This window comes from Bombyx mandarina, chromosome 08 (genome assembly GCF_030267445.1).
Source record: "Bombyx mandarina strain Sakado chromosome 08, ASM3026744v2".
NCBI classification, from domain to species: domain Eukaryota; kingdom Metazoa; phylum Arthropoda; class Insecta; order Lepidoptera; family Bombycidae; genus Bombyx; species Bombyx mandarina.
The window spans coordinates 10757926-10902104 of NC_143215.1; the positions used below are offsets into that span (position 1 = coordinate 10757926).

General features: G+C 35.3%; 8 protein-coding genes and 4 long non-coding RNA genes across 26 annotated transcripts in view; 6 read left to right on the forward strand and 6 right to left on the reverse strand.

Annotated features, from left to right (window-relative positions):
* Nucleotides 1–3679: 3679 nt before the first annotated feature.
* Slmap (Sarcolemma associated protein) lies at nt 3680–37583 on the reverse strand. Its single transcript, XM_028185474.2, has 13 exons — nt 36920–37583; nt 31197–31313; nt 27781–27912; nt 25789–25923; nt 22414–22632; nt 21736–21885; nt 14579–14680; nt 13977–14129; nt 12897–12990; nt 12290–12400; nt 10769–10872; nt 7700–7918; nt 3680–5031 (listed from the first exon to the last, which is right to left on the reverse strand). Exons 1-13 carry the CDS (start codon nt 37109–37111, stop codon nt 4366–4368), a joined length of 2394 nt encoding a protein of 797 aa, XP_028041275.2. The 5' UTR covers nt 37112–37583; the 3' UTR covers nt 3680–4365.
* A 1754-nt stretch (nt 37584–39337) lies between these two features.
* LOC114251264 (lissencephaly-1 homolog) lies at nt 39338–74248 on the forward strand. Of its 2 annotated transcripts, none has more exons than XM_028185473.2 (10): nt 39338–39629; nt 41099–41240; nt 55870–56023; nt 56643–56789; nt 58930–59086; nt 60282–60459; nt 61087–61222; nt 69573–69728; nt 70525–70720; nt 72011–74248. In XM_028185473.2, the coding sequence occupies exons 2-10, from the start codon at nt 41203–41205 to the stop codon at nt 72082–72084; spliced, it is 1236 nt and encodes a 411-aa protein (XP_028041274.1). In that variant the 5' UTR covers nt 39338–39629; nt 41099–41202; the 3' UTR covers nt 72085–74248. The 2 variants fall into 2 exon arrangements, with proteins under 2 accessions (XP_028041274.1, XP_089585644.1); XM_089729518.1 differs by lacking the exon at nt 39338–39629 and adding an exon at nt 39811–40110.
* LOC149502554 (uncharacterized) lies at nt 63525–65770 on the reverse strand. Its single transcript, XR_016323483.1, has 2 exons — nt 65123–65770; nt 63525–65031 (listed from the first exon to the last, which is right to left on the reverse strand). It is a non-coding gene; the product is annotated as an uncharacterized LOC149502554 (long non-coding RNA).
* Nucleotides 74249–77008: 2760 nt separating the features above from the next.
* LOC114251266 (transmembrane protein 120 homolog) lies at nt 77009–91621 on the forward strand. 3 transcript variants are annotated; one of them, XM_028185475.2, is made up of 9 exons: nt 77014–77329; nt 78424–78542; nt 82067–82240; nt 83226–83318; nt 83788–84005; nt 84681–84904; nt 86097–86186; nt 88759–88911; nt 91405–91621. In XM_028185475.2, exons 1-9 carry the CDS (start codon nt 77267–77269, stop codon nt 91447–91449), a joined length of 1179 nt encoding a protein of 392 aa, XP_028041276.1. In that variant the 5' UTR covers nt 77014–77266; the 3' UTR covers nt 91450–91621. The 3 variants fall into 3 exon arrangements, with proteins under 3 accessions (XP_028041277.1, XP_028041276.1, XP_028041278.1); XM_028185476.2 differs by lacking the exon at nt 86097–86186 and having other exon boundaries at nt 77009–77329; XM_028185477.2 differs by lacking the exon at nt 88759–88911.
* Nucleotides 91622–93878: 2257 nt separating this feature from the next.
* Nucleotides 93879–101321, reverse strand: LOC114251273 (uncharacterized). Its single transcript, XM_028185485.2, has 7 exons — nt 100981–101321; nt 100672–100900; nt 99967–100161; nt 99301–99366; nt 98628–98782; nt 98084–98195; nt 93879–97877 (listed from the first exon to the last, which is right to left on the reverse strand). The coding sequence occupies exons 1-7, from the start codon at nt 101058–101060 to the stop codon at nt 94227–94229; spliced, it is 4488 nt and encodes a 1495-aa protein (XP_028041286.2). The 5' UTR covers nt 101061–101321; the 3' UTR covers nt 93879–94226.
* On the forward strand, nt 100621–113952 carry LOC114251279 (prostaglandin reductase 1). 2 transcript variants are annotated; one of them, XM_089729519.1, is made up of 9 exons: nt 100691–100743; nt 101029–101112; nt 101983–102161; nt 103199–103301; nt 103378–103566; nt 105352–105470; nt 106408–106562; nt 107151–107256; nt 113673–113952. In XM_089729519.1, the coding sequence occupies exons 3-9, from the start codon at nt 102002–102004 to the stop codon at nt 113903–113905; spliced, it is 1065 nt and encodes a 354-aa protein (XP_089585645.1). In that variant the 5' UTR covers nt 100691–100743; nt 101029–101112; nt 101983–102001; the 3' UTR covers nt 113906–113952. The 2 variants fall into 2 exon arrangements, with proteins under 2 accessions (XP_089585646.1, XP_089585645.1); XM_089729520.1 differs by lacking the exon at nt 101029–101112 and having other exon boundaries at nt 100621–100743.
* Nucleotides 113953–115879: 1927 nt separating this feature from the next.
* On the reverse strand, nt 115880–118387 carry LOC149502555 (uncharacterized). Its single transcript, XR_016323481.1, has 4 exons — nt 118303–118387; nt 118055–118126; nt 117478–117598; nt 115880–117386 (listed from the first exon to the last, which is right to left on the reverse strand). It is a non-coding gene; the product is annotated as an uncharacterized LOC149502555 (long non-coding RNA).
* Nucleotides 118388–124861: 6474 nt separating this feature from the next.
* On the forward strand, nt 124862–127991 carry LOC149502556 (uncharacterized). 2 transcript variants are annotated; one of them, XR_016323485.1, is made up of 3 exons: nt 124862–125093; nt 125234–125521; nt 126008–127991. It is a non-coding gene; the product is annotated as an uncharacterized LOC149502556 (long non-coding RNA). The 2 variants fall into 2 exon arrangements; XR_016323484.1 differs by having other exon boundaries at nt 124886–125093; nt 125275–125521.
* A 340-nt stretch (nt 127992–128331) lies between these two features.
* LOC149502557 (uncharacterized) lies at nt 128332–129488 on the reverse strand. Of its 5 annotated transcripts, none has more exons than XR_016323489.1 (3): nt 129259–129488; nt 128831–129118; nt 128332–128691 (listed from the first exon to the last, which is right to left on the reverse strand). It is a non-coding gene; the product is annotated as an uncharacterized LOC149502557 (long non-coding RNA). The 5 variants fall into 5 exon arrangements; XR_016323488.1 differs by having other exon boundaries at nt 129206–129488; XR_016323487.1 differs by having other exon boundaries at nt 128831–129077; nt 129206–129482.
* Nucleotides 129489–129833: 345 nt separating this feature from the next.
* LOC114251275 (prostaglandin reductase 1) lies at nt 129834–134228 on the forward strand. The gene is made up of 7 exons (XM_028185487.2): nt 129834–129936; nt 129972–130181; nt 130439–130538; nt 130766–130954; nt 132550–132668; nt 133607–133873; nt 133949–134228. The coding sequence occupies exons 2-7, from the start codon at nt 130076–130078 to the stop codon at nt 134179–134181; spliced, it is 1014 nt and encodes a 337-aa protein (XP_028041288.1). The 5' UTR covers nt 129834–129936; nt 129972–130075; the 3' UTR covers nt 134182–134228.
* On the reverse strand, nt 134182–140223 carry LOC114251274 (uncharacterized). 3 transcript variants are annotated; one of them, XM_089729522.1, is made up of 4 exons: nt 139403–140223; nt 138784–138935; nt 138352–138577; nt 134182–136314 (listed from the first exon to the last, which is right to left on the reverse strand). In XM_089729522.1, exons 3-4 carry the CDS (start codon nt 138562–138564, stop codon nt 134284–134286), a joined length of 2244 nt encoding a protein of 747 aa, XP_089585648.1. In that variant the 5' UTR covers nt 138565–138577; nt 138784–138935; nt 139403–140223; the 3' UTR covers nt 134182–134283. The 3 variants fall into 3 exon arrangements, with proteins under 3 accessions (XP_089585648.1, XP_089585649.1, XP_028041287.2); XM_089729523.1 differs by lacking the exon at nt 138784–138935 and having other exon boundaries at nt 138352–138564; XM_028185486.2 differs by lacking the exon at nt 138784–138935.
* A 2217-nt stretch (nt 140224–142440) lies between these two features.
* Nucleotides 142441–144179, forward strand: part of LOC114251268 (uncharacterized) — an 8495-nt gene continuing 6756 nt past the window's right edge. For 2 of the 4 annotated variants that reach the window (XM_089729218.1, XM_028185479.2), the window contains exon 1: nt 143573–144179. This exon is cut by the window's right edge and continues 255 nt beyond it. In XM_089729218.1, coding sequence (XP_089585344.1) covers nt 143592–144179 — 588 coding nt within the window. In that variant the 5' untranslated portion in view covers nt 143573–143591. Of the gene's footprint in view, nt 143250–143571 lie in introns of those variants that run through there. The other 2 variants (XM_089729220.1, XM_089729219.1) reach the window with 2 other exon arrangements.

The following is a 144179-nucleotide window of genomic DNA, read 5'->3' on the forward strand; positions in this document are numbered from 1 at the left end:
TTAAACAACAAAGGAGACATTTGAGTTTCATCGCCACGTTTTAGTAAAGTTACTTCCCCCCAAAATAGTTCTACATCATTAGGAAATGTTTTGATTTGTTCACAATTTCTTAAAATGCGCAACTCTATATCAATTTCCTGGAAATCATTGCTCTGAACAATATTGGGAAAGAGCCTACTCTTAAGAAGTATCGAAGTGGTTTTGCCAATTTTAACATTTTGGATCAATAATGTCTAAAAGTTTCAAATCGGTAGAAAAATCGGGAGAATTTCCATGCATATACTCTGAAATCGTAGAAAAATCGTTATATTTCGGTAGAACAGAGCCCATATCGGTAGAAATACCGAAAAATCGGTAGGTTCGAGACCACTGCCGGGGACCAATAAGTAGTTTTCGTAAATGCTTACGCGATTAATATGTTTAGTATATTAAGGACTCGGTAGAAGCCTTAAGTAGTATTGATGATACAAAGGCCGTAAACACATAAGTATACCTAATTAAATAAAATAGCTATATGTAGCTCTGCAACATAGCGTACAGCATAACATACAATACAGCTATTAGAATTTTTACAAATTATCTAACGATCGCTTTGTGGTAGCAGCGTCTTGGTTCTGCCCCTGCCACTACTGACGTCCCCGAGCGACAGTAACCACTCAACATCAGATGGGCCGTATGTATAAAAGGGCAATAAAAAAGAGCTGGCTGGGTTCGCTAGGCCAACTACTGTGAATGCGGAAAGATCATTACGTAGGCAAATCTTGAAGTTTGGAGGTCAACGAACTGTCGAACGTTCTAGATACCGCTGAGTTTATGCCTTGGAGGTGATAGGTTTGGCAGTTCTAGCTCCTATTATATAGGATATTTTTTTATAAAATTACCGCTAATAGAATTGGAACGTACGATGTTGCAGTAAATGTTTTCTATAACCTACATAACGTACCTAATACATTTTTTCATTATTCTGTACCATTAAAAACTTTAACAACCGATAAACATAATATAAGCTAATGTGTTATATTTATCCCCAACACAACGTGTTCTTTTATTTGTATATTTATATTTCTTCTTTTAGCACGGTTTCAAAAAATCTACTGAAAATACATACTACAGTACTGTACAGAGATAATACAAATAAATTAGCTACAGTCGGCGCGATCATAGTATGCACTACTTGTAATAAAATATGAAGTGTATGTACTTTAAGAAACGAGAGATCATTGAAATCGTTCATCGAGACGTTAACTTTTGGTCCCGTGATAAGTTCGTATAGAACTTGTGTTACAGGTACCAGATAACGGAAATAAATGTAAGATTTTTTATTATACACATACATATATTTAATATACATCCATAGCCCCGGAAAAGACATTTATATTTACCATACAAATATCTTCCCTTGGCGGGATTCGAACCCGCGATCCCCTTGTGTAGTGACCATGTCACTTACCACTACACCAGACGGCCGTATAAATGTAAAAACTGTATACTTCGATAAAACTGTAAAATTAGTGTTAGGTATATTTACAATGTTAATAGATGCATTATATTCACGAATGCCTTCTATGCTGTATAAAATGACAATGACGCACGTGGATTTTAATAATAGGTACTAAAACAATAGTTTAATCTTAGTTTCGAAATAAAATGTTCTAGTATACTTTTCTCAATGTGATAGGTAGTGAAAATCGCATTATAACGTCTACAGGTGCGCAGCCCCAACTAATGCATTCCGTTTTGAGTGGTTCGACGCTCATTATACAATGAAATTGAAATTTTGACTTCTAATGATGGATGGTGTCATTCAGATTGTCATATCAACGGACTTTGGAGTTAATGACTTTTCATTTTTTATTGTTTAGATGGGTGGTCGAGCTCACGGCCCACCTGATATTATGTGGTTACCGGAGCCCATAGAGAACTACAATGTAAAGGTCGCCACCCACCTTGAGCTAAATATCTGAGGTGTCAGTTTTTACAGTACAACGGCTGCCCTACACTTCGAACCGAAACGCATAACTGCTTCACGGCAGAAATAGGCAGGGCGGTGGTACCTACCCGTGCAGACTCACAAAACGTCCTACCACCGGTATTCCGTCAAATATTCGATTAAAGCATTTAAAGGTCTTCTTATTCTTTTTTGCCTTGGGGCCCTGAAGCAAAGATTTTTTTATCAGAAATCTCCAAACGCTTGAAGGTGGCTACACGTGATGCTAAGGCTGGCTGGTACTTTGCACAGAGAGTGAGTCTGGCTGTCCAACGAGGTAACGTAGCCAGTATCTTGAGAACTGTGCCTCCCTCAAGCGTATTGGAAGATTTGTTCTACTGAGTGAGTTGATTTTTGTTAAATTATTTTGATTTGTTATTTGTAATTTGCGTACATACTACGTGATGAGAAGCTTTAACAAATATAATATTTTTTTCATTGATTTACCGATTCTCAGAGCGGCGCGTACCCGATATTAGACTCAATGTTTCAAATACACATTCTATTAGGAGCATAGATGTGGGAGGGTCCGTATATAACTCTATCAGTTTGCACTCAAACAGAGCAACGTGTCGCATTTACTGAATTACGTATCTCGACACTCGTTAGTCAGACTATTATTTCGCGGCTGCGTCATACTCTCTGTACACGTCATTCCACTTTTTTCATTAACCATTTACTAGCTGTTGCAGCTATTTTGGTACGATCTGACGTGGCTTGTGGGCGTTCTAAAAAACACATTTTTTTTTTTACAAAATATTTCATATCTCCCTATTTATTAGCATAGCGATTTCGAAAATTAAAACAACATTAATTTTTTTTTTAAACAAATCAATATGTATTATTTCCAATAAATTTTATCAGTTACACATCCACATTGAATGCATATTAATTACTTCATAAAATACAACATAGTCTTCGACGGAAATTTAACTAAATTAAAAAAACGAATACTAGTTAAATATTTACAGTTAGGTAAGGTATTCCATAAAACACAAAATAAAACATGGAACATAACAAAAATCAGTGCAACAATATAAAATAATAAATATTTATAGACAGTGAACTCCGACGTGGTTGTTATATAAATTCTATGAGTATAATAAAACTTTAGTTAGACAAGTTCGTTACGATAATATCTATTGGCCTTCACATCACAGAGCTAAGCTATATCGAGGATCGAACGGCACATCAGCTAGCCGAGAGTCACCATAACATTTGTACATAGTAAACTTGTGCCTTCCACTATACAACTAAAAATATATCTTCATAAAAACGAAACAAACTATACCATACGACCGTGAACAGCAAGTGGCACAATAACACCTAAACCCCATGCACAAAACATCTCTAAACTAAAATATTGTGAATTATTGAAACTAAAACATTACTACGCATAAATAATAGAAAGACTATCATAGTGAGAGATGCATTTAAATGCTTCTTCGAATGACAATTCATTAGAATATTCGATTTGAAAACTGGCTCTAAAAATTGCATAACCAAAATGCAGTTAGTCCCGCAACCTACCGAGGCTACATATACAGTTTTAAAGACTAGAAAAATGCAAACGATTCGAAGATAAAGTCCCGATTGGATCGTGAGCCAATGGATAGGTCTGACCGCGGAGTTATAACAATGATATGTTCGGGTCCGTCGTCACCCCCTCGATGCAAATTAAACAAATACAAGTTACTATGAATACATTGTTCTATTTATAAACCGTCAAAAATTTACAACAATAATAATAATAATAACCTGATCGATTTCGTCACCAGTCAAAATCGCTCAGACGACTAATTAAATTGTACAAGATTCACAACAATATTATAAAACGAGCGCAGTCGTTGTTAGGCCTTAGAATTTGTTTTTTTTTTTTATAATTTACAATTTATTTATTTATTATGGCAGATTTCAACATTCAATTTCATTAATCTTTATCAACGCGAGATATCAATTTTCAGAGACACCACACGAAACGCACAGTCGGGCGACGAAGCAAAGCGACCGCTGCTGGTGGTCGCTGCGTCACGCGACATCATGGCACTTCTGATTCCGATCACACCACGAAGCCGGGATTCCCTTTGGCGTTCAAATAATTGCCACACACACACACACAGACGACCCGACAAAAACCGTCCCACACAAGTAACATTCTCAATCGACAAAATATCGGAGCTCTCCACGACGCAACGCTAATGAGTCACGTTTACACGTCACGCGGACACTCGAGTAGAAGGGCGGGGAGAGGTGCAAGTGTCGACACGACAGATACAGTCGAAACGGGCACAAAGAGAATGAGCAAAGATTCGGAGGGGGGGACGGGTAGAGGTGGCGCGGGGCTAGGCGAACCCGGGCGGGTCCCACGTGGCCGTCCATCAGGAGATGTAGGGCAGCAGCAGCCAGTACAGTGCGGCGGCCAGCAGCGGGGCGACCAGCGCCAGCACGGGCGTCTGCAGCGGAGACTTGGAGCGCAGCGCCGCCAGCTGCGCCGCCAGCCGGGCGCGCTCGCAGCTCTCCTCGGCCCAGCGCTCCTTGGCGCGCACCAGCTCCTCCTCGAGCGCGTGCAGGCTCCCGTTCTGCAGCGTCACCTGCAGCCGCTGCTCGTCCGACAGCCGCGTGCGCTCCCCGACCTCCTCCCGGTTCGTCTCGACGGTGGCGACCGAGTCGGTTTCGTCATCTTCGTCGTCATCAAAGTCGAGCCGGAACATCTCGTCGATTTCGGCGGATATCTTCCCGGCGTCGACGCTTCGGTCAGCGCAGTCGTCGTCGATCCCGCCGAGGTCCTCGAGGGATCGTGTTGTCTCGACGGCCTTGTCCGCGGCGGCTCGGTCCCGGTCGGCGCCCGCCAGGAGCCGCTCGATTTGTTGATCCTTGACCATGAGGTCGGCGCGTAGCTTTTCAATAACGGAGGTCAAGTCATCGACGTCGGAACGCGTCGGCCGGAAGGCTAGCTCGGCTTGCATCTCGGCCGCGTTCGACGCCAAACGTTGAATTTCGGCAAGGTTCGCTTCTTCGGCTACCGTCGAACGAGTGAGTTGAGCCTGAAACCAGATTACAATATTTAAATATTTTCGAATAACCAATATCTGATGGGGAGTAGAGCGTACCAAAAAATTGCTTAAGATTGATTATGTTGTCATCTCCGTACCATACCAGTCTAAATCTATATCAACTGGAACTCATCATCATTCTCCTGCCCTTCTCCCAATCAATCACCTGGGGTAACATGTTCCATAACCCTCTATCTATAATATACCATTTCATCGCTCACTCCCCTCTTACTTACTCTTATCAACTAGAACTATTGTCATTTAAATTGCGTTTTCACAAATCTTTTTTAAAGTTGACTCTATCTAGCATAGAGCAGTATAGCTATGATAGGATTAGTAGCGACATCCACTGGCGTTCAGATAGGCTGTAGCCACTGCAACAACATTGAGTAAGAGTTTTGTGGACGATGTGCGTTTAAAGTGTGTTTAGTTAGTTTAGTTATGCTGGGTGTTAGGAGACCGCTTCCGAAAACGAAAATGTTGTGCCTACAAAGTTGTGAATTTTGGGGAGCGCGGTATCTTAAAAGAAACGCCGCGCCCATGCGTTCGTTGAACCCAGCATTAGCTGTTTTTGATTTTGTCTTTCATTGCTGGTTTTTTTTTAATAATGTATTTTTTATGAAACTATCGTTTCATTTAGCTAACTTGATGGAGCGTAAATAATGCTTATAAAACGTTTTAAAAAATATGTTTTTTTTAATACGATTTTACTAGCTTCAGACGTATGTATGTTAGTATGTTAGCATGAAGAAAAAATTATTTTATTGTAAAAAAAGCGTGGGGTGCATGGTATCAATAGTTATACATATTTTATGAACAGATATGAGTAGAAGGGTTATTTTGATAATATCCTGAAAAGCATCCCACGCTTTTTTTTACAATAAACTCATTTTTTCTTACACTATTTTTAATTCATATTTATTAAAATTTATTTTCTATTTTTTAGTGTGATTTTCAATAAAAGCGTTTTTGTTTTTTAAACTATAGTTTATTTAAATCAAGATCGATATTTTTTGTCCGTCCCATCATCAAAGGTCTCAGTCATTAGTACTATCGTCTGTCTGTCTTCGTTTTCGGAAGCAGTCTCTTAACACCCAGTATATATCGCTCATTTGGAACGACAGTGACATAATTGTTAAAAAAAAAATCCACATAGATATTGTTTGATTAATTAAAAAAAAAAAATGGTGCGTGTACTTATGTACGCGCGTAAGAAGTTATACTTTATTTTTATGATTTTTTTTTTTTTTTTTATTTAAATTTTAATAAATTTGAAAAAAAATCGATTAAACAACATCCTCAAACACGCCTATTGGACATCCCTTTTCTTGACATCGTATAAATTCGGTAATTCTCGGTACGGTTCGAAAAGTTCACCTGCGGCTATATTCAGACTCGCCAAGTTACGTCGGTCGTATTGTACTTAATGAGCGATTTAGTGGGCAACTTCATTCTGTTAATTTTGTGTCACGGTGCGCGCACATCGTAAAATCTCACTCTCATAAATTTTTCATAACGCGCCTAAAGAAGTATAACTTCAAAAATAGTCTCCTTTCAAGCCCAGACTTCAAACTACAAAAGTATAATAATAGAGAGAATCATTACCTGTCAGAAATATTTAGAATCTTCATTAGTATTACGAAAAAAATCTTAAAACTGGCGTAGTGTAAAATTTCCAAATTAACAGTTGTCACAGTCGCTCCAAATGAGCGATATATGAGTCGTCTATTATCAAAGGCGGCAATCTGTACATTTGGACAAAAAAAATTTATTGATATGTCAATACAGATTTATTTGAATATAATCGTCTCCTTCAAAGAATACGGTTCAAAACCTGCATTAAATAAAGGTTAATAGTTAACCTGTTATTTATCTAAGATGTCGTTCCGAAGAGTTTTGTGACTGCCAAAGGAATACAAAGTCAATAATTCGCTTTTCTGATTTACCAATCATTGTCCAAAAGTCAGATTGCCGCCTTTGATAATAGTCGACTCATATATACTAATATTATAAAGAGGAAAGATTTGTTTGTTTGTTTGTATTGAATAGGCTCCGAAACTACCGAACCGGTTTGAAAAATTCTTTCACTGTTTGGAAGCTACACTATTCCCGAGTGACATAGGCTATAATATTTTTTGAAAAAAAATTAGGGATCCTTACTAAATCTGCAATAATGTAACCCAAGGTGAAAAATAATTACCTAAAATATTCTCTACATCGCGTGCCCTGCGAAAACTATTGATGATAGAATAAAATAATGTACTACGACCTTGTAGAACACATCATTATTTACAAAAAGTGTCCTGACAGCATAATAATATGTCAAACTATTAAAGTTATGCCGCAATAAGTGTTCTTTTATTTAAAAAAATAAAACCACGTCGTTGAAATTTTTGTTAAAGACCCGAGCGGATCCGGCTAAGAATAGTTCCGCCCCCTTATCTTCCCAGGGGTGTCGTAAAAGGCGACAGGGGGATTTTAAGCGCAAACATCCAGCGACTTACCCGATTGGTAGCGGGAAATCTACCAACAAAAGCATTCCCAAGGAGGGTTGACGTCAGGCAGGCGGCCGGTCGTAAAACTTTGCCAAAACCTTCACAGCTATGAATACCCGAGCGGAGCGGGCCGCTAGTATTATAAATAAGTGCGGTGGTCTTGCCTGCAGGTCGGCCACGCGCGCGCGGTACTGCGCCGCGTCGTCGCCGTCGGCGGGCGGGTCGGCGCGCTCCGGCTGCGCGGCGAGCAACTCGTCCCGAATCGCGAGCAGCTGATCGTTCTCCGCGTTCGCGGCGCTCAAACGCTCGCGCAACGTCCGAATCTCCCCGTTGAGGCCGGCCATCACGCGGAGACAGTTCGCATACTCAGCTTCGGCCTTACTCTGCAGTGCATACATCTGTATATTAGTACGTGAAGCAAAAATTTTGTACCCCTTTTTACGAAAATTGCGCGGACGGAGGAGTATGAAGTTTCTCACACTTATAGCGAATATAGAGGAGTGCACAATGCAATTTTTTTTTTTATAATGCATATAAGGTACTTTAATTCATTAAAGAAAACATTACACACACTACCATGTACTTGACAAAACACATACATAAAAATATACTCTTTGTTTACTGTCAATTGGGAAACTTTTGTTATTGTTTAAAGTCTGTGGTCGAATTGAAAATAGATTAATATTGTTTGTCTTTAATATTACAAAACAAGTTACCAAAAAAAGTGGAGCACCAATAAAGAATGTTTCAAAATAGGGGTTTAAATAGCTCCTTAGCATTCTATAATTCAAAAATATTCACTTTCTACGTAAAAGAAGTGAGGGGTAAAATTAGCGTTATGCCAAAGTAACTATTCCACGAGGACGGAGTCGCGGGCAAAAGCTTTTCTTTTTTCTTTATTGCTTAGATGGGTGGACGAGCTCACAGCCCACCTGGTGTTAAGTGGTTACTGGAGCCCATAGACATCTACCACGTAAATGCCGCCACCCACCTTGAGAGTTCTAAAGTCTCAAGTATAGTTACAACGGCTGCCTCATCCTTCAATCCGAAACGCATTACTGCTTCACGGCAGAAATAGGCAGGGTGGTGGTACCTACCCGTGCGGACTCACAAGAAGTGCTACCATTACTCCTATTATCCTATTTACTGAGACTTTTCCAGTGGACTTTTTGGAGGATCCCGAGGGTTACGTCCAGCGAATTAATTATAATCGAATTTCGACTACTGCGGGACCACTTGTAATGTTAATTTTAAATGCCCAGTGAAGCGGGCGACGTAATATATAAACATACTGAACGTAGCATTTATATGTCTCACCTATCAGTTACATACATACATATACATATTTACATGACTAATATTTTAATAATCGCATAAAAAAACCTTGTGTTCTGAACGCGCCGGGGGCGTTAACATCTCCTCGCCCTCGGCACCGCCCAGTGACTCAATGAACGACACAAAAACAATAACTAGACCCGTCGGACCGTGAAATTATACATTTACATACCTAATAACACGTTACCGGGCCTCGTAACTAACTACCCTGTAATATAATCTTATGAAATATCGTATCATTTTATTTTCTGTTTTATTCGTTTTATGGACCGGGTGCATGCCTCAAGCCACCTTGAGACATGAGGTCAGTCAGTCTTTTTTTATTGCTTAGTTGGGTGCTCCCAGTCCACCTGGTGTTAAGTGGTTACTACAGCCCATAAGACATCTACAACGTACATGCGCCACCCACCTTGAGATATAAGTTCTAAGATCTCAGTATAGTTACAACGGCTACCACAGTCTCAAATGTGTTAAACTCTGTAGTATTGGCTCGCTGGTTTTTAATTAAGTAGCTTTATATATTCTGACATAATTATTAAGTTTTACTAACTAACATGTATAAGTACTGGCGAATAAATGAAATGTATTTATATATTATTTTTTATTTATCCTACTGTTATTTCGGCCAAATAAGTAGATGTGAGATCGATGGTACGGGTCTGAGTCAAGTGATTATCGATAGGAAGGTGTACTTGGTATTTGATGAGTAAAATACGTTCGAGAGCTTGTCTTCTATACGTATTTAAATAGAAAAAAATTGTATCTGCCGACGGGATTCGAACATCAACACAATCGGATCGCTCGATACGAGTATACCGGGTGGTGCCTTATCCTTTAGGCCACGGTTTTCTGAATAAAAATGGAATTTTAGAGATTAAGGCTGGCTAGCACATTGCTGCTTTTAAAACTCTATCATTTAATAACTAAGTAATTTACTAATTATATAGCACTTAATAACTAATTGAGATGCATCATCTGTCATCTAGTATCTAATGGTATTAAAATAATAGATTTCTTAAAACTAGAAACGTGTTGATAATATGGTAATGATAATCGTCCATTCACCTATGCTATGCTATGACCAAAGCCTTCCCTGAAGTGCCACTGTACCAAGTTCCATGAAGATCGTTTGAATGGTTTAGTTATTTATAGATAAACGTATAGATAATATATAATAATATGGGAAAGGTAAACAATATTTATTAGAATTCGTTGAATTTAAGTTGCATTTTAATTTTAAGGTTCAACATTACTATTATGTTGGGAAATTAATGAGTTATAAGATTACATAGGTTAGCGTCGAACCATTATATTGTTGACTTTTCGCATCGTATCTGCGAAAATGTATGCTTTATCTATATATAGCATTATAAAAGTGATATTACTGATAACATATTCAGCAGCTGACGGGCGGGGTCAATAATCTTGGGTGACGTCACTTAGCCACTTCGCTTTACAATGCGGGTAATTAAATACGAACTTTTAAAACGGTAGGTATTTTGCTCAGCTTTTCAAATAAACATTGCATTTTTTACGTAGTGTATGTTTTATGTAGCGTCAGGTATAATAAATCCTAAAAATTACTGAATCGCGCTAACAAAATTTTCCCTATAACCTTGCATGAATATAAAATCTACGATTTTTGGTTACCCTGTAATGTAGTAATGTATTTTTTTTTTATAACTTTTTCACAACCATATTTTTAATCTACCAAAAAAAGCTATAATTATCAAACTAAAGAATATTTTGTTATTAATTGGATTAAAAAATATTATTACTTGGAGAAGCATTGCTGACGTCCATATAGGCAACGGTAACTACTCACCATTGGGTGAGTGCTGATCTGCCTACAAGGGCAATTAAAAAAAAACTAGCAAATATTCAATGAAGTTACTCACGGGCGAATCCTCTCGGTTACTAGTTTCAGTGTATGTGGAATTAGCGTTGTTGTCTGGGCACAGCTCACCGTCCAGCGGACTAGACCTCTCCTCGTGTCCGGGTTCTGAAAGAAAAAAAAACTACATTTATAACTATACATATACATGTTTATATCACGTGATGGACAACTTTGGGCTATTGAAAACAACGTTAGCTCTTAAAAAATAAACGATTACTAATAAATTTAAAACGAATCTCTGCTGCCAGGAAACAATTGGGAATTTTAGTGAGTAACATCATGATATACATGACAACACAATTTGTATAGGTTTGGTTTTATATTTGATTCGTTGAGTGTTTATACGAACTATATTGAAAAATAATAATAATCATATATGTATAAAGATGTCTTGTTTTTTATTTTTCCTAAAGATCGTTAGGTACTCAACCAGAAACAATTGAATGTTGAAAAAGGTACTTATGAATTCACTATTCATAATTAGTGTTTATGATTATTTTAACTTGTTTACTTGTTTAAGAGTCAAACAGCTGACGGCTCACCCGGTGGTAAGCGGATCCCAGAGGCCATGGACATCAGGGAATGTCGTTTGCCTTAAAACGTGAGGCCGAAAACTTTTTTTACATGCCGTGTGAGTTTATAACACATCCTTCCAGTGAATGTCGGTCGGCGATCCTGTTAAGTTAGTATATACTAAGGGAACGCTGCTATCCATTCTCCCGGAAATAGCTTAATCGCCTTTACTGACACCCCGAGAAGAGATGAGATGATGCTATGATAGACGACCGCACAGCCAATCTATACTAATATTATAAAGAGGAAAGATTTGTTTGTTTGTTTGTTTCGAATAGGCTCCGAAACTACTGGACCGATTTGAAAAATTATTTTTCCATTAGAAGCCGACATTGTCCCTGATGAACATAGGCTATTTTTTTTTCTTTTTTTTTATTTTTTTTTTTGGTTTCATGTGTGTTTTAATGTTTCCGAAGCGAAGCGAGGGCGGGTCGCTAGTATATTATATAACTAGTGGTCCACCAGTAGTCTAAATCGCACTATATTTAATTGTAATTATAAGTTTGAACATTATTATGGAATTAAAGACTATTTTATTATCTTACTTCCTTATTATCACAGATTTCGCCAAGACTACAGTATAGACAGATAATATTAAAGACAAACAATATTAATCTATGGTCAATTTGACCACAGACTAAACAATAACAAAAGTTTGACAATAAACGAAGAGTATATGAAATATGCGTGTGTCTGGGTGTGTTAATACATGGTAGTGTGAATCATGTTTCTTTTATTGATTTAATGTCTTTTTAGGCATAATTAAAAAATATTAGCATTCTGCACTCTCTCTCTATATTCTCTATAAGTGTGGAAAATTACATACTTCTCCATCAAATATAAATCATACAAAGTTTTTGCTTCACGTATTATTGTATAGATAGACGGAAATAACTGAATTAGTTTTTTTTTCTCCAACATTTGAATTTAGAATTGAAACAAATCTCACCGTGATTCAATCGGGATTGTTTCTCGTCGTCAGTACAGGAGTCGGGCTCGTTGGATTTCTCTTCGCAGCTACCACCGACGCCGTCCTCTTCGGCTTCTAGTTTTTCTGTATCTACAAACATGCTTATTTGATTTGTAAATCCCAGAGTCGAGCGATTTTATATAAACATCAGTTTTATTATTACACAATATATCGTCTTTTCGCATTAAAAGTTAATTCGCATTAATTGAGTTAAAATGCGGAATCATTTGGTATCACCAGTATTTTTCTCATAAATACTGTCAAAAGAGCGTAGTTTAGTTTTTTTTTTAGTTTACCTATATTTTGACTACTATTAACAAAATGAATACATAATTTTATCTTACTTTAAAAGACAAATAATGTAACTGGTAAAAAATAAAAAATAAATGTTGCAAAGATGATTAGTATTAAAAATATCACATTTTAGACCTTTAAAACACTCTCCTGTAAAATTAGTAAGTTATGAGATTATACAGTTTTAATGCGAGAAGACGATATAGCATATACAATTCTCTCGTGACTGAAAATGATGACAGAATACAATAAATCAAATATTTATTAATATAAATTACAGTGATCTGCTTACCTTTATTTTCAGAGTTATAGGCATTGTTCTTCTTGAGTATCAATTCGAATTCTTTAGCGGACTTGCCGTCGGCCGAGACTATTTTTATACCGACCTGTAATCACAGAGGTTTTTATTATTTTTATTGCTTAAATGTGTACGGTCGAGCGTACGGTCTATCTGGTGTTAAGTGGTTACCGGAGCCAGTAGACATCTACAACTTAAATGCCGCCACCCACCTTGAGATATAAGTTCTGAGGTCTCAGTATAGTTACAACAGCTGCCCCACCCTTCAAACCGAAACGCTTACTGCTTCACGGCAGAAATAGGCGGGGTTATGGTACCAACCCGTGCGGACTCACAAGAGGTCCTACCACCAGTAAGAAGTTTGTTAAGTTGTTAGATTTAGCTTTGTTGAACTGAAAACGTCTTTTATTTAGTGTTTAAGAATATTAAATACTTTACCTTTGTTATCAAAGTTTTGTAACTCATTAAACATATTTAAAAGTTAATTACCTAAAGATAGGCACCTACCTAACAACTAAATAGTGCCAACCCTATAGAAAAACTCTATTGTCCCCATACATAACCTGATTCACCCCAAAGCCAAGGTGAATCGGGTCAAGCTAATTTTTTCAGTTTTTGTGTATATTTTGTAATGAACTATGTATAATAACGCATCGTATATAAAAACTTTGAGCCTCCGGAACCATTTTAATCTCAATTTTGTTGTTTTTTTTTATTGCTTAGATGGCTGACGAGCTTCACAGTCCACCTGGTGTTCAGTGGTTACTGGAGCCCATAGACATCTACAACGTAAATGCGCCACCTACCTTGAGACATAAGTTCTAAGGTCTCAGGTATAGTTACAACGGCTATCCCACCCTTCAAACCGAAACGCATTACTGCTTCACGGCAGAAATAAGCAGGGTGGTGGTACCTACCCGTGCGGACTCACAAATGGTCCTACCACCACTAAAATTTATACCCTAAGAAAAATCATTGAAAATTTGTGTTGGATTTGGAAAGCATCCCGATTCCCCCTAATCTACGGTACCCCGCAACAGAACAGTGTAATAAGGCCACTATGAGCCAGTATACCTTATTCAGTAGTTGTTGCGGCAGCAGCATCTTGACGTAATCAGGAAGGGCCCGGACGGCTTCCTCGAGGGTGGCGCTGCGTTTCGGCTCCTGTAGCTTGTTGCTGTCCGTACTCAGCACCAACATCTTCGTCTCGCCGTTTTGTACTGAATACTAGTGGAAATATATTTTAAGGGATAAAACAATACGTCATCATCATCATTCTCCTGCCCTTCTACCTGTCACCTGGGGTCGGCGCAACATGTTTTCTCCTTTCATACTTCTCTATCTTATCGTCGTTGTCAAATCAAAATCTGCTATGTGTACTTTTTGAGATTTTTACTTTTTGACCTTTTCGTATAGTTCATAGCCCTATCTACCGTATAAAAAAGAGCTTTAATATTCATCTATAGCTTTCATTTGATATAGTTCTTAAAAGTTCACTTTCATATATAAAATTTTATACGAAAATGTTTTTTACTTGTTGTGTGTGTTGTGAGTGAGTGTTGAGATGACGGCTGATAGAAGAGAATGCAAGAGAAAAAATCGCTGTGCCGACCCCACTTAATGGGATAAGGTGGAGAAAAAGAAGAAGAGTTTATGGATAAGTTTAATGTACTCACAGCGAGAGGCAGTTGGCTCCTCACGGCCTTCTCTCTTTCTTCGGCGGCCGTGATGGCGAGCCGCGCCGCGCACATCTTACGCTCGCATCTCGCTGCCAGCTTCTGTAACCACACACCAGATTTAATAGCAGTGCATTTCTTTCTATATTTAGCAGTTTTTTGTTTTTGTTTTCAAACACTACATAAAATGAAATCGCGACAGATTTCAATGATAGGTTTGGTTGATGTCAATCCAGTGTTTCCCGGCCTTTTTTGTGCCATGCCCAATGTAACATTTCTAAAATTTTTATGCCCCCAATACATAACAACCGAATATTAAAAAATTGACTTGTTCACTTAAGAAACATAAATGATAGGGTTTAGGAAAAAATCACTATGAAATTGTTATAAGAACACAGTAACTAATACAGTCAAAACCGCTTACTGCGACATCGTTTAGAACAACATGCCGGTTATAATAACCTAGAACAAAGGTCCCGGCTGAATGCCATATGACCGCCTTATTAAAAATATTGCTTTCTACGACATTGGTAATAACGACATACCTCATAAAACGACCACATTTAATTAATATTTCGGAGAATTAGATCTGTTAGAGCGACCGGCTAAGCTGTATTGTAAACAATTTGAATAGGTATCCACATTTGTATTCAATGGCTTTTAAAATCAAGAAAGAAAACAATAGGATTTAGTTTAGTGTAGGTTCTTTTCTAATTCTTAGAAACAAAACACGTGCATGCGGTAGTCAAAGCCCGCTTCTTCATATCTCTTCAGTTAGTTTGTTACTTATCTATACACAAGACGCACCAAAACTTTGTGGAGTTATTCGTGAAACTTTCAAAATGTCGCAAAGAAAAATAAAACAAATTAATATTGAAGAAAAATCGCGTATCATGTAAATATATTTTTCCAATAATTCCCTATCGATTTGTTTATACTTGCACGATACACATTAAGCATCACCGGTTGTTACGACTATCGGTTTTTACGACTGAATATGAGCCGTCCCTTCGATGTCGTTATAACAGATTTTGACTGTATTTCAAAACATATAATAAAAAACTGAAATTCAAATTCAAAATAATTTTAATACAGATTTTTTATATTAATTGAGTGCGATTATCCCCCTTTATTATCAAATTGTCACCTTAGGGGGCCTGGGCCCCAAGTTGGGAAACACTGTTGTAGACGCGAGATAATCAAACTATGAAAATATTTAAAATTTGGTCGTTGCAAATGAAGGACACAGACTGCGGGAAGAAACGATAAGAAGCGGCAGTTCTGCGTTAAAGGAAGGATGCACAATACCTTTATGTAGTCCTTACTGCAGACTCGTACCACTTCGCGATGAGAAACACCAACGATTTCACTTATTTACGTATTTAACATAACAAAGACACGAAGCGCGCGCGCGGTTGTTCAGCCATATTTTTTCGTCTCGATGTCACCACACGATCTCGCTCGCACGCGTCCGTAGGTAAAGTGCCGGAGTGGGATGGGACAGGATTTGCAAAACCAAATTAAAATGTTGCTATTTTTCGAAACCTAAAACTAACTAAGTTTTAAACCAGCGCAACCATTCCCCCGGGCTTGAAGGGACGCCTTCAAAGTATTATCTAACTAAAACGTGTATTATCTAACTAAAAAACTAAAAAGTGTATTATCTAACAAAGAATAACAATAAATCCAAATAAGTACGTTACGTTTATCTACTATTACGCTATGTTCCTACAAGAATTAAAAATCTATACTATATCTATATACAACTAACCTAAATAATATGAAAAATCTAAATGAGCTACTGATTGGGTAGTGGGCAGAGTCGCACCACGGGACGCAAATACGATCCGATCGCTGTCTTAACCCGTGCAATGCGTGTAACTCCCGTAGAGTCCGGAAACACTTCTTCCACGACACCCAAAGGCCAGTGTAGAGGAGGCGAATTATCGTTAATCAGAATCACCACCGAGCCGACGACGACTGGATCGACCGGCGTGTTCCATTTGCGGCGTGATTGCAACGTATGAAGGTATTCCCGTCTCCAGCGCTTCCAAAACGATTGAACTAATTTGTCTAGCAAATCGTGTCTAGCAAGAGTAGTTAAATTTTCATCGATTTCTTCCGCAGGCAAGCATTTCAAAGGCGTGAGATTCAAAAAATGCGCAGGAGTTAAGGCAAGCGGTTCTGAAGGATCACTAGAGAGTGTTCTACATAAAGGTCGTGTATTCATTACCGATTCGATCTGAGTGAGAACAGTACATAGCTCTTCAAATGAAAGAATTGTATCACCTAGAACGCGATATAGATGAGACTTTAAGCTTTTGATATTAGCCTCCCAATTTCCGCCAAAATGGCTAGCTGTCGGTACATTTAGGGACCAATCAATGCGATTTTCAGCTAAGACGTGACCAAACTCTGTATTATGATACTTTGAACAAAGAAATTCATGAAGTTCTGAAAGCTTGCGTTTAGCACCTATATAATTCGTTCCATTGTCCGAATAAATTCTACCCACCGGGCCTCGTCTAGATAGGAACCGCTTGAAGGCTCCCATGAAACTAGCTGTGCTTAAATCACCAGCCAGTTCTATATGTACTGCGCGCGTAGTCATGCAAACAAATAAACAGACGTAAGCTTTGGTAGAACGAATACCTCGCCCACGTGTTATGGTAACCTTGAAAGGGCCAGCATAATCTGTACCCGTGTGAATGAAGGGTTTAGCGGATTGAACGACACGACAAGAACGATGATCCGCCATTTCAGGGAATGTTGGCTTAGGACGAAGTCGAAAGCAAGGCATGCATTTGTGTATCCTATTCCTAATTAAATTACGAGCAGAAAGTATCCAATATCTCTGACGTAAGAGCGCCATCAGCAGGTCAGGACCGGCGTGACAATTTAATTTATGATGATATTCGACAAGTAAATTCAAGATCGGATCTTTTGTCGGAAGCAAAATGGGATATTTCTCGTCGTAGCTCAAGTCAGAGTTTCTTAAACGTCCCCCTACTCTAATTACTCCATCTTTAAGAAATGGTTTTAAGTGTCGAAATGCAGGGCTACAAACTTGACCTTCCTCGAGCTTCGCGATCTCAGCGCGAAAATAAAACCGTTGAAGTTCACGAAGAATTAATAACTCAGCGAACTCATAATCCGATGCTGACATGCGATATCTGTGAGGTAACAATTTTACAAATCGACAAACGAAAACTACACTGCGCAATAGTTTAGACCAAGATGAGATACGATCTCCTAGTGATAATATAGGAGATTTTTCATTTAAAGTAGCGGCGAGAAAAGTCTGTTTCTTTTCTTCCGGCGCCTCAGGCTCTACGGAAGGATTAAAAGGAACAGCAGGCCACTGCGCGACATCCAATTGTGCCCAAGGGGGGCCACTACAAACTTGTAATTGTTGTTGAAGAGAAAAACGATATAGAATGCGTTGAAAACGCCTGTCAGATTCTCTGACTCCAATACTCCGAAACATCTGACGAATGTCAGCGGAAAGGGCAACCGGAAACAAACGAAAATTAATAATAATATTAAATAAATTTCCTTGGAAATTTTGTCCACGATATAACAGATCATTGAGCGAAACATTAGTAGTAGTCTTACAACTACCATCGAGTACGACTCTTAATTTGGTTGTGACCTTATCTTGTCTGATTACACCATGATGCGGAATAAAATAAGAAATATCTGAACTGTCACAATCTACAGCTGAGAGATAGTTCTTCTCTAAATATTCGAGAATGATGTTGTCGTACGCTAATTTTAGTTGCGGAGAAGCTTGCATCTTTCTTTCTAAGCAGTAAAATCGATTTTCACTCGCTTGACGCGAATTACCGAGAGTGTTAACATCACCTTTAAAGGGCAAAGCCACCACGTATCGTCCGTCACTATCTCGTGTGGTAGTACTGGTATAAAACTCCTCAGACATTTTGTCCTCGGGGCTGAGTACAGACGGCACGTCTACCTCCTCTAATTCCCAAAACTTCCGAATTGTGGAGTCTAACGGGTCTCGGGTACAGCAATATGAAACGCTCTCGTTGCTAGCTACACGAACGGGAGCGTCACCAACAATAACATAACCGAGGATAGTCTCTAACGCGATCGGCGAAGCATGCGAAGGCCGTCCTTGAACCTTGTTCGATAAGAGCAGATGCGGGAAAATCGAAGCTCCAATCAACAGTTGGATCGGGCCTGGGTTAAAGTAAGTATCGTCTGCCAATGCTATGTCTTCGAAATTCGATAAAAGAGAGGCATCAACTGTGGTAGTCGGTAAACGTTCAGTAATTTTATCTACTACTAACGACTCCATAGTATAATTTACGTTACGATCGAAACGAGAATAAAATTTTATTTCTACAGAACCTTGAATTGTTTTGCTAGAACCTCCTATTCCCTTTACTACGGAACAAGCAGGTCTATTATTTATGTTCAAACCCAATCGTCGACAACAATCACGAGTGACAAAATTGCTTTGAGACGCGCCATCCAACAACGCGCGTACATAATGCTCCCTACCACGTGAATCAATAATAACTACACGTGCGGTCGCAATTAGTACCGTAGTAGGACTGCGTAAGATGCGGTTATAACCTTTCGATAAAGTGCACAGCGTTACGTCATCCGTGCTGACGCGAGCTGGAGCAATGCCCATATCATTTAAGCCTACCGAAGAAGGCATGGAGGGCCGTGCGACAGACGATGCTCGTGTACCTGGTGACTGCGTGCGTCTAGCATTCGAATGCGCTTTACTCGCGACGGGTTCATTTCCGAAACATAATAAAGTGTGATGCTTAGAATTACATTTTTTACATAAAGAGGACGACCTACACGCGGAAACACGATGACCGCTACTTAAACAATTTATACATAAATTGTTCGATTTGACGAATTGAAACCGCGCATTCGGTTTATAACTATTAAAAACCCTACATTTATAAATGTGATCATGTTTGTCACGACACAGACTACATACCGTTGACTCAGAACTAGATGTATAAGCCTGTGTAGATGATAACTTAGAGTCAAACTGCCTTTTGTTGGCAGCCTTGGGAACCGATGACGTGCGCTCTAATACTTTTATGTGATCACGAACAAAAGACACTAGATCTACAAATAATGGTATTTCGCATCCCCTTTTATTTAGGCGCTGATAGGATTCAAACGCACGGGCAGTGTCTGTGTCTAATTTTTTAAGCGCAACATGCAAAAATGTAAAATCCGATAGGTCATTGACCTTCAAGGTTTTTAAAGCGGCTACCGACGATGCGAACTTGTCCAAAAATAATTCTAAATTACTAGGCTTTGCAGAAGAGATAGGTTTGAATTCAAATAATTGATCTAAATACGCAGTAGCAGATAGACGTTTATCTTCGTATTTGCTATTTAATAAATCAAAAATTAACGAATAGTTTTCGGCGCTTGGAGTAATTCCCGCGCATATGGAACGAGCCCTGCCGGTTAATTTGCCTATCAAATAATAAAGTTTCTCAGAGTCCGTTAACGATGTATTATTATGTACGACATTCCGAAAGCTAGAGATAAACAAAGGCCAGTTTTTTATATCGCCATTGAATTCGGGAATTTCTATTGGGGGTAGTTTTGGAATCCTATGTTGACCAGCCAGCGTAACGTGATCCCCCGTTTGCGATTGTAACCTTTTGGCAGCTCGTTTCACGCAGCCTAAGAGATCTTCAAACGCCGTAAGAGGTTGATAATTAACTAAATAATCGGGATTAGCCTTTAACTCCAACAAGATTATTTTATCGAGCACACCTTCAAAATCTTCACGCAATGAATCTACTGTTTCAAAGTCGCACAAAAAAGCGTCAGCGTTGAATGACTTTGAATCCATATCTCTAACTTGGCTAGAAATGCTTTGCATGCGGGAGAATATCCTATCTCTTTTGGCATATAACATCTTTAAATTAGTATCTGAAGGTGCCATTTTAAGATAAACGTAAAATAAATATTTCAAGTAAACAAACTAACGATATTCGAAGCGGCGGGAAAGGTAAACACCTACCTACGAGTACAAATTTATGCGAATAGTACAAATGTTAATTTGTAAATAAGTGAATTGTAAGAAATAATGTGAACGAAAACGATATTTAAGACGAAAGCAGGAAAAGCAGAAAAAGATATTTTTTCGAAGTACCTACTTGGTACGCGGTTCTAATTATATTAGGAAAATTAGGTAAACCTAGGCAATGGTTGGCACTGTTTTAATACGAATCCGGCTCGTTTGGACCAAAAAATGTAGACGCGAGATAATCAAACTATGAAAATATTTAAAATTTGGTCGTTGCAAATGAAGGACACAGACTGCGGGAAGAAACGATAAGAAGCGGCAGTTCTGCGTTAAAGGAAGGATGCACAATACCTTTATGTAGTCCTTACTGCAGACTCGTACCACTTCGCGATGAGAAACACCAACGATTTCACTTATTTACGTATTTAACATAACAAAGACACGAAGCGCGCGCGCGGTTGTTCAGCCATATTTTTTCGTCTCGATGTCACCACACGATCTCGCTCGCACGCGTCCGTAGGTAAAGTGCCGGAGTGGGATGGGACAGGATTTGCAAAACCAAATTAAAATGTTGCTATTTTTCGAAACCTAAAACTAACTAAGTTTTAAACCAGCGCAACCAACTGTGTTAAGCACTGGCAGGTACGAGTACTCTGTCTATATCTACCGCAAAATGGTCTCACGTTTTGAAGAGCGAGACAGTCGTCATATAGTACAGCTGAGACTTTTGCCTCACATGATATGGGTGGCGGTTGTCTGCGGTGGTGCACCGATAAACAAGCAGTGATCTGATAGGAGAGTGTTCTTAGAAACTGTTTGAGATGATTCCATCATCTCGTTTCAACCATCGCACCGCCCGCCCCGGAGTAGAATTCATCCATATTACCTGGAGCCACTGCGTTCATCCACAGTGAGTTTCCAGAGATCTTTTTTGCCACGTACCATTCACGGTGTTTCCCGAGCGCTGTGACATGTCCTTCTTCAAACGAGGCTTGTGGAGAGTACTTAACGATAGGGAGCGGCTTGGCTCTGGCATTACTGAAGTCCATGGGCGACGGTAACCACTCACCATCAGGTGGTGCTCGTCTGCCTACAACGGCAATAAATAAATAGTGACCTGCAGCTCGGCGAGCGCGTTGTTGGCGGCAAGTCGCAGCGAACAGTTGTGGTGGTGCAGGGCGGCCGCCTCCCGACTGCGTCGCTCCAGCGACTCCTCCAGCGCGAGCCGCTGCTCGTGCGCCGCTCGAAGACTTTCCTGCGCCACTTTCTGTAACACGAAACAATATTTCTCGAGCTTAAGGCGTAACGTCTGATAACAGGAAGGTGGCTAGTCACACAATGCCATATAACCTAGAACTAGTATTCCCTGAATATGGCAACCAAAAACAACAAAGTGAAAATCGTTGACTGATTCGGTGGTGCAGTAACTAACACCCCTGGCTGCTGGGCCGAGGGTGGTGGGTTCGATTGCCGCATCGGGAAAACGTTTTTGGCATTAACAGCATTCTTTGTCCCGAGTCTAATTAATATCCGTTTTTTTTTTTTTTTTATTGCTAGATGGGTGGACGAGCTCACAGCCCACTTGGTGTCATGTAATTACCGGGGCCCATACACATCTACAATGTAAATGCGCCACCCACCTTGAGACATGAGTTCTAAGGTCTCAGTATAGTTACAACGGCTGCCCCGACCTTCAAACCGAAACGCATTACTGCTTCACGGCAGAAACAGGCAGGGTGGTGGTACCTACCCGTGCGGACTCACAAGAGGTCCTATTATTGATAGTTGTTGATACCTGATAGTTCCTCTTGTCGTTGAGTAGCTGCGTGAGATGTTGCTCGTCCGGTTGCTTCCCGACAGACAGCATGGACTCGAGAGTGTGCACCCGCATTAGAAGTCGTTGTTCGCCCACAAACAACTCCCACGAGGCCTGCGCTTCTGCTCTCGTGCGCTCCACACACTCGCGTAACGTGCGCAAACGATTCTCCAGGGACGCCTCGCGTTGTATCGCCTCCTGGAAGCAGTACAGGCAAATGTTTATGTTAGCAACTATAAATCGTATTTTACATACACACACATGCACACACATATACGGCGTATATTATAGTATAAGTAAAATTACATTGACACATATACTGGAATATCTATCTAGGAATATAATATTGTTTTTCTCCTACCTACGCCGAAAGTTCTGTTTTCCTCCCGCTGTACAGGGAAGAAAGTCTAACTTTTCCTCCTGCTGTACAGGGAAGAAACTGTAACTTTTCCTCCCTGGGTACTGACAAGTGCGCATGCGCGTTAGTGTCTACGTCTGCTCTCACGCACCTAAAGTTCTCCGCCATTGCTGTGCTCGGGTAATTTGCAATATTGTGTTTAGTGTAAAAGTGAAATAAACAAAAGGCAATAAAATGTAATAGTGAAGTATTAATTCATTTTACACGCGGGAGGAAATGTCCTATTTTTCTCCATTGGTGCACAATGTACTATTCTAGCTTCTAGATTGAATTGCATGTCACAAATATTATACACCTATGCATCTAGATTCGTGGACCACTGAGTTATCGCATAGTTAATAAGTATTTTTTAGAAATAGGGTATACTTATTCTAATTTTAGTAAAAATCGGGATCGGATCACCTAATCTCACCTCAGGTTGTCTACAGAAGAGTGTACTACTTCATTTAAGATAACTATCAAGTTCAAACTATTAAGACAAATATCAAGATAACGGATGCTTTGCGTTACGTAAATAAATAATCAATTTAAATACCTTAATTTTTCATATTATTTATTCGTTTCCAATGTTTATCACAAGTATTTATGTGTTAAAACAATGTTTTGATTGTAACAGAGCATCGTACTTTCGAATTATAATAGGTAGAACACATTTAAGTTCAATGACTCGGAAACATTTGTTCCTTCGAACATTACGATATTGTTTATTCGTCATATATCTCGCATTATTTTGATAATATGAACAATGCACAAGTAAACAAACGTGACTTCAAACTACTATCTTCAACTGCAGTAAATGTCACTGATGCTTGTTTATATCATTGATATTTTTAGTTTTGTAAGTCAAGCTTACTATCTACCTAGCGAATAGAACGAAACTTATCACAGGATACATAGAAATATCCAAATATTAACTTGGTTACCATTCATTATCGGATGAAAGGAATCTTCGAGTTATGTATAGAGTTTTCAGTGTATCGTGTGCCTATTGCAAGTTTATCAACTTCTCGACGCGTAAAAGTTAACTCGTAACGTTTACGCGATCGAAAAGTAAAAAAACTCGCACTAATCACACTGAACATACTGTCCAATTGGCGAGACATCGAATTCGAGTGCACTAAAAGGCGGAATAGATAAGCCTAAGATATTCGTTTGCTCCAAATACATTAGCCAATGGTCTACACGTGACCATGGCGCTTCCGCCGCAATGAAAACAGCACTTATGATAACTCAAGATATGTCTATTATAAATATAACGGGGCAGTGATGAACAGTGACGATAGGTAGAAATATTACCCTAACATCCTCCAATAACCTCTTTGTTTAGGTAGTACTTACTATCCACATATCTTTTATTTATCTATATTTCTGGCATAGATTATATAGGATATTTAAATCGAACTACAGTTTTAGTACGAACGAATATTTTGCGGCTTTTTTTTTGTTTATTAACGAAGATGGAGAAAAGAGATAAGAGAGAAGCCGAGGATCGTGCTCAGTAGCGAGCAATTGGAGAAGCCTATGTCCAGCAGTGGACTGTTATAGGCTGATGATGATGATGATGATGAAGGAAGATATTAAACAGAACATGAGTCTTTATTTTCGACTTCTTTAAAGAATGTGATTGACGAATATTATCTCAGCGACCGCCTAAAGAAAGAGTGTCATCACGGGATCACACAGCCAAGTCGGATTGTATGTTTATTAAGGCATGATTATTGTATGGTACAACTCTCCATGTTAGGTATCGCAACAGGAAGTCCGGATTCAGCTCAGCGATGCCGTCAGATCAACCCAAATACGGATCACTATTCACAATCCACTTAAAAGGGATTCCTTGAAATCTTATCCGTGGAGAGCAAAAGTAAGAGGTTATGTGATTATACCTTATATTCTCGTAAAAATATTACAATCCACAATTTATTTATTATCATAATCATAATCGGTTGCTCTTGGCAGAGCAGTCGTGGTCATGTGGAATTCTTGCTTGACAGATGTTTTCCATAATTTGCGAACTGAAGTCTGGCGCACACACTCGTTAAGTGGGGTTTCAGTAAGTTCTTTCACCTAATCAGTCCAGCGCATGGGGATTCGTCCACGAGATCTCTTACCATTGACCCTACCCTGAACAACAAGTTTCTCGATAGACCCTGCTGGCCGTCGTGATACGTGTCCACATTTATTATAATAATGTTAATTTAAATTCTAAATTTAACGAAAAGGATATTGAAGTTTTTTCGGTTTTCGCGAATCGAAGACATAATTAAGACTAGTTTTAAAGTTTAATCACGCGTTGTGTTTTACAATGTCATTATATCGAAGGATGAATGGCTATCTGGTTTAAGCGTCTTTGTAATTAAAGGTCCATTTTATCTGGTATTATCATCACCAGTTCAATGTTATTAATTGAATTTCAATTTAGTCAATTCCATTCAAATAGCTGAAGAAGTTTTTTTGTTATGACATTTGAAACTCTGATATTTTTTCCAAATTTTACACTTTAAATGGCTCTCCTATAACGCAAAGATGTCGCTTAACCCAAACAGCCCTTCGATATTATTTTCGATGTTAGGAATACTGCTCGATTTCCGTGGTGGTCGTCTGTGATCATCAAACCATAAAAGTGGTTGTAATTTTTTTTATTGCTTAGAAGTGTGGAAGAGCTCACAGCCCACCTGGTGTTAAGTGGTTACTGGAGCCCATAGACATCCACAACGTAAATGCGCCACCCATCTTGAGATATAAGTTCTAAGGTCTCAGCATAGTCACAACGGCTGCCCCGCCCTTCAAACCGAAACGCATTACGGCTTCACGGCAGAAATAGGCAGGGTGGTGGTACCTACCCGTGCGGACTCACAAGAGGTCCTACCACCAGAATACGCAGACTTTTAAACAGTCAAGTTTCAACATTATAATATGTAAAACACAAAACGAACCTGCACGAAATTGTTAAGTTGGTACAACTCCTTGAGGTGCAGCGGCGTGATCATGGTGGGATTGTACGAAAGCTTCGCCTCCTCGTCGTCCGGATGAAAAAGCTTTAGATGAGCGATGACCGGTGGAAACGTATTCTGCAAACGAATGGCAAATAAAACATTAAATCTTATCATAGCTGATAGGTTTTCGATTTTCTCCTCGGTCTGGAAACTTCCGTAACGTCCGATAGCTTCATGGTACTTCATTTGTCTAAAAATAGTCATCTGTAAGTTATGGATCCGCTCAAACACGTTTCGTCTGCAACGACCGTCTGTTTTAATTGATTTCTCTCGGACTCAATATGAAATAACAAAATGAAGCTTCTTATGGTATGGTGGGCGACGTCTTGGCTGTGCTCCTGGTATTGCTGACGTCTGCTCACCACTAGGTGGGCCGAATGCTGAAAGCCTATAAGGCTAATAAAAAAAAGGAATGCCGATATTAAACATTGTGAAATTAACGGTTTATTACGATTTTTTGTTTTAACTGCAAGTGCATGATTAGCGATAATTACATTTAAATACCTATAGTAATCAAGTTCGAAAGTCAGGTTTTTTATTTATTTATTGCTTAGATGGCTGAATGAACTCACAGCTGGTGTTAAGTGGTTACTGGAACCCATAGACATCTACAACGTAAATGCGCGATCCACCTTGAGATCTAAGTTTTAAGGTCTCAGTATAGTTACAACGGCAGCCCCACCCTTCAAACCGAAAGGCATTACTGCTTCACGGCAGAAATAGACAGGGCGGTGGTATCTACCCGTGCGGACTCAAGAGGTTCTACCACCAGTATAACCACCAGTAAACTCCAGGATAACGCGTCTGGTCTGCTTATATCGAGCGATGTGACTACACTGGTATACGAAACCGGCAGGCAAGTACCAATTGTTCCAATGAAATACGTACTTAAGCCATGTTCATAAATGACTATCAACACGAAAGAACAGTACCAACAGTCGCAACAAATTAGTTTGCATAATTACTTACAGACATTGAAAAGTCTCATTCACGTTTTGTTTTCTATGGGCCTAACCTAACTACTTAGCACAAGGTGGGCCGTGAGCTAGCTCACCCGTCCAACTAATAATAATAATAATATTAAAATACACAAAACTCTTATTCTATTATTAAGATGTCAAAAAATAAAAGTCCTATAACAACTCTTATGTAATCTTATTCACTCTATTTTAATTAATGAGCAGAATTTTAATAAAAAGTGTGTTCGTTGCCTTTAAAAGCCACATGAGGTGTTGAAATCAATATTAATACCAACCTTATATTTAATACCTATATTAATTTTATACTATCAATATCAATACCTCATTAAGAAATATTATCTTAACATCATCTGCTAGTGTTTTTCTGTAAATAAATTAGATATGACCTAATCTAGTATATACGCTCAGCTATATAACAATATATGTACTAAAAAGTTTTATAATTGAGAGTTACAAAGAGGAAAAAAAATACTTTAGGCACCAAGATAGATACACTTGTGCTTGCGTTAAATAAAAAACATGTTTTTAAATAATTCGTATAAAGTGTGCGTCTTCAACTATGATAATATAATACATGTACTCATATTCTCATATTTCTTCACTGCAAATTCGCTTAAAAAGGGTTATTAAATTTGGATGTAAACATCACATCGATGCGTCCAATGAACACTACTCTAAGTCAAAATTTTGAAATTTTCGTTTTTCACGCAAATCGCTTCACTATTTTAAAAGTATTACAAATCATTATTGATGGGTTTCGAAGCAAGAGTAAATCAGCTAGTTACACAAGAAAAAACCATAAATATATCTGGAATAATAAATACCAACTTTTTTTCGTTTAAACGCTCCTCCTGTAAACCTACGAATTTGGAGTTAGCGTAGTGTTCATTGGAGGCATCGGTCATATATTTTTTTTTTCTATGTAGTGGTTAAATCGAAAAAATTTAATTACCTTTTCAGAGTTGCTAATGTTCTCGACGACCGGTATTCCGAACTGGACGACGTCACCGGAGAACACCTCGTTCGGTTCGTGTTCGTTGCAGCGGTTGTTATTGATGAAAGTGCCATTACTGCTCTTGTTGTCCTAAAAACAGACGCGCGGATGTCGGAGCGATGCGAACCAATGTTTTTGTTTTTTTTTTTATTATGGCAACATTTCATTTCAACGTGACTTGTTTTTATAAATACAATAAAAAAAAAAATTAAAAAAAAAAGTGCCCTTGTAGGTAGTCGAGCATACGGCCCACCTGATGATCAGTGGTGACCGTCGCCCGTGGACTTCAGCAATGCCAGGGGCAGAGCCAAGCTTCTGCCTCCCGCCTATGCCTATAAATATGCCTATACCTATAAATAATGTCATATTGAATTTTAAAGTGCATCGATTTAATCATTTACATTTAATTAAATGAATAGATATCCTTGGAAATTTCGAGTTTTATTCTTGGATGAGCTTTTAATGCGATTTTTGACAAAGAGATATGATTTTTTTTAAGGCTTCGCCGATTGAATACCTGAGACCATAGACATCAGCAACGTAAATACTGTCATTCACCTTGAGACCTAAGTTATAAATCTCGGTTCTATAGCACAACAGTTGCCTTATCCTTCAAATCGGAACGCATTACTCCTTCGCGGCAGAAAGAGGTAGAGTAGTGCGGTCTCAGAAGACGCCCTTCCACGAATAAAAATATATTAGAATTGACTTATATCTGACTTCGAACTCATGTCTCCTTTTTTTTTTATTGCCTTTGTAGGCAGACGAGCGTACGGCCCACCTGATGGTAAGTGGTTACCGTCGCCCATGGACTTCAGCAATGCCAGGAGCAGAGCCAAGCCGCTGCCTACTGCTTAATACTCTCCACAAGCCTCGTTTGAAGAAGGACATGTCATAGCGCTCGGGAAACACCGTGGAGGGGAGCTCATTCCATAGCCGGATGGTACGTGGCAAAAAAGACCTCTGGAAACGCACTGTGGATGACCGCAGTGGCTCCAGGTAGTATGGATGAACTCTGCTCCGATGGCGGGCGATGCTCTCCTTTCACGTTATGGAATCTCTGAATTTCCTTAAACGCCTAACTACCGTGTGGACTCGCGGCCGTGAACTCGCTTGAACATTTACAAATCAACGTTCATAAAATGTGCTAATGTTTTATATATAGACGTATTTTCATTATACACTGCGCTAAATACAAGTCGCAAATGTGTTTTATAATAATAATGTTTAAAACCAATTAATTCATTTTGTAATACGAATTGTCGGACCTGTTGTATATTATCACTATTATACGCTCACGAAAAACTAAGCAACGAGTATTTTATCACATAATATATATAATTATATTTTTGTAGACAGACTGAAAGAAGTCTGAAAGAAGACTGAAAGAAGTTAGAAGTCGTCGTGGCCTAAGAGATAAGACGTCCGGTGCATTCGTGTTGAGCGATGCACCTGTGTTCGAATCCCAGGCGGGTATCAATTTTTCTAATGAATTACGTACTCAACAAATGTTAACGATTGACTTCCACGGTGAAGGAATAACATCGTGTAATAAAAGTGAAACCCGCAAAATTATAATTTGCGTAAGCACTGGTGGTAGGACTTCTTGTGAGTTCGTACGGACAGGTACCACCGCCCTGCCTATTTCTGCCGTGAAGCAGTAATGCGTTTCGATTTGAAGAGTGGGGTAGCCGTTGTAACTATACTGAGATCTTAGAACTTATATCTCAAAGTGGGTGGCGCATTTACGTTGTAGATGTCTATGGGCTCCAGTAACCACTTAACATCAGGTGGGCTGTGAGCTCGTCCACCCATCCAAGCAATAAAAAAAAAGACTGAAAAAATCCCATCTGATCGTGAGTGATCACTGTCTGATCATGGACATCAGCAATGCCGAGCCGCTGCCTAAATTTGATATTTGATTATTTCAATATTGTAATATAATTCGCATTCAAAATTTTTTCATCGAATATTAAGGTCAATTTTACGAATTTGCTTGACCATGTCTTGTACAAAACTTCGACCGGTTGTGCAAATAATGCATATAAATTAGAATTTTATTCACAATCAAATCTTAAGAAAATGTCTTGTTTTTTTTTTTTTGCATATCATAATTAATTTTGTAACATTGAACAAGCGAATTGACTAAGCTTACACTGTATTCGATTTCTAAATTATATTTTAATCTCAAAAAGTCAAACATCGTTTTAGATCATAATATGTATTAACACGTTCAAAAATTGACCTTTCGAAAATTGAGGTAATCATCACTTAAAGCCAGGAAGCATTTTATACATATCATCTCCTTTTGTAACTGTTAGCCTTCCGCTAGAATCATGCTAATTATATGCATGTTACTATAACTTTACGAAATAAAAGGCCTCTTAGCGTACCGTGAATAATTCAACAATTAGACAATTTTATCGCACAACCAACCGGTCTTGCCATAATATTTTAAACGTCATAATTGACACATTTTACCAACAAAGGCAATGACATAGCAGACACCAGATGGTCAGTGCTGGCCATCGGTTAAAGCGGCAGTTGTATACCTATATCGTATTTTGAAACATAATACGTAACTAAAGTTTTCTTGACTTCCCCACAAACAAAACTTGATACAAGGCACAGTACAAAGACAAAGTAAATATATGTCTATGATTATGTAAGCAACTGCTTGCTTAGATTAAGATAAGGGTTTCTAAAAGCAAATTCCAAAAGGTAATAACTATGATGAAATATAAACCTTACGATCCCACAATTGAGTGAGGTTTAACGTTTTAAAGACAATAAAATAAGGAATTAATGAAAACATCAACTAACCATACATTATTGAAATGACATGATTAGAATAATTATTGGCCGTGGGCGGAATCAGTGAGAGTAGTCCGTTACAGAACTATAGCACGTATAAGTGGTACAAGGCCCACTCATAATTTCAAATGTAGAATGAATTGATGACTTCAATGTCGTAACGTGCATAACTTTTATGCTATCATAACTGTAACAGTTTTCACAACGTTCGCACAGTCGTGATGTCAAAAGCGAAAATCCTATTGAATTTTTATTGAACTAAACGCGTGATTGAGCTGACGGATAGGAATTATAGCATGATTCTGGCCCTGGATTCTGTCCTTTAAGCCGTGCAAACAGAGAACAGTACCAATATTTAAAAAAAAAACAATTGGTACACATTGCACTACTAAGTTAAAGATGTTGTTTACATTCTTACCATATTCCGTATGTATAATAAAAATAAACAATTAAAGAACAACATGTCCAACACTTCTAGAGAATTTAATGTCAAATATGAAATTGTAGTTCGTTTTTTTAGGCTTCATTATGTTATGTTATTATCACGATCATCAACTTACCACAAGGTAAAAGTGTCCCTTTTCGTAGTACAGTGTGGCATGCTGCCTCGACAGAACCCGACATTCGAATATGGCGTTAGTAGGACTCGCCGCTGCACGGTAGACATTACGTCCAATCTGCAGAATATTCATAAAACAATTAATATAAATAAAATAATTATAAGACAGATTTGTACAATACAAACAGTCGAAACTCTAATTTCCATAGATAATACACATAAACTAAGTTATAGATAAGCAAATCAAGCACTCGACAAAAATGTTTACGGGTGTCGGCCTCTAGATGGCCGATTAGTTTCTCATTGCTTCTATAGATGGCAGTAACATATTACCTATCCTATACTTTATTCATAATGAAGGATTATGTAAATTTTCAGAAACCACTAATTGATAAAATTTAATCAGCTTTATAACAAATAATGACTTGCATGATGTATTTTTTTTCTGTGTTTAGTTTACACAATAATTAAATGTCTTAACTTTAACAATATTTATAAGTTTAGGGGCATCCGCTAAAAGATGTCGATAGTTTCCATACAAAAAAACTATTTGTCTTAAAGTATCGCAGTTTCCGTCTAATCAAACAAATTTATTATCATAGTGATAATTCCTTTAGAGGCCCGAATCTCAGAAACATTACTATTATACTATAGTATGTATATATTTACTATTAAACTAGTAAACGTTATGTAACTAATTAGATGAGTGGCGTCTGGTTTATAGTTATAAATTAGCTTCGTAATCAATTCATATTTGCGTTCATGACTCAGATATTAAAACTATTTACTTTAGCGATGCATGTGATGTTATTACACGTTATTATCATACGAGCACATTAAATTATAACGCTGTGGAACAATGAAGTTTAAATATTTTGTACAATTATAACTTCAAATCAGAAATAGATTCGAAAGAACACTAAATCAGTTGAAAAAGAAAAAAAAACAATTGAATACATTTATGGTACTTATGTTCATAGCTTTCCATTTGTACAATCATTTGAATGTTATAGCACCTTCCTGTATGAGATAAGGAGATACAACAACTTCCTTACTGACGCTGTTGGTTGTACAGATGCGATGTCAGAAATAGTATAATTTGATTTAATTGCCACTGCGCAATTGCCATCTCAAGCACCCGGGGTCACGATGACTCAAGATTCAACGAGTAATTCATATCTTCTTTATAAATACGATCAGATACAACAAAGAAAACTGCAGAAGGTCTTTGATAGTTTATAAGACATTTGAAAGAACTTACATGAATCGAATGCAATGCAATAATGCCAATTAAAAATGGTTCAGTATAATTTTTGTATTCTCAATATCTTTAGTGACAAACGATGCCAAATGACTACTACATTTACACTTCGATCTATGTATATGACATTGTGTCGAAAAGGAATCCAAGTTTATACGACATAAGCAAAACAAACAATCCGTGACATCAACCAGGTGAGATAAGGAACTCGTCACAAAGACTATTATTCCTTTACGTCAATTATAATGATCACAAACTATTATGACCTATTATGTGCACAGTTGATAAGTAGACAAATAAACATTATACAAAAATATTCTAATGAAGCATAGAAGAATACGCTCATATGTTTTATTAGAATTTGAGGCATCTGAACAAGTTGGATTTTACGTCAACAGTAGCAGGCAGACAGAACGTCGAGTAGCATACAAAGTAAATTATGGATAAATGCAATGGACGCGACGACAATGGAAATACTAAACAGTTTTTATTCAACGATACCTTTTGAAATTTACTCAAGAGCGTTGTCGCATTCTTAGGATCGTTTTAAAAAAGATCGGGACTGATTACAATGGTATGCGCGTTTGTTAAAGAAGAATAGGAAACAATGCGGACGTTTCGAATTTACCAAACACTTGTTCAATGATCTTTTTTTTTCTATAAATAACAATGTATTAAAACTTTTAATTTAAAAGATAGTAGGATCTACACTAATGTCGAAATTCATCACTTAACATGTAATTTAATTATATCTTTTAACGTACGTAGAATGAAGACTTGGTTGACTTGTTTTTTTTTTCAACTGCCCATAGCCGCTCACTGCGGCATTTACGTCCCCTTCGAGTTTCGCCACAATTACCGTTCTAGCCCAACCTGCATCCAGCGGATTCCCGCGACCTTTAGCAGGTCGTCCGTCCACCTCGTAAGAGCCCCACTGTCTACCCTTTTTTTCTTCATCTTATCCCACTAGGTAAGGTCGGCACAGCAAATTTTTCTCTTCCATTCCCTGCTATCAGCCGTCAGCTCAACACTCACTCCTCTCGCTCTCATATCGTCATTCACACACTCCAGCGATGTCTTCTTTTTTATTTCTTAGATAGGTGAACGAGCTCACAGCCCACCTGGTGTTAAGTGGTTACTGGAGCCCATAGACATCTACGACGTAAATGTGCCACCCACCTTGAGATGTAAGTTCTAAGGTCTCAAGTATAATTACAACGGCTGCCTCACCCTTCAAACCGAAACGCAATACTGCTTCACTGCAGAAATAGGCAGGGTGGTGGTACCTAAACGCGCGGACTCACAAGAGGTCTTACCACCAGTAATCTTCTTCGGTCGACTTCTTCCCCCTCTACTATTTACTTGTTTACTACTATTATAGTACTATTCGTAAAATATTTGCAAATCATCAGATCATCTATGGATAGCGCAACCGCAAGGTCGAATCCGTGTTACTTTGTAAATTTATACAAGGTGTAAGATATCCGTTCTCGACAAGGAAATTATGAAGAATAATAAATACAGAGTTGGATCCGCCCCCTGACCTCCCTCTCGAAGTTGGACTTAACTAACCGGACTGTTTGTCCCAGGTATATATATATTTTCGTCTTCAACAGCAAAAGCAGAGTTACCAACAGTTAGTGAGTTTAACACGGTCATTGAACATGATTGTCGCACATTTTTACGTCGTCGTAGCCTAAAGGATAGTCCGGTGCGTTCGTGTTGAAAGATGCACCGGTGTTCGAATCCCAGGCTGGTACCAATTTTTCTAATGAAATACGTACTCAACAAATGTTCACAATTGACTTCCACCATGAAGGAATAACATCGTGTAATAAAAATCAAACGCGGAAAATTATAATTTGCGTAATTACTGGTGGTAGGACCTCTTGTGAGTCCGCCCGGGTAGGTACCACCACTCCGCCTATTTCTGCCGTGAAGCAGTAATGGGTTTCAGTTTGAAGGGTGGGGCAGCCGTTGTAACTATACTTGAGACCTTAGAACTTATATCTCAAGGTGGGTCGCGCATTTACGTTGTAGATGTCTATGGGCTCCAATAACCACTTAACACCAGGTGGGCTATGAGCTCATCCACCCATTTAAGCAATAAAAAAAACCCACAGCCACTGGTTAATATTTCATGAACCCACACAATCTAAAGCACAAACAGCTGACAAACTGCCCCATGTGACAGGAAATCGTGAACCCTTCATGGCAATTGTTATTAATTACACTACATTGCATGCAGTGCATTAAATATTGATGAAACCCTAAATTCCTTTTATACCAATCACACTGTTTTTAGTACTTTACAACCTGTTGCAACACCATTATTTTGTTTGCTCTTCTGAATTAAAATTGATTTAGACTCATAATTACATAATTTCAAAGTTAAATATTATTAAAATAATTGGGTGGTTTTATAATTAGCTATTCATAGTCTGAACTACCATGTAGTATCTGTCTCAAGAGGCTTAGAATATTGACCGCAGCCAGATAATGCAAAAATGTATTGAGCAATTTGTTCATGACTTTTTATGTCTCTTCAAAAACTACATCATACACATTTATTCCTATTGTTATATACTATTTCAAATGCAGTGTTACATACACTTTGAGAGTACAGAAACAGTAACAGGAATAGTTATGTTATAATATCAGATAATGATATACTACTGTGTGAGTAAAGTAGCTGAGCATTTACAGTGTCAATCTTAGTGATTTTGACTCAAGGCTATCAATGGAAACATTTAAGATTTCAGTTTTTATTCTCCTATACTCTTCAAATGATTAAAAATGCACCAACAATTCAGTTAATTCAAATATAATCTGAATAATTGTTTCAATCTGGCAACCAATCATTGAATGATTTAATGATGAAGCATGATATATTAATATCCTAAAAAATTACCTCATTTAGATACATTTTTCAGAGAGATCCCTACTTTACTTTGATTGATGTTCTCCTTAATAATTTAAAAATTAGATCTACACATAATTAAGTATTGTTATTTTCATATTTAGTGAAACTGAAACTGATTGATTATATGAACTGAAATTATCCATATTTTGACTGTCAATTTGAAATCAAACATTAAACTACCCTATTTAGATGTTGTCAATAACTTTTAATACTTGCAATATTTGTAAGGTTTTTTTTAATGGGTTTACTATACTATAATTTGATTTTATTTAACATCACATTTGTTTATTTTGTCATTAATTATATACAACAAAATTCTAAATCCAATCTATTCTATCTCTTAGGTTTATGGCGTTTCCTTTTAGATTTCGCCAATGTCAAGTGTATATAATACTCTGCTTTCTATAGCGGGCTTCGTGAACGAGCAAGGTCACAGATATTCACTAAGAATTAAGTGAGTAGCTAAGAATGTTTGATGACAGGATCTCTGTTGATTTCTAAATCCAAAATGATAAAAGCCAAAAGTATTTAATCTTAACCATCAGAAAAATAATGTAACTAACATGTTTTATGCCAATCTCATATAGAATACCTACCTTAGACTCTTCTGTTTATCTGATAAAAGATCTTGAATCCATGATAACAGTTATGATCTCAATAACTAAGGAATTGTTTTTTAAGACATACAAATCTGTACTTTGAACTTTTATACTCAAGACCTCTTTTATGTTAAGTGGTTACCAGAACGACTTTGGGATATAAAGTCGATATCTCAATTGAATAATTGTATTGATGGGTTATATGTAGTCCTTACATAAATATATTACACTAGCGACCCGCCCTCGCTTCGCTTCGGAAACATTAAAACACAAATGAAACCAAAAAAAAAAAAAAAAAAAAAAAAATTAAAAAAAGTAGCCTATGTTCATCAGGAACAATGTCGGCTTCTAATGGAAAAAGAATTTTTCAAATCGGTCCAGTAGTTTCGGAGCCTATTCGAAACAAACAAACAAACAAATCTTTCCTCTTTATAATATTAGTATAGATATAGATTATTACAGGCTTACAATACAATCATAATTATGCCATTTAATGACAATTATGCAATCATAATTATGCCATTTAATTAAGATATTGTGAAAATTATTCTTGAACTTACTTAATAAAAAGTACTTAGAAAAAATAGATCAAAAGATAGAACCCCAGCTTAGTCACATTAACCGATAGAAGCACACCTACACCTATGCATCTTCCACATTAGCCCATAGCTGCTTCTTTAGTGAAATCATACGTAAATATAAGAGAAAAATCTACCTTAGCAACACTCAGAGCAGGAACATGAAAATCAATCGTTTCTATTAAATATTACATTGAAACCTTAGATTTTTTTTAAATAGAAAATATAAATCAAACCTGAATTAGTTAAGATTTATTAATGGACTTAATGAATGCATTTAGCCATTCGAATATTTTACACGTAAGTTGTAACAAGTAAATCAATAATCCTGTCAAGAATGAATGTAGATAAACTCATACTTACTCTGACTGTTTCATCCACTGTCACATGTCGTTCTTCAAAGGGTAAAGAATTCGCATGAGGCGTTAGGATTGCCCTTGGAACTCCAGCATCTTGCTTTTTCGACTGTTCAGGCACATTTGTCCAGTTGTAATCCATATTCTTTTTAATTGTGTACATTTGTGGTTTCACTTTTTTACTCTTTGCTATCACCATGGCACATTAAGGTCTTCAAAGCCAGCATTCGTGCTTCGTTGAGGCAGATTTACCACAGTAAGTAAACGGCTGATTCCAAGTAATAATCACTTGTTATTAGGTGAAAGGTGACAACATTTAAACACTGCCATTTTGGTGGATATGTTTAAAGCAATCTCTAAAAGCAATACTTCTTGAAGTTGTAAATACCATAGCAATTATGCAAACATCTTTATTTATGAAACTTGATTCCTTTCCTTTTCGTTTCGACCACACGACAGCACTTCAACATTCCAATTAAATTTGTTACACAAAATACAGCACTCGATATAAACGCGAATAAATAAAACAGACTGGGTATTGATGTCCGATTTAATACAATTACTAAAAATTATCCTCTCCTTTAAGCAAGGCGTTTTTCTAAATTATGGTTTGAATGAGGAACTTACGAAATGGGCGAATAAATCGGTCATTTGTTTTGTTGAACTAGGAAGACCGAATTAATTTAATCGATTCTACGCTTTTCAAAGAGACTGATGATCATAAAAATCATTCGCTACAGCCTAGTCGATGTCGTAGGGGTTTAAAATACTAAATATCACCTGATATTATTTTTCACTATGATCATTATTAACAATTCCGCAATATGTGGGTGTGAACTTTAAATCATTTTCGGTCTATTCGATGATTAGCAAGCGAAGTAAATTGTCCCTTCGTAATAAAGTGACACTCTACAAATTCAAAACCTGCATACGCCCGGTCACGACCTATGCAAGTGTGGGGTTCGCTCACGCGGCCCGCATCAATTTGAAACCCTTTCAAGTTATTCAATCCCGTTTTTGCAGGATAGCCGTTAGGTTGGAGTACCGTGGTTCATGAGGAACGTGGATTTCCATGATGACCTGGAGCTTGACTCCATCAGTAAGTCGGCATTGGTGCGCCATTTTAAGAAGGCGGCACGACACGAAAACCCTCTTGTCGTGGCCGCCGGAAATTACATATACGATGCTGCGGATCAAATGGTAAGCAGTCGACGTCGCTCTAAACACGTCATTTTGGATCCTCCCGATCCACTAACGGTGCTTTTAAGTACTTCAAACACCGGTCGCCGTTCTAGTCGAATCCGTCGGTTCCGACGAAGGGTTCGGCGAGTAAACTGTCCCATAGACACAGCTAACTAAGTTTCTCTCAGTGGGTCGCATTTCCGATCCGGTGGTAGATTCTGCGAAGCCCTGCTCTTGCTAGAGCCAGTGCTAGACACGCCTCCTAGTTTGAGCCCCGAGAGCTCACCCACACATTCGGGTTACGCTGACCTAGCCTCTCAAGGCTATCAGCTTAATTAAGAATAAATAAATCATTTTCGGTTTAACTTTTTAAGTTATTGAATCTTTCACTAAATTATTTTAAAATACGTTTCCTTGGGTAATACCAAGTATGTTTAATGTGTAATATATTTATGTAGTTAGATTATGATAAACCATCATCATGTATTTAAAAAAAACAAAGTAGTTACCTCTACTATTTTATCTGCATAGATTAAAGGATAGATAGTAAGATTTTAAAATTTGCTATTATTTTTTGAAGTAAATATCACAGAGTATAAATATTTCGTCAAGTATATTGTTTATATGGTTGTTCCGCCTTTCAAGCTACAATTCATGACTGATTCATACGGTCGTCTGATAGCAATACTAACGCAGATAAACACGTTACAGGTTTGATTTCATACTGAGATGTTGGGCATGGACATAATCGCAACATTAAACGATTACACTGAGCACCTGTTCATTTTGCCTAGTATGCCTAATTTACATAATTTTATCTATTAAATGAACAGTTTTCGAAAATTCGATATTTGACAGAGCATTTATTAATTTCTACTACAATAACATAATCAAAACGATGAAAACAGCACATAAAGCAACTAAATTATAAATGAGCTGAAGTATGGGCTCAATTTTGCTCAAGGTTCAAGTGACATGTGGGATCATTCATCAATTATGTTCGCTTTTCGATTTCGGAATATTTACGTGTATGTGAAACATATTCAGAAAGTTAAACTACTAGATTTACTAATGCATTTAAATTAATTACTATGTTTGGAAAATGTGTTGAGTTTTTGTGTGTATTGTGTTATCATATAATCACTGTAATATATATAATACAACAACTTAGGTTAAAATAAAACTTTAGAAATGGGTCATTCAATTTTTCTGACTAATTTTTTTATAGCAACATTACTTCAAATTGTCAAAAATGACGTTACACAAGATGGCGGGTTGCTAGTTTCGATTTTGTCTTTAAGGTGCAAATAAAATTACTTTGCCAGCTTACAAAATACAAAAATCGAAACTGATGTTAAATTAGTTCATTCAGTTCATTCAGTCACAGAGTTGGTAGGATTTTGACGAAAACCATTGCATTTGCGTGCAACGAAAACGGTTTTCTGCCTCGAGTCTTGTGTGAAGTGCGTTTACTGTGTGTGTTAAATCAAATAAAATTAAACTGTAGTGTAAAAGCAAGTGATTTTTTGTGTTCTGTAAGTATTAATATTTACCACTAACGATTTCTAATTAGAACAGTTGTGTTTCATTATAGAGTGGAAATCCTGTACCACGACAGACGTTCAATATGGCCGTTCTTATGATTATTTTGCGACTATTTAGCAATGTCTTGAAGCAATGAATACTTTGTAAATGGCCATTCATATAAATACATATGCGTAGTTTATTCAGATATTACGTTCGACAAAGCGTAGTTGATGTGGCAATTGACAGCAATCCGCTGGTTTTGACATTTGATTTCTGACTCATTTTGCAGTTCATCCCTGTGTAATTTCAAATGCAGAATTTGTTTTGCGCATTTAAAAGCTAAATCATTACGAAACTGACTAGGAAAATAAAATACATTACAGTGTTATACCAACTTTAGCTTTTATTCTTGTACTCTTTAAATTTATTTAAATACAGGATTAGGATTACAATTTTAAAGTCTGAACATATCCAATAAACAGAGTTGAGGTAATGCCAGGGTTATGCTCATTTCAATATTATATACAGTGACTTAAAAATGTTTGCGATGACATGAAATTTTGTTTATCGGTAAAATATTAAAATAAATAATACCTCTTGACAAACTAGAGAGTGTTAAATTGATTGTTTTAAAGTTTAAACTATAAATGAAAGAATACAAGAATACAATTGTTACGAAACAATAATTTACATATAGGTATTAAAAAACACTTGGGTTTTATGTTTTTATTGCAAATTAAGGTGTTTATGGAATACCAAATACACATCATTATTTATAATATCTGTAAATCTACAATGTTAACCAAGTCATACAAAACAAACATTTTTAATAAACCATCTTTTCATTCTCTGGTTAAAGTAATAAAAAGGTTGTACTGTGAATGATCCTTGATGAATGCTTTTTTTAAATTGAAATATAATATTAAAAATGTTTCACAAAATCTTAAATTGAATATAATTTCTTTGGTGAAAAATATGTCAAATTATTCTATTATAATTTATAATGTATAAAGATTAAAGATGTAGGTCAATTGTACAAAACCATTTTAGAAAAGCAAATTCAATCAAAAGTTTCAGTACAACAATCTTAGAAACTTTTACAAAAAAATAGCTAGCATTGTCCTGTGTTAAAAATAACAGTAATACATTTAGTATGGGAGAAGTAAAGAGTGCCTATTCCCTGTGATGTCAATAAAGAATTGTAATGCATAGAGAGATGTAAAGAGCAAAATAAGCATAGTAATTATAATTTGACATTGTGATTGACCTTAGGGAGAGGAATATAAAAACATGACCAAGGCGAGAAGACCTAGTTTTAGCCTAATCTATCCACCCACTTTAAAACAATAGTTCTAAGCTCTCAGTTTTAACAGTACAGCGACTGCCCCACTCTTCAATCTGAAACACATTGCTGCTTTATGGCAGAAATAGGCATTGCAGTGGTATCTAAAATCTTATTCATTATGTTTGGCTACAGGTGTGATAATGGCAACGGAATTTCCGCCGTCGCCTGCGTGAACAAGTAAGACTTTAGAGCAGTGAACCTCACGTGCGAGCCGCCTCAAGCATCAACCGACCACAATGAAAATGGTGTTGTCTCAACGGCAACGAGAGGAGCTGTGAGTATATAGCAAATTTGTCACAAAATATAGGCTTGTACTTGCGATCCTGTCTTCGAAGCCAAAGAATAATAATACTATTCTTAACAGCAACAATCGAATAAGGTGTTTTCATAGATTTTCTCGAATTGTACCTCCGATCCTGCGGACTGAATGGAAAGCAGTCAACGTCCCCCATAACACATCATTTCCGATCCTTCCGATCCACTAATGGTGCTTTTAGGTACCCCGAGCACCGGTCATCGTTCTCGTCGAACCAGTCGCTTGCGATGCAGGGCTCGGCGAGTAAATTAACCCACAGACACAACCCACTGAGTTTTTCGCCGGATCTTCTCAGTGAGTAGTGTTTCCGATCTGGTGGTAGATTCTGTGAAGCACGGCTCTTGCTAGGGTTCGTATTAGCAACGTCGTTAGGTTTGAGCCCGTGAGCTCACCTGCTAATTCGGCGAATCTAGAATAACCCCTCGAGGTTACTAGATATGGCAGAAAAAAAATTATCGGATTGTGCTCTAAATTAAAACTACCTATCTTTATCTTATTAAACTTAGATGATGAAAGAATATTTTCGAATGATAGAAGCCTTTTCTACTGAAAGACCTCAAAACAAACTGAAAAAATGATGGCTCTAAATAACCTAAAAAAAACTTTTTTCAATTTCAACAAAAAAAGTCGTAATCAAAACTACATTTACAGTTTAATCTTTTGTCCGTGGTCACGAAAATTGTAAAGTATTCGTATAATCGGAAATAATTAATTGAAAATGACAATCGCAACATTAATCCGTAAAAGTAGTTATAACCAATCTTAAATTATATCTCTTAAAGAATCTTAGATCTCAAATTATAACTTAAAACTAAAACTGAATGCGTGACTGCCAAAGTGTTCTCCTTAAAGATTCACATGACTTAATAAATTTATAAATTAATTCGGGTAATTAACGTCAATTTACTTTAAGCTCCGTGTAACCGGAAATACTACAAGTTTCAAGTTTCAAAATTAAATGCTACTTGCAATTAAATGTAACGTAGAGTGAATAGGTATTAAAAATATATATTTCTGAACAATTTAAACAGCGTGAAATAATAATTTGCTTATCAATGAAAGTCATATCAACTGAATACGTCAAATGCAAAATGAAAATTTCCAGCTAAAATACAGAAAACAGAAAAAAAAACAGATTTGTTGTAAACTTTTTGCTAAATGAGGGTGAAAGAAAAATTAACAACGTAACCCGGCGGTAGGTTTTAAAAACATAATTTTACAAAAAATAAAAATAAAATAATTGACACGGTTACTGTTATTTTCGCATAAGATGGTGATACTTTCACAAAAAGATGCGGATATAGAGTATAAAATTATTTGCGGTAAACGTCCTTGTACCGTACTGATTCACTAAGAAAATAATGCACAGGTTTTTTTTTTGTTTGTCCGACTTCTCCCAAACAGACGTTACTAGACTTTCGAAATCACTTCATAGTAATCATATCAGCAAATAAAAACAATCCTTACCTACTAAGAATATGGCAATTTTTTTAATAAATGACTGGCTCTTTCTTCAAATTAATAGCTCACTTGCATATTAATATACTTTCTTTATGCGTGTTTCATTAAAATATCATGTTAGTTGTTGTAGTTAATTGGAAAAGAAATCGTTATAGGAAGGGTGAACAGGTAAACGCCCGAAGCTATGGTGCTTTAGAAGCCATGTTGTGTACCTGCCGACCTTTTGAAAGTGACAGTTGGTCTCGAACCGAGGTGTCGTTGACCTCGCAGAGCCACCGGCGCCTGCCGTTGATAACAATTGTAATCCTTGCTTTTAGCGTTAGCTACCTAGATACCCAAAAAGCAATATGTTTCACACAATATAACTAACACAATAACCACGACTTCTCATGATACCGATTGATTTCTTTATTTTAATATATAGAAACCGATAGGGCTATCGGTCTATCTAGATTAAAATAAAGATATTAAAAGTGTAATGATTACTGTCGGAACTCATAAAATGGATAAATAAAGCACTAATTTTAAACTCGAGTCTACTAACGGTTTTTATTATGACTACGACTTTTGCAAGACCACTTGTACTACAATTAGCTTTATTAAAACAGTAAGTCACGAATCTATTATAACTGTATTCGGGTTCTTTGATGCTTCAAAATAAATATTTTTATAACAATTCTGATTGTATTGTACCGACCGTGAACTCATGACCTAAAATTCCCTAATGCTCCTTTACCCTTTGAATTCACCTCGCCTGAAGTGAAAGGAAATGTCCATTTCGCAGGTACCTCCATTCAGAGCGTGGTCACGTTTTTCACACGCTATTGTTATACAAGTGCAAACAGATGATTGTAAATGTCTACATGATTATGTAACAACACTATAAAAATCGTTAAACAAACGAGATTATCATAGTTTAATTATAACTTCTAAATTTGGGTTTGCTCATTGTCATTTGGCTTTCATAGCATTATTTATTAGTGGGTCGATGGATGGGCTCACCACGCCACTGTTTTTTGGTCAACGAAAAGGACTATAATTAAAAAAAAAAAAAAACAATGAAAATTTATAATTACATATAACAAAGTCAAATGTTTCGCTGAGTCTGAGTGGATGAACTCTAAAGCTCTTAACGTAAAAGATTGCGTTAATCGCATAAAATATTCGTGTCGATAGCTGACCATTCTGAATCCAGGTGACTGATAGCTAGTAAAAATTATTATAATAAACTAGTACTAGTACTACTGGTAGACTAGTACAGTCTCATAACAGAAACATGCATTACTTTTATGCATACGGCACCATTGAAAAAAAACAAGCACCAGTTTTGCAATCATTATCCTCTGTTGTCTATGTATGAATGATAAAATACGTCAACACCAATTGCAAAAAAAAAACGAAATGGCCAGTGCATAATAACGATAAGAATCTTTTAAACAACACTAACTTCACGAGACCCCCCATTGGCTTTGTAAGAACGAGGTCGTGTCGAGAGTTGCTCCAGCATTTGAATGGGCATCAGAAACAGCCAAAGCTGATTACGTCACGACACCCGGTTTGTTAACTGTAATCGATCAAGATCATAATCTTGTTATGAAACATAAACGTGAGAAAGTGCTCTTTAATTTGTCTAGTTCGGCTAGTATTAAAATTTCTTTTGACTTGCCTGTAACCTTAATTTAACTCGTCAGTTCACGATGCTCCGAGATAAATTTACGGACCGTTTTAAAAATAAACTGCGTGTCTCAGTTTAGTTGAGCAGGTTCTAGTTGACCTTGAGTCTTTCGGCTTATGGCAATTCCTAGAAGATATTGTACGATTTTCGGCACTACTAACAAGCAAATACGAGATTCGTGAATCATCGTGCTATCACTGTCGTCAAAATTCATACTAATACCAGATTACCATCGCGTTACACATATGAGGTAATATTCAAACAAATTACCATATTAACAATTTATTTATTGTCGTGAGCGCATCTTTAGGCTTTTAAAATTGTATAAACAATTTTCCGCATGAAGTAAGTACCATTGCTCTGTATTGCAATCTCGTAAGCGCTTGTAAGGTTCAAGACCCGTTGCCCATCCGCTAAACGACTTGTAGCTTGGAACGTCAGGAATGCCGTCCATTCCAAGCCGATGTTAATCATCCAGCCGCATTCACTTTATTTCCTGTTTTATTGCTCTTAGTTTTCTTCTGATAATTTGTTAAACTCGCCAATAATTTTCACTTAATTCATATGTACGTCTGTAGATCACTAACTTTGTTTAGTTTATAATTCACGTATGAATTCAATCACTAATTCAATATAAATTGTAAGGCGATGTCAAGTGTTCATGTCGCAGAAAGCACTTTTTAATTCTAATTCAAAGCTCATCTTCATAAAAATACTTCAGCGTCTACTACAAATTGGATTTTAAGGTCATTTTATTATGTATGCGAAAACATACTTAACTTAATTAAACTATTTGTAAGTATATTGACTTGGCTTGAACATTATTGTAGGAGACTACAGTTTAATTGAAATGTCCCCGTTCACTTTAGTGGTCTATAAAAAGACTGTTGACTTTATCGATCCAATTTCCCTTCTTTGATGAACAGCAAACGGGTTCACCGTATTGCAGCTGGTCTGTTTTTCTCGTTTATAATTTTGGTCATTCATGTGAATTTTAACAAAATCTCGCACCTGGTCAGGTCAAACCAGAGAATACCAAATGATAACAGCCGGCGGGCTCTTAATCACGACATAATAGCGTGCGAACATAGCTTCCTTGAAGTGCCCCAGTCCCAATTATTTTAGTATCCACAAAGATTAAAACGTTAAAAATATTATTAAATGAGTAGTAAATGGTTCATACATGTTTACACCTATTATTACAAGAAAACGCGACTAAAAATTCTAAATGAATTAAAATTATAATAGAAGAGAAATAACTTACAAAATAAAGAAAACAAGAACCTAATCTTTCTTGCTTCAAAATTAACGACATTCCATATCAATTCAGTACACTATTTTAAAAATTCAACTTATTCTACAAACTTCTTAAGATTCGTGTCAATTTATGTTTTGAAACATTTTTCACAAAAAAAAATACAAATGCTGAGTCACTTCGTAACAGCTAACACCCTACCAAACTCACTGAAGCCGCATAATGCCCATGTCATTATTATCCTACTGACTAATTAAGAAGCCTCTGTGGAGCTTTGAGCACAAACTCGGTCATTTTGCTTATTCGTATGTTGGTTGGTCAACCGTGTGTATTTCTTTTTCGACAGTTGATATTACATTATTCCTACTAAATCCTACTAAAACTAATACCAAACGGATCGAATAATATATCTACTGTACCTCCTATAATACATGCTTACGTTTGTTTGTAATTTAGTAGTATATAATTCAGTTAGCTTTATAATCCAACTCCATTTTTAAATCATAACGATTTTGATAATAGATTTGTAAGTCACACAAACATGAAACAAAAAAGTAACGGAGAAAAAAGTAAAAATTCAAATTTGAATGACAGGTTTTTTTTGTCCGTGTAGGCAGACGAGCATAAATTAAAAAATAATGATGTTGTTTTTTATTGTAACCATAGTTATTTTCGGACTGTACTGATATGACTGTATTATTTATATTTAATACTTTATCAACTTGGTTAACTTCCCCGACACTTCTTGTCTCGTAAATAAGGCGTTCTTGTTATCGCTGCGGTTCTTTCTGCTAAAAGACAGTTTGGGAAAATCTTATCCAATCCAATAACACTTCGACTGAATATCTCAAAGAAACAGCGCCATTTTCGTGTTGGTTTCTATGAGCTGCCGTTGCCATTTACCAGTTCAGGTGAGCCATGAGCTGGTCTATCCATATTTTTTTGTCATAATATTGTTTTAAGTGGTTTAATTGGATTGAAACTTTATGCAGTAATCGTTGGTATTGAGAAGTTTTTGTTATAGCACTATCGACATACCTACGTACGAATCGTTGCTACAAATGGGTATTTTTCAAACATAAAAATAATAGTCACAACGCTGTAAAGCGTGGCAGAGATTGACTAGTACCTTATAAATTGATATTCATAACGTATTTTTAGACTTCCAACAAATCAATAATAAGAAAATTATCAGTTAAGAAATGACCAGTACGTCTCTTATAGGCTACAAGTCCTAAGTCATCTTTTAAAATACGCGACATGGTTCTAGGTGCTATCTTCATCTCCCGAGATAAAATCTTTTGTTCGGACAGGATTTCTTCGAATTCTTTCCCTTACTGCTTTGACCACCTTTTTCGTACGAACACTACGTGGACGGCCAGATCTTTTTCTGTCACAAACAGAGGAGGTCTCAATGCACCTATTAATAGCCCGGTACACAAACATTTTACTAATACCAAGCATATGGAGAGTTTTAAAAATTGTATTTGGCTCCATACCTACTTTGTGTAATGCAATCACAGCGATTCGGTTCTCTTTATCACCCCACTCCATTTTAATATCGCAAAATATTGTACAATGTATTGGCGCCAAAATGAGAAAACACAATGAGCAATCATATAAAAATGACAGATTCCAAATTCAAATGTAATATTATGTTTATTTTTAATTGTAACAGTATTTATGGCCAGACTAAGTATATACAATAATCAACTAGAACTGTTTCATTCTCTGCTTAAAGCCTATAATTGAAATATAAAGAAAATGTTATTGACCATCATGTGTTTAATTTGTGCATTCTTGCAAAGCAGAAAAGGCCTAACATACCAATAGAAAATAAATTGGTATGACGCAGTAAGCTCTGACGTAGCTCCCCAGTCGGCGCCTAGCGAGGGCGATCAATACATGCCTCGTAGGCGGCATCATCCCCTCTAGATTCTTGGCCCTATATAATCGACCTTAAACCTTTGACTAAAGACATAATATCGCTTAATAATTCCACCCCCTTCAGAATAAGGCCCCTTGTTCACTAACTCAAGGTTTTCTTAAAATATTTTAGCAATTTTTGTCGTATGATAAATACATGATTATTTATATACATTTATTGGATCGCCATGTAGGGTCTAGTTATTACGATATCACATTCACGGGCTCCAGATTTACGGTATGATTTGTGTGAAAGACATTTGATTTGGTATTCGAAGATTGCTTGTTTTGTTCTTCTGTTTGAAATTCTTTTATAATAGATGCTTTTATATTAAAGACATAATTTATTAATACTCCGACGATCATAATAATATTGTGGGTTTGGTTCGCTAAAAACATTAAGTTTCTTTGTTTCGTTCTTAACAACGCGGAATATATGTATTGTGTAATACGGTAGCTAACAGTAGATTCATCGTTCATAATTCTCGTCACGTTTGCGCATGTAAATGATACGTTGTTACGTGTTATCCGTGTAGACGCAAAAGAACACTGGTTTCTTGTAACCGTTGTAATATTGGACAACTGGTATCATGTTATTGTAAAGGTTTTTTTTGTTGTTTTTGAAATAACGGAATTATTTTTCAAAACGTATTTCCAAATTCTGTTTCTGCGTAAAATCTACGTGTATTTGTGATCTTGCTCACTATCATACTAAGCTTGAACTAGCAAGAACTATGCTGGAATATACCAATTATACCAGTAAGTAGAGATTGTTTAAAATTCATTGATTTTCAAGTTCAGTACCTACTTTTTTCTTTGAATTATTCATATTTACTAAGAAACTACCTGAAAATATCATGATCTTAATTTGATCCTAAGACACCTTTCAAGAAACAAATTTTGATGCTTGCATATTCTTACAACACATTTATAGACTTACACAGAATTCGTCTTTTTCTGTATCGTTCTCTAATTACTGAGGATCGCGACCACGCGTATGTAAGTCTTTCCATGAAAATCGGTCCGCTACTAGGTGGACCGAATGTTTATACTAGGATCCACTGCTGAATTAGTAGCAATTTTGTCTAAATATATACTGGTGGTAGGACCTCTTGTGAGTCCGCATGGGTAGGTACCACCGCCCTGCCTATTTCTGCCGTGAAGCAGTAATACGTTTCGGTTTGAAGGGTGGGGCAGCCGTTGTAACTATACTGAGATCTTAGAACTTATATCTCAAGGTGGGTGGCGCATTTACGTTGTAGATGTCCATGGGCTCCATTAACCACTTAACACCAGGTGGGCTGTGAGCACGTCCATCCACCTAAGCAATAAATAAAAAAAACTGCGATCGTTAACCGCCATTTACTAGTGGTAGAACGTATTGTGAGCCGGTGTATTTTACGGTAGGCAGCGGCTTGGCTCTGCCCCTGGAATTGCTGACGCCCATGGGCGAGAGTAACCACTCACCATCAGGTGGGCCGTATGCTCGTTTACCTATAAGTGCAATAGCAAAAAAATTTAGCACGAATCTTTATTGCCATCCTGCTATGCTATTTGTGCCGCAAGGCTTTGAAGGGTGAAACGGCGATATGCAAAAAACAAGGAAATGGATATTTCGATATCATTGAAGATGATGATAATTCGAAATTCTAATAGGCATTGTTTTTGCAGTCGTATATTTCAATTACAATAGAATATGAGAAATTCGGTTTCAACATTGTTACCTTCCACTATTAAATCTTCCAAGTGGAAAGTACTTGAAAAAGTCCTATAGAACTTAAAATGATGTTTCAATAAAAACTAGCTTAGACATTATCAAATTGATTAAGCAGTAACGTACATACTAAGTAATAAAAAAAAAAAACGTTGACTTTATACACAGTATGTTTAATTTGATTAAAAAATTGGCTACGTTTAATTTTGACTTTGAAACAATATCATCAAAGATTTAACCCGATAGCCCAACCCTTCACTTAAAGACTCAATGATAAAATCAAAGATATTTAGAAGAGAAGATTGCTTAGTTACCGATACAATAATACGTATATATCGGTTTTTAGCATCCAAATGGGTTTTCGAATACCGATTATACTAGTCTATTTTAGCTCTCGACGAAAGAAGTCCAACGCACTCTTTTTATTAGCAGAATCATTATCGTACCTCATTAAATCATTATTGTCGGTCGATATCGGTTCAAATGACGTGCTTGTTTCCGTTCGTGTGTTACGATTCAATTCAATAAATACCATTCGTTATGTTTTTGCATCGGTTATGATTTCATTTCGCACACAATGGCTTAATGTATTTGTGAATTCTTTAATGTTTATTCGTTAAAACGTCTGGGAAATATTAATATAATGTGATATTTATAATTTTACTGGTGGTAGGACCACTTGTGAGTCCGCGCGGATTGGTACCACCGCCCTGCCTATTTCTGCCGTGAAGCAGTAATGCGTTTCGGTTTGAAGGGTGGGGCAGCCGTTGTAACTATATTGAGACTAGAAATTGTATCTCAAGGTGGGTGGCGCGTCTACGTTGTAGATGTCTATGGGCGCCAGTAACCACTTAACACCAGGTGGGCTGTGAGCTCGTCCACCCATCTAAGCAATAAATAAAAAATTGAATAATAAATTTCACTTTGACACGATTATCTATTGACATTCATGGCCCGAAGTCTGTCTGAACGCACGTTTTAATGATGATAGAATACTCTTAGGTTAGATAAATAAAAAATGCAGTATAAATAAAGAACGCTCTTGATCGAACTAAATCAAATTTCTTATCAGTACCTAACAAAACGTAAAGAAAAAAAATACGGCATTTCATTTATTCTAAGGAAACTAGCTACATCTTATCAGTTAAGATAATAATCATTTCAATTACAGTCACTAAGGAGTTCCGTACAAGGTTAGGTTTGTCTTCCGTTAGCTTCTGTTCTTCCAACTTCAAGGTTATCTTATTTTAGAGGCTCACAAACTTAAAAAAGCCATGTTAGCCTAAATTCCAACTATTGGTAAGTAACAGCCGACGCTCACAAAGTTTGGTAATGCTAGGGTTAGTCAAAGTGCGTAACGCGTGCATGCTTTAATATAAGAGATAATAGTGTAAAATTTTCGAAGAATTACATTATCATAGTGATTTTATTTATCTTAACTAAGTTACAACTATTGGAATTTCGAATCGTCGAAGTGAGGTCACTACTACTATTTCGGGTTCTTATCATTAAACAAAATGACAAGAAAACATGAGCAATTTATTATTATAAAAAGCAGTGGAATTTCCATAATTAAGAAACGGGTGAATTCAATCGTACAATTTATACCATAATTATAGATCAAAAATGAATGTGAACTTAAAATTGATATAGTGTAAAAATGCTTGTAATTGAATCCGACGTCGCTTGAATACAGATTCATCACAAAATTATCCAGTTCGTATGCATGATGATACTTCAGTCATCATTCCCGATCCTGCGGAAAGAATGGAAAGCAGTCGACGTCGCCCAAAACACGTCATCTCGGATCCTCCCGATCCACAACGGTGCTTTTAGGTACTTCAAGCACAGGTCACCGTTCTCTTCGAACCCGTCGCTTGCGACGAAGGGCTCGACGAGTAAATTAACCCTCAGACACAGCCCACTGAGTTTCTCGCCGGATCTTCTCAGTGGGTCGGGTTTCCGATCTGGTGGTAGATTCTGCGAAGCACGGCTCTTGCTGGGGTTCGTGTTAACAACGTCGTCAGGTTTGAGGCCCGTGAGCTCACCTACTAGTTAAGGTTACGCTGGAATAGCCTCTCAAGGCTACCAGCTTAGGTAGGAAAAAAAATCTTCAGAGTCATAAAGTTGAGGTTCACGCTTTAATTGCGTTTCACATGGCCAGCCCCCATTGCAATATGTTTAATTGAATGTTATTTTTGGTTTTCATGCGGAGAGAAACATTCTATTTTATATTGTCAATACCGTGAGCGTTGGATCATCCCCCCTCCGCAGCATAGTGTTTGTCTTACAACAACAACTCGGGCTCAACAAAAGTCGACAGCCCTAGTACAATAACTGGACTGTTAACGTAGGAAATGTACCGTGAAAGTTATTTTCTCAGGCGGTCCCAGATCAGCCCGCGCCACTATGCGAACGCACGAAACCACTTTCGCTCTATCCCAATAACGCGACGGATATTTTAGTATCAATATTTTCGTAATTATAAGTTTTAGTTGAACAGATAATTTTCACATAGAATATTATATTGATTAAAACCATTTGTTTGTCTTTGCCACGCACTATTCAATGTTTTTTTTTTTCTACCTATGCTGATAGCCTTGAGAGGCTATTTCAGCTTCACCCTAACGTTTGTAGGTGAGCTCGCGGGGCTCAACTGGAGAGTTGCTGACACTGACCCTAGCAAGAGCAGTGCTTCGCAGAATCTACCACCGGATCGGAAACGCGACCCACTGAGAAGATCCGACGAGAAGCTCAGTGGGCTGTGTCTATGGGTTAGTTCGCTCGTCGAGTCCTTCGTCGCAAGCGACGGGTTCGACGAGGACGGTGACCGGATTAAATGATGATGAACAAAATAATTCTGTTAATTTCTAAACTGCTATATGTGAAAACACGTAGTACGATACTAGACACGTAGAAGTCGTCGTGGCCTAACGGATAAGACGTCCGGTGCATTCGTGTTGAGCGATACACCGGTGTTCGAATCTCAGGCGGGTACCAATTTTTCTAATGAAATACGTACTCAACAAATGTTCACGATTGACTTCCACGGTGAAGGAATAACATCGTGTAATAAAAATGAAACCCGTAAAAATTATAATTTGCGTAAGCACTGGTGGTAGGACTTCTTGTGAGTTCGTACGGACAGGTACCACCGCCCCGCCTATTTCTGCCGTTGTAACTAACTATACTTGAGACCTTAGAACTTATATCTCAAGGTGGGTGGCGCATTTACGTTGTGGATGTCTATGGGCTTCAGTAACCACTTAACACCAGGTGGGCTGTGAGCTCGGCCACCCATCTAAGCAATAAAAAAAAACACATATAATAACATTAATTGATTGGAACTTGCTTGTGGGAGTATACGACAAAGAGAAGATCTTCCACCAAGCTGGTGATATTTTTCGGTAGACCGACGGTCCAATATTTTTGTTCGGAACTTGTATACGAGTATAATGTGGAAATTTTCTCGTGAAAATGTTGTAAGCGAGATTCAGGTATCTGTCAAATATCTTGTGTTGTATGATATTATAGCTACCGCCACTTTGCTTAAGAATGAAACAACTAAATATTACTTCGATACCAATTTTACGAAGAGATCATCGTTACAACAAGAAAATTTAAAAAAACGTAATCACACTATATTAAGTCCAATATTTCTTAAGAAATTATTACTAAACGATGTTTTTAATGACAACCTCTTATGTATTTATTTCATTTCAGACTATTTCAAAGCGCAAATATTATGCAAGTCTCCTTTTATTTCATTATTGACTATATACAATTATGTATCGGCAGAATGCAATGACGTAATCTCGGCCCCCACGTAAATGTAGCGGCTGGTTTCTAAAATAAACATGTTTGTCCACTGTGTCGATGTCCTTCCTTGGTCGACAAACAAAAGCTTTGGAAACATGTCACAAAAAATAATTAAAAATGATCTAATACAATATCGGACAAATACGTCCTTGGAAGATATAATAATAGACATAAAGATAGATTAAATCTATAGTTCGTATGTAGCCAAGTCTTCCTCTTCTCCCTCTTCTTTTCTGGAGGCGCCGGAGTCCGACATAATCCGGTCTGTAACCCCCTTCGACCGGGTATGCGTAAACATATGCCCCAGCGTTAAAAAAAAGTTTGTATGTAGTAACTAAACACTATGTAAATTTCTTCTTAATCCCATAGTGTAGCATGAAAATGTCAATTTAGATAAATTATTTTATTACAATTTAATCTAGCATTTATTCATAATTTAAAACAATATCTTTTTTGTGGAGTTTGTTACATTTTATTCGTCTGGTAGGCAACCTTGCTTTTATTTTGACGAAACTAAACAAGTTGTTCATAATATTTGCATTACGTTGTCCTTTATATCACAGGTGATGATCTCATCTATATGTCAATAAAGAATTAGGTAGTTAAAAATGTTAACTCATCGTAACAAGTATTTACATTCGTTTTATAAAACAAATTTATAATTATTGACTAACTTTTGAAATTGTGAAAATGCCGGGGAAAAAATTTACGGCGATAAAAGTTAACCTTAACCTATAGTGTAACTATACTGAGACCTTAGAACTAACTAGTCAGGTCATAAGTATTGTCACACAGTAAAAACTTTTCTTTTAGAATGCTGGCCACAAAAAAGTTTATTGAATTCGAATTTCGAATTGTTCATGAAAATAAAAATGTATACTTTTAGAATTTTACTCATTTTTAAATATGGAGTGGACGCTTAAAGAAGACCGTGTTGCAGTTATTGCGTTGCATTGTTGCGGTTATGCGCCAATTCAAATTTTTAACATACTGAAAAATTTGAATATAACCAAAAGATTCGTTTATCGTACCATCAAACGATACAATGAAGACTCTAGTGTAGATGACAGGTCAAGAAGTGGTAGCCCTCGGTCTGTTAGGACTCCAGCAGTGATAAAAGCTGTGAAGGCGCGAATTCAAAGAAATCCCAAATGTAAGCAGAAACTGTTGGCCCTTCAGATGGGGTTAAGCAGAACCACGGTGAAAAGGGTGTTAAATGAAGACTTAGGGCTTCGGGCATATCGAAGAAAAACAGGACATCGTTTGAATGCTCGTCTAATGGACCTGAGACTGAAGAGATGCCGCGCTTTGTTGAAGCAGTACGCGGGAAAAAAATATCGGGAAATTCTTTTTTCGGATGAAAAATTTTTTACCGTAGAAGAGAGCTACAACAAACAAAATAAGGTGTACGCACACAGTAGTGAAGTAGCGAGCAACCGTATTCCGCGTGTCCAACGAGGTCATTTTCCATCCTCGCTCATGGTATGGTTGGGAGTTTCTTCAATAATGGGCTTAACAGTGGTATATTTTTGTGAGAAAGGTGTAAAAACGAATGCAGTTGTGTATCAAAATACAGTCCTGACGAACCTTGTGGAACCTGTTTCTCATACCATGTTCAATAACAGGCACTGGGTATTCCAACAAGATTCGGCGCCAGCTCATAGAGCGAAGAGCACACAAGACTGGCTGGCGGCGCGTGAAATCGACTTTATCCGGCACGAAGACTGGCCCCCCTCCAGTCCAGATTTGAATCCGTTAGATTACAAGATATGGCAACACTTGGAGGAAAAGGCGTGCTCAAAGCCTCATCCCAATTTGGAGTCACTCAAGACGTCCTTGATTAAGGCAGCCGCCGATATTGACATGGACCTCGTTCGTGCTGCGATAGACGACTGGCCGCGCAGATTATTCAAAATCAGGGAGGTCATTTTGAATAAACTTTAGTGTCATAAGAATCTATGTTTTGTTAAGTTCATTTTGGTATATGAATAAACTTGTTTCAATTATTTTACATTAAACATGTGACAGAATTTATGACCTGACTAGGTATATCTCAAGGTGGGTGGCGCATTTACGTTGTAGATGTCTATGGGCTCCAGTAACCACTTAACACCAGGTGGGCTGTGAGCTCGTCCACCCATCTAAGCAATAAACCTTTTATATTATAGTTTACAAATGTGCGTGCAGGATTCGTCGTAAAATTTTAATTATTGACGATTTGTTTAGGTCTAGTGCGTAGCGTCTGAAACTCGGATCCGGGTTAGTGTAATGAATGCCGCGATTAAGAATTAATAGCTCGGTTTATTAAATGCTCTAATTAATGTGTCTCTTAATAAAATTGCACTACCAAATTATCTTAGTTAAAAAAACACGCAAATAAGTACCTACTCAAAAATATTGTGCTCTTAGGAATACTGACATATTCAGAAACATATTCTAGGTCGGGTGATTTTTAGTTTTTATGTTTTTTTTGTTACTACCTATATAAGTCAAGTTATATTGATTAATGTAACGCAAAATAAGTCAATATTAATAAATATTTACTGTCGGTTTTATGGCAAAGACTTTTTTGCATTCATTATTTTGTGTTGACGTCATACAAATGTTTTTTATTCTAAACATCCGTTTTATACGTTGTGTTTATGGATCATGAACAAGTTATTGTTGCTTAATGTAAACGTACCAAATAATTCCTTAATTGAGTAGTTTAAAAAAATAATCGATTATTTTCTTACAGGAACAAAGCGATTGCCGATTATCTAGGCAGTAACGGTTACAATGACGCGCTGGAAGCGTTCAAGAAAGAAGCCGACATGACCGGCGAGATGGATCGCAAGTTCGGTGGCCTCTTGGAGAAGAAATGGACCTCCGTCATCAGACTTCAGAAAAAGGTTTTTCTTTATAGTATATGTCGTAAACAAAAAAGTTTATATGATCATAATTTATTTGATAGTACATTTAATATTCGGATATCTCTGCTTCAATTTGAATATAAAATGGTTCCTAGTACATGGAAGTGATCTGTAAAATTCTCAGTAGGTAGTATCTAGGTCGTGACGTTTTCTAGGGCGGACGGTCGATGCCAGAGTTCGACTATTCCTCTCGATGAATTGCTTATTAGTCTGACACGACTTACCGATCGACTATCACTATACGAATAGTAATTCGAACGCATTTCAAGGCGATAGAAGACTTATTAATAATTGGTTGCATTCTCATGAGAATTTTCAAATGATTTCAATGTAAATTCACCGTGTATCCTTGTAATTACGTACAGGTTTCTTTTTGATCCAAAACTTGAGACATCACCCTTTGTCGGGTCATGTTCAACATCTATAAAATTATTCGAGTTAAAGCAGATGTTCCAATACAGCTGCAGTCTGTATTTCTAAGTAATTAAGGACTATACAAACTCAGTGCGGTTCGTAGCTTTGAAGAGTATGTAGGTTTTTTTTTTTAATCATGAACGAGCACACGCAATATGTAACATTATTGTAATGTTTGTATAAGGTTATGGAACTGGAATCTAAATTGTCGGAGGCTCAGAAGGAATTCATCGAGGGTGCTCCGACACGAGCTAAGCGCACTCCAACAGAATGGATTCCGCGTCCACCCGAGAAGTTTTGTCTCACTGGACACAGGGCCACTATTACTAAGGTAATAAATACATTACACACAAACATAAACTACACTAACAATCTATATATTAATACGTGAAGCAAAAACTTTGTATCCCTTTTTACGAAAATTGCGCGGACCGAGGAGTATGAAATTTTCCACACTTATAGAGAATATAGAGAAGAAGTGCACAAAGCTATTTTTTTTTTTTTAATTAGTGCCTATAAGATACATTAAATCAATAAAGAAAACATTACACATACTACATAATATGTATTTGACGCACACACGCATGCATACTATTTATTGTCAAACTTTTGTTCTTGACGTCTGTTGTCAAATTGAGAATAAATTAAATATTGTTTGTCTTTGTTAATATTGTTATAGTGTAGTTTTGGCGAAATTTGTGATTATCGAAGTATAAAATACACACATAATAGTGTACAAACTTACAATCCCAATTAATTATAGTCGAATTTCGACTACTGCGGGACCTCTAGTGAAATTAAATTTGCAAACAACACAAGCACGTCCGTTCTAAATTCACGTAAAACGAACAACAAGAAACTGGAAAGTTGTGTCTTGGTAATTATTATTGGTTTGGTTACCTATGAACTTTTACTTCAAACCATTGTGGTCGCATCTGCAAAAACCAACCAATACGTAATTTAATGAAGATAAAATAGTCATACGTCAACGCAGAAATATTTTTAATGAAAGAGGAAATGAAGTACCTTTGTGTGTTCATGTTTAAAAAACCTCTTTTTTGAGGCTCTCTTTGGCCGTAGATTGTCATAAGAGCTCAGTAAACTTATCTGGCCTTAAGTAGTAAACAAAGACCGTCGAATATAAAATCGAATTCTCGATTATATTTTAATAATACAAATTGACCATTGTGTACAAACTCAACACATTTGTTTTGCTTAGACGTGCGCACATGGCTTATGTTGCAAGCCAGTTTTTTTTACTTGTTGTTATTTTTTGTGTATCCTTTTAGCTTGTAATAATGTGTATTGTATGCTTAAAAAATAATTTTATAAAAAAAAAATATTGTCCGTTAAATTTTCATATTGGATCACACAAGACTACTTACCATGCGCCCTAGTCAATGGTTATTATGCAAATATCTTAGATTTGATTTGATGGTATTCCTTCGCTGTGGAAGTGATCCGTGAAAACATATTCTGGTACTAGGGCGCCGTGTGAATCCGAATGGGTAGGTAGGTACCTCCACTCGCCTATTCCTGCCGCGAAGCAGTATTGCTTTCCACCCTACAGGGTGGGGCAACAGTGGTACTACAGGATTGGGTCTTTGAACTCATGCCCGAAAATGGGAGGCGGCATTTAAGATGTTGATGTCTGTTAAGCATTCAACACCAAGTATGTTATGAGCTCGTTCAGTCGTGTAACTATAAAGACATATTTATGAACAAAACTATTAATGTATTTACGGTACAGACAGTAAGTACCGTACTAAAGAATTTGATCTATGCCATAGTAGTTTCGTTTGGCACGGGATTGTTGTTAAACATTAAAAAAGAAAACATTTAAAATATCGCGATATTAAACTTTAAAAATTATCTCACACTATAATTTAGTTTCATAAAAATATCATGAAATTAATGGACTAGACAAATTTGTAACTTTCTAGTGCAATGAAAGTTTTGAGCACGAGTCTTGTACGAGTTTTGCTGTAGGGACTAGATGTTATTGTTTAGCTTTTTGCTGTCAGTTTCCGATGTCGTTTCCAGACAATCGTATCTAGTACGCTTTCTATGATGTATACGAATGATGAAACCGTTGAGTGCATGTTTGATTATTGCACGCACGCGTTTTTAATGTAAATTTGCAATTTTTAATTAGATTTTTAGACTGGTGGTAGGACCTCTTGTGAGTCCGCGCGGTTAGGTACCGCCACCCTACCTATTTTTTGCCGTGAAGCAGTAATGAGTTTCGGTTTGAAGGGTGGGGCAGCCGTTGTAACTATACTGAGATCTTAGAACTTATATCTCAAGTGGGTGGCTCATTTACGTTGCAGATGTCTATGGGATCCAGTAACCACTTAACACACCAGATGGGCTGTGAGCTCGTCCACCCATCTAAGCAATAAAAAAAATGTTTTTTTTAAAAAAACTACGTACGTGATTGTTATAATAGTGTGAACAAAACAAAATTGCAGGTAATATTTCACCCCGTGTTCAGCTTGATGGTGTCCTCGAGCGAGGACGCAACTATAAAAGTTTGGGACTTTGAGAGCGGCGAGTACGAACGAACATTGAAGGGTCACACCGACTCCGTACAGGACATTGCATTCGACCACCATGGAAAATTACTTGGTATGTATAATAATTACATTCTCATTAGTTTCATCATCATCAGCCTATAGCCTACAGCCCATATCCACTGCTGGACATAGGACTCTCCAATTGCTCACCACTGAGCACGATCCTCAGCATCTCTCATCCAGCTGCTACCAGCCACCCTGCACAGATCATCACTCCACCGAGCCTGAAGGCGTCCTGCACTGCGTTTGCCAATTCGCGGTCTCCACTCATTAGTTTATCTTTAACCAAACCACAAAAAGCAGAAGCAATGCGCTTAGAGTCGAACATCTGTCTCATCTCTCTGCCTAATAACTGCTGGTCCCGTTAATTAGGCACTAAAAAGATTGGTACGAATCTATTTAAACTAAATAATGCAGTAGCATAGTGAACCATCAGATGCACAGAGTAAAGACGTATTCTTTACATCTTCTAAAACTATATTTGATTATAAGGCTTTTGCATAATCAAGTCACACGACGAGACGGTCCTACCACGATCAATATATCAGTTTCCGTTCTTTCTTTCGTTGTGACATGTTACTGGTAACCTATAAAGTACGTACCGGTTCGAGTTACTCAGGACACTGAACAGTGTCAAAGAGAAACAGGAGTACCGCGTTAAAACGCTAACGCCCCCAATATCTTATTATTTGTATCTTACTATTGTGTTAGATGTTTCGCTGAATTGCATTAGTTTTATGTGTAACATAGGGGACATATACCCCACTTTTAAGATAAATAAAAATCGAGGTTAACTTTTAACCGGAATGAAATTGAGGGACTTTTTGGCGGGAAAGCGAAGAGTGAAGTTGTGTGATTTGTTTTATTAATGTTTCTTCAGGTTTAAATTAAGTTAAATTACAACGGTGGCTTATTAACTGTTCAGTATCTGTGAAAGTGCACAAATATGGGAAAATAAAACAAAGCTGCTGGACATAACTTCTCGGGATCCTCCAAAAAGTTCACTAAAAAGGTCTCAGTAAATCACCACCATTTGAATTAAATTATATTTCATCCCACATCATCTTATTTAATTTAATTTAATTTCATGCCATGTTTTATATTAATCAATTCATTTGACTTCATATTAAGTTTTTATATAGTGCAGTTTTCATTAAAATTACAATAAGGTTTGACCCAAAGGTCTTAGTTACCAGGTCATAAAATCCCAGAAAAGAAAGAAATTGATGAGACGTTTTCCGTTTCAGTGTCTTGCAGCGCCGACATGTCGATCAAGCTGTGGGATTTCAATCAGACGTTCGAGTGCATCAAGACTATGCACGGACACGACCACAACGTCTCCTCGGTGGCTTTCTCTCCTAGCGGCGACATCGTGTACTCCGCCAGTCGGGATAAAACTATCAAGGCCTGGGAGGTCGCCACTGGGTAAGGAATCTACACGAACAGAACTCAAGGGAATTGATTATTTTTGGTCCAATAGCCATGTAATATCATTGAAAGCGTGCGATCCACGGTCTCTTGGGAATCGCGGGTCTGTAATATAGCCGTACATTGCGACCAAATTCTTCACGGTGGAGTGAGTGAATGAACGAATGATATAACAAAAACAATTTGGGATGTTTAAAATGAAATGTTGACATCAGACCCTTATTTTCGGTCAGGGGACCGAACCTCTTACGAGGTGTCCGCACCTAGGGGGCACGCGGTGTGTGTGGGACTTGCCGGTCCGCTGATGTCGGGAACAGACCGCGGGTCCAAGGATATTTTTAGGATCCTACCCATCAAACGACTCCCCTTGCACTCTCTCTCACCCGGCGTCCGATCTTCGAGAATCATCCAAGAATTTATCTAGTTTTCGTAACTATAATAATTATGTCATTAAAAGTAGATAACGCACACTAATAATATTCACAATTTAACATAAGTAAGTTTTTCTTTTTTTTTTATATAAAGACTTAAGTTGGAAAACTCTCAATGTGACAACGTACATTCAGATTTATAAAATTTAAAGTGAGGTCACTTAAATATGTATGTACCTTATATTTTGAACAGGTACTGCATCAAGACATACAAAGGTCACCGCGAGTGGGTGCGTATGGTGCGCGTGTCGCCGGACGGGACCCTGCTCGCTTCCTGCTCAAACGATCAGACCGTGCGCATATGGAACGCGGACACTAATGAATGCAAGGTACGTACCTTACCTACCTATTTAACATTTTGATCGTGAGCTGCTAATACCTACCTCCCAACTCACATTTTTACTGAAACTAGTGGTCCCCCGGTAGGCGAAATTAGACTATAATTAATTGAAATTATAAGCTTGTACACTGTTATGATTCTATTGTCAAAGTCTATTATAATTCTATGTGGATGGATTGTGTGAATGACGATATGAGAGATAGAGGAGTGAGTGTTGAGATGACGGCTGATAGAAGAGAATGGAAGAGAAAAATAAGCTGTGCCGACCCCACCTAGTGGGGATAAGGTGGAGAAAAAGAAGAGAATCACAGACTTCGCCAAAGCTACACTATAGACAAATATTAATAAAGACAAACGATATTTAATCTATTCTCAATTTGACCACAGAAAAGTTTGACAATAAACAAATGGCATGCATGCGTGTGTGTGTCAAATATATGGTAGTATGTGTAATGTTTTTTTTTATTGGTTTAATGTATTTTTATGCATAATTTAAAAAATATTAACATTCTGCACTCCTGTATATTCTCTATAAGTATGGGAAATTTCATACTCCTCCGTCCGCGCAATTTACGTAAAAAGGGTATAAAGTTTTTGCTTCACGTATTAATAATATAGTATTTAAAAAACGTAATTTGTTTTCTTTTTAAGAACTTACACCAAGAAAAAATAACATCTACTTAACTGACTTTTATGCTAATCATTTTTTATGGTTTTTTTTTATTGCTTAGATGGATGGACGAGCTCACAGCCCACCTGATGTTAAGTGGTTACTGGAGCCCATAAACATCTACAACGTAAACGCGCCACCCACCTTGAGATATAAGTTCTGAGGTCTCAGTATAGTTACAACGGCTACCCCACCCTTCGAACCGAAACGCATTACTGCTTCACGGCGGAAATAGGCGGAGTGGTGGTACCTACCCGCGCGGACTCCCAAGAGGTCCTACCACCAGTGATTACGCAAATTATAAATTTGCGGGTTTGATTTTTATTACACGAGGTTATTCCTTCACCGTGGAAGTCAAGCGTGAACATTTGTAGAGTACGTATCTCATTAGAAAAATTTGTACCCGCCTGCGGGATTTGAACACCGTTGTATCGCTACATACGAATGCACCGGACGTTTTATCCTTTAGGCCATGACGACTATAATATATAAATATCTTCAAAATTACAGCCCTAAAGGAATGTAATTTGAATATTTTCTTCTTAGCAATATAAAACTAATGTAAAAATAATAAACTTTGATTTGGGGCTCATAAATACCATCCGTATTTTGTTAACATTTTAGTTTTTATGGTTTCCGGTAAACTTGCCATCAAAGCACATAGCAGGTATTGGTAGCGTCGATCGATTTGATATTACTTGAAGTACGACTATCTTAATCACCGGTGACCGCCCTCGTCGAACCCGTCGCTTGCGACGAAAGGCTCGACGAGCGAATTAACCCATAGACACAGCCCACTGAGTTTCTCGCCGGATGTTCTCAGTGGGTAGCGTTTCCGATGATTCTGCGAAGCATTGCTCTTGCTAGGGTCAGTGTTAGCAACACTCCGGTTTGAGCCCCGTGAGCTCACCTGCACACGTTAGGGCGAAGCTGAAATAGCCTCTCAAGGCTAGGAATAGGTGGGAAACATTTTTATCTTAATCAATATATTTGTGCGTATTTCGAGATTGCGAAATTGATTTATTATTTAATTTATTTTATTTATTATTATAAATTTAGATCGAGTTAGTGCGTTGCGAACAATGCGTTAGTGAAATTGTGACATTAATAGATACCACATATCAGGTATGGTGCTCCAAACTACTAAATAGTAGTTTAAAGCACAGAACTTCGTATTTTCATGTTTCTACACGTCATGCTTCGATCAATAATACTACTAGATTCGCGATTAGCGCTTCAAAAGCGGCCCGAAAAATAAGACCACAAATAAATTTGTGGTCTTATTTCAAATTAGTATGGTCCAATCATAGATTATACACTTAATATATTTGAGATAGATGCGCAACTCTCATTTTTATTTTTGCTTTAGTTAGAGCCCGGGACAGCAGGCGTCGCTGCTGTCGATTATTAGTCTCCCTACCCCCCACCAGGTGGCTTTTTTAGTAATTTTAATATTTTTTATAATTAACTCTCTTTATGAAAAAATCTTATCGTTTAGAATCGCTGAAATTCCCGGTAGTACTTATGAAATATTAAAGAACGTTTGATTGTGTTCAGCATTCTAATCGATAAGACCTTTTCATACAGAGAGAAAACAGTTTTTTTAAATAAAAAGCTGTAATTCTCTGTAAGCTATTTAATTTCCCTATATTACAAACAATTTACTGTTAAAAGATAGTATGAACGTACAATTGTATAAAATTTCGAATAACAATAACTCCTCTAGATTAATCCTACTAGAGTACTTAATAACATTAAATCGAAAGTTATCTAAAAGTTAATTAAGTCTAGATAATCAAATCATTCAATGTCACTTAAGTCATTTGTGCGAAATATAAACATGTCAGCTTTCCATTACAAACATAGTAGACAATTTGAATTAAATTTAATAAATTTGTTTCTTAACTATAGCAGTTCTTGCTTAAAGTTGATCGTGACAGATCATGACCTTGTATGAAAATATTACATCTATAAACACTACCTATGCTTCGTCATACAATAATTGTCATTTATACTAGCATTGTAGAGATAATACACACACTAAAGTGAATACTAAATTATTCTTAGCATTCTTATAAACATTTAGAAATTTAAGAAACGATTAACCCACAATCATGTTCATAACATGTGACATTTTGTTCTGCACAAACGTTTTATTACATGATTTGAAAAACAAAAAATGTTTAAAAAATGTAATGATGATTTAAAGTACTCTTAAATATTGATAGTTTGTACTTAATGACGCTTATAGTAATCTTAGACATGATTACATTAGTTATACTTTTATTCCCTATCTAAATTATTTCTATTCTGACGTTTCTGATGCTTTAGCTTTGGTAATACTAGATGAAACAAACAGCAGATTGAAAGAAAATCATCTTAAAGTTAATTACATTCATTACAAACCATTAGTTTACATTTTGTTACAAAAGAAACTGGTGTTCGTTACATGCAAATGAATTATAAACATACACATGCAAACATAAAATGTAAATTTATCTTTTAATCCAAATTAAATGTACACTAATATTACATCTAAATAATAGAAAGGGTTTCGAAAATTTTTATTGCACTCAACAGCAGACGAGCACGCAACCCGGCCCATGATAAGTGGTCACCAGTGCTTATAAACTTCAGCAGTGCCATAGGGGTTGCTGTCTATCACTTAAGTTTTAATAAATTATTAATATACTCAGTCACAAGCATATTGATTTCACATAATGAAAATGTAAGAAACATAATCATGTTTGGGCATTTTCATTTATATCTGCTCATACAGAAAACACAACTTAGCAAATATATTCCACAGTTAATCTAAATAATTGCAAATAATGCTTTTAAAGACCGTTGACTTTTGATCATTAATTAAAATCATCTTCTCGTAGAATTTACAAAAGGTTATTTACAAAAATTTATATCAGTATTTTCATATATTACTAACTTACTAATTACAACTATTCAAACGTAATACTATAACTATAAGAACTAAACAACCTATTTTAAAACAAAATTGGCATCAATTTAGTTCTTATGAACTATTTCAATTATTCATTTATCAATTATAAACATATTTAAAAAAAATTAAGATCCCTTGAGAGTTCACGTTCCTTGCTGAATCAGTTTCTCTTCTGAAACGGAGAAACAAAGTATCTTAAGTATGTAACAAATATTGAAAAAATACGACCATGAAAAATTTAGTGTTAATGTAATCTTACTTACAAATTAATATATTACATAACACGTTCTGGTTCAAATATGGTGCATCAATCTTTTCATGTTTCAGACATTTTAGTGCTCCTTATAATTTTTCCATAAAATTTTGTCATTATCAAACCTTTGTCTACAAAAATAAAAACATTATTTTATATTGGGTAGAAGGATGAACGTGGTCACAGGCCACTTGGTGTAACTTAGTTATCAAACACCAGGAAACAAAACGTGAATGCCATCATCTAACTTTGGATGTGAGATCAATTGTGCTGTATTTTATTTAAACAGGAAAGCATGACTGATTGATCATTCCAAAAAACTAGTTCGGGCCCACTTGACAATAAGCATATAATACGCTGAGTTGCAAAACATAAATACTTCCACCCACTCGAGACAATTTTATTATCTGAGGTGTGTGTGTGATAGTACGAGACTTAATACCGACTGTTTTGATCAAAACTTAACATATATGATAGCTAGGCAGCAGAAATAGGAAGGACCATTAGTTGGTGCTAATTCATTTAATTATATTATGAATAATAATTCTGTTAGCAAATAATATACCGGGAAAATAGTGTAAACTCACCGTTATCAAGGCATCCGAAATACATTTCATTTTCGATCTTCGAGGCATGCTGATTTTTAATAATAAACATTCTGTAAGAAATGAAAATAGTTACACAGGCTTACGAAACGCTAACGAAGAAAAAAGTATTGGAGCCAAGTTATGTCTAAAGAGAATTCAAAACAGAGTTTCTCAATGTCTAATCGTCTAATATTCTCATAAAGCTAAAAGTTGCTCTAAATTAATACTACAACGTAAAATAACTCACACCAAGACCAAAAAAAAAACGATTTAAAAAATTAAATCGTTACGACATTTTGAAAACTTTTTTTTTTTTTTGAGATTGTTTTACGGCCCTGGAATTTTGAAAACTTCAAAGCAGTGTTTCCACTTACGTTTTTTTTAACACATTTTACCCTAGTTTCTTTTGAATTTACCCTAAAATTTCCTAGACAACTTTCATAAATCCTTTATATAGAAAGCGTAAATAAAATACAGAAAATAAACCACAGCATATTATTTAATGTAGGTATATATAATATAAACGCCCCCAGAAGATCATAGATCTATAGAATTAGAATTTTCAAGGAAGTCGACGCATTGCTTTTATATTCTTTTGCTGCACAACCTAACACTGTTCGGTTCTAAAATTGAGCAATTGTTTGCTGGCAAAGTTGGGAACTTTCTATGAAGCAAGCCGTTCAGGGTTTCATTAGAAAGCCTGTTTCTTTTGTCAGTTTTTAAATTTGAGAACACTGAATAATCTTTCCACCTCAGTCTTTGAAGAAGGAACTGCTAGCAAAAGTGAAATGACAATTACAAGGTTTTCGTAAATGAAATTACCATGATAATCTTTCATGGTACATGAAGTACCTGTATATTACAATACAAGTAAGTTCTGGTGACATCAACGAAAATAGGTAAATAAAAATTTGGCGGATTATACTTATTGGGATTCTGGGGAATCCCTAAGAAAAAGCAGTGGCTTAATCTATGATTTACTTTACTAGAGGGTTACTGTTGAATCAAACCTTTATAGTTTTTATACACAACTCTGTTTTATTCTTTTACTTGTCAACTCGACTTAATGTCATTCTCTCTCCATAAAATAAAATGTTCATTGTTTTACTTTAATTATCGTTTATTTTAAAATTCACAACAGTTACTAGTATAGGCTTTGCTTTTTACCCCGAAATATCCTAAATCCTGGTATTTTTTAAATTGTCTTTATCATCCAAAATATCAGCTATTTTTCCCTAAAAAAGGGAGAATTCCCTAAAAGTGGAAGCACTGCTTCAAAGTACGCTACATTTTTTATTGAGTCAGAACTCATATCTGCCATCTAGTGAGTTTATTAGATCATTAATGCCTAAAAGTTACAAAAATGACGTCGCCACAGGAGTAAGATGACGCTAGTTGTATGTTATTTTCCTTTGTATGGGAGTTGCACCCCCCTGGGTCCAATCATAGCCAACGCTAAGACGTCAAAACGCTGCAATGCGCGTTCAAAAACTGAGTAAAAAACCACCGTAACACCAAGGTTTTGGAAGGAATATCTTTTTTTGGTAAATTTATATTATTAAGTGTTTTTCATAAAATAAGAAACACAATTATATTGTAAATAAAACACAATTTACGAATATTGTAATTGTTTGGCCAATGTTTGCAACAAGGCACCAACTATTGTAACAAACATCACCTATTCTTGGACAGGGAATGCATAGAGTAGTTTTGTTATTTTATAATGTTATTTTTGTTTGTAGATTTCCTAGTAGCCCCTTGTCGCTGTGCACAATGGATATATATTGTCGCGAAAGAAAGAGAAGAAATATAGAACCCTTATAAAAATTCTAGAATTGTTCAATGGTAGTGGCAAATCAATGCAAAAAAGTATTAAAAAATTTTTATATGTATGTGTAAATATTTTAAGCGTATATGCTGAAAAGGATTTGTTTTCTGGGGGAAACGAACACAGCCATAAAATAAGCCTAAATTAAACTGATTATAGAAAAATTCATTGATATAAGATTACATTATATTTGTAAAAAAGAAACCGCTCATATAAAAATGACTTCTAAAAGACAGCTTTATAACAAACTGAATCTGTTTAAAGGTAATTGAACCTACATTATTGTTTTAATTACTTCTGTATAAAGAATACGTGGAAAACATGTTTCGTGTTTCCTTTCATATTTTTTTTACTTTATTCAATTTTATTTTTTATCACCTATTTGTTGTAATAGCGGCAATGTAAAATATTATCTACTACTTTTTTCAATCGGTCAAAAATAGTTGCGACCATACAAAACAAACCTAAAACAAATATGTATATTCTGCAACTCTATGTCTTTCAATACTTACTGTGTTCTGAGCATTGAAATGTAATACCAAGAACTACATCTAGTTCCACAATACAATAAGCACGAAATTTTAAACAAATATTTTTAACCTTATACTTAGGCTTTAAGTATCATTTTAGAATAAATATTTTTGTACTGATGACTTTTTATGTTCAAGTGACATTTTAAATTTATTCCATAATATTCTTTTTCTGACGAAAGGACCTAAATACATATATTTTGCAATGGTAATTAAACTTTATGTTTAAGTATTAAGGTTTATAATAAACTGAAGTCGTTAACATTATTAAACTTTTTTCTAAGAAATGAAGATGTTTTCGTGTCGGCAAACGTGGCCACTGGAGCGTCTTATTTTTGTTCCTGATCCTTAATCTAGTACTATTATTGATCGAAGACGTCATGTGTTTGCTTGACAAGTCCACCGTCAGGTCAATGACCGCGCGGTCAATTTTAAGTAAACGGATACATTGCGATATTGCCAGTCCGACTGTCTAGTTCTTATTACATGCGTACTAGAAACTAAACAATATTCTCAAGGATTTATTCAGCAAGAGGAGAAAAGTACTAGGTACTACAAGGGTACAACTTATTATGATCGCGTGTCATTTATTTTGTTTGCTTGTTTATAATATCCTTAGTGACGGCAATTATGTGAAATTGCCGTTAAATTCCAGTCAATGACAACGCTAGAGGTAATATAGGGTGTTGTTTTTAGGTTTATAAAAAAAAATGTTTGAACATTGCAGTCACTAGTAGAACTAATTTTTAAGTTTAACGAACACACCCTGCGGTTATGATTTTTAACGCAAATATGAGAAATACGAGAATAGTAAAGAAGAAGCAATCATGTGCCGGTTTGAGGGCTAGGATAGCCACTATACCGTCCGCCGTCATGTCGTGCGGTTTGCTCGTTCTTGTCACAGTTTGACACCAGGTAGACTGAGAAAATATTTGCGTATGAGAACTTGGAATGTGAGAGTACGAATACCGTGGACTGCCATGAGAACTAACGTCCATTCTAAGGGAGCTAAACATCCGAAAAAGGTTCTCTGCCATCTGCCGGGAACGTGCTATGAGCTTCTTCGGACACATCTTGCGTTCTCCCAGACGAATTAGAGAAGCTCATAATTTTAAGCGCATCGTGGACAGAACACTAGCCAGATGGTCAGATCTGGTAAAAGAAGCGGTTGGTGGTAGTGTATACCATGTGGGTCTATGCAACCCCTAATCGAACACTGTGGAGGAACGTCACATGTGGTCGCGATACTTAGCAGTGAGGGAACGATGAAGAAGAGACTGAGCTACTTGGTGCAATTTTTTTTCTTTTTATTGCTTAGATGCGTGGACGAGCTCACAGCCCACCTGGTGTTAAGTGGTTACTGGAGCCCATAGACATCTACCACGTAAATGCCGCCACCCACCTTGAGTTATAAGTTCTAAGGTCTCAGTATAGTGCATTATAGATTATTGAATAAATCAGTTTAGCTTTTGTACTTACGTATATTAAATGGTGTCTATGTATTGTGATTGTCAGATGGAGCTTCGCGAACATGAGCACGTGGTGGAGTGCGTGTCGTGGGCCCCCGAGGCTGCCGCCGCCGCCATCAACGAGGCCGCCGGAGGAGACAACCGCCGCGCCAACCACACCGGACCCTTCCTCGCCAGCGGCTCGAGGGACAAGTCCGTTAAGGTACTATACATATACACTACACATACGTACATTATTTAAACTAGAACATGGGTCTGTAAACTTTGGCCGCGCTTCAAACTCAACCAAAGTATAAGAATTAAAGAGACGTTTCGGGTTAGGGATATTTTCGAATTTGGATTTTGGGTTTCGAATTATAAACCTTGTGATGACAATTTTTTATTTTTTTTTATTTATGTTTTATTTATGTTTTATTTAGGTACACAATGCACATCACAAGCCACAAAGATACACAAAAAATAACAACAATTAAAAAAAAACATAATCTGGCTTGCAACATAAGCCATGGGCGCACGACTAAGCAAGACAAATGTGTTGAATTTTTACACAGTGGTCCTTACAACTATATAACAAACAAAAAAACGATAACAATCTAACTTATAATGTAAGGAATTTTACTCACATTATCCATTAAACAATTACACTACTTGACCTACCCACTATTAACATGGTTTGTCTTCTAATCATAAGTTGCCAACCCCCGTGTTAAAATATATAGTTTATTGAAATTCAATGTGTTTCTTAAGTTAATAATTATTTGTAAATTACCTAAAATTTTATGAAATCTAAAATAGAATAATAGTATTCATAAAAATCGGGCTTGATATTCAAGTTAAATTATTTAAACACTAGTTATTAGTAAAAAAAAAATTGAATCTATTTTTTGGCGCCATTAAACTACTCGTATATTCAATTGAGGCGAGATCATTGGATGCGGCTTGTAGCTTAAAAAAATCTCCAACGAGTTATTGAATATTGAGAATGACCGGTTCACCAGATCTGGGAGGTGAGCACGGGCCAGTGCCTGGCGACGCTGGTGGGGCACGACAACTGGGTGCGCGGCGCGGCGTGGCACCCTGGCGGCCGCTACCTGCTCACCGCCTCCGACGACAAGACCCTGCGCGTCTGGGACGTCGCGCACACGCGCTGCCTCAAGACCCTCTATGCGCATCACCACTTCGCCACCAGCCTCGGTATCCTATACTTCATTATCCTTTCCTACTTTACTTTGCTTGCGTCGTATTCCTCACTGCTGAGGGTCTTTTTTTTCTACCTAAGCTGATGGTCTTGAGTAACCATATCAGCGTCACCGGGCGAGTAGGTGAGCTCACGGGGCTCAAACCTGACGTTGTTGCTAACACGAACCCTAGCTAGAGCAGTGCTTCGCAGAATCTACCACCGGATCGAAAACGCGACCCACTGAGAAGATCCGGCGAGAAACTCAGTGGGCTGTGTCTATGGGTTAATTTACTCGCTGAGCCCTTCGTCCCAAGCGACGGGTTCGACGAGAACCGTTAGTGAATCGGGAGGAGGATTGTAAATATGTTTGTGAAATAAAAATATTTGAAACATATATTTGAGCAAATACCAAGAACAGCTGACCTGCAACTATATCTAATTTTTAAGGACATTCGCAATTTCAAAGCAATGCTGTCTTTGACGTCAAATGATTCCAGTGTACCAAGCAACATTTGTTTTTAACCGATTTCCAATAACGACTTGCACTCAATTAACTTTGATCTCATCTACCCTACATCTAAATAAGGATCATCATCAAGTGTTTATGATAATATTTTATCTAATTCTGAATTAGATATTACAAGTGTGTAAAGCCATCTCAAGCTACTGACATCACTGCCCGCTTGACTTCTTAATTCTTTACACCCAACATTTTATCTTGAGTACTGGTAGGGGATGGGGATATTGCAGTTTCACACTGGTGCCATCATCCTGACATTCCCATTCCCAATGACAGTTCCATTGTAATTGATTTTTTTAAGGGATTTTATGACCTGGAACCTAGGACCTTTAGGTCAAATCTAATTTTAGTTTTAACGAAAACTTTTATATGAAAATTGCTAGTATGAAATGAAATGAAATGAAGTTGATTAATATGAAAATGACATGAAATGAGATGAGATGAAATGGGATGAAATATAATCTCAGTAAACTGGTGGTCATTTACTGAGACTTTTTCAGTGGACTTTTTGAAGGATCCCGAGAAGCTATGTTCAGTGACTTTGTTTCATTTTACCACATTTGTACACTTTCACATATACTAAACAGTTAATAAACCACCGTTATTACACATTTAAACCTGAAGAAACACTAAAAAGACAAAAGAAAACGAATCACACAAATTCACGCCTCGCGTTCTGGACAAAAAGTCCCACTGTAATTGAGACTTAAAATTTAAACATCTGTGTCATTATGAAGTAATGTCTTCTATCCTTTTCTAATAGAATCGTTTTTTTTATTTTCAGATTTCCACAGAAGCTTGCCATACGTGATATCGGGCAGCGTAGATCAGACCGTCAAAGTTTGGGAGTGTCGCTAGAAGCATTGCCATTTTAGTAACTTAAACTCACCGATGATATCTTTATCATTATATTTTCACGTTCGATAGCTACAATGAGGGCAAATCAATTACGCGGGGTCGTTCAGTTCGCATCCAACAATATTGATTTTGCTTTCATTCATCATTGTGGTTTATTTCGTACAGTTGACGATGCTATGTCTGTACACGCACTTTCATGATCTAGATCTATCCGGCTCAAATTGAATTTGTAATCTGTTTATATTTTTGGCATAGATTCGCACATTCCATTAAAATACGATCCTAGATAGTATCAGCTTGTTCTTGCTTCCGAGACGTGTACAATGTCAGTTCTCTATAACCAATGACGTAGCATTCGTCCTATAACGTTCACCCGATCGAAACGTTGGAGTGGGGAGTAAAAGCTGTGTTATAATTTAACATTTCAATAATCTGTTTTATTTTATAGTTATTGTTTATTCGTAAGAATGTGTTAGTTAATAAATTTTATTTCGTACGAATAGTTAAATGATTTCTACAATGTCAGCTCTAGAAGAACTTGTACCTTGATTTGTTTATTTTTAATTTAGCTATGTTAAATTTTATATTGATGATTATTCATGACAGTCATCTACAAAATAGTCATACTGATCAGCACATGTCATTAGAGCACCAGAATGCCTGTTCATCCTCCCATCTGCAATGTACATAGACTGTAGATGTTCGTCTCAACTCGATATGATGTTCATTATGTTTGTTGGCTGGCAACGCTAACAGCATTAATGAATGTCTATGGAGACCGCAACTCTATGTGCATACATTTACAAATCGTTTTTAAACGAAACTGCAATTTAGTCAACGCGCTTTTACAATATCAGTTTCATATGGACTTATTTTAAGTTTTGGCAATTCAAAACTTTAACTATAAGTTAGTGCGTTATATTTTGATGTTTTTTTTTTATTATTATTAATAATTATTTATTTATAGTGAGGTTTTTTTTAACTTTAACGTCTCAAACGAAAATTGCTGTTTTAGGTGCATTGAATTGCTATTTGTGTGTTTTTCAAGTTTGTCTTTACATTTTACGTCATTATCAATTTATCATACAGTAAATTAATTTAAATTAAAATGTGTGATTATACGATTAATATTTTTACTTTCAACTTCATATTCGCGGTAGCTAGATTCATATAAACGAATGCCTATTGAGTTCAATATATAAGTTATTTATTGAATTATTTGTGTTGCCTGGTAAAATAATCGATTACGTAGTTCTAATAAAGTATGTATGGTGTAATTTTATATTCTGCTTTGCCGTTACGGCTAGTGCATGAGTAAAATATGAATGCCCTGTGTATTAACTCTTGAGAGCTAGCCAGCATTATCGCTAATATTGTATTAGACGTAGGCCTTGCTGCTTTCCCGCAGTATATATAGATTTATCTTAAAATATGCTTACGTTACGGCAATGATGTTAGCTATAAAATATGTAATAGATTGTTTCTTAATGAACATTAGATTTGCTTAATATCATATAAATCCATATGCCGTGTTCAAAGAGATTATAAAACTAATTCGAAATAGCTATTATATCTAACATGCTCTTATCTTAAGATTATCACAATCACAATTCACCGAACTACTAAAATAATACAACAGTATCAAAATTCTTGTATTGTGATAAATATTTGTAGATAATATTACAACTTGGGGTTTTAAAAATAATAATAATAACAATGATAATTCCGAATATTCGTCTAGTTTCAAATTTGTATCAATATCAGAATAAGAAGTTAAAGAAATATTATTAGTTTACGCATTTAGATGAAATGCTTGTACAACCATAATAGTATGATCTCTTTGAAAAATGGTAGTTTGCAAAGTAGAATGTGTATGATGCATAATTTTAAGATGTTTGTAATACAATTTATTGAATAAAGTAGGTATTTGCACTCACCAGTTTATGCTTAAATATATTAGAAATAAAAGCTAAAAATGTTTGCATAACGTGTGAAGAAATATCTTGTTTCCTTCTAGTACTAAATACAAATAGCGTGGCAGTCTTGTATTTAAACAACATTTACGATTTGCCTGTATTCATGGAAAATTACCAAAACTAAATGTACATTTGGTTTAATGTTTTCTGTAAATAAATAAACAATTAAATACCTAATTTATTCCAAAGGGTTTTTTTTATTATTTCGTATTCGAATTATAATAAAATTGGAACAACCATATATGTATCGAATCTTTTTCAAACAGTTATATAATTTTTAACAATAGTAGATTCCGCCACTGGAGCAGTACATCCCTACTACCTACCTGGAAGTGTTGTTTAATTTTTCGTTATGCTATTCCTCGCGTACTTCACGGTATTCCCAAAGCGTAACGAGATCTTCAAACGAGATTACCTTAAGCACCGGTCACCGTCTTCGCCGAACCCGTTGCTTGCGACGAAGGGGTCGACGAGTAAATTAACCCATAGACACAGCCCACTGAGTTTCTCGTCAGATCTCAGTGAATTGCGTTTCCGATCCGGTGATAGATTCTGCGAAGCACTGTCCTTTTATTTATTAAAACTTGTGTCTGAAGTGGAGAACTCTTTGGGGCGGGTCTCCAAATGGGGTGAACTGAATTCAGTTCAGTTCAACCCATTGAAGACAGGTTTGCGCGTTCACTGCGAAGAAGGACCCTTTTGTCATGGCGCCGGAATTTCAAGGAGTATCCCTGCAGCTTTCCGCGAGTATCGGGATTCTGGGGGTCGATATTTCGAGCGATGTCCAGTTTCGGAGTCATTTGGAAGGTAAAGCCAAATTGGCCTCTAAAATGTTGGGAATTCTCAACAGAGCGAAGCGGTATTTCACGCCTGGACAGAGACTTGCGCTTTATAAAGCGCAGGTCCGACCTCGCGTGGAGTACTGCTCTCACCTCTGGGCCGGGGCTCCCAAATACCAGCTACTTCCATTTGACTCCATACAGAAACGGGCTGTTCGGATGGTCGATAGTCCTGCTCTCGCGGATCGCTTGGAACCTCTGGGTCTACGGAGGGACTTCGGTTCTCTCTGTGTTTTATACCGCATGGTCCATGGGGAATGCTCTGAGGAATTGTTCGAGATCATTCCCTCATCTCCTTTTTATCATCGCACCTCCCGCCATCGCAGCAGAGTTCATCCATATTATCTGGAACCGCTGCGTTCATCGACAGTGCGTTTCCAAAGATCTTTTTTGCCACGTACCATCCGGCTTTGGAATGAACTCCCCTCCACGGTGTTTTCCGAGCGCTATGACATGTCCTTCTTCAAACGAGGCTTGCGGAGAGTTCTTTATGGTAGGCAGCGGCTTGGCTCTGCCCCTGGCATTGCTGACGTCCATGAGCGACGGTGACCACTTACCATCAGGTGGGCCGTATGCTCGTCTGCCTACAAAGGCAATAAAAAAAAATAAAAAATTGAGCCCCGTGAACTCACCTACACGTCAAGGAGAAGTTGAAATAGCTTCTCAAGGCTATCAGCATAGGTAGGAAAAAAAACGAGGTTCGAAGATAGTACCCACAGGTATGCAAACTCCCATGCCATTGCTTTGAAAGGACTCGTGGCTATCGTTAGATAATATCCACAAGTGACGGTGATAACACTTGTTGACTTGTTTGCCTGCGAAAACACTAAAATAAAGTAATTTAAAGAAAACGTAAAAAGTAAAATTACTGGTGGTAGGACACCTTATGAGTCCGCACGGGTAGGTACCACCACCCTGCCTATTTCTGCCGTGAAGCAGTAATGCGTTTCGGTTTAAAGGGTGGGGCAGCCGTTGTAACTATACTGAGACCTTAGAACTTATATCTCAAGGTGGGTGGCGGGTTTACGTTGTGGATGTCTATGGGCTCCAGTAACCACTGAACACCAGGTGGGCTGTGAGCTCGTCCACCCATCTAAGCTATAAAAAAAACCTTATAATAAAGAGTAGATTATTAAAAAAAAACTGTAACATCGAATTGATTATGTACCCGATCGTCGACTGAGAGGATATAAAATAATACATAATCTACGAATGAATAATAAGTCTATTTATTCGTAGTACATAATAAAATATAATAACATTTGTTCAGAGTGGGGGTACCCACCTGATTAATTCATGGAATAACGGACACATTTAATCTCTTAACCCAGATAAAAATATCAGCCCCTAAGTACTTACTAAGAACGAAGAAATATAAACCGCTTATAAGAAAGCCCGCTCGTTCGAATTAAGGTGCTTACTCTCCCTTAAACAGAATCGTTTGGGACTACAATAATGTGCACGGTAGCGCGGTCTCCGTTAATGTTCATTCGGAGTTGTCCGATTGCGTTGAACTAACTTTAAGTGATGAATAAAAGTTTTTTTTTAATTATCTCACAACTTCAGGAAAAATCTCGCGGATAATTTCCCAAGTAAATATTAATTAATCTTAAGTAATTAAATGTAATCAAGTTTTAGTTATATATTTTTATATTTGTTGTCAATGCACTGTCGATTGCACCTATCATTCATGCCGTCTGCCATGTACTTTTGTCATTTGTCAGTTTTTCAATGTTTTTTATTGATGATCACTTTGTTGGTGCAACTAAATAAATTAATTAATTAAAACCAAGCAGTGCCAGCCCTAGCAAATTTCTCTATTAACACTTATTTCGTCCCCAATAATCACAATTTCTGGGTAAATAGGGATAGCACCTATTTTTGCTTTTTTTGCTTAAACTGGAATGCTAATTGCCTAACTTTAAATTGGATAACAAAGATAGCACCAAGACTCAATCATTTTGATCTTGATATAGCATTTTAAACCAACAACTACCTTAAAATTGTTCATCAAGTTGGAATTTGTCCCGAATCACCCCATTTTACCGGTACCTAGTGCGACGAAATCGATAAATCGAATGACAAGTGACATTTCTTGACAGACGTTAAGTTGCACATTTGACAATTGACACCAACCTGAACGGATATCGAATAGAAATTTACATCATTACAGTCATAGATTATACACTTAAGATTACAGTAAATTCTCTGAAATTGCCTCAAATCACGCCGCAAGTGGCATACCAAGAGCACGGACTTTCAGATAACAATAATAATATGTAAAATGGAGTTGATAATCTGATCATTGACCGGATTACTTAATAAATATTGAAGAAACTGCTGTGAAAACACTTGAACCACCCAAAGATGGAAGTTGAAGAATGTGTGAAGGAATGGGAGGATTTAGTAGCAGATTACAAGCGCTTAGAGGTACTGATATTGATATTTTAAGCTATTCATTTGTTTATTTAAACTCCTCAGTATAAGTCATTTGAATATGATTGTGACTAATCATCCCAAGATGTGTAATTTTAATTAGAGAGGGCATAGTACTTTTCTAACCTAATGAAACAATATACATTAAATATAATTTCAAATATATACCTACAATTTCAAGTTACAGAGATATATTGTAAAAATTTAAAGCTAATTTTACCTGACCATAAAGTTTGTTTTAAAAATGACCCATAAAAATATTGTATTCAGAATTTTAATATAATATTGTTTATTGGAAGGCGCTGTTCCTATTGTTCGAAATACATTTAATGGAAAAGCTGCTTTTACTATGCTAAAATTAAGTTAATATATTAATTGTAATTTCAGTGCTCTAAAACATATAAGATTTTATTGTGTTTACAAAAATATTAAATTCATAAAGCTTTGCGGTTCTCATTTAGAAGCCGAATATTATTGTCTACAAAAATTTTTAACATAGCAATATAATAATTATTTAATGCTTAAACTGACTGGTGATTCTGTTTTGCGATTTTGAACTTAAAAACGTAGTCTCAATTGACTTTACGATTAAGCGGTAGTTGTCAATATACATTTATGAAGGAAAGACGTGTTTCTCCAACTGATACGCTGGCACAAGCCAAACAGAACCTTACGACCTCACCACTGACAAAAATGAATAGAAATAGAATGATTAGAAATTACATAAACTCTACATGACTGGATCAATCTTGCTAAGTTTGACTATTATATTGTAAATTATTAAAATTAGCTTAAATATTTTCAAATTTTCTATTTTTTATATGCCTATCTTTTTAACAGATTATGCCAGTTAGATACCTATATTAAACTCGTATTTTATATTATGATTTATATGGTTATGTTATTATAGTTCAAAGTACAGGGTTAATATATGTATTGATAAACAAATATAATATTCTAAGTGGGTTACAATTCTGATCTGATGTTAGATTCTGCGAAGCACTGCTCTTTCTAGGGCTGGTATTAGCAGCTACTAGTGAATAAATAGAAAAAAGAGAATATAATAAAATTAATAACTTTTTTTCTAGACTATCAATAAAGAGTACACAACAAAATTAGAAGAAGTTGGTGAACTGCAAGCAGCATGTTTGAAGGAACTGGAACACCAGAAGTATCGCATGTCAATTATTAATGCTGCATTGAAAAGGTAAATAAACTTGAAGCTACACAGAAGTACACTAATAAAAACTAGTCATAGGACTGTGCAATAGGTTAAAACAATTACTTTGATCAAGATCCAGGGGACCTCCCCTGGAATATTTATATAAAAATCAATGTGGGTTTATATGTTCCCTAAAGACTCCAAAACGGCTGGAGCAATTTTGATGAATTTCGAGAAAATCTTCAGATTAGTGTGTCATACTTTGAAGCTTAGTAGCTATTAAGATCAATGTCAAACCAAAGAGTGGCCAGTAAAGCAGGCTGGGTTTGACAACCGTTGGGTGAACCTTATTACATTAATTTTCTGATCCACACACTCCAGTGGCCTCTCTATCAACTATTCATCAAATGTAATAAAAAATGTTTTTTTAAGACAAGACTAAATCATTTTATTATAATTTGCAAATACATATTTCTGTAAACTAAATGACAAGGTTAAGGTCAGAATAATCACAACATACACACATGATTGAGTCTAATGTCGTTTGATAACAGATTTCCTTGTTGACAATAGATAGCTGCAAATATGTTTGCTATTTACAAAGTGCAAAGTGCAAAGGGTTTACATTTCCAATGAATAACAAACAAAAAAAGTATGAATTCAAATTTAAAAAATCAAAAGAATGTTATTTATAATTTAGAGTTTATGAGATAGACAGATTAGTGAGCCCAACCATATTTTTTTGTTGAATTTCAATTGTAGGCAATTTTAATTTTTGCTGTCTTTAAAAGAACGTCATGTAACTTGGGAAATAATTCAATTACAATGAAATACTAACTTATAGAAGTATGTACATATAAGTAAGTCGTCGTGGCCTAAAGGATAAGTCGTCCGGTGCATTCGTATGTAGCGATGCACCGGTGTTCGAATCCCGCAGGCGGGTACCAATTTTTCTGATGAAATACGTACTCAACAAATGTTCACGATTGACTTCCACGGTGAAGGAATAACATCGTGTAATAAAAATCAAACCCGCAAATTTATAATTTGCGTAATCACTGGTGGTAGGACCTCTTGTGAGTCCGCACGGGTGGGTACCACCACCCCGCCTATTTCTACCGTGAAGCAGTAATGCGTTTCGGTTTGAAGGGCAAGGTAGCCGTTGTAACTATACTGATCCCTTAGAACTTATATCTCAAGGTGGGTGGCGCATTTACATTGTAGATGTCTATAGGGTTCAGGAACCACTTAACACCAGGTGGGCTGTGAGCTCGTCCACCCATCTAAGCAATAAAAAAAAAACCATAAAATTTTCATCAATTGGCACCTGCTGTCGCACATTATGATTAGTTTAAAAAAGTTATAATGTTATTATCAGTAATGACTCTATCCTTTAAAAATTTAATCTGTTGTCTGGATTACAAAGCAAATACCCGTTTCGAATACAATTTGTCAAAATAAAAAAGTTAAATTTTTCATAGGAATCAAATAATACACAAAATACGGAAAAAGATTATGTATTCCTATAAATATATATGTATATAAAATAATACATAGTTTTAATAAAATCGGAATGTTGAAAATTACGCATGACAAAAACAGTTTGAATTCTATTTATATATATATTTTTTTACTGAATGTCGTATCTTTAATAATCTTAATCAGTTATTATAGTTTGACAATAGCCACTTAATGTTAAAGATGTTCCGTGAAAAAGTTGTCTTTTGTTCATAATTAAAACATAAACACCGAACCATTGCAAAATAGTGACAACATTATCAAGAAGATTAGTATTTTATTTAAATTTAATCACTTCGATGATAAGACGTAATACTGTGTTTTCCATTGCCGCAACCGCGTTAGGGTGAAGTTCGATAGATTATCTATAATAAAAGATATTATTATGAAACTCGTTAATGATAATGATGTTGAGAAGGTAATTTAAGGGTATTCTAGAAAATTCTGATTTTATGTAGAGCTACAAAAGTTAAAAGTTTACCAGAGACCGTACAACTTGAATTCTGTCATCAATATTGGAATATGTCTAAGTCATTTACCTCGGCCTTTAGACAATTCCTCAAGTTGTCCATAGATCCGCTTTTAACTAATTCTAACCCATGCGCCATCATCGCGCACTTTTTCCCACCTAAGCTGATGGTCTAGACTCTTGAGAGGCCATATCAGCGTCATCGGGCTAGTAGGTGAGCTCACGGGGCTCAAACCTGACGTTGTTGTTAACACGAACCCTAGCTAGAGCCGTGCTTCGCAGAATCTACCACCGGATCGGAAACGCGACCCACTGAGAATATCCGGCGAGAAACTCAGTGGGCTGTGTCTGTGGGTTGTTTTACTCGCTGAGCCCTTCGTCACAAGCGACGAGTTCGACGAGAACGATGACCGGTGCTTGGGGTACCTAAAAGCACCGTTAGAGGATCCGAGATGACGTGTTTTGGGCGACGTCGACTATTTACCATTCGGTTCGCAGGCAATGTAGTTACCGACGGCCACGATGAGAGCCTGAGTCTGTCTGGCACTCCCATATTATACAGTTTGTATATCAAACCGTTGTGCCAGACTCTGTTGAACGCCTTCGCTTTAGCGAAGAAGAGGGTTTGTTTGTCCTTCTTTCATGTCGAAACGAAACAACAGGTTGTCTTGATTTTTTTAAAATGATAGTTTTAGGTAATTTTAGTGGCATAGACTACCTTTTATCACGAAAGAAATTCCAATATTCCAACGGGAAATTACACTCGCACTTTTCCTTGATTACTCAGGTGAATCTGCCCTATAATAGGGATGTCCAACTTTTCGAAGAGTTCAATGTGAAACCTAGCCCATGGCATCAGCCCGTTGAGTTTGTCGTTTGAATTTTCTCAACGGGTCGTGATTCCGAGGCGATAGTAGATGCAGCTGCCCTTGACGGTCAGGTCTCCTTGGGAGACGTACGGGCTGCTGTTACCAAATCCCACTCCTAGCTTAGCCCGTGCTGGCCTGCCCGTCCTGTTGAAGCTGGAAAGGCCTCTGGACCTTCCAGACCTCTGGAACTGAAATCATATCTTAATACGGGACGTAGACCGCATAAATAAACAAATCGTGCGTCAGTTTTCGTTTGACTGTCAACACCCCAATCCGATTTGAATTATTCTAACTTAGTAATATCTGATAGCGATAAAAAAAATCAAGCAATAAACAACATACAATAATTTACAATTAGAAAAAAAATTGCTGTAAATAAGTTTTTCATACAGCAGGAGCCGTAAAAACGTAATCAGGTTTCTTCGTAATTACGACTTGACTTCTTAATTAAAATATTTTAAACTAATAACGTTCTTTTGAATATTCGATCTAAACAATACAGTCGAGACTCAGAAAAAGAAAAGAAAAAAAACACAAATCCGTAGTATCGGTTTTAATGTTTCAAAGATTTGCGTTCGAACTACACAATAAAACATTCTGATTGTTTAAAAAAGTCTTAAACGTGACTCATGGATGAAAAATGCATTATCTGCTGCATTATGCTGATAAAAAAAAAAAAAAACAATTTTAATCTCCTCTAATGCATGCGACAGGTTGGAAAAGAAAGGCGGTGTGAAAGATGAACGCGTCACAAACCTCGAGAAGGAGATAATGAAGAGGAAAGCGATGCTTCACGAGATAAAAGCCACGCTCCCCAAACAGAACAGCTTATATCTGCGCATCATATTAGGAAACGTTAATGTATCTATATTAAACAAGAATGACAAGTGAGTCTATATTCCACGAGAATATTTTTTTGTTAAATGACCTTACTTTTGTTATTAGAAACATATTTAAAGGTCTCCTACTTTGAAGAGCGGAACCGCGGACTTTGACTTCATGTGTCAAGGTTACTTGAGCTTTGGATGACAAATACTCTGAGGAATTGTTCGAGATGATACCGGCTCGTTTTTACCATCGCATCGCCCGCCACCAGAGTACAGTTCATCCATACTACCTGGAGCCACTGCGGTCATCCACAGTGCGTTTCCAGAGGTATTTTTTGCCACGTACCATCCGGCTATGGAATGAGCTCCCCTCCACGGTGTTTCCCGAGCGCTATGACATGTCCTTCTTCAAACGAGGCTTGTGGAGAGTATTCAACGGTAGGCAGCGGCCAGGGGCGCTAATTACTGTGTGTGTTAAAAAAATAATGAACACAATGCTATTATGTGATATTATTTTATTACCATGTGATCAATGGAAATAAGAAAAATGTTAAAAAGAAAGTTTCAAAAATAATCGATTTTGTACTTTATCTGTATTTACAATAGTATCATACGTAGTATTAAACGGTAGGCAGCGGCTTGGCTCTGCCCCTGGAATTGCTGAAGTCCATGGGCGACGGTAACCACTCACCAACAGGTGAGCCGTATGCTAGTCTGCCTACAAGGGCAATAAAAAAAAATCTGGGTATATGCTGGTTTTACTATAAAACTGAGACTTAGAATTTATGTCTCAAAGTGAGTGGCCGCATTTACGTTGTTGATGTCTATGGGCTCCGGTAGCCACTTGACACCAGGCGGGCCGCGAGCTCGTTCACTTGAATATGAAAAAAAGTCTATATAGAATTACAAACAAAATTTAACCTATTGCTGTTCTTAATCAACTATTATCGCAAAGTTGGTTATTTAGCAAATCAGTTTTAAAACAACATTCATTAATCATTCGCAATATTTTGCATGTGCAATTGTAAGCTGTTTATGTTTTCAGATTTAAATACAAAGACGAGTATGAAAAATTCAAATTGATCCTCAGTGCGATCGCATTTATTTTAGCTGTAGGAAATCTGTATATTGACTTCAGGTAAGTGATCCTAACTTAATAATAATCTAACCCGTTCTAACCGATAGTGCTGTTACGTAAAATTAAAACGAATACATATAATTTTCAACAAAAAAAAAAGCGTAAATAACAGCTAAATTAAAATAATATTGTTATTATTTAGCCTGGTTACCTTAATTAAAATATTAATAAAATTATTGCATAGTCATCGGGCCTTGATTCATGTGCAAGCTTTTAAAAAGAATCAAACGAATCATGTCTGAAAACGTGAACGTTGAAGGGCGGGGCAGCCATTGTAACTATACTGAGACCTTAGAATTCATGTCTCAAGGTTGGTGGCGCATTTAAGTCGTAGATGTCTACGGGCTCCAGTAACCACTTAACACCAGGTGGGCTGTGAGGTCGTCCACCCATCTAAACAATAAAAAAAAAATTAAGCTATAATTGTTCCGGCATTAATTAAGTTTTGCTATATGAATGTTTGTTTCAGGCCGCTGCAATTGATTTTAATTTTTCTTCTCGTCTGGTACTACTGCACGCTTACGATCCGAGAGAGTATACTTAAAGTGAACGGCTCAAGGATAAAAGGATGGTGGCGCTTACATCACTTCATATCGACGGTGGTTGCGGGAATATTGCTTATATGGCCCCAGAACCAGCCTTGGGAGGAATTTAGGCACACCTTCATGTGGTTTATTGCTTATATAAGTGAGTTAATATTACGATCTACAACAAAAACACACCTCAGACACCCTCAACCTCAACCTCAGACCTCACCGAGCCGTATGAACATGAGCTTGTTTCCATATCTAAATAATAATAAAAAGTCTTATGTTACTCTTCGTTGGAGATGGCACGATTGCTTTGCATCAGAAATACGAATTTCTAATTTAATTATTGGCAACTTAAGAGAAATCGTTCATTAGCTTCGCAGATTTTTTAACCACAGACCACAATAAATTTAAACAACGTCGGCTGTTTGTTCTCCGATCACATCGTGTCAATAGGCAGTAATTAAAAAAAAACTTAATACATTTCATTCCTTAGTATTAATTCTTTTTATTAGGGATCATAAGATCGATTCTCCATGATTTCAATATTTCAAATTGTCATTGATTCTAATATTTATACGCATAATGTTTATTTTAATAATTTATTTAAAATCGATTTACTTGTAGTTGAGATTCCAAGAAAGAGTCAAAAATAGCACATTTATCGGCATGTATAAGACATTTTTGCACCAAGTATAACAAACGGTAGGCAGCAGGTTGGCTCTGCACCTGGCATTGATGACGTCCACGGGCCTACAAGGGCAATAAAAATATATAAAAAAAGCAAAAAAAAAAGTGATTATATATATTATAACCAATTAATAATTTCCAGGTGTTGTACAATACATGCAGTTCAGGTACCAGAGTGGAGTACTATACAGGCTCAAAGCCTTGGGCGCCAGGCATAATATGGATATCACGATCGAAGGATTCCATTCGTGGATGTGGCGTGGTCTATCATATCTATTGCCTTTCTTGTTTGGGGGATATGTTTTTCAACTGTACATCGCTTATACATTGTACCATTTGAGTTACCATCCCGAGGCGACTTGGCAGGTATGACTTTTTTTTTTTTAAATTTGATATAGTATTAATCGTACTTGGAATTTGTTGTTTTTGTCATTATCAACACAGTCATGTAAGTTTTAGTAAATAGCAGGTTAGGTAAAATTTATATTGTTATATTTACTAGTGGTATTGTGGGCCCGCACGATTAAGTGACTTTATACTACCTATTTCTGCGGTAAAGCAGTAATGCGTTCTGATTTGAATTGTGCGAGAGCCATTTCACAATACAGTTAAGATTTAGATCATGTCTTCCAAGATAGGTGGCGACAATGGAGTTTGTGGTATCTATGGGTTTTGGTTCAGCACCAGGTGGGTCATTGACCTCTCTAGTTTAGTTAGTGTTCTGTTTTCAGTGACGCAAGTACATTTGTCAGACAAATGTACAAATGTACTTGTATACAACATAAATCCACAACTAATTTCAAAACTGTTACTGAAATATGTTATTTAGCTACACAATAATTGATTTATAAGCATTTACATTTTATATAATGATATATTAAGTAAGAATGATTTATGAATTTTGTATTTTTAATAATTAATTTAATTAGTACAATAAAAATATGTTTGGGGGTGACTGGGTGTAATGACAACGTTTTCGAAGCCGAGGTATTAAATACTAATAAATTAAAAAAAAAAATAGTCAAAGAAAATAAATAAATACCCTTCGTGTTATCTACTACAATTAAATCGCGAGATTGCTATATAGCAAACTCTTCAAAATAATACTTTCTAAAAAGATGTCAAACTCATGCTAAATGCTCATCTTGATCGTTAAAATTTTCATTCTAAATCGATATCACAAAACTCTGTATCGAGTTGCCTTTTTATAGTATGAATTTAGTCTTGCCATAAAATGAAAAAAAAACCCATATATTTTTAATCTGGAATAGACAGTATTCCATGAATTTCGATTAAATTCATTGAAAGTGCTATACCATGCGTCAGTCTGGAAATCCTAAATTAAATTACGTTCTATCGCATATAAGATATGTTACGATAAAGTAACTGCAATTTCCATAGTGTTTTTGTGTCAGAAATTCCCAGAACCGTCACCAGTCTAAGTTTTCGATGACGTTTTTCATTACACCCTGTATACAGCGTGTGCGTGCTACAAAAGGCAATGACCCCTCCCCCCCAACTTTGATTACAACGTTCCGCTTGACGGATAACCGAACAGGTGGCAGCGCTAAGCATGTCGTTTCTGCTGATCGGTATCGGGAACACGGTGACGACGATGATCGTGGTCCCGCAGAAGCTCAGCGAGAAGGTACCGTGACAACGCAACCGAACGAAACGCTTCAACGGACTCACGCTTTTTATATCCGGACCCGGATTGTTCCTAGCGCTGCTCCAACGGCTTGATTTTCAGTTTTTTTTTAATGGCGACATTATCAACGAATAATTTCGATATATATCGAATCGAATGAACACTGCAATATTTTGATTGATTTAAATAAGTTACATTCTCTCTTTTGTTTTGTTATTGACGTTTTTAAGAAGCCCCAAAAAAAACTTTCCAATTTTTTTAAAATGGTAACCCTGTTAGCCAACGAAACAAATAGAAGAGAAAATGTTACTTACCTGTTATATTTTTGCCTGTTTATATGTAGATTGAAAACTTTTCAACAATATACACTAGTTAGTTACATATTTACCTGCATTAATATAAGCTTTTGTCATAATTTTTTTTGTTACTATTATGCAACATAGTTGGAGTAATGCTTATTTATTTTGGAATGCATTATTGTAGTATCAAATTCTCGTGTGGACCAAGTCTCTTTTGTAGATGTAGTTCTATTTTATTGTATATATACATATATATAGCGCAATCGATAATGGTTAATTTATATGCTTCATTATTAATAGTAATGGAAAGAGTTGTGATCTTTTTAATTTAGTAGTTTCAACGGTTTTTTTCTATTCTTTTACATTTAAGTTATTTATTTTTAGTTATTGAAGGTTTTTTTTTTTAATTATTAGAAACAAAATATTACTGCTTTCAAACTAAAGAGAGGGATTTTAACAAAGCTTGTGGTGGATTCTGTATTTGTAAAAGTTCAGTGCAAAGTTTAACATTAAATTTTGTACTACACCAAATTGATAATCCGTGTAATTTTGTAAAGAATAGCAAGTAAAATTTGTCAAAAAACTGCAAATTTTAATAATAAGAAAACGGTTAGTTTTCAAAAAAGGCAGAGTAGTTCGGTGTTATCGTCGGTAAAAGAATCTCAAAAAAAATCCTATACTTCAAATTAAATTTGAGAGATAGTACACTCGTGACGACATATAAAATGTTAAGGTGGGTGTTATTGGTTTATGGCATTGTATTTTTTTTGTTTAATAACATTTATGTGCAAATAATATCATAAACATTAATGCACTTATATTTATACAAATCCACGTGTCTCCTGGATTCAGTTCAATCATTCATTATTTATTTTTTCGATTTACTGATTTCGTATTTTAGAGCTTAGTGTACATTCTAATTATTTCTTTATTCTTTTCACAATGATTTGAATCTCTTGAGTTGTATAAAAAAAAATCACTTACATATTTGATGTATCAGTGGTCGAGAAACAGCCCTTTATTTAAAGTATTAATAACCTTTGGAATTCTGGATCCTTATAATTATAGTATAAACATGTTAATCGATTTAGAAAAGCAAAGCACGACGTCCCTAAAGTATTCCTTTATACAGATTAATTGAGACTTTGATACCATGTCGCAGGTTGGTTGGCCTAAAGAACGGGCAACTTATGATTTTGTTATGTTAAAAGAAAAACAATACACACTATTATTTTTTAAATGTTACCATCATATTGTCTTTAAAATAATAATGCAATAAATTTATTTAAACCGATATTTTTTATATCTAAACAATACAGGGAGTCACTCAAATACGCACAAATACATTCATAAAAAACAGTCCAGCCGTTTTACAAACTTCAGTAAAACAATACTCTGAAGAATTACAGATGTAAACAAGAAATTTTGTTTTAAAATTATGAAAATTCTATTGATAAGTTTGAAGGTCGCAGTTAATTTTTTTTATTTTTTAAATTAACTGAAGGTACAAAAAATTATCGACAAATCGGGTATCGTGTCTAGATTGCAGATTCCAAGTCCAAAGTGCAAGTCCAAAGTGCAAATCTCTTTTATAAATAAAATTAACTGCTTTGTTTAAGAGCTAATCACACGGAAGAATGTAAGCGGTTAGATTAATGAAAAGATCTTAATAGATATAATTTCCATCTAATCAGATCGCTTATACAAAAAGTTAAATTAAAGAAACACCATTATCCGACGTTGTATGTATATTTTTGTTAGAATAATGACAGAATATGTAATATTATGTGAAATCGGATAAGCGTACGAATAAAAGGTATCTAGCTAGTCATAATACTTGGGTTGTTCTGAATGATATTTAATGTTTAAATTTTGTCTGCTTATTGTATCAATGAAATGTATACTGAAAAGTAAATTAACAAAACATTTTGCGAATTGTCTGGATGCTAAAATGAATCTCCCAGGGCGTTTTAATTTTTTTTTAATGTCCCATCTATTTAAAGATACAGTAGAAATATTATGCATTGCATATGACATAGAACTGTTTTTTTTGTTCTGAGAAGAATAATCTGCATTCTTTATTTTGACAACATTGAAATTGTTGTACTTAAAATGCTTGGATTCTTAACCGTGTACAAATTTTTATATATATATCGGTGTGTTTAAAATAATATGTGTTAACGTGTTTTTATTTTATTTGCGATGCCAATAAACTTGTTTTTCAGTAGCTTTGTGTACTTGTATTATTTAATTTTATTTGCAATAATTGACAGGTGCCATATTTAGCTGCCTTGTTCCTTACTTTGCACTGTTGCAACATGTATACCATATTAAGGACATTACGCAGGAAGGTTAAAGGAGGCCTGAAACTGAGATACAAGTTGCGCGCCATTGCGTATCGGCTCTCCAATGAGATCGTCGTACTGGTACGTGCCGACAACGAATATAATATAAGCAAGATTTTCGTCTAAAAATTTGTTAATATTTTCACCGTAAAAATCAACAAAACAATGGAAATTTTCAGTTGGTTTACTTTATTTTTTCAACTTTACGAAGAACTAAAGTCAATTTGAATAAAGTTAATGTTGATTTTACATAATAATTGTGTCGTTGTCCGCTGTCAGGGTTGCTTCGTATCCGTCTTAGTTGAATACTGGTTTAGAATAAAGTACTTTGAAATATTTGGGCTTCAATTCACCATAAATGGAATTGGATGGGATACGTTTTTGCAAGCTTTTTGTGGTGTTCAGCACTCTTTATGTTTTTGATGCAGATGTCAAAATTGTCATTTGAAGTTATCTATTAAGTAGAAGAGCGATTACTAGAACCTGAAAAGTTAACTCAATTATTACCTCGGCGCCAATTGAATTTGGTCGTCTAGTGCACGTAACATACATGTATCCAAATATCTGTTAATTAAAAAAAAAAAAACTGTCACAATTGTACCAATTGATATTGATAACATCGATTTATACCAATTGATAACATCGTGTAACAAAAATCAAACCCGCAAAATTATAATTTGCGTAATTACTGGTGGTAGGACCTCTTGTGAGTCCGCACTGGTAGGTACCACCGCCCTGCCTTTTGCTTCCGTGAAGCAGTAATGCGTCTCGGTTTGAAGGGTGGGGGAGCGGTTATAACTATACTTGAGACCTTAGAACTTATATCTCAAGGTGGGTGGCGCATTTACGTCGTAGATGTCTATGGGCTCCAGTAACCACTTAACACCAGGTTGGGCTGTGAGCTCGTCCACCCATCTAACCAAAAAAATATATTAGCTTCAATTGAATTAGAATGAACGATTGGCATACCAATGTCAGTCTCACCGTAACGTTTTAAATCAGGTACCGTTTGGAGTCTGCTGCTCATTTCAAACGAAGGCGTTCTAATAAGCAGTCCACAATTGCGAAGTGGTAATAAAAAAGGATGTTCGTTTAATTTTCTTAACAAAAGAAGCTGATCAAATATATTTTTTGAAACCGGAAGTAAACTTGACTGCTGACTATTTAGTCTGTGTAAACATGCCGTAATTCATAAAGGCGTTGACTTCGTTTTTATGTTATCGCGGCACGCTTCTGCTATTTGTTAGAGAAAAAAAAACTCAAAGAAAAAACGTCAATCGCTGTACTTGATGTCGTAATTAATCTCATATGGCTGACGCACAAACCGTGCAGGCCAAGAAATGGGAGAAAAAAAAATTAATATCACGTTACTAGGAAAAAACCTTTTCACCGAGCATCAGAGTACCAAATTGGAAAGTACTTTAATTATACATTCGAGTAATAAATTATAACTAAGCATTATTTTTTAGTCACGGTAAGTAAGGCAGGCAGTCGGTAGGCAGTGGCTTGGCTCTGCCCCTGGCATTGCTGAAGTCCATGGGCGACGGTAACCACTCACCATCAGGTGGGCCGCATGCCCGTCTGCCTACAAAGGCAATAAAAAAAAAAAGGTATCATGATGATGATTTTAGGGTGTTTCTGTAACCAAAACGAATTTCGGTTTTGAGTTTTTCTCCTAAAATTTGTTATGAATTTGAATATATAATGATTAAAAAAAAAATACACTGTTTTATTTTTATTAGTTTATAAACTTATTATTGTGTTTATAAACATTTAGTAATTGTACAATATACGTTTCTAAAAATCATTTTACTATCAGTTTTATGTACTTGTAATGTTTTTGAATTTGTTCGTTATTAACTTGTGTTATTAGCTTATCCTTTCTTGTTTCAACCATTTTTGCATGTTAATTGTTCACGCTATAAGTATAGTAGGCGCGCGAGTTCATGTCCATCCTGAGGAATGCGGTAGTGCTGTGACCTAGTTAATTATGGTAATGTCGATAATAACTACCAATTTAGTCAACAGCCGTCAATTTGGTTTAACGTAGCTTTAGGTAATTTTGCAATTTATGAAATAAAATAAATGTGATAAGTAATTACTTGCTTATTTCTAATAGAGAAAAATATTTTTTAAATCCCAATTCAATGGACATGAACTCGCGCGCATACAGTAGTTTTGCTTTTTGTGTTAAAGGCGATCAATAGTAACACGTATTTAGTGGTATAAAATATATTTCTGAAACGATGATATGTTTACATTTATCGCAACATCACTATCATCCAAAGCAATGTTACGGAATAACTAGGCAAATATCAATTAAGCAATCCGTAAGCCAATACAATTTGAAATTATAACTAATTTAATTTAATAATATTGCCTCGTACCTTTGAATATAAATATGTGGTTAACGGTAGCTAGTATAGTTCATTTCCGAAGATTCTATTTTAGAGACAGGACAAGCAGTTTCCCAATAAACTTACCATTAATCACTCGGATACATATTTAATTATTTGTTGTAGTTTTGTGTTAATTGAATGTTGTGGTCTACTAACAAACAATTCAATATTTCAGGAACAAAAATGGCGGCAAAATAAAGTCGAACAGAAAGCGGAATAAAGAGACTGGCCTAACTGATTGTGATGATATTAAAACGAAACGAGTGTATTTATTTAAATTATCTGACCCATAGGTGTTTGATCAATGGACATGCGATATATATTTTCGTATTTTACTGTTTCATCAAAATTTTAATGTTATTTCTCTAGAATAAATCTACGTATTTGATACAGTTTGGTTTTCCTTGAATTGCGATATTTAAATTCATTAAATTAGATGTTACCCGTCTGTTGCGGTTTTCTGTATTTTCAATTTGACAGAACTTAAAATAATACCATATTAATTAATTCATTCTATATCATAAATTATTCATGCCGCATTCGATTTTTTTTTATTTTCCTTGTAGGCTGACTATCATACGGCCCACGTGATGGTGAGTGGCGCTGAGTGGTTACCATCGCTTATGAAAGTTAGAAATTACCAGGGCAGGGCCAAGTCGCTGCCTACCGTAAGATGTGATGTTTATCTAGCTAATTTGGTTTACAATATTTTTCGAGTGCACACCGCAAATGGGCAAATGTGGGCATCCCCTGACCAAATGGAACGCCGACCTACGAAGATCAACCAGTCTATTCGATTATTTGTCAGTAGGTATGCGATTTGTGTATCGGCCAGTAGTCCTAATAGCATACTCGGGATATTTTGTAAAATCTAAATCTTTAGAATTGGGTCACTTAATTTGTGTTTTTTTTCTCTCTTATTGCCTTTGCCGGCAAACCAACGTGCGGCTCACCTGATGGTAAGCAGTCGCTGCCGCTTATGGACATCAGCCAGGACTCTCTTCAAGCCTCTGTTAAAGAGAGATATATAGTATTCAGGAAATACAGAGCAGGAGGTCTAAAACCAGATGTTACGTGGTGAACCTGGTATTACTAGGAGCAACCATTTTTGAGCAATTACTAGCTATACAGTATTGTAATTTTTTAATTAATGGTGATGTCATATGTACCTGTTTGTTTCTGCCATAAAGCAACAAAGTCAAATGTGCAATAAGGATCTGAAGATAAAAGATAAACGTTATTCCAATATAATTGACACTTCGAAATCAGCCCCAAGAAGAATGCCGCCCCATAAATATAAACACACAGATCGTTGCTTATACTAACAGTTAATTAACTTTGGATACGCACACCGTAAGCTAGATTTCTAAACTAATACAATAAAGCACATCAGGGATGCACAGAATGTGATAATTTATGTTATATAATGTTAATTAAATGTGATATTGATTCTGATAAAAACATTTTTGGTCGTAATCAGATGGGTGGAGGACGATCTAACTATAGATCAATTGGGTAATATGTATTTACGTTACGTTACTACTACCGTAACTACTGTACACAAGAGGCAATAGAAAAAGTGCCATTAAGCTTTAATTTCGTACAAAGTACACAATTGTTTAATAAGCTATCGTAAAGACACGTGAATTGGCTTGTCACTCCATACAATTGTGTATTTACTGGTGGTATGACGTCTTGTGAGTCCAGACACATGCAGGCACATGGTCATAAGCAGGTACCACCGCGCTGCCTATTTCTGCCGTGAAGCATTGAACCGTTTCGATTTGAAGGGTGGGACAGCCGTTGTACATGTCTACTGGCTCCGGTAACCACTTGACACAGGTGGGCCGTGAGCCTGCCCAAACATACAAGATATAAAAAATAAACTAGTTTGTACCTATGTTGTATGTTTGTATAAAACTTTAATGCTTGTAGAATGCCACGTCGTATAAGGACACATGTTTTTTCCTACCTATGCTGATAGCCTTGAGAGGCTATATCAGCGTTACCGTAGCGTGTAGGTGAGCTCTCAGAGCTCAAACCGGAGGTGTTGCTAACACTGATCTTAGCAAGAGCAGTGCTTCCCAAAATCTACCACCGAATCGAAAACGCGACCACTGAGAAGATCCGGCGAGAAACTCAACGGGCTACACAGATGGGGTTGAATGGAATTTTGTGATAGACACATCGCTCAGATCCAACGCTACTCTACATACTTATTATGCCTACTCTTTATAAAAAAAGATTCAATTTTGAATGTTGTATTATTTTAAACTAGAACTTATGATTATCGTATCGTCGACAATTGTGTGGCAGTAGCTATAACAGAACACAAGGTATTTGACAGATGCCTGAATCTCGCGACATTTTCTGAGCAAGAAGCCACTGCTCATCTACAAAGTGCTCGATGAAGCACATGTAGGGGTAACAATCTTAAAATAGAAGAAATTCTGCAACAACGCGCCCACGAGATTTATAAATTAAAATTGCATTTTATGTTAAAGTTCCCTTTACTGGTGGTAAACCGGCTCGTGAGCCCACATGAGTAGGTACCCTCATTCTGCCTATTTCTACCGCAGTGAAGCATTAATGCGTTTCAGCTTGAAACATTTGCTAGTTCAAAAAAGTGGTCAGGAAAAAAAAACAATATTATATTCTTATAACTTTTTATTAAAGTAGTAAATCGTCTATGGTCGCATAGGACTGACACCATTCGCAATGGCCACGTTTGTATTTATTATATACAGTGAACATAGTACATGCGAAACATTCTTCACGTCACAACATACATCAACACAAAAATACATTACAGTGTATTCACTTTACAATATTACAACCACATTCATTTCACCTATCAATAAATATTAAATATTTACAATATATTGATGTTTTGGAAAATTTCTAACTTCATAATGCATCTGGCATCTTTTTTGAAATCACGCTGGAGTTAATCTAAATCAGTCTGCACGTTTATGACAATGTGAATTAATGACCTAATTATTCAGCCGGCGAACTGTAGTCGACATTCTCATCAGCTCCCGCATCAGAGTTCTCACTATCTTCGTTCGATCGAGTCTCACTATCTAATCGAGGTTTTTTCACTAAAAGACCTTGCATCTGCAGTTTCTGTATTGCGTCAATAGTACGTTTGGATGCATTCGCCTGGCTTTGTTCTTCCGGTGATTGTTTATTTTGGGTCATTTTCGTTACTTTAAGTCCTGACATGTTGCTCAATTTATTTAATTGATAAGAGCTGGCACTCGTTTCCGATTTCATCTGCACGCAAGAAACCATAGAATTTCCTTTGATAGATTTAGTTGCGCTCATAAAGTTTTTACTAGTTTGTGAAGAGGATGCGAACTCAACGTGCCCATCGTCGTTCGGACCCAAATTTGATGATTCGGGAATAGGTAAAAGAGACTCTTTGGGTTTTTTAAAACAACTAAAAGGACCGTCCTCTGAATTCGGTCTTTTTGGATTAATTATAGCTCCAGGCGAAACTTTCAAAGGTTTCCCAAATCTGGGGCTTTGTACATTGGGCACTGGTGGTCTCAGCCTTGTGGTATTTGGCATTCTCGGATTAAGCGGTCTCACATTTGGCCTGACTGGGACTAATTGATTTGAGGGTCGAACTGGAGTATTTGCAGGAACAAGTTCATTTGATAATTTCATAGTTTTACTTAAAGTTGGTCTGATAGGGGTATTTCTTATCCTCTGATTCGGTACAGATTGCTTCACTACGATACCTTCTAGATTTTTCGTTGGGTTCGTATTCATTCCCTTTACTTTTTGCGGTATAAATGTACTTCTAGATTGAACGTTCCGCACTTCTTTATTGACAGTTTTGATAGTTTTCGTAACGGTCGTAGTTATTTCTTGTATTACTGTTTTTGTATGCGTCTGATATCTTTGTACTGTAACTTCTTTATTAACTTGGTTACTCGACGTCACTTGTTTCATAGTCTGGTTCGTTTTACGTCCAACGTTTGGTGTGCCTTTAACGATGTTAGGTCTTTGAAATTCTGTCATTGTACTAATTTTTGCACCCGAACTTGGTGAATTATTTCCAGGTCCATCTAATTTAGCACTCTTATTTTCTGTAGATTTTATTGTTACGTCTTTACCAATTTTTTTTACATAATCCATTGTACTTATTGAAGAGTCACACGTTTCGTTAGCTTTAGGAACTGTACTGGATTTTATTTGTGCTTCGATATCAGCATTGTCGTCGTATTCATCATAATTTTCAAATTCGTTCTCGCTACAAGAATCGTCGGGTGTCTGGATTAGGACATTGCTGTCAGGATTATCATTCTTTGCCTCATTACTGATTTCATGTTCGTTATCATCTAATTCTGTTATTTTTACTCTGTGAATATCAGAATCTGAATGACTATCATCGTTTGAATCATATGCTTGTTCTTGGGTTTCTTTGTTTTGTATTCGCGCTTGTAGTTGACTTGGAGATGTGTTTCTAGATTTTACTGTTATATTATTTCCTAAATTCTTCAGTGTATTCTTAATGGCCTCCAGTTTAGGATCGATTTTGTCTCTTTCTTTCTTAATCACAACATTCGGCGGTTCTTCCGGTAAGATGAAATCTCCACTATGAACTTTGGGTGAAGGTTCAGTACTTTTTAAAGGTTTCACTGTTACAGTTTTATTCAGATGTTTTAACGCATCAATAGATTTTTGATCCATTGTTTTAGATTCAATTTTTTCTGTATTTTCGATTTCATCACTATCGGAATCATCTATGTTAAACACTTCAATATTGTCTTCATTTCTTTCAACTTTAATATTTGTTTTTTTCATTGTTTTATTAATATCTAGGGTATGTTTGGGCGATCTATTAACTATTTTTGGAATCGTGCCCTTTATTACTTGGTTTATTGGTTTTGCTGTTATATGTTTAAGATGTTTTAGTAGATTAGTACCTTCGCTTGCTTTATTCGCAATCTTAATTGGAGATTTGTTTTCTACAGTTTCATTTTTTGTGATAGCCGTGACTTTAGGAGATTGAATATTTGTGAAGTTTAGGATTTTTTTTCTAAATTGTTCTTCACCAGCCTCCGATTCGCTTGGAAGATCATTATCTTCTGTATTACTAAAATCACTGTTATTGAACTCTGAATCACTATCTGTATCGTTTTCGTTTTTAGAGTGTGTTAGCGATTTGATTGTTATATTGTGACCTAATTTCAAATTGCCTATAATATGCCGTTTATTCTGTGTAGGTTTATTTTGAGGCAAGTTAATAGGTTTTTTAAGCAAATCAGTTTGAACACCAAGGTGATCTTCTCCATCTTCAATTAAATTGTTTTGTTTATTTTCAGCATTCGGTTTTTCTTCTTCATCAGAATCATTGTTCTTGTTACAATTATCCGATTTTATTTTAATACTTGGTAAATGCTTAATGGCTTCTAAAGAGTTGCTAGGATAGCTGTTAACCTGTTTTGTAAGTTTATTTTTACCATGCTCTTCGGATTTTGAATTTTGGACTTGCGAAGTTTTAGCAATGTCATCGTTGGGAGCTTTGTTAATATTGGATTCATTTTCTTTGCTATTGTTAACTGCTTTCACTGTAAGATGACTTAGATGTTTTAAGGCATCCAAAGAATTCTCGGAGCTATTTTCAAGTTGTTTAGCGGAGTCGTCACGTTCTTTATTACTCGTCACATTTTTGGTGCCAACAGCTGTTATTACTTCATTGGACATGACGCTGTTTACTTTTAGTGAACTTATTTTTACCTCCTCGGCCCTATTTGAAAGGTTTTTGTTTTCTAATAAGTCTGTAGAATCTGTTATTTTCTGATCCTGAATATCATTTTCAAAATTATCCAAATTATCATAACTATTTTGTGTGCTGAAATCATCTTCTTCGTTTACTTCAACATTGTTGTAAGCCACGAGTGAAGTAATAGGTTCTTTAATCGGGTTTACTTTTGATTCTGTAGATGCATTCATTTCTAAGTTATCTAGTTGTGACTGGTGATCTTCTTCACAAGTTTTCAAATTGTTTTCAATATCATCGTGATTTTCAGACTCATGCAAAAGTCCACATTCTGCTTTTGTAGAATCACATTCCATTCTCACGTTTTCTAATAAATTCGATTTATTTTCGGAGATCTTATCAATAGCTTGTGTTATGGGCTTATCTCCGGGGTTTTCTTGGCAAGATTTCTTCACAATTTTGAGTTGATTATTTTTTTGATTGATGAGCTTCGAAAGTACTTCTTCAGATGAATGAAGCTTTGGACTTGACTGGGGTATAGTTCTGATTGGGTTCAGTGTTGTATTTTTTGGAGATGATAACATTGGGTCAGAAACTTTGAAATTATGGGCTATATTAATATTTTTATTAGGCTTTTTTTTAACAACTATTCCTTGCTTCTTTAGTTTTTCTAATTCAGGACTTCGAGCAGATGTAGGTTTATTAAGAACTTTAAGCCTTTTTGTTATTGCCCTCGTGGGTACTTCTTCAACTCCTTGGATATCGATGCCCTCCCCAAAAACATCTTTGTTCATGTTCAGGAACTCATCCAGGGTAATTGCAGATCTTTTGGATTTTTTGTGCTTTTTATGTTTTTTACTTTTCTTCGGCGATTGATCATTTGATTCTTCCATGGCGAGCTCAAGCAGGTTATTCTATAAAAAAATTTAGTTCTCTATTTTATTAAAACTTTAAATTTTAATTAAATTAAAATTAGATTATAATTATATTAAAATTAGATTTTAATTAAATTAAAATTAGATTATAATTATATTAAAATCAGATTTTAATTATATTAAAATTAGATTTTAATTAAACGCCCCAATAAGTTTTCCTAAGAAAATTAAGACAAATAACTTACTATGTCTATTTCTTCCACAGTGGTTTCAGCAGCTTGAATTGCCTGACAATCCTCCACTTTTTCCATCACAGGTGGTACTGTATCCAATGAGTAGTCTGACAAATTGAATGTTCTAAAATAATCATACTGTATTAATACACTTTATACAAGTGGATTATAATTAAGATACATCATTAATTTACTCTGAAATAATTATGGTTTAACTATTAAATACCTACCACTTATGGTAGGACATTTTGTGAGTCCGCACGGGTAGGTACCACCACCCCGCCTATTTCTGCCGTGAAGCAGCAATGCGTTTCGGTTTGAAGGATGGGGCAGCCGTTGTAACTGTACTTGAGACCTTAGAACTTATATCTCAAGGTGGGTGGCGCATTTACGCTGTAGATGTCTATGGGCTCCAGTAACCACTTAACACAAGGTAGGCTGTGAGCTCGTCCATCAAAAAAAAAGTTGTAAGTTTAAGTTTTTAATTATTTTTATACTTTAATTTTTTTAGAACTTTAAAAAAAATTAGGAGAATAATTTAAAAGTTTATAATTACATTTCATTTTTTCCACCATACAAGTCATCCGATGAATGAAAAGTTAAATGCAATTCATATGCATCTAAGTGAAAGAATATGGCTTGGCAGAGGGGACAGCGCATTACATCTTGTGGACTTTGGTTTTCATCACCATGCTCATCAATTATGTGTTTCTACAAATAAAAATTATATAAACTACAAATGTATCAGGTTATTTAGATTTTACTAGTTTAATGTTTTTTATCAACCAAAGACAGACAAAGCATTCATTTTATCTCATAACAAAGTCACTGCTGCTCAGTACATTCAGACGTCTTCAGCTCTAAGACTAGGAGCCAGCTTAGGGACTCCGGTAACAATACTCGTCAACTCGGTAAAAAGTTCGACGTGCAACCTAACCCATGCATGAGCTAGCGCTAGAAGCGCTAAGGCAGCTGTTAGCAAATCCCACCCCTCCTGGGTAATCCTTTGCGCGCCCACCTATCCTGGTGAAACTGGAGGAAAGGCCTTTGAGCCACCAGTAATCCATCAATCATAAAAAAACAATACACCGGCAAGGGATAGCAAAGTTGCTGCCTAATCTTAAAATGCTCCTGCCTCCTCTAGTTCAATATATTTACTTTAATATTTTTTACATAAACATCATTTATTTTTCTCCTTTATTTATAAATCGCTTTAATTATATACTTACATGTAAATTGACCTTATTTTCGTATTCTTCTCCACAAAATGCACAATAGTAAATTGGAATTGATATCTGTAAATAAAATAATAATTTAATAAATAAATCATAGATAACAAAATAACTAAAGTATTATACATATTAATTTCTGTGCTTTGCAGTTTCAATAAACAGAATTTTTTTTTTATTTTTTTTTGTCGCATCATTTTAAAACTAAATAAAATCATTCAAAATATGATAGGTCTATTATTCTACAATCTGATAAAAAAAAATTAATAAAAATCTCAAATCCTTGACATGAGTAGGTTGCAAAAAGTATATTATTGGTCCCCAAACTGCTTTGCGTTGCTAGTTCATTAGTTTGAGAGTAGTAACCAGACTAAGGCTGCTCAAGCCAAAGTCCACGTTAAATGGCCTACCCAAGCAAGTCCAAACATATATCAACCTCAGAGTTATACTCACATACAGATCACAAATCTGCCTACGACTCACTAATAACATCTATTAGTTACTTTACTATACTTACCATTTAGCAGTGAACTCTAGAAATTAGTTGTTAGTGGTCAATCAATACATTGATTTAATCTGCACCTGAATGGCAGGGCAGGGTTTAAAGCCATTTGCAGCATGTTTGTGTACTATAAAAAAGTGGAAGAAAGATTTTCAACAGTTTACCTGACTATATGCTCTTAATTTTGTTGATTGTCCAAGTTCTGGTATATCAGTGTCTTGTCTATGAAAGAACTTATTGTGATAAAGCATTGCAGATGGTATGTTGAAGTCAATATTGCAGGTATCACAATGAAATAGCTTTTCAACCGTTCTGTCAAGCTCATCATGGTTAGACTGCAAATGCTTGTTGTACAAATGCTAAAAACGACAAATATTTATGAGCTTAATTTTTAGTATTCATAATTCCAGTTGTGGCATGGTGACATATTGTGATATGTAATTGCTTTGGTAACCTTTTCATTCTGGATGGGCTTGAAGCCACTACCCAAAAACATTAAAAATTATTAAACTGTTTTTATAAAATAATTATTTCAATGTTAGTTTAATTGTCTCTGTTACCTGTTATCTGTTGTTTAATTGTTGTTAGTTTAAAACTCCTTGAATCATTTATTATACAAACATTTTTATGATTTAAAATTACAGATATGATTTTAGTTAAAATTGTCTATCTATCTCTTAGGTTTATGGCGTTTCCTTTTAGATTTCGCCAATGTCAAGTGTATTTAATACTCTGCTTTCTAAATTGAAACATCATATTAAATAAACTGATAAAAATACGACAACCGCGAGTGACAGCGGTGAGGTGAGGGGGGTTATTATAGAGGTCATCATTTTTACATTATCAGTCGCTAATACTAATGCACTTACCTTCAATGTGAAAAGTTTTCCGCACCAGGGACAGAAATACTTCGCATCGTGATCCGGGTGAACTTTATGTTTGTGAGTTATAGCTCTTGATATTGTTGGAAAAACTTCTGAACAGACATCACATCCGACCAACTCTGTATTGATGTTTGGCTTTGGATTAGCCTCTTCTGTCTCATTCGTACACCGCTTCTTAGTATTACTTTTATTAAAACTTGGATCACCATGTTTTCTGGAACAAGGGCGATAAAATATATTGCAACTACACTGGATGCGGTTCGATTGTAATAACTACATGTCACTTAATTGTACCTGAAATGGATTTGCAAATCTTCTTTGTTATCAAAAGTTTCTTTACAGAAAATACAGTTGAAGCTTTGGACAGAATTCATTATCTGAAGACCTTAAAATATTATAACATTGATCTTCACTTCAAGAATTTCGGTACGCTTTTCTTCTTTTACCACGGCCAACCACGGAAATCATCACTAGATTTATTTAAAAAAGTGTGTAAAAGTAACGCAAATTCTGGTATAGGTTGGACAATATCATAATTATCCAAACAAAACGCGACATGGGCCAAATTCGACCATATTGCTTTTTTTATATTTTTAAACAGATATTTATTTATACGCGTCACACAGATTACTACAAGTACTAGAATAGGTGTAGGTAGTTTCATTAAAATCAGGGTTAGGTTAACATAGAATTCGATGTTATAGATTAAACAATATTTAGGAATTTTTGATAAATAGCCAAACTACAAGTATTTTGTACAAGAATTCAAGACTTCGCCATTATAGCACTGTACGTGTGAACTATACTGAATTAGAAGGTTAAAACCATAGATTACTAAGGGTATTACTTAGCGGTACATACTATTATAGATGTATGACACGAAAGTACTAGCAGCTTATTGCACGATGCGGTCAAGACTGCTTTTCATCATAGTTAATACACTTAAATACCCATATTTTGGCTAATAGCTTAGAGGGCGTCTATTAATTACGTGATGATACGTGTGAGATTTGGAAAGATTTAGCTTGATCCCACCCCCTAGAACAACTCATGTAATTTAATGGACGCCTCATTATTAATAAACAATTATTAGTATGTCAGTAAAACAATTAGATATAGCTACTTAAAAGTGAGATATTAAGGTTTTTTTAATAAGCAGAATGTAAATTAGTATGGTAAACGGATTTAAACTTAAAATATCAGCATGCCATTGGTACAGAAATTACTTGTTCTTGCTCTAGTCACATGGTACCTGGTTGGGGTTGCCCGCAGATTAAACAGTTGATTTGTTTTTAGGTATACTGAGATATTTACGATGAAGTTATTCCACTTTCATTTTATTGCTAAAAGATTATATTCCGGATCAGGCATCATTAAAGCCCAGAAATATGTGCTTACTAAATATTTTCAAGGAGAACCGAAGAAAACTGACTTTCAATTAGTAGAAGAAGTACTCCCCGATCTAAGAGATGGAGGTATTTAATATCAAATTTGTTTTGTTAGTAAAGAGATCGACAGTACGATTTTAGCACACCCAATAGAAAAGGAGAAGTTCAGAATGGGGATAAGGTGGAAAGATAGCTAGGAAAATGTGTCAAGTTATTAAATATTACGGAAGGCAAGGGGCAAGTAAATAGACCAGGAGAATTCATGCCGGTGGCGTCTGAAATTCTGCTAGTTTGATTAGAATAAAATGTCATTATTAAATTGAGTTACAATTAATCTGAATTGTTGACTGGGTACTAATATTCATAAACGGAAAAGTCGTTGTGGCCTAAGAGATAAGGCTTATGGGACGTCCGGTGCATTTGTATGGAGCGATGCATCGGTGTTCGAATCCCGCAGGCGTTTACCAATTTTTCTAATGAAATACGTACTTACCAAATGTTCACAACTGACTTCCACGGTGAAAGAATAACATCGTGTAATAAAAATCAAACCCACAAAATTATAATTTACGTAATTACTGGTGGTAGGACGTCTTGTGAGTCCGCACGGGTAGGTACCACCCCCCGCCCTTTTTCTGCCGTGAAGCAGTAATGCGTTTCAGTTTGAAGGGTGGGGCAGCCGTTGTAATACTTGAGACCTTAGAACTTATATCTCAAGGTGGGTGGCGCATTTACGTTGTACATGTTTATGGGCTCCAGGAACCACTTAACACCAGGCTGTGAGCTCGTCCACCTATCTAAGCAATAAATAAATAAATAAAGAATTATCGATTTATAATTTTATTTGGTCGGTTGCAGTCAGGCCGCCCAGTCTTGCCACTTGTGCTCCGGTACCCCTTTTAGACCGGATTCAGTTTGGTGGGTCATAACGTAACTATCATTCGAGAAGTTTCCAGTCCTTTTTTAATTCAATTTTCATTTAACTGATTAGTCAAGAGAAGAAAAAAACGTGACCACAATATTTTCGGTTTGATTGTCAAGCCATTATTTTTTGTCTATTATCATTATCAAAAACAAATAGAACCTCCTCGAACGTGTGAATAATGAGCTCTTTTGATTTGCAGAAATATTAACTGAAGCGGAGTACATCAGCGTGGATCCATTTATGCGTGCCTATATGATAGGGTATAAATTACCTGTTGATATGATTGGCGGTCAAGTTGCAAAGTCAGTACTTGTTAACAACCTTCAATTTCAAAATTGTATACATACTTTGCATCCTAATACTTTTTAAATTTTTTAGAATTGTTGCCAGCCGAAATGAACATTATCCGATTGGCAAATACGTTACTGGTTCCTTTGGGTGGCGTACCCATACAATTTGTAACCCTGAGAAATTAAAAGGAAATGCAGGTTTTGCACCATTCAGCCTTTTGCCAGAAATTAGTCCCTACCCTGTTTCTTTAGCACTTGGTATCCTTGGCATGCCAGGGTAAGTGACCATTTTATTAACTAAGTGGACTCGTTTTTATGGTAGTAGAGCGTCTTAAACTGCGGGTAACACGTCTTGTGAAGCGGCACATAGGTAGGTCCATTCTGCATATTTTTACCGCGAAGTAGTAATGTGTTTCGGTTTGAAGAGTGGAACATCCATTGTACTATAAAACTGACACTTAGAAATCATGTCACAATGTAGAGGATGGCATTGTCGTTGTTGACGTTTATGGGCTCCGATAACCATTTAATACCAAGTGGGCCTTGAATTTGTCCAAACATCTTAGCAATAATAGAAGAAAATAGATGAATACAACAGAACAATTAATGTCTGTTGCGTTCGTTGTGTACGTTGCGATGTATGTGACTAAGAGATGTATGGAAATGCTAGTGCAAGGTAGAGGGGAAGAGGTCGACCGAAGAAGACAGGGATGGAGTGTGTGAATGACGATATGAGAGAGAGACGACGGCTGATAGGAGAGAATGGAATAGAAAAATTCGCTGTGCCGACCCCACCTTGTGGGATAAGGTGGAGACAAATAAGAAGAACAGAACAATCAAAGCGTTAGAAAAAACATTGCATCCAATATTTAGACGGTCGGAAATTTCGATGGCGTTCCAGAAAGTGTGGCATGGACATGAATGCCTCAGTCTCAGTGAGAGCTAAGTAAGAAATAAGTTTTCCCAGCCTAATCCTCCAGCTCGCCCACCCACCTGATGAAATTGAATATGTCCATGGGCCAATCATACTCCTTTTAAACTAAAAAAAGTAAAGAAGAAATTCAAGTGTACGACGAAAGATACTAGTATGAACTTCGGAGTTTTACATTTGTTTAAAAAGATTTTGGATAACAAAACTACGATATTTAGATTAGAATAACTGTCGTATAGAATATCTGGAACGAGACTGATTAGCGAGTCGCTAAGATGGAAAGATGATGAATAGGCAAGAAAAGGAGTAGAGTATGCAGAAAGGATTCATTGAATAGTTATAACGATACGATACGAATTTAAGAGCGATGCAATGGAAATAACAAACACGAGATACACCTAGGCCTCTGCCATGCTTATGCCCATAGAGTGCATAATGACCAGTCTTACGCAGTCGGCAGGCAGAAGATTCCCGTAGGTCGTTGGTACGCTTTGTGGTAGGCTTATTCACTTAACGCGCTCTGGCACACGTCAGATTAAAATCTTTTTTTTTTTTTTATTGCTTAGATGTGTGGACGAGCTCGCAGCCCACCTGGTATTAAGTGGTTACTGGAGCCCATAGACATCTACAACGTAAATGCGCCACACACCTTGAGATATCGTTCTAAGGTCTCAGTATAGTCACAACGGCTGCCCCACCCTTCAAACCGAAACGCATTACTGCTTCACAGCAGAAATAGGCGGGGCGGTGGTACCTACCCGTGCGGACTCACAAGAGGTCCTACCACCAGTAACAAGAGGTCCTACCACCAGTACATCTTGATTTAAATTCGTATTTGCTGTTTGCATCTGTTCATAGATACTTATTTTTTTAATTTATTTTATATAACTTATATACTCACATATATTTCAAAAGAAGAAAAATAGGTATTTTCTTCAATTTCGTTATTGTTTTTCTCTTCTACCGAAACGAAGTTTTAAGACAAAAGTAATTTAACAGTAATACAACTTGTACTTAACTAATTCATGCGCTTTCTATTCCAATGTAATTTATAAGTACGTAGGCTTTTAATGAAAAACGTTTTATTCAATATATTAAAAAAATAATTGCTCAGTCTTGGGATTTTTTTAGCAATACGGCATATTTTGGCATGAAGGAAATCTGTAGACCAAAATCTGGGGAAACGATTGTAGTCTCTGGTGCCGCTGGAGCAGTAGGAACGCATGTTGGACAAATCGGAAAACTAAGTGGTAGGTAATTTATAGATCCCTCTGACTTTGTTAACAATAACAATGATTTTAGGGCTTAAACTTAAGGTTAAATAAACTCTTTCAAGCCAAACAAGTGATCAGAATGAAACATAGTTAACACGATTTCATTACATTAACGCAGTGGTCGGCAACCTTGTCAACCAAAAGAGCCAAATATAGATAAAATACAATTGAAATTTATTGAAAGACCCATTTTTTAACATATTATTTCAAAAGTCTTGTGTTTCAAAAATGATCACTTACCTTTTACAAGGCAAGTTAATATGAAATACTTATTCTGTGCCTGAACTAAAAGTTTCATCTCGAATCAATCCGGAAATACATGAAGTCAGCGTCGGAATGGTACTTCGATAAGCCTATGCGTCATGATAATCGCTTTATCGTTGCCGCCGCTGACTAGTCCCCGAATCCTGATCATGAAGGAGCCAGGCACCGTCCGACGCCCTAGACACGTCTTTACGGATCCATCAGATTAGACGCCTTCAGCTCTAACACTAGGAGCAGGCTTAGGGGCCCCGGCAACCGTACTCGTCGAACTCGACAAAGAGGTCGACGTGCAACCTAACCCATGCATCAGCTCGCTGAGTTTCACGGAAGAGCCGTAGCCGAGGATTTAAGAGCCGCAGTTTGCCCACTATCCATTTCTGCTATTTGATGAGAGATGGCGTCCCGACATAGCGCTACATTAATTTTATTTTGTCTCTGCCTACTGAGTGCCTACTGAGTGTTAAATGTTCACCGGACACTAATTTGTATAACCTTGGCGCTCTAATATATTAAGTGTATAATCTATGGCTATCTATGTTTTTATTCATTGCAACCATTTATACACCACAATGTTACTACAAAATAAATAGGTAGTTAATTTTAACTAGGTATGTTAATAAAGATTTTTTTTTATATTCATTTTTTTTAGGTTGTCGAGTAGTTGGTTTTGCTGGAACGGATGAGAAATGCTATTATTTAGAGAAAGAGTTAGGCTTTGATCGAGCGTTTAATTATAAGACGGTTGATATTAAAGCAGCGCTTAAAGAAGGTGCACCAAGAAAAGTAGATTGTTATTTTGATAATGTAAGTTTAATACATAATTAACAATACAATAATAAAGTGCAAAATAAACTGTTACTCAAAAGTTTATGGTATGTATAATTTCTATGCTCGTAAGATAAATAGGTATACATATTTCCTTGAAGGCAAAGGTATACCTATGAAGCGTAGAAGTAAGGGGATTATCTTATACCAAGACCCTTTCAAAATGTGTCAAGCTGTAAGCACTAAATTATAACGCAAAAACCACCAAAATAGTGTTAATTGATAACGTTTCGAGCAACACTTCTTACGTTCGTACCTACTAATTCTGTAAATCTAGTATAACCTCTCGAGATTACTAGAATTATTAAGTGTATAATCTATGACTAGAATAGGTAAAAAAAAAACTGTAACTATGTCGTCCATAACAAGGAAAATAGAAAGAAATATTATTAAAATATTAATTAATATTATTAAATAATATTAAGTATTATTGAGAATTTGGTCAAAAATGTGTCCTGAAAAGTTACGTAGGTACGTTTCATGAATTTGATCAGTAATGTTTTTATTGGAAAATTATTAAAGTAGTCATGAATACCTTTTTAAAAATTTAATAAATTTATATTCTAGGTTGGAGGACAAATCAGTTCAAATATTATTAATTACATGAATAAATACGGGAGAGTGGCTGTTTGCGGTTCTATTTCATCGTACAACGAGTCTTGTTTGCCGAAAGGTATATTTTTCTCTGTTATTATTTAGCTAGATGCTAAGTTTTATAAGGAAAAGGAACCTACGGAACGGTAAAACCACTTTTACGAGGACATTAAAGCATTTGATATTCTTTGTTACACACATAGACAATACAGTCACAATATATTAACGTACCATATTGTTAAATATCATGATAATTTTTTTTGTGAGTCGTGATTTAAATTCCTGCATCACATAGGTTGTTTTCCTTTTAAAACCGTTGTTTTCCTTTTAAAACCTCCTAAACTCCTAACTAATTAATAAATCAGCTTAAAGATGAAGCTCTCAACTGCTTATGACGACAGCAGACAGATAAACTCCGCTCTGTCTACTATAGATATTGGCAGCGATTCCACACACAGAAAATAGCATTTTCTCTCTCACTTCCACAGATAATGAACTCACATCTTTGAACTTTTGAAGTAGTCGTCGCCTAAAGGATAAGACGTCCGATGCATTCGTATGTAGCGATGCACAAGTGTTCGAATCCCGCAGGCGGTTACCAATTATTTCTAATGAAATACGTACTCAACAAATGTTCACGATTGACCTCCACGGTGAAGGAATAACATCGCGTAATTAAAATCAAACCCGCAAAATTATAATTTTCGTAATCACTGGTGCTAGGACCTCTTGTGAGTCTGCACGGGTAGGTACCATCACCCCGCCTATTTCTACCGTGAAGCAGTAATGCGTTTCGGTTTAACTATAACTAACCGTTGTAACTATACTGAGATCTTAAAACTTATATCTCAAGGTGGGTGGCGCATTTATGTTGTAGATGTCTATGGGCCCCAGTAACCACTTAGCACCAGGTGGGCTGTGAGATCGTCCACCCATCTAATCAATTAAAAAAAAAACATAATTGGAGTATCACTTTTAGTTTCATCTCCTGAAATTGTTAATTTTGTATGGCTTTAGGAGGCAGATTTCGATTTACCGATGCTCATGGACACTACATGAGCCGCTCCATCACCGAGCCGCCACTTAGACAATAAAACAAAATCGCAACTTTCGAATATTTTTTTCTAAGTCCAATTTCAAAATCCTCCTCCTTGAATCGGTAAATTATTCTTCAGTGCTAAGGGAGACCTTTACGGAGGTATTTTGTTCGGACTATGTTCCTCCATTCATAACAAATTAAAAATGATAAAGGTATTGGATAAATCCGTTGACCAGCTCACTGCCCACCTGTGTGCTTAGTGCGAGTTTTGTAACGTTCTCACTAGCGAGCCAGTTTGCTCAAATTTGTATGCAATTGGAACAGCGCCCCTAGCGGCAAACGTACTCGGTGTTATTTTGTGAGTGCGAGTTCATATTAACGTTGTGATCTCGTAACCGAGTAATTTTACCGAAATGAGTACTACGAATGACATTTGTGCGAGTGCGTGTTACAAATTAGTGGATTTTAACGTTTCGATCGAGTATTTCTTTAGTAGTTTTATTTTTCCAACTAGAGAGGCAAAAATATCATGCCATAGAGCCTAATCTTTTTTTATGAAAAATGATAATATGGAGTGAAATGGATTTGATTAATTTTAAGCATTAATCAATTGGCATGGAATGAAATGAAATGAGATCAGATAATATGGGATAAAATATAATCTCTGCAAAATGCTGATTATATACTGAGATTTTTTTCAGTGGACCTTTTCGAAGACTTCGAGAAGCTACGTCCAGCGGTTTTGTTTAATTTTCGCAATTTTACAGATACTAAGCAGTTAATAAACCCACGTTACTTTGTTATTGCACAGATGGGTGGACGAGCTCCCGGCCCACCTAATCTTAAGTGGTTACCGGAGCCCATAGACATCTACAACGCAAATGCCGCCTCCCACCTTGAGATATTAGTTCTAAGGTCTCAGTATAGTTACAACGGTTGTCCCACCCTTCAAACCGAAACGCATTACTGCTTCACGGCAAAAATAGGCAGGGTGGTGATACCTACCCGTGCGGACTCACAAGACGTCCTACCACCAGTAATTACAAAAATTAATTTTGCGGGTTTGATTTTTATTACATGATGCTATTCCTTTACAGTGAAAGTCAATCGTAAACATTTGATAAGTACGTATTTCATTAGAAAAATTGATACCCGCCGGCGGGATTAGAACACCGGTGCATTGCAAGATACGAATACACCGGACGCCTTAACCTTTAGGCCAGGACGGTCTCAAAATTACACTTATACACGAAGAAATATTAAATACGCATTAACTAAGAAACATTAAATAGACAAAATAAAACAATTCACACAATTTAGCTCCTCGCGGTCCCTCCAAAATGTCTTTTCATCTTTTTTTCCTAGTTGTTCAATTGTAAATGAATAAATCAAAATCAAATCGAGTTTACGTTCTATACGGTGAAAAATGAAGAATTGTGAGTGTGAGTTGAGATATGCTACTCGCTTCGCAGGGCGTTTATTCACCGAGAGCAGCAATAATATTATTTCTCGTATATTGGTAGCACGTGATGTTTTGGCATTAGACCGTCGAAATGAAATACAACGCATTTTAACAGCATTTTAATGGGAACCAACTACTTTCAAAATTATTCGGGTAATGTCACGTGTTCAATACTATTTTGTACCTTTAGAATTAAAGTGGCTCAACCCAAAATTCTTAGTTTCTGGTAAACTTCAATATTGTAATACAATAATTGTATTTTTTTAGTTTTTCGGTTTAAACACTTTAAGGCATGCCATTTGATTTGAAAAAGACAGAAAGAGTACTTTGTCCTTTTCTAGACTAAAAGAGACTGTTTAATTTTATAAGCTGATAGAATAATATAGAAAAGAATAATAGGATACCCTCTAATCGTCACATTGGAAAAAGGTATGGCTTTATCATTTTATCATTTAAATTATTTTTTATTGCACTTATAAAACTAATTTAATTTACAATATGTAACTACATATATCTATAACTAATCCGTACTTGTCAAATTCCTCATAAATTGTCAATATTCTTAATAAAATTCCTATTAATAATATACAAGTGCAAATGTTGAGCTGCTTGCCAGAAATGATATAATAGTGTTTTGTTTTTTTGTTGTTTCCTTGTAGGCTGCCTGTAATAATCTAAATCTGTGTGAAAGGCAATAAATGATTTTATTATTATCTACTAATGGTAGTCCAGTGGTCGAAATTTGACCATAATTTATTTAAATTTTAAGTTTGAACATTATTATAGTTTTATTGTCACCTTTCTATTATCATCATTTCTATAATAATCATTGCTCTATGTCGCCAAGGCTACATTATAGAAAAATAATATTAAAGACAAAAATATTAATCTATTCTCAATTTGACCACAGATTGATAAATCAATAAACAAAAAAAGTATAAATGCATGTGTGTGTGTGTGTGTGTCAAATACATGGTAATGTGTGTAAGGTTTTTTTATTCATTTAGTTTATTTTTTTATTGTTTATGCACAATTAAAAAAAAAAATTAGCAATCTGCACTACTTCTCTATATTCTCTATGAGTGTGGGAAATTTCATACTTCTCCGTCCGCGCAATTTTCGTAAAAAGGAGTCCAACATTTTTGCTGCACGTATTACCTACTTAAAATGTAGGTTCTTAATAATAATACATAAGTGTTTTGAAATATAAAACTAATCTTAAATTTTTTAGTTATACCACTTCCATTCTAAGGGTGCAATTTCGTAAACAAACTTTGCCGTAATGGCGTAACCTTTAAAATACACGAAAACTGCCCAGCATAAACATATTTTTTTAGTAACTTTAATAGAAGTATTAGAATTAGAAGTTTATTATAGAATTTATTTAATTGTAATTACATATTTAGACATACTTAACATAATTAATCTTGGAATAGGTAATTATTTCAGCTTTTTTTAATTAAAGAAATTATGTTTTACATAGGTTTAATCTTTTACCCGTTGAACGTTTATAAAATGATTGTATTTACGGTAATAGTGTTGATGATCTTCATTAGGTGGCCCAAATATACTAAAATTATTACGAGCATCCATCCTTATTTATAAATGTGTAAAGAAGCAAAATTATTATTACATTGTTCAAATTTCTATATAATTTATAAATATAAATCTGTACGTATGTACCTGTAAATATGTATATTGCGCGCGTGTGTGTGTGTGTGCGCGTGTGTATGTGCGTGTGTGTATATATTTCTATAATAGATAGATACACAGTGTGCAATTCATTTCGAAATTATTCTTGCCCATCTAATGGTTGTCTGGAAGAGATCACTCTTAGCGATAAGACCAAGAAAAAATGTTTCACAATATTTATTCATTTTGTGTACAATAAAGAATACTCTTTCACTGGTGGTAGGACCTCTTGGGAGTCCACACGGGTAGGTACCACCACCCCGCCTATTTCCGCCGTGAAGCAATAATGCGTTTCGGTTCGAAGGGTGGGGTAGCCGTTGTAACTATACTGAGACCTTAGAACTTATATCTCGAGGTGGGTGGCGCATTTACGTTGTAGATGTCTATGGGCTCCAGTAACCACTTAACATCAGGTGGGCTGTGAGCTCGTCCATCCATCTAAGCAATAAAAAAAAACAACTCTATCTCGCTCTCTCTCTCTCATCAAACAACACTTTAAAAAAAAGCAATGATTTAATAAGAATTAAATGAAAAAGCAAAGAATTAATATATTATAACTAGCTAGACGTCTATAAAATTTTCTAACCGAAAAAATATATGTGTATAAACCATTAGAATAGATAAAACCTTAAAAAACAACATTATTATTAAAAACGAAAGAAAAAATCTTGATATTGTATTGGTTTCACGGCAAAATTTTTAGTGACTACTTAACTTGCTTGAAAGTGAAGAAATACTCTCAAAATCCATTAATTTGTAACTCGCACTCGCACATACAATAATCGAGAGGCTCACTTCGGTAAAGCTATTCGATACATGAGACAGCAACATAAACAAACCTTCTCTCTCCCACAAAATGAGATTCATAAGCTTATCACTAGGTGGCACTGATACAAACTCACACAAATTAAACATAACATTAACATCGACTGAGTAATTAAAAAAACTCGCACTAAGCACAGGTACATTACCCATTACGACTAATTATAAATATCGTTAGAAAGCTTGGCATTTCAATTAAACGCCTTAAAAAAAAACTTGCATGCTACCAATATAAAAGAAAAAATTATTGCTTCTAAAGATGAATAAACGTCCTGCAAATCGAGTAACTCGCACTCAGAGCTCCGCACGTTTCACCGTGAAGAGCGTACACTCGATGCGAGTCATTCGATTCGATTTTTGAAACTCGCACTAAGCCTACTGATGTATGTGGCTCCCATAGTCGATAGATATCACAAGCGCGTAACCCGCCACCAACGTTGCAACATTAATTTGAAGCCTCAATTTTGTTGTATACCGGCTTCGTCATCCGTAAACCCGGTAAACTGCTTCGAGATAGAAATAAGCAGGATGGCGGATCTATTTACTTGTGCGTGCCTCTGTCATGCCGATATAAATCGAGGACTAGTCATTTAGGTTTAATGGTTAATTTTCATTAGTATACATAAATAATAAATCAGTATGCTTCACATTATTTACAACACATAAATTCATGTCAAACGATGATGATAAACTGGCCTCATTTTAGTAACTTTTTTGCCGTTGCAGTTTTAAATTTTTATTTTTTATTATTTGAGTATATTTGGAACTTAGATTTAGAATTTTTTAGAATTAATATTATTTTTATTGGATTCAATTTCGAAATGACGGGAATGACAAAATGAAAAGAAAAAATATGTATATGAAAATAGTTGTTTAAAGTACTAATATTATAAAGAGGAAAGATTTGTTTGTTTGTATTGAATAGGCTCCGAAACTACTGAACCGATTTGAAAAATTCTTTCACTGTTTGGAAGCTACAGTATTCCCGAGTGACATCGGCTATAATCTTTTTTGAAAAAAATTAGGGATCCTTACTAAAACTCCAATAATGTAACTCAAGGTGTAAAAAAATTACCTAAGTATTCTTTACATCGCGTGCCCTGCGAAAAATAATGATGATAGAATAAAATAATGTACTACGGCTTTGTATAACACATTATTATTTACAAAAAGTCTCGCGACAGCATATGTCTACCTATTATAATTATGCCGTATTATGTGTTCTTTTATTTAAAAAAATAAAACAACGTCAAATATCGTTGAAAATTTTGTTAAAGACCCGAGCGGAGCCAGAGCGGGCTGCTAGTATTATATAAAGTGGTTGTAATAAAAGTACCAAGAAAAAAGATTGAATTTTCCAAGTCTGCTTTTTTTTCAAACTATATTTATTTATATGGTTCATAATCAATGATATTTTATATGTAAAAATTCATTGTTCATAACCTTATTTTAAATTTTAAGTTCATAATTTTTGTTATAGCAACAATTCTTCAGCCTGCCATTGTTTTGAAAGAACTCAAAATAGAAGGTTTTTTGGTCGACAGATGGATTGATAGATGGGAAGAAGGTATCAATGCCAATCTTCGTTGGCTAGTTGACGGTAAACTAAAATACGAGGAAAAAGTATATCATGGGTTTGATAACATGGTGGATGCTTTTGTTGGTATGCTTAGGGGAGAAAATACCGGGAAAGCTGTCGTCAAAATCAAATGAGTTGTTTTGCTAAGTTTATCTATTGATATAAATTTCATTGAATATAATTAATTGCCTTTCAATTATACCTAGTTATGCCACTACATAATTCACTTTATTATACTTTAGATTGAAATCATTTTTTTACTATGATAATAATTGTGCTAGACTGGTGGTAGGACCTCTTGTGAGTTCGCGCAGGTAGGTACCTACCGCCACCCCGCCTATTTCTGCCGTGAAGCAGTAATGCGTTTCAGCTTAAAGGGTGGGGCAGCCACTGTTACTATACTGAGACCTTAGAACGTATATCTCAAGATGGGTGTTTATCAGTAAAGAAAATATAAACCCAATAATTTTGGAACAGTCGTGTTTTTTTAAATACCTTAATTTACAATGATCAATGATCTCAGTAGAGCTTCTATCCGAGTGGATCTGAAAAATACAACTCGGATGGGCAGCGTTCGGAAAGCTACTTAGAATTTGTGTGATGTCAGTGATGGCTTATGACACTAAGATGTTGTCGCTCACAGTGGACCTCATCAGGAAGCTCAAGGTCACCCAGAGAGCGATGGAGAGGGCTTTTCTCGGAGTTTGTCTGCGAAATCAAATCAGGAATTAGGAGATTCACAGGCAAACCATGGCATACGACATAGCCAAAAGGATTACGTCGTTGAAGTAGCAGTGGGCAGGGCACGTTGCTCGTACAACAGATAGCCGATGGGGCCTAAAGTTCTCGAGTGGCGACCGCGTATCGGAAGACTTAGCGTGAATAGGCTTCCCACAAAGTGGACTGACGACCTATTGAAGTTCGCGGGAATCCACTGAAAGCAGACAACTAACCGGTTGTTGTGGTGGGGTTTGGGGAGGCTTGGATATTAGCTTTCATTAATTTTGAACCCACAAGTTGCACATCTTTTTTTTAGTTTCGCAATCGGCTTCATGTGTTGCCAGTGTAGAGTTTATAACATGTCAATTATTATTAACAAAATGAATTATGAACAGGCGAAACGAGATGAGATCAGATAAGATGAAAAATGTTTCTGTAAAATGGTACGAATTTACTTACATTTATTATTACACGCACAAAGGTTAAGATTTCACCATAAAACTTATTTTTTTATTTCCTTTCTTTTTCATTTCTCGTAAAACAGACATGGCTGCGATTTTTATAAACATAAAAGCATGGCGTTGTTCCCTTTGCCTTCCTAATAGAAGAATTAAACAAACCATAGATTATACACTTAGTATTTGAAAACAAACAGAAACAACAATCCCATAGATTATACACTTAATATATAACAATCCTGTTTGGGAGGTGAATGAAGTTAGCCCCTCAAAAAAATTTTTTTTTCCTGTTTTCTACTTATTTTCTATTAATTCGTTTGTTCATCATTTGTTCTTGATTGTTCACTGTTAATAATTGTTTGTTCCCCATTTATTTATTTTAAAAAAAATATTAAAAATATATCTAAAAGTTAGCCCCTCGATTGCAATTTTTAATATTTTTTCGTCCTTAATTACTCGTAAATATTCATTTTCGATTGTTCTTATATAAAATACGTTTGTTCTCTTTCGAAATTACTCATTTTTTGTTTAATTAACTATTTGTATTAGTTGAATAAATGTATACAAAATATGTGTACTGCGCATGCCATAAGTGTATAATCTATGGCGCATGCCATAGATTATACACTTAATATATTTGAGATAGATGCGCAACTCTCATTTTTATTTTTGCTTTAGTTAGAGCCCAGGACAGCAGGCGTCGCTGCTGTCGATTATTAGTCTCCCTACCCCCCACCAGGTGGCTTTTTTAGTAATTTTAATATTTTTTATAATTAACTCTCTTTATGAAAAAATCTTATCGTTTAGAATCGCTGAAATTCCCGGTAGTACTTATGAAATATTAAAGAACGTTTGATTGTGTTCAGCATTCTAATCGATAAGACCTTTTCATACAGAGAGAAAACAGTTTTTTTAAATAAAAAGCTGTAATTCTCTGTAAGCTATTTAATTTCCCTATATTACAAACAATTTACTGTTAAAAGATAGTATGAACGTACAATTGTATAAAATTTCGAATAACAATAACTCCTCTAGATTAATCCTACTAGAGTACTTAATAACATTAAATCGAAAGTTATCTAAAAGTTAATTAAGTCTAGATAATCAAATCATTCAATGTCACTTAAGTCATTTGTGCGAAATATAAACATGTCAGCTTTCCATTACAAACATAGTAGACAATTTGAATTAAATTTAATAAATTTGTTTCTTAACTATAGCAGTTCTTGCTTAAAGTTGATCGTGACAGATCATGACCTTGTATGAAAATATTACATCTATAAACACTACCTATGCTTCGTCATACAATAATTGTCATTTATACTAGCATTGTAGAGATAATACACACACTAAAGTGAATACTAAATTATTCTTAGCATTCTTATAAACATTTAGAAATTTAAGAAACGATTAACCCACAATCATGTTCATAACATGTGACATTTTGTTCTGCACAAACGTTTTATTACATGATTTGAAAAACAAAAAATGTTTAAAAAATGTAATGATGACTTAAAGTACTCTTAAATATTGATAGTTTGTACTTAATGACGCTTATAGTAATCTTAGACATGATTACATTAGTTATACTTTTATTCCCTATCTAAATTATTTCTATTCTGACGTTTCTGATGCTTTAGCTTTGGTAATACTCGATGAAACAAACAGCAGATTGAAAGAAAATCATCTTAAAGTTAATTACATTCATTACAAACCATTAGTTTACATTTTGTTACAAAAGAAACTGGTGTTCGTTACATGCAAATGAATTATAAACATACACATGCAAACATAAAATGTAAATTTATCTTTTAATCCAAATTAAATGTACACTAATATTACATCTAAATAATAGAAAGGGTTTCGAAAATTTTTATTGCACTCAACAGCAGACGAGCACGCAACCCGGCCCATGATAAGTGGTCACCAGTGCTTATAAACTTCAGCAGTGCCATAGGGGTTGCTGTCTATCACTTAAGTTTTAATAAATTATTAATATACTCAGTCACAAGCATATTGATTTCACATAATGAAAATGTAAGAAACATAATCATGTTTGGGCATTTTCATTTATATCTGCTCATACAGAAAACACAACTTAGCAAATATATTCCACAGTTAATCTAAATAATTGCAAATAATGCTTTTAAAGACCGTTGACTTTTGATCATTAATTAAAATCATCTTCTCGTAGAATTTACAAAAGGTTATTTACAAAAATTTATATCAGTATTTTCATATATTACTAACTTACTAATTACAACTATTCAAACGTAATACTATAACTATAAGAACTAAACAACCTATTTTAAAACAAAATTGGCATCAATTTAGTTCTTATGAACTATTTCAATTATTCATTTATCAATTATAAACATATTTAAAAAAAATTAAGATCCCTTGAGAGTTCACGTTCCTTGCTGAATCAGTTTCTCTTCTGAAACGGAGAAACAAAGTATCTTAAGTATGTAACAAATATTGAAAAAATACGACCATGAAAAATTTAGTGTTAATGTAATCTTACTTACAAATTAATATATTACATAACACGTTCTGGTTCAAATATAGTGCATCAATCTTTTCATGTTTCAGACATTTTAGTGCTCCTTATAATTTTTCCATAAAATTTTGTCATTATCAAACCTTTGTCTACAAAAATAAAAACATTATTTTATATTGGGTAGAAGGATGAACGTGGTCACAGGCCACTTGGTGTAACTTAGTTATCAAACACCAGGAAACAAAACGTGAATGCCATCATCTAACTTTGGATGTGAGATCAATTGTGCTGTATTTTATTTAAACAGGAAAGCATGACTGATTGATCATTCCAAAAAACTAGTTCGGGCCCACTTGACAATAAGCATATAATACGCTGAATTGCAAAACATAAATACTTCCACCCACTCGAGACAATTTTATTATATGAGGTGTGTGTGTGATAGTACGAGACTTAATACCGACGGTTTTGATCAAAACTTAACATATATGATAGCTAGGCAGCAGAAATAGGAAGGACCATTAGTTGGTGCTAATTCATTTAATTATATTATGAATAATAATTCTGTTAGCAAATAATATACCGGGAAAATAGTGTAAACTCACCGTTATCAAGGCATCCGAAATAGCATTTCATTTTCGATCTTCGAGGCATGCTGATTTTTAATAATAAACATTCTGTAAGAAATGAAAATAGTTACACAGGCTTACGAAACGCTAACGAAGAAAAAAGTATTGGAGCCAAGTTATGTCTAAAGAGAATTCAAAACAGAGTTTCTCAATGTCTAATCGTCTAATATTCTCATAAAGCTAAAAGTTGCTCTAAATTAATACTACAACGTAAAATAACTCACACCAAGACCAAAAAAAAACGATTTAAAAAATTAAATCGTTACGACATTTTGAAAACTTTTTTTTTTTTTTTTTTTTTTTTTTAATGTTTTGCTCTTGCAAGCAGGCAATGGACTGAGTCCTTACAGCCTCGTCTTTCGTAAAATTAGTCTTAAGTTTTTAAGTAACAATGTATTGTCTTCCGTTATTTCATTTTCTACATTTTCATTTTTCATAATCCGGGAGTGTTTTCAGTCCATAGTATTCTTAGTTGGTACGTCAAGTCCTGTAATCTTTTCCTTTAAAATATACTGACATATGTCAAATTGAATTTTTTTTTTTTTTTTATAATTCAGATCGCCAATTTAGATTATAATTCTATTCCAGTATTTACAAAAAATTTGCAAATATACTGGTATGTAGACTCATTCTTCAATAGATCTTGTATGCAGCGCGGTACCAAATTTGAAGATCCATAAACGTCCTGTAACTCATCCATTAACACAAGGCGCTGAATGTTAAAGGATGGGCAAGAAAATAGAATATGGTTTATAGATTGTTGTTCAGCATTTCCACAACGATCACACAAGTCACTGAGAATCATTCTCATACGATATAGATGGTAATTCAGACGACAATGACCAAACCTCAAACGACATAAAATAGAATAAAACTTTCTATTTACATATTCTCCTTTACAAAACCAAGGTCTTTTATTTACTTCAGAATTCAAAAGACTGTACCAAGTACCCTTAGATAAGACTTGAGTAGAATGATCCCAATGTTTCTTCCAGTTATCACACATTCTTTTTTTAAGACAACTATGAATATCTGTGAAAGGAATTCCAACTTCAAAATATGGGACAGAACCCACACTATAATTTGTTATCATGGTTGCTAAATGGTCAGCTTTTTCATTGCCCAATATGCCAATGTGGGATGGAACCCAAACTAGTACAATATTTACATGACAAACTACATTCAAATAATACAAAAGTTGTTTTATACTATACACTAAATAATTTACATTTGTTTTATTTACATTATTTTTAAGACTTTTTAATAGGCTCATACAATCAGTGGCAATAACCCACTTTGAACAAGTATTTTTATGCTTATCTATATGTTGCAATGCAGACAAAACTGCAACAGCTTCAGCAGAATATATGCTCAAGTTGTTATCAAGTTTATATCCAATTCCATCTTTCAGGACACTATCATAAACAGCAAAAGATGTGCATATATCATTTTTAGCCCCATCTGTATAAATGAATCTATGATCTCGCCAAGAAAAAATTTTTTCATATACTTGTTCTTTTCTATGTAATTCAGAATCTATTACTATATTTATATCAGGGTATTTACTTTCAAATTCACCTTGATAACAAGGAAAATGGGATTTATTTCGCTGAATATGTGCATCATGAAGAAATTGAAGAAACCCAGATATATTTTCAAGAACAAATGGACATTTATTGAAGAAAGTAGAAGAAGCAGATGACAAATAATTAAGTAATGTATTGTTTTTATTTGTATATATTTTTAAAATGAATCTTTCTTTTAGATGCTCTAGTCTGATTTTGATTGGTGGTAAATTACACTCTAATTGCATTGCATTAATAGGTGTGGTTTTAAATGCACCAGTAATTAAGCGTAAGGCATTGTTTTGTATTTTATCAAGTTTATCAACAAGTTTATGGACTGAACCAAAACACAAAAAACCATATTCAAAATGACTTCTGACCAATGATTTGTACAACATCAGCAGTATTTTAGGGTCTGCTCCCCAACTGATTTTTGACAAACTCTTTAATATATTCAAAGCTCTATTGGCTCTTGCAATAATTAATTCTACATATTCATTCCAGGATAATGAAGTTGTGAATAAAACACCAAGAAACTTAGCCTCTAACGACAGAACCAATGGTAAGTTGTTGTATACTACGGGAGGAATAGAAGAATGTTTACCAAAAACCAAAACTTTTGATTTGGCCGCATTAACTTCAAGTTTTAAGTAACTAAAATATTCATGTAACTTTGTTAGAGCTAAATTTATATCAGCAATCACTTGCTGGATATTTTTCCCACTAGCGTATATTACTAAATCATCTGCAAACTGTAAGTTTTTTATATTAGTGCCTAATATTTCATTTAATCTGTGTATATACAAAAGAAATAACAGGGGTGACAATATTCCTCCTTGACAAACACCTGTTGAAGAAGACATAGGACCATAAATTTTACCATTATATTTAGCATAAACCTTTCTATTTAGTAAGAAATTATGAACCCAATTTACAATTTTGACAGGTATACTTAAACCACACAGTTCTTTGAAGAGGACATCAATATCAACACTGTTAAATGCTCCAGAAATATCAAAAAATACAGCAACAAGACAATCTTTATTTACAACACTATTACAAATATCTAAATGCAATTGACAGAAGCTTTCATGTGCAGATTTACCTTTACGAAAACCATACTGATTGTCAGATATTAAATTATATTTTTCAACAAAAAATTCCAATCTTTGTTTTAACAACTGTTCAAAAAGTTTACCCACGCATGAAGTGAGAGTTATTGGGCGATAAGAATTAGCATTGTATTTAGGTTTTTGAGGTTTTAATACCGGTACTAAAATGTCAATTTTCCAGTCTGTTGGGATTTCAATATTTAACCACAATTCATTCAAAATCAACAATATTTTTCTCAGAGCAGAATCACTGAGATTTTTAAACAAAATGTATGGAATACCATCAAAACCGAATGCTGTATCTTTACGAGAAGCGATTGCAGATTTCAACTCTTGGAGAGTAAAAGAATCACATAAAAAACTGTTGTTATTAGTTGACAAAACATTTTCAATTTGTAGCTGATTTTGATAAACAGAACTGTATTTTTCAAGAAACTCCAAAACCCAACCATCTTGCTCTCCTTTTGAATTATAAATTTTACCAAATTTCCTCATATGTTTCCAGATCAAAGACAATGGTGTTGAGCGATTGAATGATTCACAAAGACGGACCCAACTGTTATGTTTTTCTATTTTTAATGTAAGTTTTTTAAAAGCTTGTTGTTTTTTAAAGTTTATATAATTTTCTTGTGATGGACAATTTTTAAACTTCACATATGCCTCTTTAGATTTTACAACAGCATCAAAGCATTTCAAATTCCACCAAGGTAGTCTAGGTCGTGGAATAGGACCTTTACGAGATGATATATTTTGTTTACTACGAGAAACGCCACTACAAGCCTGAGCTGAATCGACCAATAATTTACAGAATATATCGTAACTTTCTAAAGATGAATATTGGCTGAAATTTATTTTTTGAAGACCAACATCTACACGATTTTTATAAGAATTCCAATCGACACATTTGTAATTTGGATAAACAGGAAGAGTTGTATGAAGTGTGTTGTGGATATCAGTTGCAGTTGTTAAATGGAATTTAATTAATACTGGAAGATGATAGCTGCCGAGAGGATCGTTATGTACAGACCATTCACAAGACATGGCAAGTTCTGGAGAAACTATTGTAAGGTCTAATGCATTTGGACGCCATGATGAAGATCCAACAGTAGTAACCTGCCCATCATTCAACAGAACTAGACAATTATCATTGATGACGTCTAAAATCTCTCTACCACGACGTGATGTTGAATTACAACCCCAAGATGTATTGTGAGCATTGAAATCACCGGCCAAAATAAAAGGATGTGGAATAGATTTTATGAGATTATCTAATTTAGTTTTATCGAATCTGGGAAAACTATAAGTAGGACAGTAACAACTAATTAAACTTAATTCTTTATTATTAAGAAAAATTGTCACACATATGTTTTGGAGACCATTGTCTGAAAAAGTTGGCAAATGCTTGTACTGAATAGTATCTTTGATTAAAATGGCCACTCCATTGTGCTTATTGCCTGAATCATGTCTAACAACGTTAAAACCTTTAATTTTGAAAACGGTTTCTGGACGAAGCCAAGTTTCACATATAATTGCTAAATGAATATCTTGCTCGTATAAGAAATGTGTTAAATATAATCTATTGCAAAGAATACTTTGTGAGTTCCATTGTAATATATTTAAATGATCCATTAAGAAGGAAATAAGGTTTTTTGACTGAAAGTTTCAAGCAGGATGTTACGTATGGAACCAGTGTTAATTGGTATATCATTTTTTTGGTCATTAATTACTTTAAAAATTGATTTGGTTAAAAGATTCATAAAAATTTCGGACTTAGTTAAGTTTTGTAATTGAGTTTCTATATGTCTGTTCGTAAGTTGTGGAAAAGATTTTTCGTCAAATATATTTGCATAGGTAACAGTTTTAGACTTTATTTTATTTTCTTCTACTTTCTTCTTTTTAATAGGACATTGAGATGAGATGGCAACGTGGTTCCCACCACAGTTTACGCATTTGGCATTGATTATTGCCACTGTGCATGATTTAAAGTTATGGTTTTCCGTGCATATTGAGCATACTTCTGCATTTTTACAATATTTAGCTATGTGACCATACTTCAAACATCTTAGACACTGCTTTACTTGGGGAATATACTGAGATACCTCATGTCGCCAAGAATCCAAGTATACGTACTGTGGGAGTTGTGTCGAAGCAAATGTCACTGCCACTGTCTGTGTTGGTTGAAATGTGACTAACCCGTTGTCATTCTTGACCCTACGCATAAACCTACGAACCTGGATGATATTTCGAGAGCTACCTATTAAAGTTGAAATTTTTTTATTTGATAATCCTACTGGTACTGAAGTTAACACTCCAGTAATTTCAGTATCGGAGGCCGGTATGCTTGCTTTTAACCGAAGCTCTTCTAATAGCTTCTTATTTTGTAAGAAAACATTTGCGTTATTGGCCAGGTCAAAAGTAATACCAACTTTAAATTTATTGATTGTTCTCAAATGTAAAACACCTGAGACGCCGTGTTTGCGAATACATTGAGAAAGATACATGCGGTCTTTGTCAGTGAATGTGCGATCATCAACTATATGAGAAAGAAATACGATAAATTCATTTTTGTTGGAATTATCCGGATACTTCCTGTGATAATTTTCAACCTGAAAAGGTTTATACGGATCAATTTCTGGTGTAAAACTTTCTGAGTCCGAAGTATTGGAAAAGAAACAATTTTCTTCCCCTTCGTCCGTTTCGCTCTCATCTTCCTTCCTCTTTTTTTTCCTTTTCCCGCTTCTCCTCATAGCGAATTATTTATACAAACTTATCCACCATATACTATGAAATTATTTTACAAAACAATACACTAAATTACTATGTTAAAAATATTTAAAACAAATTTTAAAATTCAGTGCGCCTAAATTTTTTCACGTTTACGCGCCAAAAAAAAAAAAAAAAAAAAAAAAAAAAAAAAAAAAAAAAAAAAAAAAAAAAAAAAAAAAAAAAAAAAAAAAAAAAAAAAAAACCTTTTTTTTTTTTTTTGAGATTGTTTTACGGCCCTGGAATTTTGAAAACTTCAAAGCAGTGTTTCCACTTACGTTTTTTTTAACACATTTTACCCTAGTTTCTTTTGAATTTACCCTAAAATTTCCTAGACAACTTTCATAAATCCTTTATATAGAAAGCGTAAATAAAATACAGAAAATAAACCACAGCATATTATTTAATGTAGGTATATATAATATAAACGCCCCCAGAAGATCATAGATCTATAGGATTAGAATTTTCAAGGAAGTCGACGCATTGCTTTTATATTCTTTTGCTGCACAACCTAACACTGTTCGGTTCTAAAATTGAGCAATTGTTTGCTGGCAAAGTTGGGAACTTTCTATGAAGCAAGCCGTTCAGGGTTTCATTAGAAAGCCTGTTTTTTTTTGTCAGTTTTTAAATTTGAGAACACTGAATAATCTTTCCACCTCAGTCTTTGAAGGAGGAACTGCTAGCAAAAGTGAAATGACAATTACAAGGTTTTCGTAAATGAAATTACCATGATAATCTTTCATGGTACATGAAGTACCTGTATATTACAATACAAGTAAGTTCTGGTGACATCAACGAAAATAGGTAAATAAAAATTTGGCGGATTATACTTATTGGGATTCTGGGGAATCCCTAAGAAAAAGCAGTGGCTTAATCTATGATTTACTTTACTAGAGGGTTACTGTTGAATCAAACCTTTATAGTTTTTATACACAACTCTGTTTTATTCTTTTACTTGTCAACTCGACTTAATGTCATTCTCTCTCCATAAAATAAAATGTTCATTGTTTTACTTTAATTATCGTTTATTTTAAAATTCACAACAGTTACTAGTATAGGCTTTGCTTTTTACCCCGAAATATCCTAAATCCTGGTATTTTTTAAATTGTCTTTATCATCCAAAATATCAGCTATTTTTCCCTAAAAAAGGGAGAATTCCCTAAAAGTGGAAGCACTGCTTCAAAGTACGCTACATTTTTTATTGAGTCAGAACTCGTATCTGCCATCTAGTGAGTTTATTAGATCATTAATGCCTAAAAGTTACAAAAATGACGTCGCCACAGGAGTAAGATGACGCTAGTTGTATGTTATTTTCCTTTGTATGGGAGTTGCACCCCCCTGGCGCATGCGTCAACTATAATGCCTAAACTTTCTACGCGGTTTTAATCGTGAAAAAAAACAATTATAAATCCTGAAGGATCAATTAATTGGTATACAGTTTAATTAAAAAAATTAAAAAATTAATAAATAAAATAATGTGCATTCGCGTAAAGTTAGACCAAATACATTTTTTCCATCCTCCTATATACCTATCGCTATGAAGGTATAAAAAAGATAGGTTAAGAGTTCACATAGGTAATATAAACAAATAAGTAAATATGTTCATTATTTATCTTTCAAGAGATAATGTAGGTATACATTATAATAACATTTTGACACAGTCGAAATTATATTCCTAACATTAGTAAAATAACATTTTAATAATTTTTTTATAGGTTATGTATTGAAATTGTTGGAAAATTCTTTCATGTTTTAGCTGGAAAACGACATGGAGAATTATATGCAATACAAGATAATGAGCTCCATCAAATGAATTCGAATGAAACCAAACTGTTTACCATCCAAATTCGATTGTCGGGCAGATAGAAAACGAAAATTCACTCATAGTGAACCTCGGCCTGCATTTGTGAAACGGCAAAGACTCACTATTATCAAGGAAATTGAAGAGACGACTAAAAATGAGATGTGTCGTATTATTATACCTTTGCCATCTTGTAGTCAAGGTAGGTGTAACTGTCAATAATTAGTTACACTCACAGATCTCCTAATCAAATAACAATATCAGAAAAAATGAGAATAGTTAGTTAGTTAGTGGAAGTAGCCAAAATGGGCAAGTGGATCTCAGTTCCTATTACATAAGGTACTAGGAAGTTTGTGAAAATGAAAATTTATCACAGTGTAATATCACTTACTTACTTTAACAGTGAAGGAAAACATTGTGATGAAACCTGCACACCTAAATGTTCTTAGGATTTTCTTAGGTGTGTAATCCACCAACCAGCACTAGGCCAGCGTGGTGGATTAAGACCTAAAAACCCTCTCAATGGTAGTGAAGGCCAGTGTCCAGCAAGGGGATATATTATATGGGCTGATGATGATGACTAGGAAGTTAAATACTACTACTACTACTACGACAGTACACATATAATCCTATTTATTTACAAACTATACGTTTGTTGGAAATTGCTAACATTATTTCATATTTCCAGATGTCCAGCCACTTGAAAATAGGTGTAGTAATGACAAAGCTATCCAAGTAGCTCCAGCACAGGAACACAAAGGCAAGGCAAGTGTGTATTGCCACATCACCCCTTAATATATCTGAAGCAAGTATAAGTAAACAATCAGAACCAGCAAAAAAAAAAACTTGTTCCTGAGGACAAATTTGACAGTGATGAGTCAAATGCACCAGCAACAGAAGGATCAACTGTTGACTATGAGTTATCTCTCTATATCTCCACTCCATCAAAGACTTGTGCACTTCAGACTATAGCTCTCAAGAAGACTAAAAAGTTGAAAAAATGAATGTGTTAACAACTTTATCTAAAGTGAAAAATAAACAACGTTTATATATTGGTCTTCCACAAGAATTATGTTTCATATAAGTTTCATAATAGGCTTGATTGAGAAACATACAAATGTTTCTGAACAAAATATTATATTATGTTTGATGAGAATAACATTAAATAGAACATTCTCTCAATTGGCTGATGATTTCGATTTATCTGTAAGTCAAGCAAGCAATATATTTTTCAACAAACTCCCAGAAATTGCAAATGTAATATCACCCCTTGTTAGACTATAAAAAAAACAATACAATAAATATATGTGCAGGAAGGATAATTGATGTCAACTTGGTGGAAAATAGAAAGTTTTTAGATAGTTTGCCACCTACAAAACTCTTTAATTAAATAAGTAATCCTTACTTATAAATAGGAAGTTTTGTAAGTATTTTCACTCTTCATTCAAAAACTACTGAACAGATTTTAATAACTTTTATGCTGGTCTTCTATGGCTAGCAACTCATTATTATTTTGATTCTGTTTTCCACAAATGTGCTAAATATGGGCTTATATATTAGTCGTCTATTATCAAAGGTGGCAATCTGTGCATTTGGACAAAAAAATGTTATTGATATGTCAATACAGATTGATTTGAATATAATCGTCTCCTTCAAAGAATACGGTTCAAAACCTGCATTAAATAAAGGTTAATACTTAACCTGTTATTTATCTAAGATGTCGTTCAGAAGAGTTTTGTGACTGCCAGTGGAATACAAAGTCAATAATTCGTTTTTCTGATTTACCAATAATTGTCCAAAAGTCACATTGCCGGCCTTGATAATAGTCGACTCATATATGAAAAGGAATAAATATTAATGATATGTAACTTTTGTACCTGTATGTTAAGAATAATTTTTAATAAAACATAATTTAAATTGAAATATTATTTTTATTAAATCACATTCACTTTGTACACATCAATATTTTGTACTCCCTAAAAGGAAAATAGGTATAAAGTTTTTTTTAAATATTTAACATTACATTTTTGTGTAAGATTAGAAAATTGTTATTCTTCCAAAAAGAAACTACATTATCTAACAACTGTGCAACTTACTCGGAATCAAAATCAATACCTACTAATTATAGTGACCTGATTATTTTTTTCAAAGTTGCTGGATGCTACACAAAAGTAGCAAGTTTTACTTTTAGCACAATACATATGCATTTGAACTTGTGCATAATATCTTTCTTTAATTTTTTTTGCCTTTTTATTTATGGAAACATAGCATTACTCACTTGCTTGTTTGTAGATCTATCAAAAAAACATAATTTATGTTTTTTTTAGCACAGTGGGCAATACCCTATTATTCATATTAATTATATACGGCGCGGCGATGCGAAAATTCATTACTGAATTATTTAAGAATGATAGGCATAATATAATATTTTAATTCGCGATCTGTTTATAATTTTTAATATATGATTTAAAAATAAGTTATCTTTAATATTTTTAATTTTGTGATTTATGGGGTGGTCACAGTCATTATTATAAAAATAGAAATTTTGAGGAAATATAAATGTTTAATACAAATTATTTTGATAATCGAAATAAATTCATATCAATCCAAATTCATATTTGAACTATGAAAATTGTATGGTATGTAAACAGAAATATATTTTATAATTATAATGACTATTTATTCCATGCAGTATCGGTTAGAGAAGCTCGCACAGCTTCTCTAACCGACAACTGCAACTAGAATAAAGTCTAATAAAGAATAAGAATAAACTTTTCTTCGAAGCTCAATTCTACAAGGGTATTCAATCAGATAGCTATCTATCTGTCGTTCCTGTATGAAATTTTGGTATGTCGAAATCTTGGATAAATCCAGCAAAGCTAAATAAAGTATTTACCTAAAAAATATGTTTATGCTTAAAGTCACGTGTTTATGTTATTCGAAAGTATTAAGCTCCAAGCAGCTAAATTCATTAAGAACCAATTTTTCAATCGATGATTAAAACAACATTAATACTGAGAATGAATATTTATTTATAAAATACACATATGTTTTGACCACGAATTTTGCACGATAATTTAAATTAATATTCATTAATATTAATTTAAATAAATATGAATTAATCTTCTTCTTCTATAACCCATAGTCAACAGTTGATCCTTCTGTTGCTGGTGCATTTGACTCATCACTGTCAAATTTGTCCTCAGGAACAACAGTTTTTTTTTTTGCTGGTTCTGATTGTTTACTTATACTTGCTTCAGATATATTAAGGGGTGATGTGGCAATACACACTTGCCTTGCCTTTGTGTTCCTGTGCTGGAGCTACTTGGATAGCTTTGTCATTACTACACCTATTTTCAAGTGGCTGGACATCTGGAAATATGAAATAACTGAGATCCACTTGCCCATTTTGGCTACTTCCACTAACTAACTAACTATTCTCATTTTTTCTGATATTGTTATTTGATTAGGAGATCTGTGAGTGTAACTAATTATTGACAGTTACACCTACCTTGACTACAAGATGGCAAAGGTATAATAATACGACACATCTCATTTTTAGTCGTCTCTTCAATTTCCTTGATAATAGTGAGTCTTTGCCGTTTCACAAATGCAGGCCGAGGTTCACTATGAGTGAATTTTCGTTTTCTATCTGCCCGACAATCGAATTTGGATGGTAAACAGTTTGGTTTCATTCGAATTCATTTGATGGAGCTCATTATCTTGTATTGCATATAATTCTCCATGTCGTTTTCCAGCTAAAACATGAAAGAATTTTCCAACAATTTCAATACATAACCTATAAAAAAATTATTAAAATGTTATTTTACTAATGTTAGGAATATAATTTCGACTGTGTCAAAATGTTATTATAATGTATACCTACATTATCTCTTGAAAGATAAATAATGAACATATTTACTTATTTGTTTATATTACCTATGTGAACTCTTAACCTATCTTTTTTATACCTTCATAGCGATAGGTATATAGGAGGATGGAAAAAATGTATTTGGTCTAACTTTACGCGAATGCACATTATTTTATTTATTAATTTTTTAATTTTTTTAATTAAACTGTATACCAATTAATTGATCCTTCAGGATTTATAATTGTTTTTTTTCACGATTAAAACCGCGTAGAAAGTTTAGGCATTATAGTTGACGCATGCGCCATAGATTATACACTTATGGCATGCGCAGTACACATATTTTGTATACATTTATTCAACTAATACAAATAGTTAATTAAACAAAAAATGAGTAATTTCGAAAGAGAACAAACGTATTTTATATAAGAACAATCGAAAATGAATATTTACGAGTAATTAAGGACGAAAAAATATTAAAAATTGCAATCGAGGGGCTAACTTTTAGATATATTTTTAATATTTTTTTTAAAATAAATAAATGGGGAACAAACAATTATTAACAGTGAACAATCAAGAACAAATGATGAACAAACGAATTAATAGAAAATAAGTAGAAAACAGGAAAAAAAAATTTTTTTGAGGGGCTAACTTCATTCACCTCTGTTTGGGTGTGATAAGGGTGTGCTAAGCAAATTGATAAACTGAGGCATCAACGATTAAATATCAAGAGTTTATTCTATGTCAAAGATAATATCTCAAATATATTAAGTGTATAATCTATGATAATAGCAATAGCTCATACACTGCGTACCTATTGAATAACAGCCTGTTCATCGTTGATTGTAATACAATCACATCAAATTACTGAAACCTTTTGTCGAAAATATGGTTATAGCTAAAAAAATAATAGTAGTAAACCCATTTGTTGGTGTACCAAAACATAATGATTTTGATATAGTTCAAGAGGAACTTTCCGAATTACAAGAAAGTGGTAAATTTATAGATTTATACCGTAACTTCTTCCTATTCTGAGTCGAATTTATTTTTCAACGTACAAGTTTAAAATGGTATTAATTATTTAAAGTAATTACAGTTATTAGAATATTTTGTATTTGTCGGAATCAGGAAAATTTCCTACTTTTTTAGACGCCTAAAATTTTATTTGTCTTAGCATTGTAGTGACCTTATAATTTGAGATAATTAAAATGTTCTTGCCAGTGCAATTATACAGACGGTCTATGCTTTTAGAGTTTCTAGCAGAAGCAATATACTTTAGTGTTGATCCTTATCAAAGAATGAAACTAGGCAATGTATATCCTTGTGATATGATTGGTGGACAAATTGCCAGGTCAGTATGTAAGAAAGAGAACTAATACAATATAAAGTTGATTAAGTCTGAATCAAGTTTACATTTAATTTATTTATATTGAAGTACAAAAATGGAAGAAAAAGCTCTATTTTAAAAACTATTTCACTTTTCTATCTCAGACTTCATAATTCATATATTCATTTATAATAACATATAATATTTCATGGTGTTTTAAAGAATTTATGCATTAATTTTATTTTATACAGAGTTATTGAAAGTAAAAATACCGAGTATCCTGTTGGGACACTGGTTATGGGTCACTTTGGCTGGAGAACACATACAATCACTAAACCAGAGAATGAAAAGCTCTGTCAACAAAAACCCTACTTGTATAAACTACCTGACTTTGAACATCTACCTGTGTCTTTGGGCCTTGGTGTCTGCGGTAGAGTAGGGTGAGATAAAATTAAACTTATTTTCATAAATAATGATGAAATAAACAATAATCTCATAGGCTGTGTTAAAAAGTAATTTATGCATTAAGTAAGCAACCTTATTAGTGTTAGTAATTTTTGTAAAATTGCAAGGAAGGTTGTAAGAATCTGCTAGATGCAGGCAGAGCAGGACTAGTTGTTGTGGTGTCCACCATCTCGCAAAAGGAGGGTGTTCGTCCAGCTTTTCCCCTGTGAAGAGCCAGTCTCCTCTCAGTGGTGGTCACGGGGCGAACTGAGGGGGTTGAGACTTTGCTACCGTCACTCTAGTGTGCTGGAGGATGGGACGACGCGTCGGCGACTAACAAGACTAAAAATCATCTAACAACAAAAAAATTGAAATGGAGGCTTTATTTACCAGACTCACGTCAAATGCTTCAAAAATAATCTACAAGATATAACAGTATGAAAACGGCTTAGAAGTTAGGATCACTCTACAAACATTACAATCAAATCTAATGAGAATTAAAATACGGGATGTGGCAAAGGCAGAGGCCTTTCTTGAACTGATTCAAGGACGAAAAGAAAAAAAATTGGATCAAATTGTCAATGGATATAAAAAGTGGATCTATTACGACAATTTCCAGGTAGTCTTCAGTCTAGGTAGTAACCAGCAACAACCTGGCGAATCATTAAAACTAGTGGTAAAATTAATGCAATCAGAGGCGTGTGGTTTCTTATGAATTGCTAAAACTAAATGAAACTTAATTACACAATGCGTTGAAAATAACCGACGAAATAATGACATAATGAAGTCGTCGTGGCCTAAAGGATAAGACGTCCGGTGCATTCGTATCGAGCGATGCACTGGTGTTCGAATCTCGCTGGCGGGTACCAATTTTTCTAATGAAATACGTACTCAACAAATGTTCACGATTGACTTCCACGGTGAAGGAATAACATCGTGCAATAAAAATCAAACCCGCAAAATTATAATTTGCGTAATTACTGGTGGTAGGACCTCTTGTGAGTCCGCACGGGTAGGTACCACCGCCCCGCCTATTTCTGCCGTGAAGCAGTAATGCGTTTCGGTTTGAAGGGTGGGGAAGCCGTTGTGACTATACTGAGACCTTAGAACTATATCTCAAGGTGTGTGGCGCATTTACGTTGTAAATGTCTATGGGCTCCAGTAACCACTTAACACCAGGTGGGCTGTAAGCTCGTCCACACATCTAAGCAATAAAAAAATAAAAAAAAAATTATACGCGAGTGTGGTTCGCTCACGCGGCACGTACACGCATAGGCAAACCCTCCAATCACGTTTTTGCGGGTTGACTGTCGGAGAACCGTGGTTCGTGAGGAATGTCGACTTATACGACCACCTGGGCCTCGAATCGATACGCTAACATAGACTTAATTAAACTAGTTTTATGGTTTAATCTCGCGTTTTTTGCAGTCTTTTATTTCCGATGTTTCAAATATAACAGTTTTCGTGGTAACAGTTGACTGAGCTATTATTCGTCCACATTTCAATATTGTGTTAACGTTGATAAAATAAGTATTAATTAGGTGCAGTCCTTGTTTTAATTTATTTATTTGGAATTTAAAATTTATTATAGAAATACCGCATATTTCGGCTTTAGTCAAATCTGCCAACCAAAACCAGGTGAAACTGTAGTAGTATCGGGTGCGGCAGGAGCTGTGGGGTCCCATGTTGGTCAAATTGCGAAAATAATGGGTACGTTTATTTAAATCTGTTACACACAAAATCTCAAACTGTGGAATGAGATCTCTCCGTGCTATCAAATGGGTGTCTATGATAGTTCTTAAAAGAAAATACATTTTTAGATAGGTAACAAATAACAAAAAATTTTAAAATGTTTTTTTTTTTTTTTTTTTTTTTTTTTTTATGATTGAAAGTTTACTGGTGGCCCGAAGGCCTTTCCAGTTTCACCAGGACAGGTGGGCGAGCAAAGGCTCAGCCAAGAGGGGTGGGATTTGCTAACAACTGCCCGAGCGCCTCCGAAGGAGACCTAACAACTCAAGAGCAATTGTTTCGCGAATGAATCTACTACCGGATCGGAATCGCGACCCGCTGAGAAGATCCGGCGAGAAACTCAGCGGGCTGATGCATGGGTTAGGTTGCACGTCGACCTCTTTGTCGAGTTCGACGAGTACGGTTACCGGGGTCCCTAAGCCTGCCCCTAGTATTAGAGCTGAAGGCATCTAATGCAAAGGTTATTGGATCTGATGGATCCGTAAGGACATTTTAAAATGTACGGTGTAACATAAATGTACATAGCATAGAAGTGATTTATTTCAATCTTAAATAGAATTCATTATCTGTCTAATTAACATCGATAAGTTCTTGGTGACTCGTAACATATTAGCAATAAAGATCACGATTAATGTAATGTAATTAAAAATCACTTAATATGCATGACAGGGAACAATGCATAGCGTCCCTGTAGATTCCCTTTGTCTTATAGAAAATGAATACAAAAGTACTGGTGGCAGAGCGCTAACTGCGGTAGATAGAACAAAATCCAAATTCACCGTTCGCAATTCACTGAACTTCTATAAAACATGCAAGAAACACGTCTTCCATTACTATAAGATAGTAGTTTCTCGTAAAATAATCAATATTAATAATAGCAGAACAATTTATATTTTCAGGTTGTGTAGTTATAGGGTTCGCAGGCACAGATGAAAAATGCCAATGGTTGATTCAGGAAGCTGGCTTTGATCACGTAGCAAATTATAAAACTGCTGACATACCTACATTCCTCAAAGGTACTGCTCCCAACGGTGTAGACTGCTATTTTGATAATGTGGGTGGAGAGCTCAGCAGTGTAGTTTTATCTCACATGAGAACTTTTGGTAGAGTTGCGGTCTGTGGCGCTATTTCAACATACAACGAAACAAATGCAGATAAACTTAAAGGTAGAGTTAAGTCATATATCGATATATTTTTTTATTAACATATGCAAATTGTGCTAATAGTATTTGCAATTACAGCCACTGTAGTTCAACCATCAATTGTAAGTAAACAATTAAAAGTAGAAGGGTTCCAAGTGAATAGATTTGCCGACAGGAATATGGAAGGCATTCAGAAAAACTTGGCTTGGGTTAAAAGCGGTCAACTAAAGTACAAGGAACATCTTACTGAAGGTTTCGAATCAGTCATCGATGCATTTATCGGGCTGTTCAGAGGTGACAACATTGGAAAGAGTATAGTCAAAGTAACATAATTTTTATGATGTATTATATTTATACACAATAAAATTATTTTACAGGACGTACTATTTACATTTATTTTCATAAAACGTTTGTAACATTTATGTCTACTATCGTTACCTTTTGCGACGTTTTTTAGGCGATGGAGAAACTTTACATGATTTTTGCGCATATTTACTAATGAAAAGTTCTTCGTAAATTAAGCTGTTGCTATCGGGGCTCAAGTATTTTGATATTTCATTGTAGAGGAACTTCTTGTAAGTTTCGTCAGTGTGAGCTGTTTGAGTATGGACTGATTTTTTTTTTGAACGCACAACTGTGTTTTTTAGTTCAACAATTCGTTGAGAATTCTGATCTATCTTATTAAGTAATATGTCTTCCATTCTTTTCATTCTGGCTTCTAAATACGCAATAGAATATTCTCCAATACTAGGTAAATTGGGATCCTTTGACAATGAACTTGTTACATTAGAATTTTTCAATTCCATTATTTTCGTGTTTTTTATATTGTCCATATTGGTACATTTGTCTGCCGAGTTACTGTTTGTGATTTTATTATCATTATCTTGATTATCTAAGCATGACTCTATCACATCTCTTAGTTTCATATTAAACTTTCTCTTTTCTTTAATAGATGCTAGTTGCTTAGCATTTACTTTATTTTTTAAAAGACTTTTATTAGGCGATTGTTTTGTGGCCATTCTGCATTTGTCATCTTTCGTATTTTTTAACACAGAATCAATATTTTGAACAGTTCTGGATGGAATAAACTTTTCTTGTTCTTCGTCGTCAGCAGTAGCTTTAGTATGTATGTTAGAAGTGGTATCTACATTACGATTAATATCTACATTAGGATTAATATCTACATTAGGATTAATATCTACATTAGGATTAATATCTACATTAGGATTAATATCTACATTAGGATTAATATCTACATTAGGATCAATATCTATATTAGAATTAATGTCTATGTTACGATTAATATCTGTGTTAGGGTCAACATCTATGATGGGGTTGATATCTATGATAGGATTAATATCTATGTTAGGCTTAATGTCTACATTAAGATTAATGTCTACCTCAGCATTAATGTCTACATTAGGAATAGCGTCTACATTAGGATTAATATCTACATTACAGTTAGTGTCTATATTAGAGGTAGTATCTATATTGGGATTACTATCTACGTGAGGCTTAATATCGATGTGGTAAACACTACTTATATGAGGTTTATTATCTATGTTAGAGGTAGTAGGGACAATAGGATTCGGGTTTACAGTATTTCTATAATAACAATTAGTATTGTTTGTAGTTTTCCGAATAGGTAGTCTTAATATTCCACTAGGGGATAGTGGTTGTAAATATTTAGGAATGGGAATATATGAGGAAATTTTTCGTTGTTCTAATATGTGGACTGCTTTGTTCTTGTCTTTAAAAGAGTTGAGAGGTTCGAATTTTAGTTGAGATTGTGGTGGTTCTGCATACAATTCAAGGTTAGGCATACTTTTGTTACAAACGTTATGCTGGAAATCATCTTGATTCAGGTTTGCGATTACAATCTCATTTGTATTTGGAACTGTTAAAACAGATGGTGTATACTGGCTTGTTGTTTCATTTGATGAATACTTTTTGATAATTTTATCTGTTGTATCATCAATAATTTTACAAACTTCTGGTCTATTTTCTTCCTGTGGAATAAATTCCACGTTTAATGTAACAGGATTATTTAACATTGTAAGATTTAGATTTGCGTTCGAAGCGTCATTTTTAGAATTTTCTGAAATAACGTTCTGTTTTATACTCTTTGACGATCTTAATTTTCCAGACCAGTGTTGTTTTCTATTTTGTTGATTAACACCCTCATTTAAAGTTGTTACATTTTTTATTTCAATTTGTTTAGCTTTAGGTGTATAAAATTTGTTATAATTATTCAATAAATCTACATCATCTAACTCATTGTTGGTTAGAAAATTTACATATTTCACTGAAAAATTTGCTTTCTTATCAGAAATTGTGAGAACCTCATTTTCGATATCCTCTAGTGTTATTGGGAACATTTTATCAGATGCTGATGTTTTGTCGTCTTTCGATTCACAAAATGGTCCATTCAATGTTGGAACAGCTTCAAACTTTAATTTTTCTTTCTGCAATGTTAGTAATTTAAATTGTAGTTTCATGCTTAATTCTTTTTTTACATTATAACTGTCTGTGTATCTTCAACCTCATGATTCATGGTATATTTTTTTATGTATTTTGCTTCTGATAACCACTTGCCATTGGATGAGCTGTGAGGCTATTTACCACTTCAAGTTAATAACAAAATTAAACTATGACAATTTTCACAGTAATTAAGTAAATTTTATTGCCCCATAAAATCTAATAATAATAACAAAAAAAGACAATTTTAAAACTGTTCATAAACAAAAATTCTCAGTGTTTTGGTCATATGAGACCAATTGCACTACATTGAATAATGATGTCATTGTTCTTGTACACCATATAAATTCAATATCTACACTAGCTGTGTGGAAAACTGTCACTGTAACTAGTCAGGTCATAAGTATTGTCACACAGTAAAAACTTTTCTTTTAGAATGCTGGCCACAAAAAAGTTTATTGAATTCGAATTTCGAATTGTTCATGAAAATAAAAATGTATACTTTTAGAATTTTACTCATTTTTAAATATGGAGTGAACGCTTAAAGAAGACCGGGTTGCAGTTATTGCGTTGCATCGTTGCGGTTACGCGCCAATTCAAATTTTTAACATACTGAAAAATTTGAATATAACCAAAAGATTCCTTTATCGTACCATCAAACGATACAATGAAGACTCTAGTGTAGATGACAGGTCAAGAAGTGGTCGCCCTCGGTCTGTTAGGACTCCAGCAGTGATAAAAGCTGTGAAGGCGCGAATTCAAAGAAATCCCAAACGTAAGCAGAAACTGTTGGCCCTTCAGATGGGGTTAAGCAGAACCACGGTGAAAAGGGTGTTAAATGAAGACTTAGGGCTTCGGGCATATCGAAGAAAAACAGGACATCGTTTGAATGCTCGTCTAATGGACCTGAGACTGAAGAGATGCCGCGCTTTGTTGAAGCGGTATGCGGGAAAAAAATATCGGGAAATTCTTTTTTCGGATGAAAAAATTTTTACCGTAGAAGAGAGCTACAACAAACAAAATGATAAGGTGTACGCAAACAGTAGTGAAGAAGCGAGCAACCGTATTCCGCGTGTCCAACGAGGTCATTTTCCATCCTCGCTCATGGTATGGTTGGGAGTTTCTTATTGGGGCTTAACAGAGGTACATTTTTGTGAGAAAGGTGTAAAAACGAATGCAGTTGTGTATCAAAATACAGTCCTGACGAACCTTGTGGAACCTGTTTCTCATACCATGTTCAATAACATGCACTGGGTATTCCAACAAGATTCGATTCAAGATTTTTGATTTGATTTGATTTGATTTGAAGAGCACACAAGACTGGCTGGCGGCGCGTGAAATCGACTTCATCCGGCACGAAGACTGGCCCTCCTCCAGTCCAGATTTGAATCCGTTAGATTACAAGATATGGCAACACTTGGAGGAAAAGGCGTGCTCAAAGCCTCATCCCAATTTGGAGTCACTCAAGACATCCTTGATTAAGGCAGCCGCCGATATTGACATGGACCTCGTTCGTGCTGCGATAGACAACTGGCCGCGCAGAGTGAAGGCCTGTATTCAAAATCACGGAGGTCATGTTGAATAAACTTTAGTGTCATAAGAATCTATGTTTTGTTAAGTTCATTTTGGTATATGAATGGTTACATAATGAATAAACTTGTTTCAATTATTTTTCATTAAACATGTGACAGAATTTATGACCTGACTAGGTATATATGCAGTGACATGGGTCCATGTGGAAAATGTGATTCTTGGAGATTTCAATGTCAATTGTTAACCAGAACCATCCATCTCCCAGATAGTGATTAATACAATTTTGCTTTGATGTGGACTCAGAACTGGTGGGACAACCACCCATGTCTAGTCCCTTTTTGAAGCACATGATAAACAATAAATGGCAATGACAGTTTATGCAATTACTGGTCATGGGCTATATAATAGTAACTAGATTACATTAGTTTGAGTAAAATTATTTTAAGAATCTAATTGAGTATCTAATCTAAATGAGAAAGATATTTACTAACCTTAAAATTCATAAACCAATAATCTTCAAAATGGTGTTGGCACACAACTCGATTCTTTAATTGGGAAACTTTTAAGTTTAAAAAATCTAATCTCTGTGCATTTGTTAACCATTGATGACATCTTACTTTATCAAATACTGGGTAATGAAACATGTGTGTTACTCCATCTGAACGGACAGTGCAGTTCCGATATGTACACCGACAACCCCCCATCTTTGGATAGAAACTGAAATTAATATATTTACACTTTCCACCATTAATATTGACATGGTTTCTAAACTAAAATTTACATGGATTCTAGTATTCATTATATTGACAACATAGATTGTATACATTACAGTACTATATGTAGTAGACTATTTTCAGTACTACTGTTTCACTTAAATTCTCAATAGTTATTTTAAACATAACATTAGTTATATGGGTACTTACGAATTAACACCAGCGCAGCAATAATTCAAATATTTTACTAATAAAAAGCGATCTTGTTATCTATAGTCGCCTTGTTGTTTGTACACGCAAGAAGAGATCTTTAGTGTCCTTATTGTCTTGTTATTTGCTGCTTTTTGGCCCAATTTTTAGTGCTACAAGAATGAATTTTTGCTGCAGTGGTGTTAATACATAAGTACCGTTATATGTTTATATATTTTTGTATTTTCTTATTTTATTACGCAATTTTGATTAAATGAAAAGATTTAATCCCGTAACGAAAAATTTACAGTTTTCTAAATATAGAGATAACATGACCAAGATTAAAAAGTAATTTTAATTATATTGGGTAGACACACGGAATTAAAATGATGACTAATGGTAGATGTTGAAAATTCAAATGAATTGTATCAATTTAAATCTAAAGTTCATGTTGTTAAGATTTTTGTTCATTAAAATACTGGTACTGGTGTCTCCTGAAAATTTTTGACATGTCTATTCCTATTAAATTCACAAAGATTGCAGATGTTACTAAGTTTCAGTCGAGAATTCCAACCCATACCCAAATTACATTACGATAGTTGAAGAGAAGTGAAAAATAGCTTTAAGCTAAATAACTCACTTTCTCTGTAATTCACGGGAACATACAACTTTCAACTCCCGGACAAAATAACTTCAACTTTAATTTGAAAAATATATGTAGGTTAAGTACATAATTTTTTTGTTTTTTTGATAACTAGAAAGATTAAAACTTTTGAATTGTGAATTTCCGTAGGTAATAAATTTCAGATTATTTTCTTCTTATAGTCGGATTTTTTATTAGACGAAGTAAACTGACGTTTACTGTGTTGTCAGTTTTTGATGAAATAAAAATAGTGTTGTGACAAAGTGAACGATTGAAAAAACTCCTGAATTAATGAAATTGCCTCGATTGTCTAGTGAATAGTTAGTGTGCCGAACTGCCGATATCGGGCACGGGGTTCGAATTTTAGCCGTGCTTTGTACATACCAACGAGTTTTCGACGAAACATTATGTTCCTATGGTATCTACCTGTACTGAATACCGAGTGTTTTAAACATTAAGAAAAACATTGCGAGGAAGCTTGTAAGACTGTCCTATTTCCAATGCATCATATAGTTGAAACTATAGATGTATAAAATATAACAATTATAGGTACATAGGTAATGAAAATAAAAAACTGTTTGTAGTTACATACTACTAGTAACATATTATTATATTGGATCACTTTAATACAATTTTATTGTAAAATATAAATAATATTCTTTTATAGTTTGAAATTAATGATTAACTCTTCACACTCATTGTTCATTTATGTGATTGAACGAGAACTGAACGCATCACTATTACTTTAAATATAGCAACATTATTTTACAAAGTGACATTAGCTACTGTCAGCTGGCTTCGTCTAATTAAAAATCCGACTATAGACATTCATAACATGACCATAGAATTTTTTTTGGTACAATTTTTCCTTATTAGGAAAGGCAAAGGGATCTAAGCCCATACAGCGTTATCTGTTTTATGTGACCATAGACATTACACGTCTTAACATTTCATGAATCTGTGATGGCAGTTATGGTCATAGATAAGGGGGGGAATAGGGGTGATTAGGGATGGAGAGGTCCTACCACCTTTTACTGGTGGTAGGACCTCTTGTGAGTCCGCGCGGGTAGGTACCACCGCCCCGCCTATTTCTGCCGTGAAGCAGTAATGCGTTTCGGTCTGAAGGGTAGGACAGCCGTTGTAACTATACTGAGATCTTAGAACTTATATCTCAAGGTGGATGACGCATTTACGTTGTAGATGTCTATGGGCTCCAGTAACCACTTAACACCAGGTGGGCTGTGAGCTCGTTAGCCCATCTAAGCAATAAAAAAAAAAAAAGGGGAAAAAACTAGGAAAATCTTGTAGAATGTTGAAAGTTCACAAAACAACTCTGAATATGCATGATAATAACTGCTAACCTAGAAAAAATCGCATTTGAAATTAACTTCTTGTGGTGGTAATTATTTTAGTGCTAGAAACTGCTCTCTTTTATTTATTTGATAATAATAGAAGACGACTGCGATTTGTAAACGTTATTTAGTGTGTGAACCATCATATATATTAAAGGTAAGTCTCAGTTGTTATTGGTTTTAATGTTTTTGATAAAACAAAAATACATGTAAAAATCTGTTGTTTTTGGGGATATTGGGGACGTCTCAGGTCCAAATAACAACGAAAAAGGAGGTCAATTGGGATGAGAATAAGTTAAATGGAAACGACTTAAGTGTAAATAGGTACAGGTTTGTAGGGTTATATAGTTATAACAATATTTTTTAAATTTGTTGGTAATAATCTGGTTTATTCATGATGTTTTTGTCTAGAACTTTTATTCAAAATTATCAATGCAGTGTTATTTTATTGTTTGGCAAATATTTATATTATCAGTTACGTGTTGTTGTCTATTTTTAGATATGCCTCGCGTGTATGTATTAAAGAGTGCAAATCCTTACAAGAGATATGATCCCTTAATATTAAAAACAGTAATAGAAGCCTATGAAATTAGGAGTAAGTCTTTAGTTGAAATAGCTAAGCAATTTAACATAAGTAATTGGGTTTTGCACTGACATGTAATTAGAAAAATGAAATCTCAAGATGGACAAAAATGTCTAAGTAATACTTAATAAAATATATTAATATTTATTAAGAGTGGGGGTATCCACCTGATTAATCCATGGAATAACGGACACACCTAATCTCTTAACCCAGACATTTTTTTAAGGTGGGTGGCGCATTGACATTGTAGATGTCTATGGGCTCCAGTAAACACTTAACACCAGGTGGACTGTGAGCTCGTCCACCCATATAACCTATAATAAAAAAATTAAATGTATTCATGTTTTGGTTATATATTTTTTATTTTTGTTGTCAATGCATTGTCGATTGCACCTATGATTGAGGTGACATCTGCCATGTACTTTTGTCAGTTTTTCAATGTTTTTTATTGATGACTAGCTGACCCGGCAGACTTCGTAGTGCCTCCCTCAATCGATAAATAAAATACCTAAGCTTTTATATAAAATAAACATAAAACAAACAAAAGGAATCCGTCCGACGGAGGTCCACATCAAAGGAAAAACAAAATTGCTATTTTTATTTAATACCGAGCAGTTTCATATTTATCTACCTTTTAAACCGTCTCTGGACTTTCACAAATAATTCAAGACCAAAATTAGCCAAATCGATCCAGCCGTTCTCGAGTTTTAGCGAGACTAACGAACAGCAATTCATTTTTATATATATAGATAGATTACTTTGTTAGTGCAACTAAATAAGTAAATTAATTAAAACCAAGGAGTGCCAGCCCTAGAAAATTTCTCTATTTACACTAATTTCGTCCCCAATAACCGCAATTTCTGGTTAAATAGGGATAGCACCTATTTTTACTTTTTTTGCTTAAACTGGAATGCTAATTCCAGCTAAATGCTAATTAATAGCTTTAAATTGGATAACAAAGATGCCCCCAAGACTCAATCATTTTGATCCTGATATAGCATTTTAAATGTCAACAACTACCTTAAAATTGTTCATCAAGTTGGAATTTGTCCCGAATCACGCCATTTTACCGGTATATAGGTCTGTCATATATAAACAGGAAGTTATTTTATACACTAGTACACATAATCCCGAAAAGCGACGTCCAAAGGCTTAATTTCATTTTGTCACATTTGTGCACTTTCACAGATACTAAAACGTTAATAAACAACCGCTATAACGTTATTTTATACGTACGGACGGGTAGGCGAGTTCACGTACTGAACATGAGAGAATTTGCTAACACAAGCCCTCGCAAGAACGGTGCTTTGCAGAATCTACCACAGGATCGGAATTGCGAGAAAGTCGGTGATCTGATCATCAGTATCTATGGATTAGTTCGCTCGTCGAACTCGTTTATTAAAACAAAAAGAACTGTGTGCTTAGTGCGAGTTTTTTAACGTTCTCGTTAGCGGAAAAGTTAGCTCATATTGGTGGGATTGTCATTTTACTGGGATCGTTTGCCCACGTTTGCGTTAGGGGCGCTGCTCCAACTGCATACAAAATTGGGTTAACTTTTACGCTATCGTGAACGTTAAAAATCTCGCACTACGTACACAGAGAGTGGATTCGGGAAATCCGACAAGACATGTGTTCGGACAACGGTGGCTCTGCGTTGGCCCAACGCATGTGTCGGATATGTAGGTAGTTAGCGGCGGCCACGTTAAGGAGGGTCATGGATAAAAACATTAATGCTTACTCTGCATGAATACGATAGAATTGCCTAGTGCAAGCAATTTCAGAACGGTATACATCCATACTTTAATATTGGAAGCGAAGGTGATTTGTACCGCTTTCGCGTCGCAACCGTTTCGTCGGTATCATGAAATGATGCGTACACGTTGTCAGAGAAGAAACAGGAAACGATAAGGTAGCTTTTATTGAGAAAAATGTACTTGCGGAATAGATTTTGTAACTTTGCTACCTCATACATTCAGGAGAGTAACCTTCACAAGGTGACCTCAAACATTCTGAGCACAGGACAAGGTCTGTCGAGTCCATTAGTTATATATGATATTAAATACGAAACATTAAAAAAATTTAGGTATATCACATTCATTAGTAGCGATGAGATCAATCAATTATTCAATACTCAACAGTTATACACATTTCAAGGGTATATTAAATTGAAACATTTATGATTAGACACTCATTCTAATTCATAGCTCGGTGCCAGTCGTGTCTTTATGTCGTAATCGTATTGTAGGTAACTATGCAAATCGGTAATGCAGTGATACATTTAAAGTCAACAAAACTTACTACAATGAATACAATTTCACCAACTACAAAACTGTTAAAAATCTTCGCACTAAATAGTAATATTGAGGAAATTGATCTAAAATGTTCTGCTAAGCTCAGAATAACCATGACCGCTTTTGTTCTTTGTTCATTAATTTTTTACAGTTTGTATTACAAATTCATCTATGTATTTGACTACGTTAATATTTCAATTAAAATTACGGATTGCGTTCAAATGGTGTATGACTTTTGTCAATATATTGTCGACCTGTATTTTGTTACGAATTATGGAAGAAACATTAGCTCGGAATATTTTCAACAATACAAAATTATTGATAAAATACTTGAGGTTGTATGTTATGAGATTATCAAGCACAGAATAGTGAAATTGTTATGGGTATTTATGTGCATTTGGTTTTCAAGTTCATGTTTTGACTTCATAGCTTGGTTTTTGAACTATGGATGGATCACGCCTCTAGTGTATTCAGTAGCCTACATTTTCTTACTCATTAAAATACTGACCACATTGGACCTATCAGCGCATATAATGAATGTGGAAATT

What these genes read in the sequence shown, in the direction of transcription:
- Slmap (XM_028185474.2), bottom strand. Translation starts at nt 37,111, where the DNA reads ATGGTGATAGCAAAGAGTAAAAAAGTGAAACCACAAATGTACACAATT. An exon ending in CAGTGGATGAAACAGTCAGA is followed by an intron (nt 31,314 to 36,919) that starts GTAAGTATGAGT and finishes AATATTCTGCAG; the next exon opens with ATTGGACGTAATGTCTACCG. An exon ending in ACATTAGCAACTCTGAAAAG is followed by an intron (nt 25,924 to 27,780) that starts GTAATTAAATTT and finishes ATTCGTTTGCAG; the next exon opens with AATACGTTTCCACCGGTCAT.
- LOC114251264 (XM_028185473.2), top strand. Translation starts at nt 41,203, where the DNA reads ATGAAAATGGTGTTGTCTCAACGGCAACGAGAGGAGCT. An exon ending in ACAGGGCCACTATTACTAAG is followed by an intron (nt 56,790 to 58,929) that starts GTAATAAATACA and finishes ACAAAATTGCAG; the next exon opens with GTAATATTTCACCCCGTGTT. An exon ending in CCACCATGGAAAATTACTTG is followed by an intron (nt 59,087 to 60,281) that starts GTATGTATAATA and finishes TTTCCGTTTCAG; the next exon opens with TGTCTTGCAGCGCCGACATG.
- LOC114251266 (XM_028185475.2), top strand. Translation starts at nt 77,267, where the DNA reads ATGGAAGTTGAAGAATGTGTGAAGGAATGGGAGGATTTAGTAGCAGAT. An exon ending in CAGATTACAAGCGCTTAGAG is followed by an intron (nt 77,330 to 78,423) that starts GTACTGATATTG and finishes CTTTTTTTCTAG; the next exon opens with ACTATCAATAAAGAGTACAC. An exon ending in CCAATGAGATCGTCGTACTG is followed by an intron (nt 88,912 to 91,404) that starts GTACGTGCCGAC and finishes TCAATATTTCAG; the next exon opens with GAACAAAAATGGCGGCAAAA.
- LOC114251273 (XM_028185485.2), bottom strand. Translation starts at nt 101,060, where the DNA reads ATGAATTCTGTCCAAAGCTTCAACTGTATTTTCTGTAAAGAAACTTTT. An exon ending in GATTTGCAAATCCATTTCAG is followed by an intron (nt 100,901 to 100,980) that starts GTACAATTAAGT and finishes CCCTTGTTCCAG; the next exon opens with AAAACATGGTGATCCAAGTT. An exon ending in CTGTGGAAGAAATAGACATA is followed by an intron (nt 97,878 to 98,083) that starts GTAAGTTATTTG and finishes ATTTTTTTATAG; the next exon opens with AATAACCTGCTTGAGCTCGC.
- LOC114251279 (XM_089729520.1), top strand. Translation starts at nt 102,002, where the DNA reads ATGAAGTTATTCCACTTTCATTTTATTGCTAAAAGATTATATTCCGGA. An exon ending in ACAAATCGGAAAACTAAGTG is followed by an intron (nt 105,471 to 106,407) that starts GTAGGTAATTTA and finishes CATTTTTTTTAG; the next exon opens with GTTGTCGAGTAGTTGGTTTT. An exon ending in TAGATTGTTATTTTGATAAT is followed by an intron (nt 106,563 to 107,150) that starts GTAAGTTTAATA and finishes TTTATATTCTAG; the next exon opens with GTTGGAGGACAAATCAGTTC.
- LOC114251275 (XM_028185487.2), top strand. Translation starts at nt 130,076, where the DNA reads ATGGTTATAGCTAAAAAAATAATAGTAGTAAACCCATTTGTTGGTGTA. An exon ending in TTCCGAATTACAAGAAAGTG is followed by an intron (nt 130,182 to 130,438) that starts GTAAATTTATAG and finishes CTATGCTTTTAG; the next exon opens with AGTTTCTAGCAGAAGCAATA. An exon ending in TCAAATTGCGAAAATAATGG is followed by an intron (nt 132,669 to 133,606) that starts GTACGTTTATTT and finishes TTATATTTTCAG; the next exon opens with GTTGTGTAGTTATAGGGTTC.
- LOC114251274 (XM_089729523.1), bottom strand. Translation starts at nt 138,564, where the DNA reads ATGGGGGGTTGTCGGTGTACATATCGGAACTGCACTGTCCGTTCAGAT. An exon ending in ATTGGTTTATGAATTTTAAG is followed by an intron (nt 136,315 to 138,351) that starts GTTAGTAAATAT and finishes CTAACATTGCAG; the next exon opens with AAAGAAAAATTAAAGTTTGA.